Source organism: Drosophila busckii, chromosome 3L (assembly GCF_011750605.1).
Source record: "Drosophila busckii strain San Diego stock center, stock number 13000-0081.31 chromosome 3L, ASM1175060v1, whole genome shotgun sequence".
Taxonomy (NCBI): domain Eukaryota; kingdom Metazoa; phylum Arthropoda; class Insecta; order Diptera; family Drosophilidae; genus Drosophila; species Drosophila busckii.
In genome coordinates, this window is record NC_046606.1 from 18553955 (window position 1) to 18671956 (window position 118002).

At 40.3% G+C, this 118002-nt stretch overlaps 18 protein-coding genes across 26 annotated transcripts; 10 read left to right on the forward strand and 8 right to left on the reverse strand.

Moving 5' to 3' along the window:
* Positions 1-25066: 25066 nt before the first annotated feature.
* Positions 25067-27948, forward strand: LOC108598640 (proton-coupled amino acid transporter-like protein CG1139). 3 transcript variants are annotated; one of them, XM_017985346.2, is made up of 9 exons: positions 25067-25078; positions 25154-25291; positions 25344-25397; positions 25447-25597; positions 26614-26735; positions 26785-27011; positions 27068-27198; positions 27262-27440; positions 27500-27948. In XM_017985346.2, the coding sequence occupies exons 2-9, from the start codon at positions 25173-25175 to the stop codon at positions 27915-27917; spliced, it is 1401 nt and encodes a 466-aa protein (XP_017840835.2). In that variant the 5' UTR covers positions 25067-25078; positions 25154-25172; the 3' UTR covers positions 27918-27948. The 3 variants fall into 3 exon arrangements, with proteins under 3 accessions (XP_017840835.2, XP_017840834.2, XP_017840843.2); XM_017985345.2 differs by lacking the exon at positions 25067-25078 and having other exon boundaries at positions 25127-25291; XM_017985354.2 differs by lacking the exons at positions 25067-25078; positions 27500-27948 and having other exon boundaries at positions 25127-25291; positions 26793-27011; positions 27262-27353.
* Positions 27949-27952: 4 nt separating this feature from the next.
* LOC108598646 (glutamate transporter polyphemus) lies at positions 27953-29664 on the forward strand. The gene is given in 7 exon segments (XM_017985348.2): positions 27953-28055; positions 28115-28159; positions 28215-28365; positions 28422-28685; positions 28687-28905; positions 28964-29142; positions 29196-29664. Coding segments are annotated over 7 exon segments (1341 nt in total). The 5' UTR covers positions 27953-27999; the 3' UTR covers positions 29623-29664.
* Positions 29665-36544: 6880 nt separating this feature from the next.
* Positions 36545-47113, reverse strand: LOC108600301 (proton-coupled amino acid transporter-like protein CG1139). 3 transcript variants are annotated; one of them, XM_017987784.2, is made up of 6 exons: positions 47031-47113; positions 39406-39485; positions 39039-39188; positions 37485-38297; positions 37265-37424; positions 36545-37196 (listed from the first exon to the last, which is right to left on the reverse strand). In XM_017987784.2, the coding sequence occupies exons 1-6, from the start codon at positions 47061-47063 to the stop codon at positions 36918-36920; spliced, it is 1515 nt and encodes a 504-aa protein (XP_017843273.1). In that variant the 5' UTR covers positions 47064-47113; the 3' UTR covers positions 36545-36917. The 3 variants fall into 3 exon arrangements, with proteins under 3 accessions (XP_017843273.1, XP_017843272.1, XP_017843275.1); XM_017987783.2 differs by lacking the exon at positions 47031-47113 and adding an exon at positions 43975-44203; XM_017987786.2 differs by lacking the exon at positions 47031-47113 and adding an exon at positions 39817-40152.
* A 4502-nt stretch (positions 47114-51615) lies between these two features.
* LOC108600663 (proton-coupled amino acid transporter-like protein CG1139) lies at positions 51616-55955 on the forward strand. Its single transcript, XM_017988359.2, has 7 exons — positions 51616-51862; positions 54210-54396; positions 54453-54639; positions 54693-55318; positions 55385-55560; positions 55623-55778; positions 55840-55955. The coding sequence occupies exons 2-7, from the start codon at positions 54212-54214 to the stop codon at positions 55929-55931; spliced, it is 1422 nt and encodes a 473-aa protein (XP_017843848.1). The 5' UTR covers positions 51616-51862; positions 54210-54211; the 3' UTR covers positions 55932-55955.
* Positions 55925-57730, reverse strand: LOC108600664 (uncharacterized protein YER152C). Its single transcript, XM_017988360.2, has 3 exons — positions 57528-57730; positions 57352-57473; positions 55925-57295 (listed from the first exon to the last, which is right to left on the reverse strand). The coding sequence occupies exons 1-3, from the start codon at positions 57696-57698 to the stop codon at positions 56317-56319; spliced, it is 1272 nt and encodes a 423-aa protein (XP_017843849.1). The 5' UTR covers positions 57699-57730; the 3' UTR covers positions 55925-56316.
* A 79-nt stretch (positions 57731-57809) lies between these two features.
* On the forward strand, positions 57810-58407 carry LOC108600665 (biogenesis of lysosome-related organelles complex 1 subunit 2). The gene has a single exon (XM_017988361.1). It carries the CDS (start codon positions 57907-57909, stop codon positions 58381-58383), a length of 477 nt encoding a protein of 158 aa, XP_017843850.1. The 5' UTR covers positions 57810-57906; the 3' UTR covers positions 58384-58407.
* Position 58408: 1 nt separating this feature from the next.
* LOC108600666 (immediate early response 3-interacting protein 1) lies at positions 58409-58897 on the reverse strand. Its single transcript, XM_017988362.1, has 3 exons — positions 58727-58897; positions 58567-58665; positions 58409-58494 (listed from the first exon to the last, which is right to left on the reverse strand). Exons 1-3 carry the CDS (start codon positions 58812-58814, stop codon positions 58439-58441), a joined length of 243 nt encoding a protein of 80 aa, XP_017843851.1. The 5' UTR covers positions 58815-58897; the 3' UTR covers positions 58409-58438.
* An 86-nt stretch (positions 58898-58983) lies between these two features.
* Positions 58984-59868, forward strand: LOC108598769 (nurim homolog). The gene is given in 3 exon segments (XM_017985510.2): positions 58984-59370; positions 59425-59505; positions 59508-59868. Coding segments are annotated over 3 exon segments (780 nt in total). The 5' UTR covers positions 58984-59022; the 3' UTR covers positions 59859-59868.
* A 97-nt stretch (positions 59869-59965) lies between these two features.
* LOC108598768 (nudC domain-containing protein 3) lies at positions 59966-61211 on the reverse strand. Of its 2 annotated transcripts, XM_017985508.2 has the most exons (4): positions 61196-61211; positions 60907-61016; positions 60329-60849; positions 59966-60271 (listed from the first exon to the last, which is right to left on the reverse strand). In XM_017985508.2, exons 2-4 carry the CDS (start codon positions 61005-61007, stop codon positions 59985-59987), a joined length of 909 nt encoding a protein of 302 aa, XP_017840997.2. In that variant the 5' UTR covers positions 61008-61016; positions 61196-61211; the 3' UTR covers positions 59966-59984. The 2 variants fall into 2 exon arrangements, with proteins under 2 accessions (XP_017840997.2, XP_017840998.2); XM_017985509.2 differs by lacking the exon at positions 61196-61211 and having other exon boundaries at positions 60329-60844; positions 60907-61023.
* Positions 61212-61404: 193 nt separating this feature from the next.
* Positions 61405-63338, reverse strand: LOC108598914. Its single transcript, XM_017985677.1, has 5 exons — positions 63111-63338; positions 62058-63051; positions 61786-62000; positions 61560-61723; positions 61405-61501 (listed from the first exon to the last, which is right to left on the reverse strand). The coding sequence occupies exons 1-5, from the start codon at positions 63239-63241 to the stop codon at positions 61443-61445; spliced, it is 1563 nt and encodes a 520-aa protein (XP_017841166.1). The 5' UTR covers positions 63242-63338; the 3' UTR covers positions 61405-61442.
* A 1132-nt stretch (positions 63339-64470) lies between these two features.
* LOC108600364 lies at positions 64471-64906 on the forward strand. Of its 2 annotated transcripts, none has more exons than XM_017987898.1 (2): positions 64471-64499; positions 64638-64906. In XM_017987898.1, exon 2 carries the CDS (start codon positions 64717-64719, stop codon positions 64891-64893), a length of 177 nt encoding a protein of 58 aa, XP_017843387.1. In that variant the 5' UTR covers positions 64471-64499; positions 64638-64716; the 3' UTR covers positions 64894-64906. The 2 variants fall into 2 exon arrangements, with proteins under 2 accessions (XP_017843387.1, XP_017843385.1); XM_017987896.1 differs by having other exon boundaries at positions 64479-64499; positions 64622-64906.
* An 11-nt stretch (positions 64907-64917) lies between these two features.
* Positions 64918-67862, forward strand: LOC108600359 (protein suppressor of underreplication). The gene is made up of 4 exons (XM_017987891.2): positions 64918-65261; positions 65320-65519; positions 65594-65772; positions 65826-67862. Exons 1-4 carry the CDS (start codon positions 64934-64936, stop codon positions 67834-67836), a joined length of 2718 nt encoding a protein of 905 aa, XP_017843380.2. The 5' UTR covers positions 64918-64933; the 3' UTR covers positions 67837-67862.
* A 256-nt stretch (positions 67863-68118) lies between these two features.
* Positions 68119-69023, reverse strand: LOC108600362. Its single transcript, XM_017987894.2, has 2 exons — positions 68579-69023; positions 68119-68518 (listed from the first exon to the last, which is right to left on the reverse strand). Exons 1-2 carry the CDS (start codon positions 68785-68787, stop codon positions 68140-68142), a joined length of 588 nt encoding a protein of 195 aa, XP_017843383.1. The 5' UTR covers positions 68788-69023; the 3' UTR covers positions 68119-68139.
* A 765-nt stretch (positions 69024-69788) lies between these two features.
* On the forward strand, positions 69789-72061 carry LOC108600360 (molybdenum cofactor biosynthesis protein 1). 2 transcript variants are annotated; one of them, XM_017987893.2, is made up of 8 exons: positions 69789-69862; positions 69944-69964; positions 70021-70163; positions 70234-70330; positions 70404-70795; positions 70851-71310; positions 71379-71429; positions 71488-72061. In XM_017987893.2, the coding sequence occupies exons 3-8, from the start codon at positions 70041-70043 to the stop codon at positions 72045-72047; spliced, it is 1683 nt and encodes a 560-aa protein (XP_017843382.2). In that variant the 5' UTR covers positions 69789-69862; positions 69944-69964; positions 70021-70040; the 3' UTR covers positions 72048-72061. The 2 variants fall into 2 exon arrangements, with proteins under 2 accessions (XP_017843382.2, XP_017843381.2); XM_017987892.2 differs by having other exon boundaries at positions 69797-69862; positions 69944-69969.
* Positions 72061-72974, reverse strand: LOC108600363 (probable prefoldin subunit 2). The gene is made up of 2 exons (XM_017987895.2): positions 72680-72974; positions 72061-72590 (listed from the first exon to the last, which is right to left on the reverse strand). The coding sequence occupies exons 1-2, from the start codon at positions 72808-72810 to the stop codon at positions 72287-72289; spliced, it is 435 nt and encodes a 144-aa protein (XP_017843384.1). The 5' UTR covers positions 72811-72974; the 3' UTR covers positions 72061-72286.
* Positions 72975-74007: 1033 nt separating this feature from the next.
* On the forward strand, positions 74008-76200 carry LOC108598980 (L-galactose dehydrogenase). 2 transcript variants are annotated; one of them, XM_033293612.1, is made up of 5 exons: positions 74008-74155; positions 74219-74660; positions 74721-75094; positions 75515-75579; positions 76169-76200. In XM_033293612.1, the coding sequence occupies exons 1-5, from the start codon at positions 74010-74012 to the stop codon at positions 76183-76185; spliced, it is 1044 nt and encodes a 347-aa protein (XP_033149503.1). In that variant the 5' UTR covers positions 74008-74009; the 3' UTR covers positions 76186-76200. The 2 variants fall into 2 exon arrangements, with proteins under 2 accessions (XP_033149503.1, XP_017841244.2); XM_017985755.2 differs by lacking the exon at positions 76169-76200 and adding an exon at positions 75697-75782.
* A 1886-nt stretch (positions 76201-78086) lies between these two features.
* Positions 78087-78888, forward strand: LOC108599375. The gene is made up of 2 exons (XM_017986181.2): positions 78087-78586; positions 78651-78888. The coding sequence occupies exons 1-2, from the start codon at positions 78087-78089 to the stop codon at positions 78790-78792; spliced, it is 642 nt and encodes a 213-aa protein (XP_017841670.2). The 3' UTR covers positions 78793-78888.
* A 911-nt stretch (positions 78889-79799) lies between these two features.
* LOC108598137 lies at positions 79800-80513 on the reverse strand. Its single transcript, XM_017984754.2, has 2 exons — positions 79993-80513; positions 79800-79941 (listed from the first exon to the last, which is right to left on the reverse strand). Exons 1-2 carry the CDS (start codon positions 80505-80507, stop codon positions 79800-79802), a joined length of 657 nt encoding a protein of 218 aa, XP_017840243.2. The 5' UTR covers positions 80508-80513.
* Positions 80514-118002: the final 37489 nt, after the last annotated feature.

The following is a 118002-nucleotide window of genomic DNA, read 5'->3' on the forward strand; positions in this document are numbered from 1 at the left end:
TGTTGCTGTTGTGCAGCTTTTTACTCCTGCAGCATTCTTTGCAGATTACTGAAATTAGCCACAATACGCCTGCAGTTGTGAAGTTGCGCAGTTGCAGTTTTTGCAGCTTGGACTTCAAACTTACTCTGCGCTTGTGTTCGGGTTTGTGTCTGTGTCTGTGTCTGTGTGGCAAAACTTATTTTCATGCTTCATCTGAGTGTTGGAGCCTTTTTACAAGCGCAGCGAAACTCAAAATGAATTACAACTCTCAACTACGCTTTTGACGCTGGCTATGCAAAAATCAATTAAAACTCATAGCCAATTGATTTGTGCATAGTTGGGATATAAAAATTGTACATAAACAAGCGCAAGTTCTATTAAATAGCCTTTCTATATACATATCGTACATATGTATTTCATTTTGGTAAGTTAAATACATAAAAACTGGCGCCAGTTGGGCAAACACAGCGGCTCCAACTGATAAAAATCACGCCGCTTACATCAACAAACAAGCAGCAGCAGCAATAACAACAACAACAACAACGCAGCAGCATCAAACAATGCTGATCGTTTTTCCTATCTACTGTGACTTGTGGGGGCCAAAAGGGTTTTTTTTCCTTCATTTTTAATGTTAGCCACCGACGCAGTTGCAGTCCGCACCACCAACGCCGCCGCCGCCTCCGACAGTGACTGTGCTGCCAACGTCAACGGCATCATCATTATCATCATTAAAATGTCAGTTAATAATTTTTAGCTGCTGCTTCCCCGCACTCTCCTGCCCTTTGAGAAAGAGACTTTGAGTGGTTTTTGGAGTTTGACGTTTACAACGGCAGCACACAGTGGCCCAGTGGCCGCTGGACAGGAGCGGGGCAGCGGGGGAGCGGGCAAGTGTTTACAGCTGTGGCATAAAAGAGAAAAGCTGGGTGGCCCAAAAAATGGGCAAGCATTCTACTGTTTGGTACGGTCAGCCCTCGCTGTGGCAATTAAGAGCGAACTGGCAAGTTGGCTGGCAAGTTCGTTGCTTAAGTCTTTTGTTTTTGCCATGTTAAATGTGAAAAATGATTAAATTGCAGTGCAATATCAACAGTAAGTATTAAAGTAGCCAAAGTTATGCTGCTGCTGCTGCTTGTTGCACCTGCCACACTTGCTAATAATTATTTATGCTGCACAGTCAGCGGCAGCAGCACAGCAGCAGCAGAGTAAGAGCAGACTAGACACAGGCTGTCGAGTGGCATTGGCTACTGTTTTCATCCGCAAGCTACGGCTCATCAGCAGTTAATGACCAGGCTTGGCTTGGTCGCTGCTGCTGTTGTTGCTGTTGCTGTTGCTGTTGCCGTTGCCAACGCCATTGCCATCCCCCATTGCCACATTGGCCAGCGTCATGACTCCATAATTATGCACATGCTGCATTTTTGCGCATTGCCTTTTGCTCACTCGCTTGTGCTCGCTGTTGATTGCTGCTCACTGTGGTGGTGCTGCTTGTTTTGTTGGTTTGTTGTTGTTGTTGTTCGTTGTTGTTGTTCGTTGTTGGTGCGTGGAGTTTACGCCTAAGCTTCAGCTTCGGCAGACATTGAGCACAACTTTTAATTTAATAATATTTTTATAGGCCGCTGCGACAAGCTTGTTTACAAGCATTCAACATGCAACAACTTTAAAGATACTTGCAGCCTATGTGTGCGTGTGCTAGTGTGTGTGTGTGTGTGTGAGGGGGTTGCATTTGCAAGCCTTTGCTAGCTGTGGCGTTTTGCGCACTTCCTGTCGACTGTCAAGACATGCCAAGTTGTCCTCGTTCTGCGTCATTTCCTGCAGGCGAAGCCAAAAGCCAAAGGCGCAGGCGGCGAAAACTTTTGCCTTTAACTTATATTTTTACTTTTCTTTTATTTCTCCCATGCCACACGCACGCATTGCAGTTGTTTAGCATATATATACTATATGCAGACAATGCCACGCCTGCCACCAGCATGTGGCAAGTGGCAAGCATTTCACTTTTCAAACTCAACACCCCCAACAGCAGCAGCAGCAGCAACAGCAACAGCGACTGCAACACGAAAGGCGCCAACAAAAACTTGCTTAAAGTGTAATCCACACCAGTCGCTGCCATAGACATGCACTTGCTCTTGCTGTTGCTGTTGCTGCTGCTGCTGCTGCTGCTGCTGCTGTTGTAGTTTTCTGCTCGCTTGCATGCGATTAGTTTGTAATTTGATTGCGCTGCCAGCTTGTAAGCTTTTGTATCTAACAGATACCTGGGCAAGTAAGTTGTTAGTTGTTGTATTGCATATACTACGTTTAAGTTTGGCCGTGCCCTCGCGTGCGCGCTAATTGAAACAAGTCAGAATTCAGCCTTAAATGACACTAACTATGTCTGCAAAAGTTACGAACCGAAGCACCCAAAGTAATACCTTTATAAAAGGCAAGCTGCAATAGAAAAGTTTTGGCTTGCAACTTCCGGCTTAGCTTACGTCAAATGCCACACGCGGCTTACGTAATTAGCTTAACGCGAAATTCTGCAGCATCATCTAATCAAATCGAATCAAATCGAATCGAATCAATACGCAGTGACTGCAACTGCATTTAATAACTTCCGTTTTAGTTTCAATTAAAGTCATGCGCTCCCCCAAACGCTCGCCTGAACCATGTGGCTAATCATGGGCTCTAATGGGCGTTGCGCTGCGGCTTCTATTGCTGCCTTTTTTCTCTCTTCCCATAACAAGCGCATTGCATATCCGTTTCGTTGTGGGCCAAATCACTGCGCATCTCTCTCCTTGCCAAGTCATTATGCTGTCCCCTCAGTGCACGCGGCTCGACTCCTGCTGACCGTTGTTATATTTTGGGACCGCTCCACAGCTAAAGTGTCTATCTCTGCCTGCCTGTGTGTGTGTCTCTGTGTGTGTGTGTGTGTGCATATGTGAACCAGTTTGACAGGTGTTTCTTGCGCTGACTGAAGCTCAATTCTATGCGACGTCTGCGTCGTCGTTGCCGTTGCCGTTGCCCGTTGCCCGTTGCTGTTTATTTGTTTTGTTTATCTGCTTTGCGGTCGTGTGGCGTCGGCGTTTGAATGCAGGTTGTTCTACTCGTATTTTAAATACGCTCTGACATCAGAGCACAGCATCTCAGCTTCGCAGCATTTCAGCATGTTGGACTTAGTCGTCTGCTTTGCGTTGCTGCGCCTGCTTTAATTATAATTTATCAGCCTGGTGTTTCGAAGAAGACGACGACGACGACGACGACAACGAGGCAAACGTATCTCAAGTTTTTGACTTTTATCTGCTGCTGAATTGATGAGTATATAATAAGACTTTATTGGTCAAAGCTAAAAGTCAAAGCCGTAGCACCAAAAAGCCGATAAAAGCCTCAACTGAGCTGCCAGCAAGACAGCCAACATACCCTGTAGGAGTGCTAAGCGGCTTTCCACAGCTTAGGGTATCAAGCAGTCAGTTATTCTGCTTCAGCTGCCGCTGCTGATGCTGTTGCTGTTGCTGTTGCTGGTGCCAGCAATTTATGCTATAAGCTGTCATGATAGCTGCGCTTCGGCATTCGCCTTTGTTGTGGGTGTGTGTGAACTCAGGCTGCGGCCAGCTCGGCCTGGTTTGGTGTTTGTGGCGTGTCCTTTGGGGCGAGCGTGAGAAGCATGCCCCAAAACGCGCGCACTTGGGCACACACTCAATGTGTGTGTGTGCGTGTGTGTGTGTTGCCCGTGTTGCTTGTCAATGTGTTTCGCTTGTTTGACTCGACTCGACTCGCGTTCGCACACTGTCCGATTTTGCAATGCATTTTTGTTGTTGCTACAAATTCTACAAGCAAATTCAACAAAAACAAACAACGTGTATGCCTTGGAATTTAAAACTTTACTTTCTTGTTATTGTTGCTGCTGCTGCTGTTGTTGTTGTTGGCTCTTGTTGCTGGCTTTGCTTTGCTTTTTGTATAAATTGTCAACGGAAATCAGTTTGCCACTCAACAGGCTTCCCTTTTCCTGTGGCCAGCCACAGATAGCAAGCTGCTACGTTTCTCCTGTTTGACTCTTTTCTCTCTCTCTCTCTCTGTTTTTTTTTTTTGGTTTTTGGAGGGGGAGAGCCATGGCATTGACTTTCAGCTCGAATGCGCGTTTAAAGTAAATACTATGGCAACGAAAAATGTTAAGCTCTGCGACTGCCGTTTGTTCAATTTGTACTCCCTCTTTCATTTTGATTTATTTATAGCCAATCTTAGGCACACGTGCCAGCATTTAAAGTCGCTTTTGAAATATTCGCCTCTTTCTTTCGACAATTAGCGCACAAAAGACAACGCTGAACAGAACTTAAAAGAAATATGCATAAGCATAAACATAAACATAATAATAACTACGATTTGCATATTCGTTTCAGGTTCGCTTTGCGCCGATTACTCAGCCACGAAAGCAACTTCGATTTCAGTTTCATAAATATCAACTGTTAAATATAATAGCGCAGCAAATCAAAAGAAAATATTTCAAATGACTTAGTGACAGTTTTCTTTGAGTTCTGATTTCTGATTTCTGATTTTTAGGCGCGTCTAGAAGCGGCTTACACTTTGTTTACAATGTTGCGTGGTATTTTACAGATTTCTTGTTGCTGCTGCGTCAATATTGACAATAAATAACAGCACAGGCAACAAAAACAAAGAAAAAGCAGCAATGACAGCATTAGAAAGACAACAACAACAACAACTAAAATAAACGACAATGTCAGCAGCGGTCACGTCTCAAGTGAAAATGCTTTTTAAGTGCCTCATTGGCTGGTGAAAATTAAACTGTCCCTGGGCACGTCAACGTCTAAGCTGGACACCAACCAAAGGCGACAACTTCTTTAAAGATCCGTCCAACCCTTTTGGAGTCTCCAAAACCAAAAGTGTCAACTCTAATTGCCTTTTGCTTGCTTGCCAGTGACCGCCTCGCAATACAAACAAAGAAGATTTGGTCATGGACCATTCTTGGCAACTTGCAGTCAGCCCTCGCTCTCGCTTCTTGAGCTCTTGCTCTTGTCCACTCGTCACCGCGCTCTGCGCTGCGATCCTTAAGATCTTTGGTCTTCTTTGCGCCGGTGGCGTCTGTCATAATATGTTCTTTGCTTTGACTGCGCCTTGCGCATTATACTATAAAATTCGGTTAATTTTTTCAACGTTAACACCACCACACTCACACACACACATGAATTGAGTTTTATTTATTTGCTTTGCTTTTGCTGTGGCTGTTGTTGTTGTTGTTGTTGTTGCTGTTGCTGTTGCTGTTGCTGTTAGCGCGCGCACTTGACTGTAATGGATTTGTTGGCATGAAGATATTTTTTTCCGCTTTTTTTAAAGCCATTTGCACCGAGTTAAAACACAAAGCAAGGCCGGGGCTATTGGAGGCGGCTAAGGAAAGTCAAATATGTCAACAACAATGAGAATTACATAAATTAAGCAGCTGCAAGCAAATAAAAAACACTCACACACAAAGCAAACCATTTTAATTTAAGCTGCTGAACTTACGAGGATTTATGTACGTAATTAGCACTGAGAGAGATAGACAGAGCGAGCGAGAGAGAGAGCGAGAGAGAGTCAGAGAGATCGAGCGCTTATAAATTGAGGGTGTTATTTAAGTAATTTGAATGATGATGGCGCAAATTTCTCAAATTTATGAACACTTCAACAAGCTGTTCCAATTACAATTTGTGGATTTTAGCTTTGGCACTTCGCTTGGCTCCGGCAACAAGTTTTCTTGCTTAATATCTTAATTGACGCATTAGCTTAAGCAAATTTATGTGTTTCTGGCTTGAGCACTTTCTAGTTGCGCATTAAAATTAATTTGTATTATCTAAAAATGTAACTGTCGGCTTTTATTTTGGCCATTGCTCATACGCCGCATGGCACACAAAACTTGATCAACATTTGCGCGCGAGCGCATAAACAAACATAACAATTAATTTTTATGCGACAGGCATTTGTGCTTATAAAATACACTAAAATATTATGCATGGCAAACGACAAAACACAAAAAGCAACAACAACAAAATGCTAATAAAAATTGCATGGAAGGGGCAGCGGCTTGAGCAAACCGCTTAACTTGCAACGCAGCTCATTTGTCGCTGTGGCAAGCGCGGGGCGCATTCAAATTGGCGACAGCGAGCGCTAAGTGCAGACAGTTGCATGTGCTAAACGACAGTGAGACAGACGGACAGACCGACAGACGCACAGACGGACAGAGAGCTATGAGAGCATTGCGTGTGAGCAACAGGTTTGAATGTTGGTCTAATGAAGCGCTTGCCGCTCTCTCAGCTGCTACGTTTGCCACACGATGTGGCAGCTTATGAGTCAGTTAGGGGCTTTATGCAATGCTCACCTTGCCAACTTTACGAGCCACTTGTAAATTTTCCCCAACCTGAATCGTAACAGTAACCGCCAACTGTCCCACTTATCACACGCTTATCACCCACAACACCTACACAATAAAACCAAAATAGAGAAGCGGCAATAATAGAAGAAATCTACACACACGCTCCGCATTGTTGGCACTGTGACGTAAATTAAAAGACGTTGCCTATAAATTGATAATAAACACTGACCATATAACATTTCATTTCATTTATAATGCTTATTTGTGTGGAGCTTTGGTGGGTGGTCAAGCAGCAGCATCCTTAGCTATGAATAATTCAGTATATTTGCGTTGTAATGTTAAGTTCAAATGCGTCGCATCTAATCAGCAATTCTATGTAGTCCAATGCGTTATTGAAACTACTGAGATTTGCCGAAGACCAGCAGCAGCAGTCAGCAGCAGCAACATATAACAAGAAGTTCATCATAAAAATTGTTTTCAAGTGCGGGCGCGGATGCCTTTACATGTGGAGGTGGTCACGTCATGGCACGTTTGTTTTCGTAAATCTTACATACAATTCATATACTATGCTGTGAATTTAAATTTTTGAAATATATAATATTTACGCTATCAGTCTGTGACTTCATTTTGTTGTGGATTTCCCAATTTAACAAAAACCAAAAACAGCCCATTGCTATAAAAATATCTTATGCATATCTGCTATACATATATATATATATATACAATGTTTACAACGTAACACATTTGACGTAGTAAAGCCCCAACACTTTGCTTATCTCTCAAGTCGACAGACAAAAGCAGCCTGAGAACATTCGCACTAAGGCGAAACAATAATTTTTAAAAATAGTTCACTAAAAATGGCTGCTTTTGCATAAGAATCTGTTGAATTTGTTGAATTGGAATCTTGAATTGTTTCAAATTTGTCGCTGGCTGCTAATTGAAGGGGTGTGATCTCTAATGAAAAACAAAGCATTTATCAAATGCATGATAACAACAATCAAAATTATATGAAATACATATAAAGGGAATATGTTAAACCGCAACTTCAAAACCTATGTATGGTATACGTCCTATCAAATGTCTAACACCTGCTGGCTGGGTGTTAAACTCTTGGCAACCACCACCCCTTGGCTAGCTGACTAGCCCATCTTCATTACCATTGGACTGCTCTCTTTGCTTTATTGTTTAACGCATTATAATTAGCAGCTTCAGTTCTCTCGGTGTCTGTGTGTCTCGCTTTATTTTAACGCACACGTGATGATTAAATTTTAATTTCAGTCTTTATACGAGTTGTGGGCTGCAGACCTCGAACTCAACTCGAGCTTGACATCTGAACCCTCGCTTAGAGGCACAAGCAAGCACGACTAATCCAAATCAAATGGCTTCAGCAAATCAATTCGTTTTCAATCGTTTTAAGTTAATTAACACGCCAGAAATTTAGTCTTTTTTCTTTTTGTCGTTTTTTTTGTTTTTTTTTGTCGCTGTTGTCGTTTAACACATTCTCAAGATCTTTTTGGTTCGTTTTGATTTGTTGCCTTAAGCTGTTACACGCTTTTGTTTCGCCTTTTTGTAAAATGTATTTTATATATTTAAGTATTTTCATTTTGTGTATTGTGTGCATTTTTATTTTGCTCAACGTCTCAATTTCAACGCTTTGTTATTTATTTTTCGTGGCGTCTCTTGTTTTGTTGGACGCATTAAAATTGTTAATTTAAGGCTGTGCCAGAAATAAATTAACCAATGAACCGCGCGACCAAGACCAACACCAAGACTGTTAAATGTTTTACTAAATACCCTAGAATCTCCGAGGCAGCCTATTGTGGCTGTTAATAGCTGAGCACAATAATTTCAAAGGGTATCTATAAGTTGTGCTGCTTGCGCTTCGAAATGCAAATGCAACAAATGCCAATGAAATGCGCCGAGGGTGGCGTAGTTTGCTCATTGGACGACAGCTTTCCAGGCTCTTGGCTCGGCTTGTTGGCAGCTTTTAAAATGGCGTCTGGTCGCACCGCACTGTGCGGGTGACGTCTGGTGGCTCTACACGGGCCGCTGCTTTATATGCCAGTCGGCTGGCTGGCTGGCAGTCGACGGTCCGACAGTCCGGCAGTCCGGCAGACGTCGTCATTGTCTTATAAGGTGCGGTGCGTATAAAGCCAGACATCGACAACAGCAGCTACAAAAACACCAGCAGCGCAAACATCATACAGCAACAACAAATGCTCTAAACAAAAACAGAGAAAAAATCACTTGGTACACTCGCGCGACATATTGAGAAATGTGCAATAGCTTAATGTCCATTTAAGGCTTGCACTTTTCATGGCGAGTTGCATTTATCGGCGATCAGCTCAAAACGAGCGATCGATCAACTGTTTAGCTGCCCAAAATGCTGCTAGAACCTCCTTACTTTTTGTTGTTTGCATTGTTTCTATTGCAATTTTATTTAGTTATGTTTTGTGCGCTCATTACTCATACGCCGGTGGCGCACGCACACATGCTAATTGTCAGGTGTGATCAGGCTTAAACCGAATTGAGTGCACTACACAAGAAGCAGCAGTGGCAGCAGCAGTGGCAGCCACAGCCACAGCCACAGCCATAGGCATGGATGGCAACAGTAACTTGTAAAGACAAGCAAGCAACATGTCCTAGCGAGAGTTGTTGCTGTTGCTTCGGCTGTTGTTTGCCTTTAAATGGCATAAATTACCAATGAATGACATACAATTTAATTGCCTGCTCTAAGCAGAGGCAACTTCTGCTGCATACAGAGCAGTGCTGTTGCTGTTGCTGGTGTTGCAGTTGCAGTTTCAGTTGTTGCTGGAATTAATTAATATTGCACTTTTGAAGCGCGTGCATACAAATTTGTCAGTTCGCTCTCTACGCTGGCCAACAACTGGCCGTTGACCATTTCTATGCCCAAGGTGTAGGCAATTGGCATAGTTCACATTCACATTCACGTTGAGAGTTGTTGCCAACTGTAGCTTTGGTTTATTATGGCATTTTGCTGGCAATTAAAAGTCTTTCGCTTTAATTGTGTGTGTGTGTGCAAAGATTCAAGGGTTCTTCTCTCTAGCCTGCAACATGTCTGCTGTTCTTTACACTATATAATATATGCTCTATATTCTTGTCTGTCAATGTGTGTGCACTCATAGTGCGTCAATTTGCTAGCCACACAATGCTGCTGTCGATCTGAGCTCAAGTTGTTGTTGCTGCTGCTCTTGCTGTTGTGATTGTTATTGGCGATTGACGTCAAAGCATCAGCATCAGCAACACACGCGCGCAACAGCATCACTCGCCCCAAACTTGGGGGCTGGTATTGATAGCTATTATCAGTGAGTCAGGCGAGGCCAACGCATTGTTGTAGGTGTTGCAAGCGTTCTTATCGCCGATCTACGGCGACAACAGAGCCGTAAAGTAGCGCAATCTCCTATCTCTTTGCCTCGCTGTCTTACTTAATCGCTAGTGCCTATGAGTGCATTTATTGGCTGACCAACAGTATATGATAACTAGCGCCATATATCAAGCTGGCCTCTGGGGTTATCTGATATTGCAAACTGATTATCAGCAAGTTTGCGCTTGCAATTTGACTGTAAACTGATTCTACCAGCAATTTGCTTTTGTAATTAGATCTATAACTTTTTGACACATTTCGAGCAATATGTATGTATAAAAAAAATATATAAAACTGGCGCCTGAGCCTAAAGACGTTGCCGTCGGCAAAAATTTAATTTAAGAGTAAACTTGAAAATATTTATGGAACTTACCTCGTTTTGGTTAGCGCGCTTTGGCAAGCATTATCCAAGCATTATCCACTAAAAAGCAATTGCTTGGTGTTGCTTTTGTTGTCGCTGCTTTCGTTGTTGTTGTTGTTGTTGTTGTTGTTGTTGCTGTTCGTTGTTGTTGGTAATTTCAGCTGGCACACCACACATTTAATATTATTATTATTAAATTTTATTTGCTTTAATTGCTAATATCATAAAAATATCACAAAACTTTTTGCTCATGCGTTGTTTGCGTGCCGTGTGTTTGCAACAATTGCAATTATGTTTGATATAACTTCTTTTACTTTTTTATTATTATTATTGTTGTTGTTGTTAAAACTTGGGCATTTGAATTTGCTTGTTATGTTGTTTACATTTATTTGTTAAGACACTTCAATTGCTATGTTATGCACTTAATTTATTTATATTTATTACTTATGCTTAAAAAATTTGGCAAGTTTAATTGAGTGAGTAAAAGATATAGAGAGAGCAAAAATTTATTACGCTTTTGCTAAGAGTTGATTTTGTTGTTGTGTTTGTTCTAGTGAATTGCCGCTAGGTACAATTTGAGTTAAGAGTTTAGTGGACTAAATTAATAACCGTAAGAATATCAATAAATATGCGTTTATTTTTATATTTTGTTGTTGTTTGTTTCTTTGATTTGATTTGATTTTGCTTAAACACGAGTATTGTTGTCGTTGCACGCGCGTTTCTTAAAATTTGTTCGCAACCGTTAACCGTTTCTTCTTGTCGCGTCAACGACCAAATAACAAATAAAAATCTTTTCTGAAAGAGAAATAGCCGAACCCCAACGAGTAGCCATTGAGCAAACGAACTGAGCCGAGCGAGCAGCGAGCGCGCAGCAGCATGCTAGCGGTGCACTTCAAGCCAGTGAGAGAGCGAGAGAGTGGCTTCACACCAATATCAATGCACACAGTATCTCATTCGCCGGATAAGCCAGAGAGCGAGAGAGAGAGAGGGAGAGAGAGAGCACGCCAAGCACGTGCAAAACAACATAAGCGTTGGCCTGCTGATTTTTGTCGCAGTTTTCTATGTTTTTTTTTTTCACTCATTGTTGGTTTTGCTTCCTTTGCATTTTTATCTCTCTACTCGACGATTGTCAGCTGATGTCGCTGCTGCTGCTGCTGCTGCTGCTGACTGCAGCTTGGCCCCCACGGTTGCTGGCGTTGTGTACTTGTTGTTGTTGTTGTTGTTTATGGCTGCGTGGGTTTCTAATTGCTCAAACTTTATACCAATGAGGAGACTTCGTTGCATTTTCGCTTTTGCAAAAGCGAGCTCCAAATAGGCACCTCCCACTTTTTCCATTGTTTGGATTGTTGGAGTCGGATTGGTTAGGGTATTATATGTGGCAGCAGCTGTCGGGGGAGTATAGCTTATGTAATAAAAATAAAATGCATTTATAATGCACTTTCATGTAAGCTAATCCATCTCGTCCCCTGAGTAAAATCTTTTCAAAGTTCTACATTGTAACATCATTTAATTGTAGAGTACAACCATAAAGCTTTAACTTCTTATCAGAAATAAAAGGAGATGATTTTAAAATTATTTTTATGGGTCTGTTATTTATTAAAGAATTTTATAAGAAAAACAATAGTAATTTGTATATAGCAAACCACAATATTATAAAAATGATTATTTACATTTATTTACTAAAAAATCAAATTGCAATCTAAAATACTTATAGCTCAGTAGCAAGCGAAATCCGGATAAATTTTAAACGGATAAACGAGCGTGCTCCCACAACAAAACTCCACTCACTCATACACACACACACACACACACACACAGAGAGAGAGACATAACTGCGCTCTCTCAAACACAAGCGAATGCCGGCAAACAAAACGACTGAACTTGAAATGCCGATGCAGAGGCGCGCTCTCCCTCGCTCATACTCACGCTCTCTCGCTGTATGTGTGTGTATGAGTGTTAAAGTATCTGTGAGTGCCTCGCAGCTGCCGAAGCGCTCTGTGGCTGTGTGTGTGCGTGTGTGTTTATAAAACAAAAACACAGTGAGCACACTCACACACACACACACACACATGTACACAGATGCTGGCTACGTTTTGTGAATGAACGAATAAACTGGGTAGCAATACCAATACCCATGCGCTGGCTATGAGTGTGTGTGAATTGTGGGCAGGGAAAATAAACGAAACGCAAAAACGCGATTCGTACAAAAATTTTTCGTGGCAGCAACTACAACAACAACAAGCGTAGCCAGCTTGTAGGTGTAGGCTATGCAGATAGACAGCCGTATGGGTGTGCGTGTATCTACATTGGTGTGCCTTGATTGGCGTGAGTGTATGTGTGCGTACAACAACAGCAATAAGTTATTGAAATGAAACGACAACGACGAGAAAAAAATATTGACGCTGACGAGGCCGTTAACAAATAAAAAACCAAAATGGTGTAGGCCAAGTGTTGGCCGACGCGAAGGTGGCAACTGGCAGCCAATTCGCGACAGCAACAACAACAACAACAACTACATATAGCTAACGACGCCTCTGTTTGGACTGTAAGCAGCCAATCAACCAACACAAGCAGCATTTGTTGGCGTTGGCGTTGGCGCGTCGCTGATTTGTTGATGAAGTTGTCGTCTCTGAGAGATACACAGATAACACAAATATATAAAGGCAGACAGCAAGACAGACGCTAAGCAATAGCATTGTATTAACAAATGTTATTAAGCTTGTTTTATGCTAATTTATGACGGATTAAAGTACATTTTAATGTCGTAATTGCCTACGCCGCGCATTTCGAGTATGACAATGCCAACAGTTAACACCCCAGGTCGCTGGGCCGGTGCCTCGTTGGGATTATATTTATTTTTTTAAACATTTCTTTATTTTTTTGGCATCTTTTAGCGCAGCTGCAACGCAATTTATGTGTGGCAAGCAAACTCGAAATGCCTTTATACCATTTGAGTTTTTGTGTTGGAAATCTTCCCACGGTCGGGCCAAGTCATCACCCTCTATGCTTAGGCATTGTTGTTGCTCTAGCACCGCCACCACCACCAACAGCACCACCCGACAAGCGCACACACAACCCACCACCACTGCAACCCCCTAACTTTTGGCGGGAAACAACAATCTCTTGCAATCACGGTTAACGTCTTTGGAACTTTAACAATAGCGCGCCGCCCGCGGTCCGCCCGTCAAGCAGGGAGTCTTGAGCCTCGAGCCGCAGGCAAGCCAGCAAGCTAGCCCAGCCAGCCAGCCCCGTTCGGCCCATCCGTTAGTCACCCCTGAGCTGCTAGCAGCTTTACCTGAGCAAGTCCTGCTGCTCCTTTTACCTTTTGCTTTCCTTTACTTTGGCGGATTTGCTTTCAAATTTAATGATGCTCAATTCATTTAATGCAACAACGCGACAGCTCGTCCCTCGCGACTTGACGGCAGGAGGGCGTCAGCAATTGCGTTGCATTGAAATCAGTTTGCCTCGTAGATGTGGCCACAGAAATTCTTAATTAAAAACGCCAACATAGCGCCAATGTTAACCACAATTTGGCGCATTGATGCAGCAGCAGCAGCAGCAACAACAACAGCAACACCAATCAGCAATAGTTGCCAACCAAGTGCAATAACCATAAAAGCAAATGGCATTGTAGCACCCAGATGACGCCAACAGGCAAACAGTTGCACTTCACGCAATTCCCGCCAGTTTGCCGGGGGTCAACTGAAGCCCCGTCAAAGCCCTGGCCAGTCAGCAACAGTTGCTGCTGCTGCGGCTGCTGCTGTTGTTGTCGCCACCTTTTATGCGCCAATTAAAAAAATCTAATTTGCATTCGCATGCGCAGCACAGATTTAGTTTGAGATTCTCACGGCCAAGTGGCAGCTGTAGAAACACTTGTGTCTTATGATTTATCATAAGCAGCTGTTGAGGCAGTTGTATCCAACAATTAATTGAAACAGTTAAAAGCAACTGTGCAGATGAGTTAATACTAGTTGCGAAATGTTGTTAAAAGAGACAGGTTACCCCCTTGAGGCGAGGTATAAAAACCTTATAGCACTAATAGACACTAAAACTACTATTGCAACTACGAATATCGAAAGACTTCTGGTCAGCGACAATCAGCAGCTTACACACACACATCAATATCTTTCACTTTGTGGCAGCAAGTTTGTTGTCTAAGTCTTTTGTTTTGATGCTTAGCTCGGCAAACTGCCTCATATCCATGCATAATTTATGTGCAAGCAATCACAGGCAGGCATTAAAGCCGCTTAATTTTGTTGTACAACACGCATTAAAGTCTTAGACGCCTTAGACCAAACCCAACACCCACCGAAGTAGACAAAACACAGACTGTTCGACTCGAGCAGCTGGCATAAAATTAACTGTTCATTGAAATAAAAAATTAAACTATTGGGCACGTCGTTGTGCTGTCTGTCTTCCTGTCCGTCTGTCTCATCATCTGCGCTCGATAAACAGAAATCAAAAATCAGTGAGAAGAAGCAGCCAAAAACTAACGCTAAGCTTAAACTCATAAACGATTAACATACAAAACACACACGACGGTCCGATCGTTCCAAAACTGAAGCATTTCAATATATAAGCCGTATAATAAAATATAACAATCACATGCTATAAAAAACTCTTTCACAAGTCACAATCACATGTGTGTTGTGTGTGTGTGTTGTATTTTGTGTGCTTGCAAATTGGCAACGTATATATATATAGATGTATATATATGTATGCCAAGGTGGGTCGTAGTAAAAATCAATAGAATCAAAGGCAGAAAGTTTTTGCTTGTAGCAATCACTTGGGGCTTATTAAATGCGATCTGTTCAAGCAGCCGAAATGCGCCAAAAGAAAACGTTGAAAATTCAAATTAGCTCAAGACTCGTAAATAAAAGATATTATAGCCAATCGAGCAATAAAACCAGTTAATCTCTAAATGTGCCGGGTGCTGAGGAAGCTGCTGCTGCTGCTGATGATGCTGGGACAACGACAGAAACAACAAGGCAACAGGCCACAAAGCTGAAGAATGAGGCTCAAAGATCATTGTAGGTCTAGAGACCTTTCGGCCTATTTAGCTGCGCTTTTACGACAAACGAGGCCAACCTGCTGGCAAATAACAAATCAGTTAGCCCCGTCATGCAGCGTATTTCGGTTAGCAATGCTACAAAACGCGCTTGCTTTGGCTTCAACTGCAACTGCAACTGCAACTGCAGTTTGTTTCCCAGGGCGGGTGTTGGTCCAACCTCAAAGCAATCAAATCAATTTTATGCAGCAATCGTTGCTGTAGTCGCTGCAGTTTTATAGCATTTCTAATGCCAATAACCACAGCAGCCAAAGCAGCCAAAGCAGCAGCCGCAGCAGCAAGAATGAGCCTCATTCATTTCATTCACTTGCTACGTTGCCCCATTGATGGGGCGTAGACCGCAGACCGGAAGCATCAGCCAGCTGCGTGGGCATGCAGTCTATGGGGAAAAGGCAAAGAGAGAGGCAGAGGTTGGGCGCTGGCAATTACGCACAGCTTAAAGCTAAGCCACAAATGCATTTGCTTATTAAGCCATTTAAAGCGACGTGAGAAAATGCTCAGCGCTTGCGGCGGATGCTGTAAGTTTGATTAGAAAATTAGAAGCAAAAAATTGCAAAGCAAAGCGTAAAAAGGCCAACATGCGGAAATTATTTATTAAACTGTTTAGGCCAATCAAAAACTGGCTGCCTACACAGGTTGAATTAACGCTACGCTTAATGACTACAACTAAGCAGCTAACAACAAATTCAATTAATTCAAATAAACACCGGTGGCCAGTAGCAGCAGCAGCAGCAACAACTGCCACAACAGCGATGTCATTAAACCTTTGTTGAGTTTTTGTTACTTTAATGCGAATCTTTAAAGCTTTGCTGGTGGCCTTCACTTGGTTTTGTTTTTATTTGTTGTTTTTGGCTGATCTTTCATTAAGACAAAAGTTTAGTGAATGAAAAAAAAGCTAAAGACAGCAGCAACGCGCCCGCACTCTCTGCCAAGATCAGCAACACACGCATTCGTAGTTTACAACGCTGTAGGTAAATCAGCTGAAATTTGTCTGACGCGCTGATCTTGACCAGATTGAGGCGTGCGCATGATTTAAGCTTCATGTTGGAAGCGTCAACATTGTGCGCTGTTAGAGTCGTCAGCGTCGGAGTCGGTGTCGGTGTCGGTTTTGTGGGATATTGTTGCTTGTTGGCTGCAGAGGAAGTGCAAAGTGTTTGCGATAAGATCTGAACTTGGGAAACATACACAAGCACACACACGAAAAAAATTAATTGCCAACGAGCTTGCGCGAAGCTTATGACAGATAGTTGGACATGTTGGGGGCAGTGTTTTATAGCTTAAATGTTAATTTAAAGAAATAAACTCAAAGAGCGTTTGGGAAGTGCTTAGAGTCGTGTGGCCGACTTCCTTAAAAATCCCAAATTACTTTTACAAATGACAGTCGCTTAAACATCGAATAAAAACACAATTTTGAGCGCACTTTATACATTTTAATGTAAAATTTTTGTTGAAAACCATTTGAATTCATTTGATTTCACCATTTTAGGTACAATACTTTGAGATCATTGAAAATTCAAAATATAAAAAATACTTTACAAAATAATTAAATTCTATTGAGTCCTTTAATAAAATTAATTTTACAATTCTTATATTCTGACTTTTAATTTCTTATCAGGCAAAAATATTTAAAATACTAAAGAGCTCACTTCACTCAAATAATTGTAATAGCGATCCCATCAGTTCTATCTCTAAAATTGATTTATTTTTAAATGTTAAACTAGACTTAACAAAAACTATAAATACTTAAATACTGTAAATAACAGACACATTCACATCAAGCACACACATGAGTTGTAATAAACAAAAATTATTGAACAGCTCAAGCTACGACTTAGCAGAATTGCTAAATTAGCTTACAGATTCATATAAATGATTTACAATATGCTACAAAAATAAATACAAAATAAGCATATAAACTATTGTAAGTGCTGCTTGTTTACGTAACTTAAAATTTACTTGGGAAGAGCAAAGCGATATTTGGCTTAGCCTGTCAGTGGCTTTAATAAATTTCACTTGGTTAAATATATTTATTTAATTAAAGGTATCGAAGCATTTTAAAATTTTTATATCAAAATCAACACATAATTATATTCAATAAGATAAAATAAAATATATTCCAATCAAGATAAAATCCTATTGTTTTCATTGAATTTATTTAATTTCGAAGCTGACAATCTTTTTTGATTCTTATTCTTTAACATTTGTTTTGCGATTTAAACTTATTTAAAATTTAAATTGAATAGAGACAACCTTATTATAAAGTAAAGTCCTTCTAAATTGGAAATTGCTTTATTTATTCTATTTCTTTTCTGGACAACTCCGAGGCCTGAGCAGACAATACTGTTGCTTATTTAAAACAGACAAAGCTACTCAAATCTTGAGCAGCTGCTTGCCACCCCTTTGGCAAAGAAGCTTTTTGCCCAGGAGCAAGTTTTGATGGGCTTTGTGTGTTATCCTCATAAGAGAATTTTTCAGCAGCGGCAACAGGGTGTGGCGTAACTTAAGCTGACAGTCCCAGGGCAATTGCTGATTAACGCAACTGCGCAGACGTTGCCTAATTTTTAATTTCCATGCGCAGCTGCGTTATCTGTGCGCCATTTGAGTAAAAGCAGAAGGAGGTTGTCCTTTGTTGCTGGCTAAAGGAGCAGCCGCTCGCTCGCTCGGGTTGCTGGCTGTTCATGGGGTGGCGGTGGCGGCAGGCGGCGGTAGCAAGAAATGCGCAAAAGCAGCCGTTAAAGCAAGAAAAAGGGGTGGTGGGTAGATGCCGCCCTACCTGGGCGTCTTAAGGACAAAACTAGTTTCCCCTAAATGGACAGCCAGCTGCCTTTATTCTTTTTTGCTTTGGTTGAGCAACTTGAGCGTGACAGATTGATAAATATGACGGAATTTATAGTCACATTTTGAGTATGGCACAAAGAAAATTGCTGTGGCACATAAATTACGCAGAGGCAGCATCAGTGAGAGAGCAAGAAAGAGAGAGAGAGAGAGAGGGATTCCACCCGCCTTGGTGCAGCATATTTTAGGTTGAGCTTGAAGTGCAACTCCATTTGCTGCGTGTATATTTATGTCATTAAATTTAAGCATTTTCGTTTAGGCCATACAGCTGGCAAACCTGTGATTAACTTGGCTGCTGTTGCCTCTTGGCCAATTGCATGTCCGGCTAATAGTTGGAAGTCTTGGCTGCACAGCCAAGAATCTCATATGAAATTATAAGCGCTTTAGTTTTATTGTTGCGTTGTTGTGTCTGTTAGGGCGGCGGCGGCGGCAGCAGCGTTGCTGCTGCTGTTGCTGCTGCTGCTGTTGCTGCTGCTGCTGTTGTTGTTGTTGTTGCTGGTCAGTGCCATGCAGTGATAAATGTTTCCTATGTCGTGGTATTTCACCCGCGGCAGCAACAGCAAACGAAAAATCATACAAATGCAAATTTAATTGTAGTCGCAACACAAAACCAAAACCAGGACTACTAAGAACATGAAATGAATGCTTTCAGCATGGCACGCAATTTAAGTGGGCGTGCCCCCGAGGGGCGACTAGCAGACAACAAACAAAATGTGCCAATTCGTTTGAATTTATTTAAATGTTTCTCCCTCTTGCCATTGCCCAAATGATAAACAATTTTTTGTTCAAATCAAATCAGTGCTATTTTAGCTAACGGTAGCCTTTTGTTTTTTGCCTAAGCCTAACAATAACGGTTAAACATAACTTTTTTAGCGTCTGGCCTTAAGCAGGCGCTGCCAGCGCTACACGCAACGCGTGCGCGTTGGCGTCCTCCATATGTCATTGCCATTGTAGCTAAGTTTTAATTTCATTTGCAGTTTTGCTGGCACTTGTTACAGCAACTGCTGCTGCTGCCCTTCGACTTTCTAATTGCAGTTGTAGTTGCAACAGCGAACAGCTGTTGCTACATTTATAACACCATTGGGTGTGTGTGCAACCGCAAGGCTTATTGCTATAATTTTTACTTCCTTAAATTTGAGGACTCGTGCGCTCAGCTGTTCCACAGATTTTTCCTTGCCGCTGTTTGCTAATAACAATTGCGCGTGACTTCTATGCCAGTCTGCCTGCTTTCCTCAAATGTGTGTGTGTGTGTGTGTGTGTCTTGCAACAGCTGGCTGCTGTTGCAGCTACTGTCGCTGGGCTGTTTTTGTATGCAAGACAAAGGTAGCCGCCCTTGCGAAAAATGTTGCTGCCTCTGGCTGTTTACTTAGAGGTCAATAATCTTTATCAGAAAGCAAAGTCTATGTATAAAATTATTATATATCTGCTTTCAAATCTTTCATTGCTGTTAAAACTCATTTACATTGCTATTGCTGCAATCGCATCTAGTGCTGCCACATTAGTCTGCAACATTGGCAACATGCGGGTGTTTGCTGCTGCTGCTGCTGCAAGAAATCAAAGCAACTCTCAAGGATGCTGCTGCTGTAGCTGTTGCCCAAAAGTAGGTAGATAGAAATTAGATGTTATTGTATAAGAAGCAGGAAAACACACCGGGCCGTAGATAATAACAATAATAATGTTCTGCTTGCAGCAAAGAACGCGCGCGCCAAGACAAGCCGAGGAACAGCTGAGTGTGGCAAAGAAAGAAAGAAAGATCGTCTTACGGAAGGGATTTGAGTTTCAGCCTCAGGTGCGAGGGTGTGCAGTTTTTTGTCATGCAGCAGCAACAACAACAGCAGCAGCTACTGTTCCCCCCGGCTGCAACAATTTGTAGCACGTGGCCGCATAGTCTGTCGGCGGGGCAAAGTTTGGCGCCTTTTTTGGGCAGACGGCCATAAAAAGGCAGCGCAACGTGATTGCGGGTGCTACAATTATCTAACCAAAAGGAGTAAGCAGCAGCAGCAACAGCTTGGCTGTGTGGCATGCCACATATCTGATTACAATGCTGTGATATTTTGTTGCACTTATAATATCTTTTGTTTGGTCATTCAACACCCACGACAAAGTTGATGATAATGCGGATGCAGGAAGCACTGGCGGGGCTTCAAAAAATGCACAATTTGGAGACAGGAACTTTTGGTTATGCGATCTGCATAAAGCCTTGCAATTTCACTGGCTCAACATGCAACATGCCCCAACAGTGACAACAACAACAAGAACAACAACAGCAGCAGCAACAACTTTGTATTGTGCATTGACCAAAGACGGTTATAATTGGCCCAAGGCAGCGACAATTTATCAACGCCGTTTGCCATTTGTGTTGACAACTAACACACTGTACAGTGAGCACTGCAACCAAAACGACAAGCAGCAACAAAACATTGCAAACATACTTAGTTGGCATGAAGCGTGTTGATTTCGCACTTTACAGCATGTAAGCTGCAACAATATGGCAGTGCAGCTATGCCAAGTATGAAATGATTTTTATTTAATAACCAACTAAGCAACCAACCAACCAACCAGCAGTAGCATCCAAATGGTCTGCAATTGTTGCTGTTGCCAAAACGTGCGCTAATTGCACACGAAATGCCGCACAGAATTTATTACATTTCAATTATGTATATGGGCAATATGCTGTTGCTACTGCAGTTGTTGTTGTTGTTGTTGTTGTTGTTGCATAAATCTTGAGCAACATCAGCATCAGTCAACATGAAGCGCGCCTGTCAAATTATACTTGGCAACATGTTGTTAGCAACATGTTTCTTTCTTCTTCTTTATTTGTTTGTAATTGGTCTGCTTAGATTGATCTTATTTGATAGATAGATAGCACGCATTGGTTGGTTGGTTGGTTGGTTGGTTGGTGGGTTGGTCCTATCAGCACATGATTAATAAATATTATTGCTGGCGTGCTTGCTGCTGCCTGCCGATTGCTTTTAAGTCTGCTAGCCACGTTACTAAAAGCCTATGGGCACTTAAATGGCAGAAGCCTGCAGCATTTAAAGCTTAGCGACGTGTGTGGCCACTTAAAGCTTTTGCCAGAAACTGTTGCTGATGGTGCTGCTCCCGCTGCTGCTGCAGTTTCTGTTGGTAGTTGCAACTAGTGTCGCCAGTGCATGCATAAATCGTGTGAAATATCGCATTTCGCGCAGTTTGGCTTCGTGTTAACGAGTGTGACATACGCAAAACACGCATTTGTTTGTCTTAGTGCCGCATTGTCGTTGTTGCTACTGGCCCAACTGAATAGCTTGCAAGTGCTTGTCACTTGATTGCATTGTGTGCATGTGTGTGTTTTGCATATATTGACAGCGGCGTGTGATAATGCTGTTGACATTGATATAGCTTCGCCGCTGAAGCGAGCGAACTATGGGCCATAGTCTGTTGCAGTTGCTGTTGGCTGCTGGCAGCAACGCCCACCAAACAATTGACAGTCAACAACAAGCCGCAAAGACAACGGGCAAACGAAAATAAAAAAGCTCTGTAACTTTGGCAACTGCAGCAATCTGATAAAGTTGCGGCTGTTGCGCATGCGCATGTTGCACGCCTACAAAATCATGTTGCACGTCAATTGCACAGCTCGCAAAATATGTGTGCGCTGTATTTTTTTTTTTTGTTGCGCTCTCTTCGTCTGCTTATTTAAATTCTGCAATGATTTTTGCAAAGTACTCGAGCTGCTTTTCAAGGCCACAGCGAGCAACGTGTGTGGCCATAAGTTAGTAAAGAGGGTCGAGGAGAGCGCAGCGGCAATATGTTGCTGACAGACGGCAGCTAGAAGGCGGGCGAACAGCAACAACAGCAGCAGCAGCAGCAGCAGCAGCGACAACACCAACGCCAAAGCCACAACGACAATATCAAATTGCGACTCTGGCTAGCTGCTGCTGGGCGGCAATTGATTCTTAAAAAACGCTGACAACTTACATGTTGCTGCAACATGTTGCCGTTTGCGCTAAGATTTGCCTACGCTGCCCGCCTGCCTGGCAACATCGTTGACAAATTGCTACATGTGCTCTGTAAAACCAAAAGCGCATCGCATTACACACATAGCAAAAGGGAAACTCTTGGAGGAGCATGAGAATATGGCGAACGGAAATTGAAAATTACTTAAGGTAAAAAGGAGAAGAGCAACAAAAAACAAGAAGAAGAATTAAACGCCCACTAAAATGGGCACAAGTTGGTAGCCAGGCGTAATCCTGGCCAGAGAGAAACTAATAATCGCATAATACACGTTCCAAACTAATGATTAACCTGCATCATTATCGCACAAGATCTGCGCACACAGCCAATTGCAGCAGCAACAGCAACAGCAGCAGCAGCAGCATCAGCAACAACGCAGGCGAGGGCAACAAGTTGTTGAGTTCAGCTAAGTTAGGGTACGGGCGAATTTTGTTGTTGCTTGAAATTAGCTGCTGTATCTGCAGAAGCTGTTCCGATGGGCAGGACAACAAAGCATCCTGCACTTTTACTCGCTTCATTGAAGAAACGACGCGCGCCCAACGCTTGAGGCAATGTTGGTGCAGCAATCTGCTTTTATTTTATGCGCAGCGCGCTTAAAAATGCAGTCAACGTCTTTGTAGCTGGACTCCACACTGTTGCTGAAGCAGACAGGAACCTGGCGAGGCGAATGCCTGACGGCCCCAAAAAGGCAAGCGGCCCGACAGTCTCAGTCGCCAGCAAAAACAACAACAACAACAACAGCAGCAGCAGCAACAGCAACAAAAAATAAGTTTTGCCGCAGAGAGAAAATTCAATGCATCCTCCCACTTTTTGCTGCTACGTGGTCCATGGCAATGGGGGCTATTATGTTGCTGTTGTACTTCCACATTGTTGTTGCTGTTTCTGTTGTTGTAGAGCCAATCATTATATTCGTTTTTCATACTTTTTTATGCGGGAGTTGCTGCTGCTGCGATTTTTGATTTATGCGCAGCCAAATGAGTTCCAGTTTGCAAAGAACAAATCCAAACCGAAGCTCAACTCAACTTAAGTTCCAGAGTAGAGTGGATGTTGCTTATATCAGTATGCGTGCACACCCACACTTCCGGCTGTAAATTGAATGTGGGCGTGTTCAGCTGTTCAGCCCCACCAAATGGCAAACGAGCGAGTGCCTGGCAATCGGAATGTAGCACCCATGTTGCTGATGGACAGCAACAACAACAACAGTCGGGCAGGCAGGCAGTCAGTCAGACAGTCAGCATAATTATGCGCATGTTGGTGTTGTTGTTGTTGTTGTTGTTGTTTATTTAAGTTGATAGTTTTGTGGCCAAGCATCAAAGCTTAAACAACTCGAGGAAAAAAAAACACAAGCAAATAGTAAAACAGTCAAACAGTGAACAGCGACGAGCGACGAACGACAAATCGTCGAAAGTTACAGTTTAAGTTGCTACCTGACTGTGGTTGCTGGTTGCTGGTTGCTGCTGTTGCTGCTCTTACTAGTGATTGGCAGCCAAACAGTCAACAGATAATCAGAATTCCAGCATTTTCACCTGTTGCCATTTGCTGCCGCTTACAGTTTGACATGTGCCGCACATGCCGTTGCCATTTGTCTGCACTTTAATGACGCACCACGTCCCAAACAGCAGCAGCACTCAAGCATCAGCAGCAGCGGCAATCAGCTAAGCATCTTGGCGCGTTGACAATCTATGCGCATAGTTTAGCATTTACTGTTGGAATTATTGAACCACATGCGAAGTTCGACTGCAACTTCAACTGCGACTGCGACGGCGACTGCGACGGCGACTGCGACTTTAGCTATCGCTGACCCACTTCGATTGACCAGCTGATGTCTGTGCGCCTGTCTCTCTCCCTCACGTTCGCTCTCTGTCTTTGCACAAACAGCAACTAAAGTGTCATTAGTATGTTAATTTCTTTGAAAATTCATACGCAGCGTGGTACGCCTGCACTGCAATTTCCAATGCGCATATTTATACCCTAGGCCCCTGCCCATTTATAGGGTTGCTTACAAACAATGGCGCATAAATATCGACTTGCTGAAAAGTGTAACAAAAATATCAATGCGCTGACCCTTACAGCACGTCTCAGCACGTATACGCAACAGCAACCGGCAACGGCAACGGCAATCAAATGCGTAGTTGACCCTTGACTCGGTCGCGGCAAAAGCAAATAAACAACGCGGCAAAAAAGCGATACTTGGCGTATGAAAAAAGGGGCAACAACTACAAAAAAGAATTTGCATAGGGAAACAACATTTCCGCCAACACAAAGCGGCACAAGCAGTGCCAAGAAAACGGTGGGGTGAGGTGGGTTTGGGTGATTGTATATATTACAAGTACTCGCACTCGCACTCGCACTCGCACTCGCCATCGCCATCGCCATCGAGTGGGCTCAGCGGGGGGCTTACGCTTTTTGGCCGCACACAATGCGCTCTGCGCAGATTTAACTAGAAACTGTACTTTGTGGCACTGGCGCATTCAATTGCGGTGCGTTGTGGTGCAGCAGAGTCGTGCTTAGCTCAATTTATGGTCAGTGCCATCAATGCTAGGCATGTGAAAAATGCGTGCAAAACGACAGGACTGACCAGCCACTAATTAGTTTGTCTTTTTAAGCTCTGCGCCTAGAACTTTAAACAGCACACAGCTGAAGTCGAAGTCGAAGCCGAAGTCGGAGTCGAAGGCGTGGTTGCAACGGCTCAAGTTTGGCTCATTGCCAACTCAGCGTGGTCGTCTTGAACGCCTCGATTGCCTGCCGGGGGCTGCTGCATAATTTAGGTAGCAGCAGCAGCAACAACAAGAAGAAGCAACAAATTCCATAAACGAGCATCAGTTGGCTTTGCCAGCTTGCTGCTGTTCATGGCCAGATCACTTTGCACAGGCTTAAAACGCCCACACACACAAAAGCTATGAATGTTGCTGTGGTGGTTAATTTCCTGGAATGAATCAATGCTCTGGGCCATGATAATATTTAAGACTAGCAAGCGGCAAACATCGAACCGAAAATGCACTAAGCTTAGACGAATCCCTTAGTACCCGAGCTCTGGTGTCAAAGTGTATGCCATAGTCGGTTGCATTCGACTTTAGCTGCTGCTTATTGTCTTTGCTTTGGCTGCTCACACATTTGCATAATTGCCAAATCCAAGTAAGCGCTGGAAATATAACAGAATCTTGAATATTATATCTATATACATATATAAAACTGAATACATGTATATAGCTTTATATGTTAAGACAAAATGTTGCTGCAGAGTCGATATCGCCGGGGGCGTTCTTTTAGCGAAATAAACAGCGGACTACAGCGGACTTATATCCCTTTATATGAGCGCGCCTTTGTCTCACTGCAACGCAAATTGGGGTAAGTTTTGACCGAGTGATGAGTCATGTTGCTAACACACAGATAATCGCAGCTCAGTGCCCACTTATAGGCCAGAGAGTGTAACAAATGAGGAGCATGCCATAACGTAAGTGTAACTGAAGCTTAAGCTTTGAATAAAATTCATATTTTTGTAGTGATCTGGAGGCTTTTATCAATCTGCTGAAGTGTGCGTTGGGCACTGGCTGCCTTGCTATGCCTTGCGCCTTCTATGAAGCAGGCTGGCTGCTAGGCTTGATAGGCACTTTGGTCTTAGGCAGCTTTGTGGTCTATGCTATGCATGTGTTGGTAAGTTAAAAGGTAAATGCAAACACATCTGTTAAATCCCAATTACAATTACTAATCTGTTAAATTGATTATATTATGACAAGGTGAAATACTTTCAATTTTTATTTACATTTTTTTGATTTAAAACTATTTTTAATCTGATTTTTCAAGATATTTTTTATAGAATTTATATTTTTGTATGCAAGTAATCGGAGATTATTTAAATAATCTAGGCAATTATAAATTGAAAGACTTGAATATAAATTGATAAGCATTCTTCAATTATTTTTAATATTTCAATTTTTCAAGCAAAAATCTAGGTAATGACCACTTAACGCATATGTGCAGGAATGAATGAATAATACACCGTCCCCTTTAAAAGATATTTTGTTTAAATTTTTAAAAAGGATGACATATTAGTCCAATTTTAGATTCTTATAATGTCAATGTGCATGATTAAATATTATGAAAAAAGTATATAATAACTTAAAGAAGGGAGCGCTAGCAAATGACAAAATGATTATATAATCCATAAAACTAATTTTTATACACTTTGACATTTGTGTAAAAAATGAAAAAAAGGGTATCATGAAGTTGGTCAAATGCAAGGAGTGGCAGACCCCATAAAGTATATATGTTCTTGATCAGCATTGACGATCTGAGTCGATTAGCATGCTGCGTCTTCTCAGCACTATTAAGAGCTAGGAGCAACAAATTTGATATTTAGGTGCTCCTATATCCAGTACACTACGCTTCTTTTATTTTTTTTATTCCGAGTTTCCGAGTATGGTTCATGCATTGCGGTGTTTGCTGCGTGCCCTAGTCAAAGTGTAATCTAAATGTTTGTGGCGCCAACTTTAATTGTCCACTTGTTTCTAATAGTTTTCAAATTTAAATTAAAATATAAGAGCTAACATTGATTTATTTCAAATAATGTATAATAAAAATGTACCTTGTTACAGGATACAGGATACGAAAATAAGATATATGCTATTACTAACTATCTAATATCTTATTTGCAATCCCTGATTATACAGATCAATGATATAAATGTGCTCTGCAAGCGTTATAGACTCTCAGTGCTGAGCTACAGCGAGGCTATGGAGCTGGCCTTTCAAACCGGACCCGAGTCCTTGCAACCACTCGGAAAGCCACTAGCGTAAGTTTTCACTAGCGTGCATGCCTTAATTAATGCAAATGCTTCCCAGCTATCTAGTGGACTTGCTGCTCGGTGTTTATCATTTTGGCGTGGACTGCGTCTATGTTGTGTTTATAGCCAAGAGCATCAAGCTGCTGGCGGACATGTATATAGAGCCCTTAGACATACGCATCTATATGGGCCTGCTAACGGTGCCGCTGTTGGCCAGTTTTGCTATACGCGAGCTGAAATATCTAGTGCCCTTTGCTGTCATATCCAATCTGCTGCTGATTTTAAGTGCGTCACGTGGCGGCAATCTTAACAATTTTCTAACAATTCATTTATGCTTTTAGGCGTTGTTATTATCTGCAGCTATTTATTTGGCGATTTGCCCAGCCTAAGCGAGCGCCAGGCCGTGCAACCTTTGCAAGGTTACGCTTTCTTCTTTGGCACCGTGCTGTTCTCAATTGAATCCGTGGGCGTGGTAAGTTAACTTTTACTTATAATTAAAGCAATTAGCAACATTAGTTTAAATTACATTGCGCAGATTTTGGCTTTGCAATTGAAGATGTTAAACCCTCAAAATTATTTGGGTACCTTTGGAGTGCTCAACCGTGCCATGTTTATAGTGATTGCCTTCTACGCTTTGTTTGGTTTCTTTGGCTATTGGCGCTATGGCGACCTGACGGCCAGTTCCGTACTCAACAATTTGCCAAAAACTGAAATGTATGTAGGCGCTCTCGACTAACGACAATATCCTTGAAATATTTTACTGTTTGCCTAAGTTTACCGCAATGCGTGCTGGCCATGTTTGCTTTGGGCATTTTCTTTAGCTATGCGCTGCAGGGCTACATCACTGTGGAGATTATCTGGCGCCGCTATATAGCGCCTCGGGTTGAGGACAGCATTGCCTTGGAGTATTTGATACGCATGGCTTTGGTCCTGGCCTCAGTGCTGGTGGCCATTGCCTATCCCAACTTTGGTGTGCTGCTCTCCTTTGTGGGCTCGTTTTGCCTGGCGCAGCTGGGACTTATCTATCCGGGCATTATCAACCTGTGCGTTTGCTATCGTGAGGGCTATGGGCTTGGTAAGCATTTGCTCTGGCGCGCGCTCTCTTTTATTGTTGTGGGTCTAGTTGGCTGCATTACCGGCACTCTGGCTTCCTTGCAGGCCGTTAAGGATCAATACAATAAACTCAGTTGACTTTGCTCTATATTTGTTTTATAATCAGATCAACGAATTTCTCTTTAGTTTAATAAAAATTCACTAAAAATTTGTTGTGTTTATGTTTAGTTTGCAGCATTTGTACCGAATTCTCTTTTCATTGAATATGGCAGATAGGTGAAGATATTGCTGGCACGCATAGGCTTTAAAATATATAGCTAATTATTTATTCACAGTGCCTACAATCCCTATGATAATCGTAACATAGAAAGACCGCTCAGGTAATCCTCTATGAAATATAATCAAGGCTATGTCTATTCTCAATTCAATCAATAGCAACTGTGATGCTTTTATATCCTTGCTCAAGTCCGTCATTGGCACGGGCATTTTGGCCATGCCTTATGCCTTTATGTACACTGGGATAATTGTAGGCGTGGTGCTCACAGCACTGATTACGGTACTATTAATCTATGGCATGCAAATGCTGGTAAGCTGTCATTAAATTAAAATGCTGGCATAAACTAATAGCTGGTTCTACTGCAGATCAGGTGCATGGTGGAGTGTGCTCGGCGCAATAAAGTGGGCTATATGACATATCCTGAGTCGATGCAGGCGGCCTTTGCCGACGGACCCGACTGGTGCTCCAAGTGCGCTGTTGGGGGCAAGTATATGGTTGACATTGTGCTGGGATTCTCGCACTATGGCGTCAATGTCGTCTATGTGGTATTTGTGGCCAAAAATGTGAAACAGTTCACCGAAGCATATTCGTCTTTTAAATTAGACCTACGCGTTTATATTGCTATTGCGGGCATGGGCTGAGCTGCCGCTGTTTCTGCTACGGCATCTGAAGTATTTGGTGCCTATTAATATTATAGCAAATATTTTATTGTACATATGCTTTGCCATCATATTCTATTACCTGTTTAGAGGCTTGCCGTCAATCTCAGATCGAGAGATGTTTGAGTCGCCGCTGCAGTGGCCCATGTTTTTCGGTATTGTCCTCTTTGCTGTAACCTCGGTGGGCGTGGTAAGTGCAAAGGACAGCAGAATCAATCACTAAACTCAACTTTGCAAATGATTAACAGATGCTGGCTATCGAAGAGAAAATGGCCAAGCCCCAAAAGTATTTGGGCATTTGCGGTATTTTAAGTCTGGCCAGCATTGTTGTGGTAATCTCGAATTTAGCTTTTGGTATCTTTGGTTATTGGCGCTATGGCCAAGAGATCTTGGACAGTGTCACACTCAATCTGCCCGAAACTGACATGTAAGTATCGAAGCTCAGACTGGCAAAGAACTCTGAAATAATTTTGAAATTAGACCCGCAGTAATTGTTAAATTGGGACTGGCCTTGGCCATATTTTGCAGTTACCCCCTGTCGGGCTATGTTACCATAGATATAATAATGAATCATTGTTTGCTAAAGAACCATCCAGAGCTGGAGCATCCAGTTAGAATCGAATATATATTACGCGTAGTATTTGTTTTTGTATGCACATTGAATGCTGTAGCCTTTCCAAATTTGGGACCATTGCTAGCATTAATCGGCGCATTTTCTATATCCTTGTTGAATCTGGTATTTCCCAGCTGCATGGACATGTGTTTGTGGTATAAGTACTCGTATGGGAAGCTTAAGTGGATATTAATCAAGGATATATTCATACTCATAATAGGCATGTTGATTCTTCTACTTGGTTCCTTTGTAGCCATTTTAGGTATTGTGAAGGAATATGGCAGTGGTAATTGAGTAGCTGTTAAGACAATAAACTGAAAGAAGTTCAAAGTTCAATTGAGCAAGCAGCGCTGTCATTATCGATTGAGTATGTTGTTGTTGTTGTTGTTGTTGGCATTGGCATTGGCATTGGCATTGGCATTGGCATTGGCATTGATTGGCGGTAATTCCCTCATTAGGTGGCGTTGAGGCTTACAAACTGCCAGACATTGGCATGCAGCATGCAGCAGCAACCTGCTTCAAAGTGCAGCCTGTTTGTCTGGGCAGTCTGTTGCCGTCAGTGCCACTTAACGATGCTCCGGAATTTATGCCGATATGGTAATGCATCTGCGTTGGGGACTGCTGATGCCGCTGCTGCTGCTGGGAGCTGCTGGGGCGGCCCAATGCTTGTGCCTCATTATGCCATTGATGGACTGCAGTTGAGCGTTTGGATTGCGTAATTTATTGTTTGGGCCAACGCGCTTGATAAACTGGTGTTTTGCTTGGCCATCCAGCTATAACCTAAATGGGCAAACAGGCGACATCTGTTCGCAATTGTTGCTGCTGTTGCAAAGATTTCTTTTTGTCTTTTTTGCCAACGCCGGCCATAGTCACCTGACCGTCAAATCCGCGCGGCTTGCGCACCAAACTTGCAACTGTTTATGCGCTAATTAAGCTACCGCCAAGTGCATGCAAAGCGCAGCCCCCCTGCCTCTCCCCCCCCCCTGTCCCCAGTTCTCCACCCTGCTTTGACCTCCTCCCCCCTCCCACGCCTGCCCTACCCCTCCCTCCCTCCCTGTCTCCCCCTCCTGCCCCCTCCTCCCCTCTCCCCTGCCCTGATGTTGCTGCTACTGATGCTGCTGCTGCTGCTGCTTGCTGTTGCATGTTTGCTGATATGCACTAATGATTTCCGTTGAATTTGGCGACAACAAACACGTGCGCTGAGGCAAGTTCATAGGTTAAATGGCGTAGCTAACTAAAGTTTCTGCGTATGCGACGATTGCAGTCAAGTGCAACAAATCATTTTTTCTTCTTCTTGCTTTTTTCTTCTCTCAGCGATCTACGGCCAAAGCCCAACCAATTTGTGTTCCGTTGCTTTGCCGTTTGTATAAATCAATTGGCCATTGGCTGAGCTGAAGTCAACTAGCTTGCCAAGCTCATGTCTGGAGTCGGAGTCTCCTTCAGTCTCAGTCGCAGTCTCAGTCTCAGTCTCAGTCTCAGTTACAGTCGCGCAGTCGTCTTGGGCTACGAAATTGACAACCCGCTGTGCGGTGTCTATTGGCATGGCCATACTATAAATTGCCTGTAACTCTCTGATCTTCACTGATGCATTATGTGTTTGGACTATGATTTTTCACTTGTTTTAGTGCGTGCGATCCGTGTCTGATTGGTCTATAAATTATAAACTTTATTGCACCCAACAACAACATTAACAACAACAACAACAACAGCAGGAATAACGTGCATTAGCCGGCGGGCCGCCCCCGACACTGATCGATTACAAATGTTGGTGACTGCGCTTATCTGCCGCAAATATTTGTTTATCGAAATATTTCCACCCAAAAGAAGAAGAAAAAATACAAATTTATAAGGAAGTAAACATTATGAGTAATGTTTTATTTGCCTGGCGACTTTACTTTCAATTTCTGTTAAAATATTTGCACAATTTTAACGGTCAGCAGCAGCGGCAGAATCGGCTGACAGACGTTTGTTTATTGACTGCAAACTAAAGTCAAAGTCATGCGATATATTGTAGCTGCGCCCGCCAAGGTCTTGACCTGTGCAACTGTCGCGGCATGTCGCAAGCTTGTTGTAGGAGACGACGCAGCACAAAAGTTTGCCGACAGCAACTGCACCAAATTTTTAAGGCGACGTCAGCAACATGTTGAGTAACAAGCAAATGACAATTGGCAGTGACTGACTGCCTAGACAGCCTATGTCTGTTAGCGGTACCTTTAATTGCCTGGATTGCCAAAAAAAAAAAAAAAACAACAAGCAGAAACTCAAGACTAAGGCACAACAGCAATTGACAACTTTGTTGTACCAGCAGCAGCAGCAGTAGCAACAGAAATAGTAACTCGCTGTGGCAACTGCTGTGGCAGCATTAATATTAATTAAATAAACGTTAATTCAGCGCATTAATGCGTAATAAATAATGCCACATTGTGGCAAAAATTAATGCATAAAACGCTACTTATCGCTGCCGACGCACTTATCTGTGTCAACACAGTGCCGCCAGCAACACAACACAACACACAATACACAGCACTGCAATAGCAATCGGTGTGGCTGACAAACGCATTGTCAATAGGCCAGGCCATAAGCAATATATAGATCCGTTTGATGCCACAGTCTGTGGCTGCAATTGCAGTTGCAAGTTTTGGCATCAGGAGTCGGCAGCCAGCAGTCAGGAGTCGGCAGCCGGCAGTCGGTTGGCGCGTTGCAATTACATGTCTGTGACAAGAATTTTAAATGAAAAGTCGCCAGTTACAGTGTAAATGTGCAAGTGTGTGTGTGTGTGTGTGTGCGCGCGCACAGTGGACAAATGATTCAAACTTTCGCATTACGTGTGGAAAATGTTTAAGCTTGTGCCTGACTGGCAACGGCGCCATGCCATGCCAGCAACAGCAACAGCAACAACTTGCAGCAATGGTTGCAGTTTCATTTTGTTATTGCAATTGCTGCTTTTTGTGTGTGCTTTGCATGCCCGCCAGCTATGAGGAAAAACACGGCATAAATATATAAACGGCATACGCATGAAATTAGAAAGGCATTATTGCAAATCTCTAGCATTTGAGGTTTATTTATCAGCAATTTGTCAGCAAGTGTTTCGGCCACGCTGCAGCGGCAACAGATTAAAGTGACGGCTAGCCGCTGACTTTCTAATACAATGCATTGGACACAAAAGCCTGCGTAGATTTTTTAATTTCAAAAACCCAATTACAACAAACTACAACAAGCCATGTTGCTGGTGTGTCAGCGAATGTTTTTTAAGGGCAACCAATAAGCTGTGGCTCTACCCACGCCTATGCTAGCCTCACTAATACATACGCACACTTATGCATATGTATTGCAGCACATAAGTCAGCCGCGCGCCTTTGGCTCAGTTAACAAATAACATCAACTTATTAAATAAAGTTTCAATTCAGCGCAGCAACAAAATTACCAAGCACACACACACACACAGGCCACACATAAATACACATAGTTACACTTAAGCGCCCAACAGGCATGGCTACCGTACTGTAGGTACTCTAGTGTGGCAGCGGCTGGAGGTCGCTGCAGGCGCAGTCCACTATAAATCATCACATCGAAGCACGGGGCAGCACCGAGGCTGGGGCCTGGTAACAGTGTGCTCAAGTTATGTGGCTTCATTGTGGACAGAATGAACGCTTTTAAGCAGACAATTGCAGCCTGCGGCGCAACAGCAACGCCAACACGGCAGCAGCAGCAGCAACAGCAGCAGCTCCCACTGCAGACTGCCAATGCCCATTGTTGCAGGCAGCGCTCCTTGCTACACATTTTCGTAGGCTGCGCTGTGCACATAAATCATTTGGCTCTCTGGCAGGCAACTTGCAACCTGGTTGTTGCTGCTGCGGCTGCTGCTGGCTGTTGTTGTTGGGCCAGCAATATGAGTTAATTTTTGGCCTAGGCCCGTAAGCTTTGCGTTTATTTGTCAACTGCAAATTACAACTTTTTCCCACACATTATTGCGACTATCTTGCCACACGGCCCGACAACACCAAGCCAATAATGTGGGTGTATGTGGCAAATTTATGGCAGGCCAGGCATTATAAATTTTCTATTAACTCGCCAGACGTCAAGCGAGCAATGCAAACAACTGGGCGAGATTTGCATTCAATGCCTACTACACACTGGCCCGACGAGCGAGCTTGCCACACTGTCTGTCTGTCTGGCTGTCTGTCTGTCTGTCAGACTGCACTGCTGATAGCGCATTATCTGTTTAAGGCTTTAATTTTATTTTGTTGTTGCCAAAAATGTACGCAAAATAAGTGCGACGCCTTCTAGGGGCTGAGCTTTCTGGCTTTCTGAGCTGGCACTGGTCTGCATTTGCATGCAATTGACTTGAAAAGGCGCATATAAAGCTAAAGGCCACTGCCGGCTGGCGGCTGGCGGCTGGCGGCTGCATCTCATTGCAGCAGGACAAATTGCTCATAATTTTTAGCAACTAATCCCAATAAACATGGCCCAAACAATGTTGTGCCACTGACATTAAGCTGCCAAGCTGCCGTTGTAATGAAAGAGGGAGAGATACACATTTATCTGCGCATCGATCAGCAGAAAGAAAACCTGAAAACCTGTGCCACAAGCCGCGCCGGGCCGCCGGGCCGGGCCTGCTCTGCTGCAACTAAAGCACACCGAATCGATTTGGCCAGCCGTCGCACATCAATTGCAAATTAACAGTAGTTAAAATATGCCATGAAGCAGCAATTTATGCGTGTGCCAGCCGCTTAATCAGCTGGTTCAAAAGGTTGTGCATACAACGCACTTGCCACAAACGCTTAAACGCTTGTCATAGCTGCTTGCACACATACGTACATATGACCATATGAGCACATGTATATGTAAATATATTTATAAGATATACGCAGCGTTATTGAGTGGGTTTCTTGATGCGTTTGTTCAATCAGCGTTTGTCTGATTGCTTTTGTAGATTCACACGCTGTTTATCGAACGAAAATTTCCTCAACTTTAAACTCTCACTTCTGTTTCACTGTGCGCCTTGACCAAGAGTAAATAATCATGCCCTCTCTTTCTGTCTTTATCTCTTACTTTTACACGCTTGCAATGCAAAACGCTTATCGCACATGTATCTGTTTATGACTTCTTATGTCCGTCTGTCCGTCCGTCCGACCGTCTGTCTGTCTGTACGATTGTTGTTTTGTTATCTGTGGGTGTAATTTTCTCACGGTTCAGTTTTCAGTTTGCTCCAGTCTTAAATTGCGTTTGCACATTTGCCTTGTTTCATGTTGTTTTATTGCTCGCATTGCCTTTTTTCGCCAACACTTTTTGTGGGTGATTACAGTGTATAGAGCACCTGAATAAATATCTTATCAGGGTTTCATTTTTCAGCGGCTTTATATCACATATTTAATTTGATTTCACTGCGCTGAGCGCCATAAAGTAGCGTGGGAATGCGCAAAACTTTTAACTATAGCTGCAACTTTCTGTCAAATTGTTAAATTGCCCTGGTATAAAAATTGTTAAGTGTTGTTGTTGACGTTGACTCGGCTTAGTGTTGTCGTTTATTTACATATGCAGCAGCAATTGTTGTTGTTGCTGCTGCTGCTGTTGTAGTTGCTGTCTTATTATCACATATTCTCAAGTGTGCAAATATGAAACGAACGGCGCAAATCTATTACCACTAATAGTAGTTGCTGGGAGAATGTCAATACTGCAAAGCCCTTTAAGCATCTGTTAAGCATCATGTTCAAGGTTTTGCAAATTAGCGGGAGTGTGAATTAATAAAAAGGGGAGACTTGGGCATAGTTTTGGGCTCATGAGGCACCGACTCTTCTGACAATTCAAAGTAACCTTAATTGTAAATACACAATTCTGTGAAGAATTGATTGATGGATTATAAATCCAAAAGTAAACCAAATTTAAACAGAAAGCTCAAAAGTGACTTATTAATCTTATTAGCTTAACAAATTATTGTCTTATTCAACACGCAGTTAAAATAACAAATTATACATTCCAATTTACAATCATGCAAATACTCAAAATGGTATTGCAGCAAGTGCTGAGGTTGTCGATAGATATTGGGGGAAATTAACAATACGATATAGCACATTCGTAAACTACGGGAAACTGTAAGAATACTTGTAAATACTGGTGCATAAACAAAATTATAAATATTTTGAATAGAGAATTCAAAAATGTATTTATTTTTTTAATTGTAGCCTAGAATTAAATTCTATGGTACAAAATTGGTATTGCCAGAGCAACAAAGGCCTTCAGGCTGAGAATTCAAAAATTATATGATAAATAATTTAAAATTTGTATTAATTGTATTAACTACTTAAAACAGCACCCACATTTAAGATTAATTTCAGCGCAATGAAAATAAATAAAATTTTCTATGGTCAATTGGCTCTAAATTTTCCGTAGATTATAATTTTGCAGTAACAAATTTTGGCAAAAAACTGTCGGGAGAGTAACATTAACATTTTCAAAAAATAAAACACCAACTTCGTGCTTAAAAATTACGACAAATTTACACTGAGTTGAGTGTGTTTTTGTGATAGTAAAATATGAAAAAATACATATATATAAATTCATGAAGCAACTGCTTCTCAAAAAGGTATGCAGTGCTACAAACAATGCAGATGCTGATAAACTGCACTTGTTAAAAGCAAAAAACTGTTGCCTACTTTAAGGCAAGACAAGAAATACCATAAAATACTAAAAAGAATTATATTAGCTCTTTGATGTGGATTTTCAAAAGGTTTCAAGACATTAAAGTCAAACTTATAAAATTTAAGACTTGTTTTTCTGAAAATTATAAAACAATAACAGAACCGCAGATAGTAAGATTTTAAAATTTGATTTTATTTAATTTGTAATACATTTTTATTTGCACGAATTGTTGCAAGGTGTCTTGTTTAAGTATGTGTATGTATGTAAATATATTATAAGTATGTCATGAATATTGAATAGGGCATAAGAAGGACTTTTCGAAACGAGTAAACCAGAATGTATATAACAAAAAGAAAATTATAAATTTGTTTGTTTTTGATTGGTGTCTCTGTGTGGTGATTGGTGTGTGTGTGTATATTTGTTTGCGTGTATATATTTGCTTAATCCTCTTGCAATGCGTCAGTCTGTCTGTCCGTTTGTTAGTTGTTGTTGATGTGTAACTAATTAGATTCAGCTAGGAACTAATTAACTACTATAACTCTAACTACTATAACTAAACTTGTATATGGTGTTTTTGTCAAAAAGATCACTACGTTTACAAAATCACTTTAAGAAATAAATTCTCTAAAATAACTTGCAATGCCACAAGCAAAGCGGCATTGACTAAAGCAAATACTTTTTTTGTTTTTAGTTTTGTTTTTGGTTTTTTTCTTTTTTTTGTTTCTTTTGTAACGGTTAAGCTGTTTGTTAAAATGTACTAACGTTTTGGGATATTTTTGTGGATGATTTGGTCGGTAGTCGAAATTTTTAGCAAAGGCATAAATCTTACAAAACTTTGGTTAGCCCTAAAATTAGTTAAAAACTTAAATTAGATATCCCTGTGCTTAGCGTGTTATTAAAAACTAATTTAAAAATAAATTAGCATTACTCAAAAGTGAACCGAACACCACTTAGTGGCTGTCACCAACATGGCCTCCGGCGAACTCCTCCTGAAATTCGCGTATGCTCACATATGTGCCTGTGAAGAAACCCACAATACCGAAAATAATCAGGCCCGAGTTCTTCCACAAGCGCCACTTGAAGCGACCATAGCCAGGCTCCTCATAGTACACAGCCAGCTCAATGACAGACGGCACAATCATGCCCAGCGTGCTCAAGCAAACAGCACCAATAAGCGAGATGAATGGTCCCAGATTGGGCAGCGCCACGGCAATACCACAGCAAAGCAGCTAAAATAAAAGAGCACAATCCGTAAACACAATTCATATATTATATGTATATAAATATTGAAATTTACCACTAGGCTCACACGCAGCGCGTATTCGCTCATGTTTTGGCGCGCTGCAGAAATCTTGCTCTCAATTCCTTTCCATAATATACTGACAGGCACATAAAACTGCAGGGTAAAGGTAAAGAATATGGCAATGGCAATCATAAGCTTAACCGATTGAGCCAATCTACAAGCAATTGAACAATTAGTACAGACTTAGGGTTGAATGGAAAATCGAGCTACTCACTTGTCCTCCAGCGGCAGATTGAGCGTTATGCTAGCCTGCGTATCGGGTCCATACTTCAGATAGCCAAAGAAGCCCACCAGCGTGTAGAGACCAATGACCAGACCCATGCCTAGATTCAGCACCGAGGGGCAGCCTATGAAATGTGAGGGATTCTTCATGTCGTTCTCCAGCGACATGACTACACCAATGCCTTCCAGTGCGAATATGACAGTGCCGAAGAAGAGGGGCCATTGCACGGGAGATACGACGCCCACACGCTCAGACGGCGCCGGCAGATCGGTAAACATATAGACAAATGTGATGACAATGCCCACGAACATAAGTATGTTGGCCACCATGGAGAAGGGTGTCAGGAACTTCAGGTTGCGCACCAGGCACATGAAAACCAGCGGCGCCGAGACAATCATAATCCACATGCGTACGCTTATCTCATTAACGGTATACACATTGACCACCTGCTGCACATTCGTGGCCACAAACACCAAATAGATGCAACAGCAGCCCAGCAGATCAATGACCAGAAACGTATTCACCATAAAGCGTATGAAGCGTGACCAGCGATTCAACGCGGGCGGGCCATCCAGAAAAGCCTGCTCGGCCACATCGGCGAATCCCATCATTGGTATCTTACGACGCCGGCAGAGGATGTGGGCGCACTTCACCAATATATGCACGCAGTAGGTGCAGAGCGTGCCCACAAGAAAGGTGGCCACCAATCCAAACCATAAGCCGGCATTGGCAAACGCCATGGGCATGGCCAAAATGCCAGAGCCGAGTGAGCCCTTCAGCAGATGCACAAATGTCTCCAGATCACTACAATTTGTAAAAAGGCAAAGCATATGAGCGAATAGTTTAAATGTCGAATTCACTTGGCGCCCATAAAAATAATAATATAATAAATGTATATACTTATCATATTATAGCTATATAAACTGTATAATATGCATTCCCGTCCGGCTGCCAAAATAGAATGAAAAAATGTTAAACTGAAATGGCATCAGAATATTTATGTCAAATAAGAGAACCGAGCACTCAAGACTTTTCCTGAAAATGCTAGACTGCATTCAGTATATACTATGTACTATATTTTCTGGCCAAAAACTGCCGCAAGCGCAACAAAATTAATATTTAGCTATCAACGCTCGTGAATCATTTACAAAAGCGACTTGTAAACTCAAACAAACGATCTATCTCTGCTCTCTTGCTTGCGCGCGCTCTCTCACTCTCTCTCTCTTGCTCTCTCTCTCTATCTCTCTCTCTCACGCAACGTCAGCACACATATTGCGCTGCCAAGCGAAACGTATCTTGTTTTATTTCTATTTGCGAAATTTACTTTATTTTTAGTTGTGGCTAAAAGTCCAAGGACAATGTCAATAAAATTTAGCCAAATGCATTTCCGTTTGATTTGCGCTGCTATTTGTTTCTACCTTTTAGCGTTTTCAAAGTCTAGGCAAAGTTCAATGACGCTAATGCTTAATTAGTCATTGATTAAACTAGATCAGCTGTTTATATAAGCTAGCACTTGTTTATTTACATAAGTTGGGAGATACTTACGAAGTGGGGTGCTCCACCTTGCGATGCTCGAAGGGATTGTAGGTGCCATCCTCGCCATCGTCGCCGCCTTTTTTGCGTGTCAGCACCAAGGGCAAAGTGGAGCCAGCCGCCTGCTGCACAGGCACATCGGCCATGTCCGAGCGTATAAATCTATCCGAGGCGGAATACATTTCAAACATTGTAGTTGATGAATTGTTATCAATATTCTTGTACATGTTGGCATTTGATGCACATATATGTATATTTCACGTTTCGTTAAAAACAATTGCAATTTGAGTTTCGTAAATGTTTTTTGCGTTCTATGTTGAACTGGGCGCTAGAGCGTCAGGCACTTAAATGAAAAAAAAGGTAGCAGGCATATACTCACTTGGGCTGGCTAATGCTCGCGCTGTTCCTGTTGCCATTTTTCTGCTCGCTGTCGTAGACCGTCACGACTGTCGGAATTTTCTGTAAAGAGCGAGAGGAGCGAGAGTGAGATCAGGCGTGTGAGCGAATTACAGTAGAATGCAAAAATCGAAGAATCGAAATTGCAGCCGAAGAGAGTGGGAGAGCGACAACTTATGTAAAGCACAGGCAACCTTCAGTGGGCCCAAACGCGTTTAATCGTTTGTTGATCAGTGACCTCTGATTGACCCTTGACCTTGACGTAGCTGGCCCACAATGTCAGACACACAACCAGGTATAAGCGCCACGCTCATTTTTTTTTTGTGCAACACGCGGCGTATGCGTAGTTTGCAAGTTCATTATTGTAATGCGGAAAAACTAAATGCAGTCGCACCTGCTGATTCAAACTGACGCCACTAAGCGATGTGGTCATCATTGCGGCACCGCTTGATGCTGCCGGCGGAGGCCCCTCACCACGCTTTAGTGACATTCTTAAGCGATGGCGACTGAGCGCAGCGCCTGATAATCGCGTCTCACCAACACGAGGACCAAAGCTGCTAAGCTCTTGCGGCGGCGGCGGCGGGGAACGCGGCGGCAGTGGTGGCTTTCCAGCGCTGGCGTTCAGTTTGAAGGCCTTGACAGCAACGGCGTGTATGAGTAAGATACAAATCGCAACAAACGCACGACATGAGCAACCTGCAGTCAACGAGTTCTTTAGAACCGCCACGTGCACTTCCAGCAAGCTACAAAACAAATCTGAGCGCGTTCACGGCCAATGTCGTGCACTTTTATGCCTTTTTGGTCAAAAATATTTTATATAAAAACAAACAACGCGCTCGCCCGAATAGCCGCTGCTGACAAACCGTCGAGAGCTGTGCACAGACTCTTGCAATTGAGCTACAAATAAATCGCTGCACACCCACACACACACCGAGATACACACATACATACAGAGACAACTACTGCAGCAGCTATGTTGTTTGTTGTGACTCTTTTGCTGCTCGTAATTCGCCTTATTTTGCATTATTTTTTGTTTCATTTTTATTTATTTTGCGAGCGCGCCGCGTGATCCGTGGGATCAGCCACCACACAACTAGCGGTAATTGTCAGCTTGACACTCGTTGCTCATACAATGTGCACTACGAAGGTGCAGCAAGCATTTAAAATGTTCTAATACTAAATGTCGACATCGCCAGTTTGCCAGCTTGCCAGCGCGCTATTGTTTTCTACTACACGTGCTAAAATACAAACAAAATCCAAGTTTAGTAATAGCGCGCGTATGCCAGTACATATAAATTGATCAAAATCAGCGCGACATACGTAAACACAAAATTAATGAGGAAGCTGTAAATTTGCGCAAACATTTTTGTTATTTTCGCTGTGCGAAAAACTAATTTATTTTCGCTTTGCGAAAAACTAAATAAATATTTCTGAATTTTGTAGTATATTTCACACAATTTAAAAAATGTACGAGTTGATTAGTAAATTGCAGTAGCAGTCTACGCCCAAGACAAACATCAAATTGTGTTGTGTGCGACTATGCGTATGAGTAATTTACGCTCGCGAAGTTGCAGCGCCATCTATGGCCAGCAAAGCGACAAGCATACAAAGCGACGTTCGTGACTAACAACTATTGCGGCGCCAAAAATTATGCTATGATAATCTAACTTGCTGTGAAATATACATTTGGCTTTAGCGCCAGAGGGCGTAGTTGTTTGAAGTTTATTATTATTATTATTATTATTTTTCAAATAATCAATAAGCCCAAATAGAATCTAAAAATGCCACACGCAAGCTATTTACTGCATAGGTCAATGGCTAATTGGCAATTACTCAAAATATCAATAAGCCTAAGCTAAACTGTTTTTTGCAGTATTTTGCCAAATGGGGAGCTTGACAGTTTTACGCACCAGTTGCGAGCATTTATGGACCTCGCACAAGAAATTTGCTAATGCGCAAAATACAAATTGCAACGTAAAATAAATAAGATGTAAGCAACTTTTGGCTTGTTTGCTGCACTTCAAGTTGCGCTATAAAATTGTTTGGCTAAACTTGAAGTATATTTTGTCTTTACTCGCTCTTACTGCAAGCTGTGTATACCCCATCTTAATACTTTCTATTTCTACATCACTTTACTGGAAGCTCAGCAGTGCAGTTGCATTCTAAAAATAACTTATGCAATAATTAGACAGCTGGGCCCACAACATATACAGTTGCATTACGACGCCCTCTTAGCCAAATAGTCATGCAAACGTTAGTCACTCTCTCATTCGGTCAATCAGTCAATATAGGCAAGTGGTCGCGTGCTGTACACCTCGGAATCGCCATAATTATTACGAAAATTGTATTTTATTGCGTTGACATTTTTCGCTTTTCGTTTGTGACTGCGACGGCGACTGCGACTGGAATTTGCACTCAAATTCTAATGACGGCAACAGCTATGCAAACTTTTGCTGTTTGTAAAAAATGCGCAAAAATGAGAACGACAACAGAGTGGAGCATGAAGCCGCAACACTCAGCACGTGTCTTTTGGGGCAATTCAAGTTCAATGCAGTTATGCGGCGTACCCTTAACTGTTATAGGGCTGCCATCAATTTGTTTAATCAATAAGCAAACCTTTGACATTAAATTGCATAAGCTTATAATTTTCCAGCACAAATTAATTAATAAATTTGCAGTTGTCTATAAGCAATTTGTTTTTCCCACTATTGACATTAACAATAGCGTGGGGCCAGGACAAGTGGCTAGAGATAAGAGGCGCCTATACTACTGTTTTTTTTTTTCAATCTCAGCGCAATCTTCTAGGCATGCAATTACAGTTTATTTAGGTAATTAAGTTTTCGAGAGTATTGCGGCTTAGGCTTTTGCCTGCTATGACGAAATCCTCTAGAACTATGACTAATTGTTAGTTACACATTACACACACACACACTTATGTACATATGTGCATGCATTTATGTACATTTCTAATTAAAACTGTCAACTCTGTGGCAGTTGGAGCTCTATTGACTTAAATGCATGCCATTGAACTTACATAAGCGTGTAGGAACTGTAACTGTAGCTCAAAGCAGAAAACAGCAACGAAATCGAAAACCGCCAATAGCAAGCACAATACGGCACAAAATGTTAAATAAACACTAACAATTTGTAGTGGAAATTTTTTCGTATTTATTTGTGAAACTGGCTAAAATGCAAGCGACTACAAAAGACGAAAAATGCATCACGTGGCCAATGAGTGATAGTGTAAGCAAGTTATTTCCAGCGAAAAGCTAACAGATATGTAGACAGACAGACAGACAGACAGCAAGCTTGTCATTTTTATAGCCACAAAAACCGAAAATGCAAAATTCTAAACTTGCGTAGTTCTAAAATTGCACTAACTTGTGGGGGCTGAAGCGCAAGCTTAAAAGCTGCAACAGATAAGATAAGCAACGGCATGATATCCACTATAGAGTTGCACAAATATTTATTGCTAGCAAAGTGAAGCCGAGAAATTAGAGTAAGTTCGCTTATTGTGTCTCGTTGCCGCTCACATTTCAAGTGCAACTGCCGCTGCTGGTATGATCGGGGTGGTGGTGGTGGGTGGCGTTGGGGGCGGTGAACGATATAATTATATTGAGGCGCTTTGGACACGCTGCGTTGCAAGCATGGAAAATTACCAAATGAAATCAATGTTTTGTGTATATTTTTTTGTTGTGCAGTGTGCCATTTAAATATAAAATGCTAACGCAGCGCATTTCAGCAGCGGCGCTTGCGCAGCGTCTGCTCAACAGACAGTGTACAAAAAATTTTGTGAAGTCAAAGTACAAGTTGAAAGAATTGAAACCCTGAAATATGCTGACGCAGTAGGTAGACGACCAGCAGCAGCAACAATAAAACCAAAAACAACAATGGCAAGTGCCCTATATCGCATCGAATTCAAACCCCAGCCAGGCAAACATAAAAGTGTACGGCCAGGCGAGTGGAAATTTCCACTGTGCAACGCATTTAGGAGTCCGAGGGTGAGAGAGAGAGAGAACAACAACAAGTAAAAACATCCCCGAAATTAGGCTTCAATTATGTCGTAATTTGTTATCAAAACCAAACAAACAAAGCAACATGGATTTTCTATTTAGCATTTGGGCTGCTGATTGATCGTTAAACTTAAGCTTCCCACTCTAATGACATATTTTGCAAGGAAAAGTTTTTGCTGAATCAGCAAATTGTCGCTATATAGAAGCATTGTCTTGGAATGTGGGAAGCACATGCTTCACGTCAAAACAAAGCCAAGTTGCAAAAGTTTTTTGTCTTAAGGTATTATTGTATGTGATGTCGCATATTTGGACAGCTAGCATGATATAAAGATATTAACACGCACATATGATAGCTATTGGGCGAATAGGCATATTTCGGCGTAAGCTGATTCAGATTCTGATTCATATGCCAATTTGGTGAGGCCAACAAATCGATGGGCAGTGACGTTATTCCCACAGGACTTGACCCCGCTTATAGAGCCCTTGCGCTCTCTTTGCTCTGCCTCTTTGTGTTTTAGCTTTGCTATTAGGCTACTTACAGTGTATTCCGCCGGCGCCAGCGGCGTTCGTGAGTCGCTTTTGTGAAAACTCATTTTGAGTTGAGCGAACTATCCTGGGCGCGCCGTTATTGTCCTGTTGGCAATGGCAACTGTAGCGCGTTAAATGTATTTCGTAAACTCTCGTTAAACGCGTTGCGGCGCGTTTTCCAGCAATTTCCAAACACTTTTTACAATACAAAATAGAATTTAAGTAGTAAAATTTAGTGCAAAAAATTGAGAGTTGTTTTAATTTTTTGAATTTGTTTTTTTTTTTTTTGTATAAATTGGATTTGAATATGAGAATAAAATGCAATATTACTAATGCAATGCTCAATAACTTGCGAACGCTCTGGCAATCAAATATAGGCAGCGTGCTCGCGGTGGAGACTTTGCCAAATTATAATACAATTTAAACGTTGCTCAAAATAATTTTCAAAGTTCTGACAACCGTTCGGCTTGACAAACAGAACAAGAATGAACAAGAACGTACGAGCAAAATGCGCGTTTGGACGCAGTGCAAGCAGTGAAAGAGAGAGAGAAAGAGAGAGCGAGCGAGAGTGAGAGTGAGTTCGAGTGGAGCGCAAGCGAGCGCCATTGCACTGACGTTTGGCGTTTAGTTCCGCCTTAGATAAAAGCAGCATTTCAAATGCAACAAGAACGCATTAAAGTTGGGCGCTGCCATCTTTTTGATACACTTTAGTACACACACGCGCATGCACGGCCAGCGTCAACAAGTGCTCCCCGCTGCCTCTATAGAAATCTGAGATTTAAAGTCGGGAATGGAAATGAAATTTTCAAAATAAAACCGATCTGCGTCGATTGCTTCTAGCCTTAAAAGTCTCTGAGTTCTTATCATTCATGATATGATTTAGTCTTGCTGGTCTATATATGTATATACTTTATGCCACGCCCCCTGCTTTCTGTTACATACATTACCACAACTTCATGATACCCTCTTGCATTTTCTATAAAAATGTGAAAGTGTATAACAACTTTCAGCGAAAAGGAAACTTGCTTGGCCCCCAAAAACTTTACACTAGAGACAGTGGGGTGAGTCGTTATAGCCAGAGTATATAAAATCAGTTCCGTTGTATTTTGTTCATATTTGGCATATGCGTCACATACATTCAAGTTTCCCAGCGCACGATGCCGCACCTAACGCAAAATATAGTCACTGAAAATCAGTTGGGAATCAGTTGTAATAGAAGCTTAGGGTTGGACTAAGAGATATGCTTTATAATTTATTAGAAATTTAAGTAAACGGTAATTACTTCAAGCAGATATATTTGTAAATATTTCCAAAAAGTTATTTTTAGCAAAAAGCAAGGTCAAAAAATAACCTCATCAGCCAATATTTTTAAAGGGTATTTATTTATATATAATATTTATATTTTGCATACACTCTATAGATAAGGCGCAACTCTCCAAAACATGCATGGCAAATAATACGCTAATTAATTGGTAAATGCCATTAGATAAAGCCGAAACTCCCCATGCCTACCCCCAATTGCTGGAAAACTGCGTCGCACGCCCACGCGAAGCGCTTCAGCGTCATGAAAACTAATTTCCAACTGCGCAAAACTCTCTATTCGCGAAAACATTTATATACAATACTAAATATATAAAAAATTGCTGATTATTGATTGCCAAAAATATCGTATGCTGTGCAAGGGCTTTTGCAACAATCAATGGTATATGAATGTACGTATGTATGATTAAATAAGTTGATAAGATTTTATGTATGCACCCCTATGAGTGTGTATGTGTTTGTTTGAAACAACTGCAAATTTAAATCAATTTATGTATGTTCTTTGTAAACCGAGACGTGCCAGCTGCGACGACAAACGCTGCAAATATCGAACCATTACTCGATCTCATCTAACTTATCCAGTTTGAAGCGGTTTCACACATATGGAAATTTTTGTGATTTTGCGCTTTGTTGTAGTTCAATAACTGTAGTAAGCTAATCGGTAATCAATTGAGTAAGGCGAAATTGCTTAAACTTGGCCGCGCTTGAGCTTGGGCCTGTAATTATTGATGTGACATTGATTTTGAAGCTCCTTGGCATAATTAAAAATCGTATTCAAGTAATCAAGACTGCTTTGTTACATTTTATTTAGAGGGGCACTGCGGAATTTTTAATTTACAGTTTAATAATTTCTTGCTGGAACAACGAAAAAGTATAGCATACTTTTCTGTGCTCAAGCAAACCAGCGCCATCTATGAGCCACAATGTAATAATGTTATCTATCGCATTTAAGCAGTAACTTCCTTATAAATTAAACAATAATTAAAAATATACCTTGTTCCAAACTTTGAATTAAATATTTAAAGCTAACAAATGGTTTTGAAAACATTATCAACTGTATTTACGCCTATTTGGCTTGTAATTTTGTAATATTACGCATACGCACAGCAAAACAATTTGTCTTTACTGGCAGCTACTTAAGCTAAAAAAAAATGTACTCAATTTATGTGACCTTAGACACTGATACCAGCAAGCTTAGCTGCTTCAACTTATAGACAAAACATGCACAGATTTGCACACAAGTCGCACTTGAATACTAATTTATGGCAATTTCAGTGACTGTGAATTATATTTAAATTGTCGCAAAACTTTTATTAAAAAAAACAAATTTGCATAAAAAGCTAAAAAAAATACGTGTACATTCTAAATTTAAACTGACGAGCGAGTTTGCCCAGTTTAACCGCAAGCATTTTAAAAAAGTAAAAAGAAATTTTTAACTGCTGCACCGTTAAGTTGCAATTAAAACCCGCACACACACACACACACAGACAAAATGACGCTTACAACTTTACGGATGTACTTGGCGTTCAAGATGCGTTTTATGTATGCAAAGCACGCTAGAGCAAGTGCAAATTCGATTCACATTGAAGCACAGTTATAAAAAAACCCCCATTTGTGGTGGTTTCAATGGGTTAAAAGCAGCTGTCAACAGTTTTGCATGCAGGTCAGGATAACATTTAATCACATGATATAGTTTATTGTGTTGCTTTGCTAGACACGCACTTTCAGTTTCAATTGCTTAGCTCACCTCACAACCATCACCATCACCAACGGACGTCATTTTAGTCACACGAGTTTATACTATATGCACTTATCCTTAGGCACGAGCACTTCAGACCGTTGTTCAGTTAAAGCAACAGTGAAGAACTGATTTGCAGTTAAGCGTTTAGCGCACCAAGTAACATTGATCCGCGGCATATCTAAGCCCCGTTCATATCCGGCAATTGACCATTAGAAAAAGTACAAAGTCCGTTCTACAATGACGAGCACCGCTATGCGTTCTGTCATTAATTAAAGCAATTTCAATATCTTTGCACCTTTCGAACAAAACTCTTTGCATGTTCGTGCAGTGCAGATAAGCCCCAGAGGCCGAGGCCGAGACCGCCACACAACTGCAAAAGATCTGAGGCACCGGTGCCTGGACTTGAAAACCAGACAAAAGAGAAATTAAAAGTTACGCCGCAGATGTTTATTTAATTAAAAATCAGTGTATTGCCAGCTGATTGGCCAATCATTATCAGTAGCCAAATTTTCAATAATTCTAATACTAGAAATAAACTTTGTGAATCACTGTGACTGTGATTCAATCGTGAGTATAAATAACTTCAGTATGCATATTGAGTAAACTTTCACTTGACAGCAGCTAGCCAAGCATAGGTTAAGCTTTATTATAGCATTCAGTAGTAGTACTCAAGGTCTTGCGACTTGGTTTAATTGCTCTCACTGTTATTAGCAACTTATCAATTACAATTTTATACTGAGTCATTTGAACTAATCCAAAGCAAAGCAACTGCTGCTTAGGTAATACTATTTGCTGCTGGTCTACACATAAGTTCTCATTAAGTAATTTAGACTGATAAGCTGAAAGACGTTTGCATATTTAATGAGCTGTCGGCGTAATAGACAACACAGCAAAGTCAGTTAAATGTTACACATGCATGTTCCAAGCTAATGCTACGTTGTTTTAGCATACGCTCAATTATAACTCAAAACACTAAAGAATATTGATTACGTTTATCTTATTCACAAATATGTTGCGCACAATCAAGCACTTCAATTAACCAACTCGTGTGGATTAACTGATAAAACAATCACCACGCACAGTAGCACTCACTATATTCAAAAACAAATAGTACTTCAAGTGTTTTTAACTTACAGTGCTATTAGCATTATCGCCACTAATCACCGCCAACGTCATGTTGTGTATGTGTATCAATTTCAATACACAACACTATATTAAGTATACGCCCGCAAGTACACCAGCAGTCAGCTCGGCTGCTTGAAATACAGTGAATTAAAAATGTGAGCAAATTATCTTACTATACACAACAGTTAATACAATGCACTGCACTCCACTCCACTCAGAATTCAATTATCTCAAAAACTTGCTTGAGTGTTTAGCATTAAAACGTTTTTGAATTGAGCTAAAATCTTAGCAACTTTGGCAATGGTTGAGGCTTAACATTAACATTGAACGCCTTGCAAATACTCGAATGCTTTGACACATATAATTTGTCAATTTATTTTTATTTTTGTTCACGCTGCTATTGTTGTTGGTGTTTTGGTTACAGCGCAACATTTTTGAGACACAGACAACAAAACGTGCGAATTTTGACTCAGCAGATAGCATCGAAAATTTTTACAACCGCTGATAAAATGGAGACAAAAATTTGTAGGGCCTGGCGTACGTCGTCGAGATTAACGCTTATCGTAAGTACTATGTGTTACTTTCATTTAAGGAGATTCTTGAAACTTTGAAAGCAAACTTTAAATGCACTTCAACTAACGTAAGTACTATTAAATACTAAGCTCTACCTTTAATTCCTCAGCCATGCTCAGCTCAAACTCAACTGTTTATGAGTGTACAAAAATAGAGTGTATATATATGAGCTTATATTACATGTTTTTTGTTTTATGTTTTTAAACCACGCTTTGCTCTCAATTCGCACTTCCTTTAATTGTAACGAATCAACAGGCAGCTAGTTTAAAACGAAACCAAAACAATAATGATACCAAAACTATATAAAATGATGTGTGCGCGGCGCGCAGTCTATTTGCATTTATTTCTATTAAATCTATAATATGTATGTAAAATAAGGCCCCTGCATAAATTGACAATAACAAGATAATCATTCAATTAGTTTAGATTCAACTTACGGGTTGTTTGGTTTAACAACAACCGTTGGGCTAAATATTTCAATATCAAAATAATACAGAAACAATTGGTAAGGAGGGTAGTGGAATGCGCGGGACTTCAAAATACACTTTGGCAAGATGTTGTAAGTCATAAATTGAAAATGAAAGCGTTTAATGTTTCAGTATTCTTGAGTAAGGCTAATAAAGATAAAGCTTAAACATGGTAAATTCTTTACTGACAATGTTGTGAAATTAACCACAATATAAAATTATTCAAAATGCTTATTGTAAAATCACACAAATTCTTATAAGTTTAGGACTTATTATTTATTAAAAATAAGAACTTTACTTTGCTAAACCGAATGGTATGCAAATGGAAAAATATTGAAACGCGTTAATTTATTTTTTTATCAACTATTAACAGTCGACGATAAAAGAAAAGGGATTACAAAAAAATATTTAAAATTAAATTTTAAAAATTATTTAAAATTATGTTTTTGCTTTTAAATTTGATAAACTTATAGATTGAGAGTGTTTAACAGACCCAAAACTCGTTGCAAAGATTGGGGCAAGCCTAAATTGGAATCATTGGAAGTTATTTTGCAATGTTACAAAAATGTAAGCTAGCATAGCATACACCTTGACCAATTTGTCAAAAACAAAGTGTATGACAAGAATAAAAGATGACGCACGTGCTAGTTACTCTGCAATTTATAATACATGTTTGCATGTGGAGCTCCTGTCACAACAAATTGGCCTAAGGGCGCAGCTAAATTTAAAGCATAGGTTCAACTTGTTTGTGCAGCAAGTTCAGGGCGAAACCAATTTTCAATTATGTTAGCACTTAACGGTTGTGAATAATGTATAAATATTTTTGCTATTGCAATTATATCTATATTTAAGTGCTCAGCTCATTGCTGGTAGTTTTTTTTATTAAAGCGCAATTTTCGCGTGTAATTAATAGACATATATTTGTGATATTTATCTAAATTTTTTGCGCATGCTTGCGTGTAAATTATCTGGAAATTGTCAATAAGTATATAATTAGACCTTAGCCTAACACTAAAAGCTTTTTTGTGATGGTGTTTTAATTGCACTACATAATTTAATTATTTTCGAGCAGCTCAAAACCGTTGAAGCCCCAAACAACAATTAACATGCAATAATACACATATATTAGCACCTGCTGGGGCCTTTGCATAAATGAATTGAATACATTAGGGTAGCGTTATAAACGTCATTTGGTGAGCTTGAGAGTTTAAGTGTAAGCTGTGCATGGTTATCACTTAACATACAATTGATTGATCTGCATGTTAATATGAATCATGTTGACGTCACAGGTTTGAAAATAACAAGCCAAAGACTACGCTGCAGACAAAGACTAGACTACGTCAGCGAGTCAACGAGACGAGGCGAATTAACCGGTTATAATTTTTTGTTGATTGTGAATTTTGCTGTTGTAAACAGTAAACAGGCAAAAGTTTTTGTTAGCCGGCTTTTGGCTGAGCTTTGTTGTAGTTGTTGGTAATTATTGTGCGATATAAGAAATTGTAACACACACGGCGTATGCGCAACGCATGCAAAATGATTGTAAGGCCGCTGTCGCGCCACAAATTCTCTCTTGTGCCGCATAACCAGTTGCCAGCCTGAGAAAGTGTAGCATGCGCACTCGCAACAACAACAACACTTCCAACACCACCAACAACAACAACAGCTAAATATGTAAATTGCACATTTCTGGGCAACCAACAACAATTAACTTACTGACTGTAAAAATGCAGGCTTACACTTTTTGTACGAAACTTGTACTGGTTCTTTGGGCCGTTTTGACCATAATTGTCGTAAAATATTTGGCAACGACTTTGGCGCAAAAATTGTCATGCCAAGACTGAAAACAGAGAGTGAGAGCCAACAGCAACAATACTATTGACAAAGTTAAGAGTGTGCTGTTTACAACTCCCATTGTGTTTACCAAGCTATTGATAATGTGACAGCAAAAGAATGTACATAGGTATATAAGTCTGATTTATTAGCAAAAACATATAAATAATAGTCTTAATGTATAGTTGGCATAAATCCCCATTAGTTCTAGTTGAAAGTTTCCTACTAGGAAGTCGAGCTTGGCACCACACAAAGCAGCAACAATAACAATTTAGTAAAAACTGTAGTTGTGCTCTTACTTTTACGCTCTTTTGCTTCTGCTCATTTCTCCGTACATAGTTATTACGGCAGATGCTGTGACACAAGCAGCACTAAAAATTTAAAATCTCTGCTCATGTTGTTCACCCCTTGCCCTCAAAACTCTTTTGCAGAACAAGTATTTGTGAGATCCGTGTATACAATATGTGTGTGTGAGTGTGCGTGTGCGTGTGTGTGTATGTGTGTGTCTGTCAGTCGCCATTACGTTTGAGCGTGCAACATTTCGCGCACTGCTTAAAACCGGTGACCCACGTTGGGTTTGATTTAGTCGTTAACGCGCGGCCAACACGATCACATCGCCTAACCTAGATATATCTACTATATATATAGTTGTAGACCGAAAAGCTGCGCCTAAACACCTGTACACCGGTGTAGCATTTGTTATTGTTTTCGTTTCGCCTTCTAAAGTGCATTATAGCCGCTGAACTAAAATTCTTTAATCCAAAGTGAACAAAAAAGCCTTAAGTTTGTTTCTAAAACGATTAAAAAGCGTACCTAACTTGCAAAGTAACGAACAGCTGTACGGTAAGTAGTAGTTATATATGAAGTGCAGAGCAGTATAAAAACAATAAACAACATTTTTGGTTTTTAGTAACGGAAATGCGAGCACATTTCGCAAATTAGCTTCGAAGCTCATGTGTGTGCTCTTTTTTTTTAGGCTTATGCTCTTAGCTGCTGTTGATTAAACGAAATGAGCGTGAATGAATGAGACTTTGCGTAAATCTAAATTAATTGCATTTAAAATTAGCACATCAAAGCAAGTAGTCGTGACAATTATTGATGAGCATGTACGAAAATAGAAAATGAAAACGAACTTGATGTGTTGTCGGAAAAATTGATGAGTCTAGAATATTGACAAGCAAAAGAAGCTTAGTGCTTATGCTTGAGCTGAGTATTAATTAAGGCTTTATTTAAAGCTGCTGTTACCATTCTCTTTTAAACTGTCAAACTTCAACAAATTGTAAGCTTATTCGCTTAACTGTCCTTCAAATCCGTAAGTCTATGTCATTCTATAAACAACAACTGTGTACATATTTTGTGATAATTTATGCTACATTTTTATGACAACAACTATAACATACTAGTTGGCATACAAATTTTCATAGTACAGCGCTAGGCGTTGCTCAAAGACTTCTTGAAAAAAATTATAAAACTCACTCAAACAAAGCCATAAATAGTTTGTTTGAAGTAAAACAAATAAAAAATGATTGAGCAGAATGCGGAGCAAGGCCAACCACTCTACAAAAATACAAGCACAGCTTTGTTTTGTTTATTTTTATATCAAGCAGTTATTAAATACAAGAAATTTTGGTATTGCCCAACATACATACATATATTGACAATATTTAAATGCCAAGCACACAGCAAAAAAAAAAACACTTTCAGGCACATTGAACTTAACCGCCAAGCACCCCCGCTCCGCCCCGCCCCACTTTTAAAATGCAGGCTAAAAAAATCATGTTTTATTTTTATTTCACGTGCAAGCAAATTGAATGTGATTAATGGTTAATTCTAAAAATTCCAAAATTATATATAAATGCGCTGCAACAAATGCGCATTTTGCTCAAGGTAGCCATTTTTTATTTATTTGTCAAGTAGATTGATATTTAATGTTAGCACTATATAAACTAGTTTGAAGCGGTTGCAGTTCATTAATAAAACAAACACTGGTGAGACCTAATCGCAAATTAGTTTAATTTTGTATTCATGTTATGCATAAATTATCGTGGAATAAATTATTCAACAATTTCTGCGAGCCTTGCTTTGCACATCTTTTAAAACCTGTGAGTTCTGAGATGACGTTATTGCAAATAGAAAAAACTTGAGCATAGATTAGAAAGCGTTTTTAGTTAGACAAATTTCCCAAGCTGGTAGCTAAAAGTACTCAAAAAATTATATATTGTAACACTGCATCCCATTATAAGTCAAGACTTCCGAAACTAATTTACTTCCGCATTATATAGACCTGTAGCTTGAGCTACAACTGGCTATACTTGAAATTATGCATGCCACAAATGTAGGCGTGTGAAGTATTTTTAAACAAATACATAAATAAGTTGGTTCTTAGCAAAATAAAAACAAACTGCGTCTGACTACTTTGGCACTGAGTTTGGTAAATTGATGCAGCCTGGATGATGTAAGCAAGTGCACTTAGTGTTTGCATATATTAGACTATTATACAAATGTCAAGAAGTCAATTTGCACAATCAAAAATAAACTAATTGCCTAGGAACCGGAATAGTTTCAGCTGACGCCAAACGAATTTCCCTAATGTCTTATCACAGAGATCTCCACACTAACAGTAGTTAACCAGTAGCATATTTTCTAATTAAGCCATATAAACTATGTACGTATATACACAAATAAAAGTTGTTTACTTACAACTAAAACTAACTAAATGAAAATCACAACAATGTCCAGTTAAAAAAGTGACAGTAAAATTGGCTGCAATTACAAAATGTTAGCACGTTTCATGCACAACAACAACAACAACTTGTTGACGATGTCAACAAACACACACACACACATACATACATATATACTGTTGTACACACAATTGGCTTTGGTGTTGGTTGCCCATGCCCTCGCAACTAGTGTCGCTGCCTCATCTGCCGCATCAGGGGGCAACGTTTGCGCTTGCATTGAACTTGACATTGCCATTGCCCATAGTTGTTGTCTGCCTTTAATTTAGACACAAATACATTTGTAGCGCTCTATGTCAAAACTATCTACTATTTGTAGTTGCATTAGCTAGATCATGATCTCTATAGTGTCAGCAATTAAAGCATCTGATTTACGGTGAAATTTTCGCTCCACCTCTCTGTCTCTGTCTCTTGCCATCTATATTTATAATGGGCTAATTTATTTGTAGACATGAGCAAAAATGGACACAGCAATGCCGGCTTTGTCAGCGATCATGTGGACAATGTTAAGCACCAGAGCGGTAACAAATACTCGCTGGAGTTGGCTGAAAAGGGTGCCAACAATAATAACAACAAAATAGCCAAAGATCCCGATTATAATCCCTATGAACATCGCGAGGTGCCACATCCTACAACGTAAGTTTTTCCTTCATAAGCTAAAAAATCTTTTCAACGAAATCTTGTTATTTTAGCAACTCGGAAACGCTTTTCCATTTGCTGAAAGGCTCTCTTGGCACGGGCATATTGGCCATGCCCAATGCCTTTCGCAATTCTGGCTATGTCACAGGCTCCATAGGAACCATTGTGATTGGTTTCATTTGCACCTACTGCATACATCAGCTGGTCAAGGCTGAGTACGAGCTATGCCGTCGCAAGAAGGTGAGCTATAGAATCTTCAACTGAAACTTAAATGAACCTTCTTCTGGCCGCAGGTGCCGAGCATGAACTATCCCGCTGTAGCCGAAACAGCTCTCTCCGAGGGACCGGCATTCTTCAAAGCCTGCTCTCCTTACATAGGTACCGTCGTCAATGTCTTTCTGCTCATCTATCAACTGGGCACGTGCTGTGTCTATGTGGTCTTTGTTGCCTCAAACATCAAGTCCATTGTGGATGCTGTCTATGGCACAAATGTGGATGTGCGTCTCTGCATGATTATTATCCTGGTGCCTTTGATACTCATCAATTGGGTGCGACAGCTCAAGTACTTGGCGCCGTTCTCGACGCTGGCCAATTTTATAACTATGGTCTCCTTTGGCTGCATTTGTTACTACATCTTCCGGGAGCCTGTATCCACGGAGGGTAAGGAGGCCTTTGGTAGAGCACAGGACTTTCCGTTGTTCTTTGGCACTGTGCTCTTTGCACTGGAAGCCATTGGCGTTATACTGCCGCTGGAGAATGAGATGAAGACGCCGCATAAATTTGGCGGTTCCTGTGGTGTCTTAAATGTGTCCATGGTGCTTATAGTGTTTCTGTATGTGGGCATGGGCTTATTTGGTTATCTAAACTATGGCTCCAGTGTGCTAGGCTCGATAACACTAAATTTACCCGAGCATGATATGTGAGTTGAAGCTCGCTGAATTGAACTCACTTCCAAACCGTGACTCACTCTTGATATAAATTATAGCCTGGCCCAATGCGTAAAGGGAATGCTGGCCTTCGCCATTTATATAACACACGGCTTGGCCTGCTATGTGGCCATTGATATCACCTGGAATGACTATGTGGGCAAGAAGTTAGGTCCCCAGCGCAACAAGCTTTTCTGGGAGTATGCTGTGCGCACTGGTCTAGTGCTCATTACTTGTAAGTACAGCCAGTAAAATATAAAATAAGAAATATACAAATTTGTACTATATCAAACATAGTTCTTCTGGCTGTGGCCATCCCAAATCTGGAGCTGTTCATCTCACTCTTCGGCGCGCTTTGCTTATCCGCTTTGGGCTTAGCCTTTCCAGCTTTAATACAAATCTGCGCACATTGGTATGAAACCAGTGGCCTTAGAAAGGGCTGGCTATTGTTAAGTAAGTAATTTATGGGACTTACTAGTAAACATTTACTAACTTTGAATTCTCTGCATTTTAGGCAACTTTGTCTTGATCATCGTAGGCATTTTAGGTCTAGTTATAGGCACGTATACCTCTCTTAAGGAGATAGTGCTTACTTTTTCGGAGTAACTTGTTTTGCTTAGTCATTATCTTTTGTTCCATTTATTTGTTTTGTCGAATTTGCCACACATTCCACAAAGTAGTATTATTATAATTTATAAAGTTAAGTATATACACATGCTTGTGGTCAACTTGTTTTGGGTGCATGTGCTTTAACTATTATTGTGTAAAGTTTAACTCGAATATTTTGTAAAAAAAAATGTATCAGATTTTTGTGATATTTTTAAGCACTGTGCCCAATCTTTTACAAAAAAAATAATGTTTTTATCATACTTATTTTGTAGCATCTGTATAGCAAAACTTAACTGTAGACCGTATCTTATTAAGCATTATTTATACAAATGATAACAATTAATAAAAAAATTATTGCCATAACAAGCATGCAAAAAATATTTCACTTATTTACTGATTGTATAAAAGATTTTATGCAGGCGCAGAGTCGTCTTACACCATCCTCCAGCTTGGCCTTGCTATGAAAAGCTATTGATAAACGAAAACATTGTTTACCCTTGCCTTCCTCTACAGCGAAGCGTGTTCCAGGTATAAAATAGATATTCTCATGCTCCATGCTGTACTGGAGAAGTTCACGCACATCCACAGGCGCTGGCAACTGTATCCATATAAAGTAACCACCGCTGGGCGACTGCATGCTGCAGCCATCAGGTAGCTCGGAGTTCAATACAGATATAGTCGCCATCATCCTTTCCTTATAAGCCTTGTAGAGACGTTCTATATGCGGTTGAACTAGCTGCATTTGAAATAAGGACCTCAGTATACCTACTGTATAGTTGTTGAAGCAGCCCCCACTGTTAATTATGCCGCTGCTGATTAGCTGTGGCTTAAGACGCCCCGGAACCTCCAGCCAACCCAAACGCACGCCCGGTCCAATAATCTTTGAAAAACTACCATTGGATATGACATTGCCAGTATATCCTGCAGCCGTGGGATCATCGTAGGACATTAGACGTGAAAACTCTGGTTTCTCTCCATAGTGTAATATATTATAGACATCATCGCACAAGACTAAAAAGTCATATTTGCGGGCCAACTGCACAATACCACGACAAACAGCTGGCGAGAACAGTATACCCGTGGGATTATGATAAGTAGGTATAGCATAATACATAGCCCAGAAGTCTTTGTTTTTAGATTTAAATACACGGTCTCGGGCTTTCTGCTCCAAATCTTCAAGATCAACTCCGTCCTCATTAAGCTTAAGCGGGACAATTTGTATGCTTGTAAACTGCTGCATTGCATCCAACGCAATCATATAGGTATACTCATCCACAAAGATAAATCCATTGAAATCAATCAGCGTAGAAAGCACAAAGTGTAGACCCTGCGTTGCACCCGCCGTTATTATCAAGTCTTTGCTAAAAATAAACTAATTGTTGGCAAAATCAACAGTGTAATCTAGTATATTACTTACGCGTGAACAGCATTGTCGTACTTTTCGCTAAGGTACTTGGCGATTTCATAGCGTGCCTCGTAATCACCACTACTTGGTCCATATTGAAAGATCAACGATTGATTGTACTTCTGCTCATTACTCTACAAATTTTCAAACATAGAATTATGTCATTTGTTGATAATCGGCACACTTACCAAGCAATGCGTAGTGGCTTGTTGAAATATCTCACAGCAGGGCTCTAATAAATCTGTGCCTGGCGCACCAACGCCAAGATTTAAGATTTCTTGCTGATAAACGTTAAGAGGGCCTCCATCAAAAAGATGCTTTAGCTTGGCCTCCTGGTTGTGTGCCGACATATCAGACATTTAAATGTTAATGCTGTTAAAAGATCAGCCCGCTTAACTTTTTGCTTCATCTTTACATTACACTACATTTAAAGTTAATGGATGACCTGTGCGTAGTTGGTTACTTATAATTCACTGTCATCCAGCATACAACAAAGACATCAGCTGTTTAAAAATTAGTTAAAGGCTTATTTTTGGTTTTACGGACATCCGCTAATACGTAGTAAAGATGGAACATGAGCAGCCCACTACAAGCGCTAAAGCTGGGCAGGCTGCAGATCCAGATTCACCCATGCACGGACCAACGCTTTCAACATCCACTTCGAGCTTCGAAGCCTTGGCACAAAGATATGATCCAAATCTGAGTCGAATGGCCATAAACATGTTCCAGAAAACAGAGGAGTATTTACAACATGAGCTGAATGCGCCTCTGGAGGACTATAAGCTATTGGAGGAGATGAATAAGGCAACCATTGCCAAATACAAAGACATGCGACAAATTGCTGAAAATCTAAATGTTTCCACAAACGATCTGTGCGACAAATTTCAGCAGCTAGCGCCTCTTATGCAGCAAATTGATGAAATATCTGACACGGTGGACAAACTAGAAGCTGCCGCTTATAAACTGGACGCATATAGTATAGCACTGGAAAATCGTGTCAAATGCGTGCTCCAACGAAAGTCAAGTCCTCACGCAGGACAATAGCTTATAAATTCACAAATGCATTACTAGTACATATGTAAAATTAGATTTTTAATATTTAACCAAGTAAAAGCTTAAATATAATTGCTATAACGTTTAAGAATATAAGCGGAACTGCAAATTAGAATGGGTAGAAAGGGACACGTGTCAATAAATTGTTATTACTTAAATGCGCCAAATACCTACTCTTGGCAACTGTGCGTATGGATCGTATGAGATTAAGCACTTGATCCTTTGCTGTGGGTGGTCCAAAGTTCTGTTGGTTTGCTTGTCTGCCCCAGCCGACTGTAAGAAACACAAAGCCTATTAGTTCTATTGTGGAGTAGGACAAACTCTAGACATTTACACTTGGCCAGAAACCGTTCCTCATGCAATATGCAAACGGCATTTAAACACAGCAAGGAAGCCTCTACTAATGTCCAGAGTGTAAACATCTTGCACTATTCTATTTAGTTTTTATATATACAATCCAAAATGAGCAACAAATTGTTGACGTCAAAATGTCGGCTTCGTGTTGTGCGATTCACACAAAAACGCGTACATAGACAGCTGCTATCAGGGCTGCACACATTTCATTAAAACATTTCGTGCTGACTGCTAAAACATACAGTTTTTGTTTACACTTGCATTTTAAAAGAGTTTATGAAAGAAAACATTCGTAAAATGGCGCCATTTCTTAAGTTTCTTGTACTGCTTGGGTCGCTGGCAACATTTATCTATACATTTTATGTGGTTGGAAATTTAACACTATTTCTTTCACTACCGCGCGAAATATCTAAGGCTCATACCTGGATTTTCAATTTGCTGGACAACAAGTCGCGTCTGGAGACTGCTTATGGACCAATTGTGTGGGATGCCCTCTACATAATTGGCTTCATATTTCAGCACAGCCTGCAGAAGTCAGCGATAGTAAAGAACCTATTGCGCAAATGGGGCTTAGCATCAGCGGAGCGCACCATGTACTGTCTGACGTCATCGCTCTGCTTACATGTAAGCATAAGCACGTAAATAACTTTGAATATTTACTCATCATGTCTATTTTAGTACTTGCTGAAAAATTGGTTGCCTGCCACATCGATTGTGCTCTGGCAAATCAATGTGGAAAGCCCAGTGATCTGGTGGGCCTCTTTGTGATAACCCATATACTCTGTTGGGCTGTTATATTTGGAGGGTCCATTATCTTGGATCTCCCAGAATTGCTGGGCATTAAACAGGCCTACTACAGTCTGCATAACTATGCCGATCCACTAGCCTACAAGTCACCACAGCTGCGCACTCTTTATGCTCATGTGCGTCATCCATCGTTCATAGGTTTCACACTCATTCTTTTTGTGACGAATGTTATGAGCCTGGATCGGTTGGTGTTGGCCGTGCTTCTTACTACATACATGTATGTTGCCTGGTCCACCGATCAGCGCGATGTGGCCTACCATCAGCAACAGCTGCAACGCAAAAAACACGAATTAAAGGCTCAGTAAACCAAGCTCTTCATCACTCTACTTAAACTACGAATCTAACAATAACATAGCACCTATGTTTACTATTGTGTGTACTGTTCTCATTTTATTTCAACCTTATTTGTGTAAATTAACCTTAATAAATCATTAACTCATTCTCACCATTGACGGGTCAAATGGTTGTCCTTTAAATGGCGAACCTTCGGCATCCCAGGCCTTCTTTAATCGTTCAAATGTCTTGGCTTGCTCTGGATCTGTTGGATTGTCGGTTTGCTGCTGTTTATCGGCTGCCATCTGTTTTACTCTTAGCTTTTCAATTGCTGTCTGTGAATCTTGCGGTAGCTCATCTATATAACGCCCGGTGTCTAGTTTTGTAATATCAATCTCAGCATCACTCTCAAACAAACGCTCCCACCAACCCTCCTTTGCTTTATCTGCAGAGACACGAATTAAATTAAACAAATGCTTTATACAATAAGCCTGTCACATACCACAACTGATGCTAAGCCTGGCGTCATCAATAGACCACATGACTTCATTATGTCTAATTCGTTGGCTTAGTGCACCTTCCAATATCGTCTGCATCGGCCCTGCTTTGCTGCTTACTTTAATACGCTGCGGTTTTATTTCAATATTTAATTGCTTGGCAGTTTTCAAGTCCTCTGGGAGCTCCAAATGCAACTCCAAATCACTCAACGTCTGGGACCAGCAATGATGTTCAAATACAGCGCCATTCTTGAAATCACTGGTTTCAAATATGCGTTTAGTCTTTGTATTCGCTGGCTGTGTTGAAGCTAGAGGTTTTCTTTCTTTAATAGTCTCTACTACGATTTCCTCAACAGCAGGCGGCACTTGAGTTCCATCTACTTCAATGTCACTTTCTGCTGTCATGGTTTGAATCAAACAGTCGGGGTCATAACGTTGCATTGCGCCATACAGTATTTTATCACGCATGCCCTTGGCAAATCCTATTTTTTCCTCTGCACTATGTTTGGTGTGATAATAATCTGTGCTGCGAAATCAACCGTCAATAAAAACAAAGTTCTTACAGTTTAATCGCTTTTCTTACTTGCGGCGCAAAAATCCGAATATTGCATCCAAAAAACCTGTAATTGTTTTACGCTCTTGCAATATTTCCATTAACATGGCATCGCTACGTTGGTAATCCATCTCTGCTTCCTATATTTCAAATTATAATTTTGTAAACAAGTAAGCATTAAAATTTGTCTCAGTAAACTTTTATATACACTTTGACTAGGGTATCAGAGCAAACACACGAACACATTCAAAAACGCATACACACGTGACGCGTACGCTCGCTTGTACGTTTGTATGGCGCGTTGGAGATGGATACATACCTAGACGAACAGCTCGACTGTTTGTTTTGCTGCCATTCTTACTTCTGCTGTTACATACATTTCTACAACTGAATGATACCTCTCAATTTTTAGTAAAAAATTTCAAAGTGTATAAAAAGTACGCTGGCGAATTTCTTGCGCATTATTGTGAATGGCAGATGTGAAAGAAGAAAAAAAATTTAAATTCAAATGCGAACTGCATGCAGAGACATAAATTATATTTATTTTGTAATCATTTTATAAATTATTACACCAGACTTATTTCTTCAGGCAACACACCAAGCGCACACTTAGACCAGTCATAATCTGTAAATGTAAAACACCAGTTAATTCAAAATTCAAAATTTTTCTGCTATAAACTAACCCGTCTCTAACTTCCAAATGCCAAATGTTGCACTCTGTGCAATATTTGTAATTGTTGGTGCTTCCTCTGATTGTTTTCTGCTTCTAGCTTCATAGATGTTGCATAGTTCAGTTAGATTTTCTATCTGCTCAGCTGTTAATGGTGAGTCCATCAATGGCAGTAAGCTGCAATAAGAGAATTTCGTATATAAGTTAGTGTGTTTTTATAACAATCTAAATAAATTTACCCCTTTAGTATAGTTGCCGAGTATGTATTTAAGTTATTCTGTCGCTGTATTAAAAACTCTTCATCAAATACCCAGGATCGTGGTTTTTTTGAAGTTTCACAAAAGATTAGCGTAAGTGACTGATCCACGCCTGAGTGTATAAGCAACTGACGCAGTAGTTTTGATACAACTGGTTTATTTAGCATTGAAAAGTCAATTGGTTTAAAGTCGGGGTTCTATAAAACATAAATGTATGCTTGAAAATTTTAAAGAGGTTTATATCAACTACTTACCATATCTAATTCCTCTTGATACATTCGCTTCATTCGGCTCAGCATAACAAAGGTTTGCAGCATTTTGCTACCCCAATAGCTAGCTCCAGCGCGTCTTTCATTGCTTACATTCTCATTCTCCGTCAACTGCACAAAGGCAACAAAAAGATTTTCAATATACCCTTGCACGGCGAATAGACGAAAGAGCTCTTGTGTGGCTTCAATAAGTAGTTCCTCCTGTTCGGTGTGTTTGAGACCAGCAACAAGAAAATATTTCATATTCAGCACACTTGACATATATATATCCAGCAATTCTTCCATGGGCTGTCGCTTGATAGCCGCAGCCAGATCGTTAACAACGGCATTTAACATTTCCATTGTGGTTTTTGCTTTTTTCGTAGAACTATAAACTCTTAGCTTGTTAAACTCCATACTGGATTTTAGTTTATTAATAGCTTTCAGTTTATATGCGCCTTCAAGCTGACACTCCAACGCCAAGTCATAAAGTTCAAATAACACACTGAGCTCTCTTTCAAATTTCAATTTGTCTTTTCTCTGTAGGTTTTGTGCATCCAAATTCGCCATTTTTTCGCGTTGAGGTAACCAGTAAAATTTACGCATCCATTCCGTACAATGCTCGGCAGTATGTCGCAGCACTACTGCTGGGGGCAGCTCCTGTCCATGCGCACATAAATGTCGCAGATCCACTATAAAAGACTGGAGACCCAGCTTACGTGCCGTTTCATACATGCTGCTCATATTATAATCCTGCATGATTGAAGACATAAAGTTGAAAAAGCGTGTAAAGGCGCTCGCGTAGGTAGTCTGTATGTTGCTATTGCCCTGCTTATCCTCCAGTTGTGCCTTAATCAAAACACTAGTGGCTAATACTGAGGCGGGACAAAGTGTGCCTCTTCGCAGACTCCAAATGCGCAGCTGACTGAGCGCTTTTCGTAAATTAACTGGCGTCGTGTCTTTGTCAAACAGCCAATTGTATACCATTTTAAACTCGGCGCTGTAATTGCAGAAACTGTTATTCAAAAATACAAGTTTCTAAAATATAAAGAAGCGTACGTGTCAGTCCAAGGTGTTACCACCATACGTTGTTTGGGCGGTGTTGGCTCTGTTGTTGTAATCGGTGCATGCTCTTCGAATTTTCTTTTTTTATTTGATTTGCCATTTTTAAGACCTGACACGCTTTTCATTATTTTCGGTTTGTTATGTCTGGACAAATGCAGCTGAACTTTGTCAACTGAACTAGTTCTCGAGAGTCGTTCAAGTCCCCTTTCTGCGAAAGTATCGTATGTTACAAAAACCAAATTGTTCTTTTGAACATATAATCTTATTTTGAACATTAAAATAAACTATATAATGTATAATAAACAAAATATTTTTGGTTTGTTTTCCAACCAAAAAAGAGAATTTCAATTTCTTGTCAGTAGGCAAGTGCTTTAAATAAAACTCAAAACAAGCATAAAATATTAATAAAGATCGTAGTGGGTTTCGCCTTCTATTCCACTCGCTTTTCGAGTTCCTTCAATTGTTAACATTAAATGTGGTGTCAAAATAATTGTTAACACCCATTAACGTTTTTAGGTAATCTGTACATCGATACAGATAATTTTACATATTCCGACAATTTCTGACATTCATAGCTTTTGGAATTTCAGATCATATTTACATTACCGACCACGTTAGAGGAATTTCGGTGACTGTTGAATTTTCAATAAATTTTAGTTTCGACATTTTTTAGAATTTTAGATAATTATTTTTTTTATGGATGACTTGACTGAAAATTCAATTGGCGGTCGCAGGCATTTTGCAATCGCCTAACTCATTAAATATTTTTCATAAATTTTTCAATGAAAATTTCAGATTTATATATCTTACCGTTCGTGGATGTCACTTTTATTGAGAGGAAAATTGAGTTGTTCGACATTTCCCTGCCGAAATTAAAAATTGTCACTGATTTACTGTACAGCGATCACCCGTCAGTCAAGACTTACTCTTTTATGTATGTATATCGAAGATTTGTATTTTTTATTTTATATATGTTTGGAGAAAATTGTTTTCTTTCTTCTTACGCTTAATGTAATAAAATTCCTAATGAAGTCCAAAACTATAAGTATGTTAAAAAAATATCAATCGCATATCATACACATACATAAATTAGCAATATTTGTGTAGAAAGTTTAAAGTTAACACCTAGCTGGATTGCCCAAAGTACAGTAGAGACAAAATTTTAAAATAAATTAATTAATTAATTAACTAACAATAAACAATACAATATTCTGTCGGTTTTTTCCTTCTTTAAGAGTTATCATTCACTTAAAAATATCGTAAAATTGCTAACAATTTTTATTATGTAAAGTTAAGTTATCGATGAGCTATTCTCGATCAGCAACTATCGGTATATGAGTTTCACATTTGGTCACATTGCTGTTGAGGATACAAAACAAAAGTGTAATATTTTTTTTATTTATATTCTCATTTGCAGTAGTTGTAGTTTTATTTCATACTAGCTATGATATTATTTCAAAAATTGTTTTTATATATATATGTTTTTATATTATAAATATGTATAGTTTGTTGTTGTTCCAGTATTTTACATTTTTGGAACATCGCTGAGCCTATTCCCTGCCTACCTGCAGCAACAGTTTTCACCAAAACACACTCACATATGTATGACAGTCACAATAACAACAACATTGCCGATATTTTGAACCCAGATTACATCGATGGACTGCCAACAAAGAAGATGATAGTTGGTTCCTTTCTTATGTTTGTGATATTCTCATATTTAAAATTACTATACATACTCGTGGCACTCTATTTGGCGCTGCATTACGCACACTGAAAGGAAAAGAGCGATAGAGGATAACAGGATAAGCAGGCAAATGTATCACTTTGTGGCTGAGCAAACACCCGAACTACGACTCGCTAGAAATGTGCTCGTTGGCAGTCAGACAACACAGTACCTGAAGAGTTTTCAGCTAGAAGCGGTGCGTTTTCTCTACGACCGGCTGTCCAAACAAGACTTTTGCATATATAACGATGAGAGCGGCTTGGGAAAGTGTGCATCAGTTGTTGCGCTCCTAGGTGCAATTGGAGCATGTAAAAAGACACTCATTGTAACACAGAACGATGATCATTTGCTGGCTGGCTGGCAATTTCATCTGGGCGTGCTCACAGACTTGTCTGTCTGTCTTATAAAGGATATTAAGGGTTCGATAATTGCATAACATAGCTCAAGATGCATTGAATACTTATATTTATTTTATAGATAGCACTGCATCGCCACATAGCGTTTATTTAGCCAAGTGGAGCGTGCTGCGCGGCTTAGGTGACTTAAGACAACTTAAGTTTGACTACATAATTGTGGATCATCGCGGACATATGCTAAATAATAACTTTTGCACTTCTATGTTGCTGAAACGTTATGAGCGTAAAATCAATATTGTGATCTCTAGCGTGGACATAACCGTAAGCATTTATATATATATATATATTTTTTTTTTATATAAAAACGTAATATTATTTACTTATTTCATTTACAGTCTGATATAAAATTATTGTACAACGTGCTGCGCTTAGGTGGTCGCCTGGAACATCAGTACAACAGTTTTCGTAGCTTTGAGCGTAAATTTAATTTGCCAGATGTTAAGGATGTGTTAAGCAAACGCGTCGATTTGGAGGTTTATTACAAGCAGCGTGGCATTATAGGCGAATATATCAAGTTTGTTTACTAACTAAACTTTTTGTACTTACATTAATTTTATATAATTTAAGAAACTTTCGCCTGCGCCGCTATCGCCATCAATTTGAGGCATATTTACCGCTAGTCTCAGTTGAGCAGTATACAACTAATCTTAGCAATTGGCTGGGTGAGAACAACAGTAACAGCACTATTAGTGGCTCCACTATAGCATCTACGACATCAACGCGTTCCACGGGCGACACAGATGAAATTTTCGAGTGCTTAATGAGTATAAAAAAAGAGCACGAGGCAGCAAAGCTTGAGCAAATAGACAACATATCGATATCAGACTGCAGCGAAGAAGTGGTAGCCATGGAACCATTAGTGTTTGAAATGTCTGAGCCAGAAACTGAAGCAGATGCTGCATCTAAATCTAGCACAGAGGTAGTGCTTGTGTCCAGCGAAGATTGTGATATTGTTACGCCTCCCATAACACCGCCCTTGCTTGCAGCACTGACGAAACCTGAAGCAACAATTAAGCCAAAAACAAAATGTGCTAAGCGAGTGAAGAATATTGAGGCACAGCCGAGGGAATCTTCCAGAAGTACTCGTAATTGTAATGTAAGACTAACACGGCTAAATTTGGCAGCAGACACTTTGAAAATATCTGCAAGGAAAACAGATAAGCAAGTGCAGAATCCACAAGAGCCAAAGGATGGAAAAGCCAAGACGCAAGCGATTACGCCAAAAACCGAGCCTAGATCAAATCGTGGCGAAAATATTGGCCGCCGAGAGACTCGTAGCATGCAACGACTCACGCGATCAGCTGAAGCGACCATTAGCAACAAATATATTAACACCACCATGGCCTTGGACTTTGAGAAGACACCAAAGTCCAGCAGAAAATCTAGGCATCCAATAAAGAAAACGGCAAACAAGCCAGAATCGACAGAGAAAATGGTGAAACCAAATAAAATAGTGACAAAAAAGATTGAAAAGGAAAATCTAGAAAGCGTACCTGATGCAACACCACAGCTATTAAGCGCAAGTTCGTTTTCCTCCGACTCGTATATGCAGTGTGCGCAAAAACTGCCAGAGAATCTGTCTGATATGGCGCCTTTGCCTACACCCGAGTTTCGAGTGCCAAGCATACCACAATCGCCACTGTTGCTGCACACCTCGACCAATTTATTCAATGATTCGGAGTTGATTATGCTGCCCAGCTTAGAGCCGCCGTCAGATGTGGTGGTTATCAATAGTTCGATCGATGAAAGCCAGCCGCAGTCACAGCAGTCTACAAAGCAATTGCCAAGTCGACGCACCAGAGCACTAAAAAGGAAACCCAAAGCCAAAACGTCGCCTATCAAGCAACCTAGCACCTCAAGCTTTGGGCTGTTACTTGCGGAGCAGCGTAGGTCAGCCAATAAATCGCCAGATATATTTAGCAACTGCTCGGACATGTCACAGATGTCGCTGGCTCAACCTTTGCCATCTGCCTCGCCCTTTGAGGGCTTTAAAATTTTTGGGAGCGAGGTCAAGCATCTGCAGCAGCAACATGCGCAAGCGACGCCTCCTAAAAAGAAACGGGAGCGCAGCTGTTTGGATCTTCTGGAGCAAATGTTTGAGCCGCCAAATAAAAAACCCAGCATGAATATGGTGCTGCCTAGTTTGCCTAGTCCCAAAAAAAAACTTCCGCAGCGACGCTTTACTTTGCTAGACGAGGACATCTTTGAGATTACCAACAATGGTGAATTTGGAAATCGCTTGCGTCTCAATGCCAATGGCAATGTTTCACCCGTGCACTACCAGCAAACGCAGCAGCCACAACCGCAGCGCAATAAGATAACCAACTATTTAATTAGCTCCGGCAACACACCCGAGGAAGCACATTCTACACGCCTGCAGGCCAGTCCAGCTCAACGTAAATCACCCAAAGCACTTAAGTCCACACAATCTACGAAGCTAACACGCTGGTTTGGCAGCGTTACACAATCACAAAGCGTACCAAACACGCCCATTGTGCCGGCAGAGAAGCAGGCAAGTGCACGTGCCGCACGCAGTGGTGGCGCTACTAAACGCAAACGTCTAGATCTCAATAAATGATCTAAGAACATGTTAATCAAAAGACTCTAGAGACGCAAGACTAAGCAGAGCGTCGAGAAACAAACATGTTGAATAAATATTAATATTTATGAAAAAGAAAATATTAAACTCACACTCAAAAAATATTAAAGTTTGTATTAGCTGAAGCAAACATTGCCAACGATAAACATAATCCCACAACTAGCTCAAACAATTAGCCGAATTAGAATTTTGAATTAAGTTTTAAATTTACGTTTTTTTTCATACATTTAATATGAAGTTTATGTGAAAATATATATTTAACTGAATTGGACACCACGCTGTTTAATTACGTTTAAAAATATGCGTTAGATTATGCATGACAGCGCGACGCTGAAACTCGAGCTCCGAACGGCAGGCTCTGCCCAGAAATGGTGGGCATTGATATTGGATCTTTTCATGTGCGTAGGTATCGCTGCCCATTGCGCTGAACTTAAATTCACTTAGCGAACGCAGACAGTACATGCCCCCAAAGAAGCAGGTCTCATGACTGGACTGTATAGCCCACGCGGGTGGCTGCACATTCGGAAGCGTCTTGGTCACTACAAATTTGGCTTTGGCTGTGTTGAGCCAGTGTGGCCAGTGCGCTAAGCGCTCCGTATACTGCACCGTATAACGCCAGTCATGGGCGTGGCCCTGATCATCAAGTATCTTAAAACTTAATCTAAAAAGCAAAGGGTTAACTTATTTTATTCTTGGAAATATTTCATTATTTTATACACACATGGTAGGATTTAGCATGCGCATTTTGTTAAAGTCCGCCACATATTCCCACACCGTTTCCGGCTTAGTATTCCCGATAACACCGTCTATTTGATATTTCTGATAGCCGCCGGAGAAAACAAAGACGTACAACAAGAGGCCTGTGGCGAGCAGCAGCGATAGTTTCTTGATATTCCATTGACGCCGGCCATACATGCCTCTGTTGCCCATTGCTGGAGTGTGTGTGAATGTGTGTGTATGCACGGAATTCAATAAAAATTTTAAATAAACAGTCAAACTACAACGCGGGATAAACAGAGACGAAGTCAACGGGAGCGTGGTACTGAGCGTACTGAGAAATGGAAATGAATGCGGAGGAAATTGAAGCTGAGCACTGAGAAAATAAATACAAATGTGTATGGAGTATGTATGTATATCTGGAGTTGATCGAAGGCAGAGGCAGTGGCGTGGATAACATGCGAAAGGGGATTAGGATAATTGTATAAATATCAAGCAATAGGGAATTTTACTATCTACACAAGACAAAACAATAGAATGGGAAGAAATGTTGGAATAACATTTTAATAATATATTAATATTTTTTTGTTTAACATTCTAAATTAAATTTTAAATGTTAATAAAAGCCGATTGATGTATTTTTAACTTTTTTTTAATTATTTTGTATTAAAAAATTAATATGGTAAATTCAAATAAAAGTTGAATCTAGGACCTAAATACAAAAATACACAGTCTTGACTATTTGTATTTTTGTAATACGATATGTTTCAAAACATATGGATTTATATGTTATATTTTAAAGTTATATAAAGACTAATAGAGCTTTTTACTGAAGTCATAAAAACCGACTAATTATTTGAAATTTTCTTTTTAAAAATAAGAAGCACATAAGTTTATTTAAAGCTAAAAATATTACCTAATCTAAAATTAAATAATATTTTTAAAATGTTAAAATATATCTTATTTTACAAATTTAGTTAAATAATTTTTAAATCTTTAGATAAATATACTAATAATTTGTATTTTTTCTAGCTGGTGTTTTGTATGCTCCAAACTTTCCATTTAAAACAAACTGCTCCACATTCACGCAACTACTCTCACAACCTCTCTGCTTATGCTTGTCTGTTTGGAGCTTTTTGAGACAAAAGCTTTAATGTATATACAGTACCATATGATCTTAACCGTGTTCAGTTTATAAACAACACTTGCCGGCAGTGGGACGTGAATCATTCTAAAGCGCACGGAGCAACAAGTGCTACTCGCCAATTTACAAGCTTATAAGCGTGAGGTAAGCACTTTGTTGTGTTTAAATAAATTGCTTATCAAATAACAAGCTGTCTTAAATGAATTTTTGTGATGGGACTGGCAGCGACCCCCAGGCAATTGTAAGGTTAGGTAAGCCAGCTAAGCGTGTGTACATACTGATGTGGAAAACATATTAATTAGGCCAAAGCGAATCAAACACGATGAGATTGCTAGTGAAAAGCGTTAAACTATGGACGCAGCAGCAGCTGCGCGGAGCGGCAAGCATGGCAACCGGTTCGCAATTTCACAAACTGGCAACAGCCTCAAAAACTGACAACACAGAGGTAAATAAAAACATCATTTGCATAATACATAAAGTTATCAAGCGACTTGATGAATTTGACTATTTAACAGAATCACTTAGCTAAAGCTAACTCACCGCTGACAGACAGCTTTGGTCGCCATCATACATATCTCAGAATATCACTGACCGAACGTTGCAATCTACGCTGTAAGTTTCCAATAGATAGATAAGCTTTCAGAGTGTTTGGTTGTGAAATACAAGTATGCTTTATTTTCTGAAGGCGACTACTGCATGCCGGCGGAGGGTGTGCCGCTACAGCCCAAGTCACAATTATTGAGCACGGAGGAAATGTTGCAGCTGGCGCGCATTTTTGTGGAGCAAGGTGTGCGTAAGATACGCTTAACAGGCGGCGAACCTACAGTACGTCGTGATATTGTGGAAATCATAGCGCAGCTCAAGGCGCTGCCGCAACTAGAGCATGTGGGGATCACAACGAATGGCTTGGTGTTGACTAGATTGCTGTTGCCCATGCAAAAAGCTGGTCTAGATTCGCTCAATATAAGCTTAGATACGCTGCGAAAGGAACGCTTTGAACGCATTTCCAGACGCAAAGGTTGGGAGCGTGTCATCGCCGGCATAGATCTGGCCATACAACTAGGTTATAGACCCAAGGTACAAGCTACAGATTTGTAGGAAGTTATCAGACTAATGGAACTTTAACCTATAGGTGAACTGCGTGCTTATGCGCGACTTTAACGAGGATGAAATCTGCGATTTTGTAGAATTCACACGTGAGCGTCCAGTGGATGTGCGCTTCATCGAATATATGCCCTTTACGGGCAACAAGTGGGAAACGCAACGTCTAATAAGCTATAGTGAAACACTTAAGGTGATACGCGCCAGCTTTCCTGACTTCCAAGCTTTGGCAAATGGACCAAATGACACCTCCAAGGCTTGGGCTGTGCCCGGCTTTGCGGGTCAGATGGGCTTCATTACCTCTATGACAGAACATTTTTGCGGCAGCTGCAATCGATTGCGTCTCACAGCTGATGGCAATATTAAGGTGTGTCTGTTTGGAAACAAGGAATTTTCACTGCGTGATGCCCTGCGGAGTGAGGATTGCACGGAGCAGCAGCTGGTGGAACTTATAGGCGCTGCTGTGCAGCGGAAGAAGAAACAGCATGCGGGTACGTTGAGTCTACAGGTGTTCTACAAAGTATATCAAGGCTTATCAAGGTTCCTCTTTCTCAACTAGGCATGCTAAATCTATCGCATATGGCAAATCGCCCCATGATACTCATTGGCGGTTAGTCCAAGCAAAAACAACGCATCCATCATCATCCACAACAACTGTTTGCTTGCAGGTCTTGGCGGCGGCGGCGGCGACAGCACCAGCAGCAGCAGTACCATGCTACTTCACACTCATCCAGCACAGCGCCTGCAGCTGCGAAAGTGCAGCAGCTTGACGCATATTAACGCACAAGGTAAGGCACAAATGGTGGATGTAGCACATAAGGCGTCAACCACACGAACTGCCACAGCGGAAGCCACAGTACAAGTTGGTGAGCGTCTAACAGCGCTCATAGCCGCCAATGAGCTAAAGAAGGGTGATGTTTTGAGCGTTGCACAACTGGCGGGCATCATGGGCGCAAAACAAACAGCACAGCTTATACCCTTGTGTCACAACATAGCTATCTCCTCAGTGCACGTGGAGGCCAAGCTGGTGGCGGAGCAACTGTGTGTACATCTGTTAGCCACAGTGCGATGCACCGGACAAACTGGCGTCGAAATGGAAGCCCTAACAGCTGTTTCCGTGGCGGCACTTACTGTCTATGACATGTGTAAGGCAGTTTCCCATGACATCTGCGTCACCAATGTGCGGTTGTTGAGTAAGTCGGGCGGCAAGCGCGACTTTCAGCGTTAATAAAGCAATCACATTCACGTTTATGGTTATTTCTTTTTTAATTCCAAGCCAACTGGGCGAATGTTATGCGTGTGTGTTGTTTTTATGTGTGTGAGAGACATGAAAGGTGTAGCCTTCGGCCTTATAGCTAAAAAAATTACATATAACATTAGAATCACCATTATCAGGGACACAAATAAATACGCTTCGTTCGTTTGTTTCGCTTTTTAAGATTTTTTTGGCATTTCCCAGCTCGCAGTTTAAGATACTAAGACATTGCGATTTTCCGCTTTGCTGCCGCTTTCCGCTTCTTCCGCCTTGGCGCCATCTGTTCCAATTTGATCGCCGCGTATTCTGATATTGTGCTCCTCCTTGAATTTGTTCAGCTCCACACCCTTCTTAGCCACATCCTCCTTTACCATCGTAATAGTTTTCTCTATGAAATCCTTGTTCTCAACTAGTTGTGGTAGCACATCTTTCACCGTACGCTCACATAGCACCCCGCCAATCAGACGAAAGCACTTTCGTTCGGGATCTGCAGTTTCAAGAGTTTCTATCACAGTCCTACATGCAAGCAAAAAAAAAAAGCAGGCCGCAGTTAATTTTTGTTTATTTTTAGAGGTTAGGGTCCCCGGCCCCCAGTTCTGACTCACTTGTGCTCGCGCAGGTCCATTTCCAGCGTATTGAGGCTATTGACCAAGTTCCTTTGCTCATTCCTCAGCTGTTGAAAGTGGCCCACGATCTTCTCCTGAGACATTTGCGCTTTAGGGGACTCGCTGCTCATTTTTCTGGACAATATTTAAACAGATGTCTCTTTTTGTAGTTGTTGTTTGAAATTCGTCCGGCAGTGCTGCCACATTAGCTTATTTCCGGCTAGATCTAGCAGTTTCAAGAGTTGGAATAGCTTTGCAATTAGCTTAAGGCCTTAAATCTAGCATTTTAACGTTCATAGCATATTCTAGTAATATATTTTTTTGTGACTTATACTAAATATGTTATAAGCCTAAAATATATCATATTACAGCCTGTTCTGTTAGGTGAATTTTATTCATATGATTATGTTAATCCCATTAATGACACTGCTTTGGACAGATGTGTTTTCGCATATAAATAAATACGCATGGAGCCCGTAGCTTTATTTGCCGTTCAAATAAATACTTCAGTTCAGAAAAATTCCGCAACAATATTTTGTGGAATATAATATTAAGAATTTTTTTCTTGAATTCAGTACTACTTATTATGTTGCTTAACGCATAACGCACAAATGAAGAATGTTCCCAAACCCTAAACAAATATACATTTATGTCTAGTTAAACAAAAAAGCTTATGTAATGCAGAGCATTATACAATATGTTTGCCAATTTAATTTTAGAAATAACTAAGCCTAATGATTTTGTATGTTTGCTGCATGTGCTTTTCAGCGTATTTTTACTTTTTTTTTGGTCAGAATCTAGCCTATTCGGGCGCTCAATAAGTGACAGCACTGCAGTGCGATAGGTGCGAGATATCGGATGTTCGATATCGATATCGAGAGTAAAACAGAAATCTCTAGAGATTTTGCTTAATGTTGAAGTCCATCATATTTTTTATTTTTTTTTTATATTTTGAATGATATTCATGTAATCGGAACACAATATAATTATTTTGATTTATCGCTTGTATTTTTAATACAAACAAATTAAAGTTGCATGACAACTCTATTGGGGTATCAGCTGTTTCAACTGTTGCTCTTCTGTTGTGAATATTTTTGAATTAAAAAAATAAATATCATTTCAGTAGATGATAGCTCTGGCTTACATGATCAGAAAGCATTTCTTGAAGTACATACATATGTATGTAGGTTGAAGTTACTTACAAAAGAGTCGGCTACAAATATAGAGGTGAAGTGAACTCGAATGAGCAGTCGTGCTATCAGTGCTGGAATTGCATTCTTTCAGAATTGGACTCACATATAATATATATATAATATAATAAAAAAAAAACATGAGTGGACAATTACCAGTCACATTTGTCGAAGGTTTTCACAATGTAGAAAAACTCAAGTGCATGAAATACAAACAGCTTGGTAAAACGGGTTTAGAAGTATCGCAAGTTGCATTTGGCGGTGGCGCTCTCTGTTCTAAATATGGGTAAAATCAAATGCTAAAACTAATGTGTGCCACACGTTCATAACAAATAATTCGTTGACAAAGCTTTGACTTGGAGGAGGGCATTAAGACAGTGCAAGAAGCTATTAAGGCTGGCATTAACTACATTGACACAGCTCCGTGGTATGGCCAAGGGCGCTCCGAGGAGGTGCTTGGACTTGCCCTTAAAGATGTGCCTCGAAAAGCTTATTACATAGCCACCAAAGTGGGACGCTATGAGTTGGATTATCAGAACATGTTTGACTTTAGTGGCCAAAAAGCACGCGAGAGTGTGGAGAAGAGTCTGAAATTGTTGGGCTTGGAATATATCGATGTTATACAAATACATGACATTGAGTTTGCGCCAAGCATGGACATTTTGCTTAACGAAACTCTGCCAGTTTTAGAGCAACTTGTAAAGGAGGGCAAAGCTAACTTTATCGGCGTATCCGGCTATCCTTTGAGTGCAGTAAAAAACTTAGTTTCAAGCACTCCCGGCAGAATCGATGTAAGTATATACATACAATTTTTTGATCAATTGAACCCTCTGCCATTTGGTTATGAATAGATGGTGCTTAGCTACTCGCGTTATACGCTTTCCGACAACACTCTTTTGGACTATATGGACTACTTTTTGTCGCAGAATTTAGGCATTGTGTGTGCCGCAGCTCATGCTATGGGCCTGCTAACGAATGCTGGACCTCAGCCCTGGCATCCGGCTACCAATGACCAAAAGCACCAGGCGTGTCAAGCAGCCAAGTTTTGCCAAGACCAAGGAGTGGAACTAGGAAAATTAGCTTTGTACCACACCATACAATTGAGTGGAGCGACCACATTTTTGATTGGAATGCAAACGCGTTCGTTGTTAGCAATGAATTTGGATGTTTTCTACAATGGATTAAATGGCAAGGAGCAGGAAGTGCTGCAGCATCTCTATAAAACGTAAGTGATGCCAATGAATACTCGGCTTTAATCTGAACGACTTGCGTCACATAACCGACAGATTCACTGTTCTCTCTCTCTTTTTATACGCTTTTTGATTTTTATAATATAAGATGAAGTAGCAGACTCCATTTATTTTATATATTCGTTATTAGCAATAGAATATGTAGATGTAGCCGTCTGTCAGTATGTATAAGCAACAAGAACTCAGAGACTAGCTATATCGACTCAGTTTATCATACTGATCAACAATATACATGTACATATCTTTTTGGGTCTGCCACGTCTCTTCCTCCTTCCCTGTTAGATACATTTGAACAACTTCATAATACCATTTTGCATTTTATTTTTTTTAAATATCAAAGTGTACTTATAAAAAAAAATAAAAAATTACAACGTCCAACTTTAATTATCTTTCAGCACTTTTATACGGCCATTCAACTGGGAGGGCATTGAACTGGAACGCTATTGGGCCGCGATTAAAGGTAATAAATAAATATTTAAATATTAAAGTTCTGTGAATTGAATTAATACAAGTTTTGAATAAAATTCTATAAAAATAAAATCAATGCAAATAAAATCAAAAATTCGCCACTTCCAAGGAAGAGCATCCGTCAGGGTTGTCCTTACACCCGGTGGCCTAGTAGCGATTTGGTGCCACTTAAGACCAGCTAATGAGTCATAAAAACTAGACATCTGCATGACTGCCAAAAAAACACATTTGAATAATTCAGTAAGTGTAAATGATTCAAAAAAGAAGGCTTTCAAGTAACAAATAATGCTGATCAAGCTTTCGTTCATTGAAAGACGAATTTTCAAAGTGATATAAATAAATACTCACGTGAACAATCCACAGCAGCATCGCAATCGCCTACACTTCGAGTTATTTCGAGTTATCTAAACAAAAGTTTAGAAAATAAAATTATAGGTTAAAAACGTATTTATAATTCTATTATTTAGATGCCCACGAATGAGAACAAATTTCATAAATTATAATTACACTACGTTTTTCTGAAAATAAACAATTTTATTTATTCTATACTAACTATTTCAATTTCCGGGACGTCATCGAAGGTTCACTAGACGAATAGCGCGGCTTATACTGGGTACTGGTTAAATGAAAGAAGAAAAAGTGAACAGACCGCCCCGTTCTGCGCGCTGTCGCGAACGTGGGTCTGAACTTTTGATCTAGTGTGCAAATAGATCAACAAAATTGATTTTGGCACTTTAATATTTGTAATAATCAATATTGCAAGTTGCTAGAAAATGGATCAAGACCCATTTAATCAAAACCAGCGGCATAGAGCGGCCTACACTTGATAAAATGAGGAAAATCGTTGGTGCACCTGCAGAGCTGCATGGCAACTTGGAAAAAAATATAATAAATGCTATTAATGGTAGTAGTTATAGCAACATCTTTATTGCAACGACAACTACATTAAAAAGACAGAAAAGGCACCACCCACTTAACCTTCCCAGTACACTGTAAATATAATCAATCATAGCATTTACTTTATTATCCACTCAGATCGCACCTGATACTCAAATAAATACATATATCAACAAAAAAAAAAAACAAAACTTAAGTGTAATAAATGTATGTTCTCTATCATTGTCAGTAAAACGTGATGATACTATTGTCTAGTCTAGTTTTCCTTGTTTTGAATTAGAACTCAATAGAATTGAAAAAAGAAACAAAGTGGCACTAAAATTGCTGAAATAGCTTCCTGAGTTTTCAAATATGCAAATATGGTTGTAAGATTTTTAAAAAACATGGAGTCTTACTGCACTTCGTTTAATGCATTTGTCTATTTGGGACAAATCCATACATATTTAAATAAGTTAAATCTGCACAGCCCTAGTCGGGGCTGCTGTAATAAACCTAACTTGTCGACACAATTGTGACTATTTGTGGCCTCCGAAGGCAAGAATAAACTTGTAATTTTAATACATATAAACGAAAATCGTCACAAATCATTCTCCTGCCTTAAAGCTGTCCGACCTGTTTAATACGCTCCGCACATCAATCAAATAATAAACTCTACTAATACATCTTCTACCTATAAACCTTTAACTTAAATACTATAATCTATTAATAAATCGTACATCACACATTCTCTATCACTTTGGAGCGCACTGTAAATTTGTATTCCAGCAGGCACGCAAACTCACCACTTTGTTTAGATTAGTTGAATATCGACTAAATGTGGAGGTCGGTTTTGTTAGTGCTGTAAAGCGCTAAAGATAGCGCGGTTGAATTATTTTTATAAAATGTTAGTGTAAATATTAAGCAAATGTGTGAATTAATTATTCATAAATTAAAGCTCTTTGTTAAAAGAGTGTTATGCATGAAACCTAATTGTCAGATTGCCTAATTGACAGGCTAGGATGTGATTCGATACCATTACTAAGGACAGAAGACGCTTCTGTTTAACCAGCTACAGCTGCTAGACACAATAAAATGGTAAGTATTACCGCAGGTCATCCAATCTTGGCAGAACACCGCTCATCAAACATATAATACGTGCCATTAAGAAATCAATCAAGCACCGCGGTAATTACCCAATGATCCATGTATGTATATCTGTCGGGATCATCTAGTGACATACTAAGCTAATATATACTTATATGTGTATATTATACCCAATTTTACAACTATATGACTTAGCTTTTGTGACCTATAAGTATTAATACTTTTAGTTCATAAAATAAGCTACGAGCTGTCGCAGAAGCCAAGCTTTAATTAAAATATAATCAATCATAACCGTGGTGTAAAGCTCAAATATTTTTAAGCAAGCTCAGTTAATTCGAGCTATTGCTTATGTAAATTAAAAATTCAAAATTTAGTGTAAATAAATTTCGGCCCACCGTTGATAACATTATAACCCATTTTACTTGCTAATTCGACAGATAAATATTGATCAAGTCGAGAATCTTATTTTGTACTTGGTTAGCAAGAGCTGTTGTTCATTCTTCTATAGACAAGTAACTAATGCAGTTATTATTATTAATCTGCCTTCTGCCGCTGCTACAGGCTGCCTACGATGTAAAAGGGCCTACGCAGAATCTAACGGCTTTTTTACACGCGCGTCAAAAACGTTATATGATGGTGTATGAGAATGGCGCCACAGTACGTTTGGTCGTGGGCCCAGTAATGGCCATACAGCTTAAGGATCCGGTGGCCTGGCGTAGTTTTCTCAACTTTTATGTGCTACATTTCGGTGCATATGCCATGCCCTCGGCGCCGCTTTATCCCTGGGACAAGTGGGAGACGATCTTCGAAAGATCGTTGCATGAAAAAATACGACAGCTGGATGCAACACACGAGGATGACACACGCCTGTTTGCCTACAGTGCTCTGGAGCACTACATGGACAATGCCAATGGCAGGGAGGGTCGTGGGCGAGCGTGTTTGCTGCGTGCCTTGTGCGAGAATGCGCAAGTGCATCATCACGTCGGAATTATGGCCGAGTTGCTAAATGTGCTGCTAACGTGAGTAAAATTTTTGAAGCCAAGCGCGCTTCTGATAATGAGAGAGTTTTGTGAATAATTGCAGACCAGGCAAGGCGCGCCTGCAGGATTGCTACAAGGAAGCTTATGCAGCGGGCTCCGCGGGTGTCGATTGCCTGCAGCAGTTTGCTTCATGTCCGCGTGGGCAAAGTGTGCTGGATGCGTTTGCTATGGAGGTGACCCACTAATGTATGCATCGTGTTCAAATTAGTTTAGCTGGCTAAGCTAATGGTTGGTTGCGCTGTTTGTAAACGATTGACATGATTCTAAACTGATTTCTGTGCTCTTTGGAAGAAAACATACATATATACATACATACATACATATAAGAAAAACAAACCTAACATTAATGGCTTGTGCTAGTTGCGGCCAGGGGGTAAAAGCGCTGCGCTCATGCAGTCTCCATTTTGTCAACAATGGCGTCAATTAAATGGAAATGCAACGACGTCAACAACTATAACAGCTGAGCTAGCTAAAAGACAATAAATGCGTCTTAAGTGGCACATTAGACTTACCTGCTAAGGGCACAGGGTGCCTCAAACCATTAGGATGCGCTTGGGCTATAAATAAAGTTGCAGTTGGAGCACCCTGTATGCGTATCAGGCGAGGCTTTGTATGCACAGCTAATTCAAATGCGATTATGACAACGCGAGCAACGTGGATACGGCTAAGAGCATTTGCAGCAGGCAGACAAGAAGTTGACACAAACAGGAAGCGGGGGGCTGCGGCAGTTGCGAAACTTTGCGGTATTTGAACTTCTGATGCTGCATAGGTAAGCAGCCTGAGGCGTTTATGCGGGCGTTGATTACGCGAATATGAGTTAAGTCAAGAGCAGTAGGAGCAAAGAGAGCAGGTAGTGCTATTAAAGCATTAATCTCAGCTAAATTTAAAAAAACATATGTCAGTTTCTTAAATTTCAAATCATGCTAACTTCACGCGTATGAACCAAGTTATTTGCTGACATGACGTATATATGCTATTCCTCTTTTTCTGTTGGCATCACGCTCTTGCGTTTAGTGACATTTCCTGCGTGCGGCTTTGACAAGCAAATTATGCAACAACTGCGACTATCTTAAGAACAACAACAACAACAACTACAAATACCCATTAAGCACAAAACTTTATTGTAGTTCCATCAAATATGTAGTATGAAAAGCCATCAATTAGTCCGTCCGTCCGTCAGTCAGTCAGCCAGTTAGCTGTGCTCCAACATCAATAGCTCATCGAGAAAGTTACTGCCACGTGGACAGTCCTTATAGACGGCCAGGCAATTGGCACCCGCCTGTCCGGCAGCAAAGGCATCATGATAGCAGTCATCCAGGTCTGCCTTGCCGGGACTAAAACCAAATGTGAGCAACTTTAATAAGCAATTAGCACTTGAGGCTTACCTTAAGACAATGTTGAGTATTTCGGAGAAGATGCCCACATGTTGATGTACCTGCCCATTCTCGCAGATGGACCTCAACAGGCACTGTCTGCCCATAGGCATATCATTGTTGCTCCTGCCTATAAACTGCTCCAGTGCCGTGTACACCAAGAGGCGTGAGTCATCCGCATACCTAAGCTTGCCGGATGCGGTATGCAACTCAATATTCCGTTGCATTTGCTGCAGCGAACGTGCAAAGTTTACCTCCCACTTGTCCCAGGGCCAAATGGGCGTGGTTGGCAGACTATAGGTACCACCTTGTATATTATAGGACAGCACAGTGGACCGAAAGGTCACATGATCGCCCAAAGGTATAGGCATGGACGGTCCCATGCTAAACTTAATGGAGCCGCTGTTCTGATAAATAAGTCCGCGTCGCTGGCGATGCAACATAAACAGCGTCAGATTGCTGCCGCTGCTACTGCCGCAGCCGCACCATAGCAACACGCTGAGTATGAGGGCACACCGAGTCGTCATAACGGTAGCGAGTGTCAAGATCAACTGCTAGTATGACGAAAAACTGTCTAGTGCTAAGTAAGCCATCAGCCAATAATGACAAGTGGAAATTTTAAGTGGCAACAACATTTATTTAGCCAATTAGCATACAAATTGTTCATGTTTGCTTGCAATTGTAACGAAATACGTTAAAGATATTTTTTTTTTTGGTCAGGGTACGCTCTGGTTGCCCGGCAATTGACCTTTATGGCCAAATAGTAGACCATTTATAAGCCCATTAAGCACACAATCTAGAACGTAGAACGTTTTCGCAAATTATTTAACCAAATAAACATAAGGAAACTGTGTGTGTGTGTGTTCTTGGGGCTGCGATAGTGTGGCCAAGGAAACAGTTTTGCTGCAGATAATATCCTTGCTGGTTGTTTGTGATTTGTCGACGTGGCCGGAAATGAAAAGCAAACAACAACAGCAACCAAAGCAGCAACAGCAGCGCCAGAAGCATACAAATAAATTTGCTTAAATAACAAACAGCAAGAGTGAAAGCGTTCTAAATGCTGCTGCTGGTGCTTAGATGCTCTTCTGGGAAATTATGTGAGTATGTCATAAATTAAAAACAAAATGCTAATAAGATCGGTTGGTTTTAAGGCATTGCAATTTAATAATTTGTAGGTCTTGATTGGGTATTTTATTTATGTAATTAAATGATTCTTCAGTCGTCGATATTTCTAGAAAAAGAGTCTGCAGCTTTGACCTTAAAACCTCTTTTTCTCATTATCTTGCTTAATAATTTATTGAACCTTTTCTTCAGACTTATACTAACACTAAATAAACTTAAAACTTATACAGTAAACAGTCTAGGGTTGCACAATCTTTTTAGATCTCTGGCAAGGTAGTTAGGGTTATAAGTTAAGTATTCACCGCTTATGCTGTTCAATATCTTTTACTGGGCTCCCTTGGAGAATACCAATGTTTCTATTGCTAGCCTTACCAACTTTTAAAGCTGTATTTACTCAATACTTAAAGAGGCAAACAAGCCTTTGTTACGTAAGAGTAAATCTCTGATTACATATTTTCCATAGAATAATGAAATGTATACATTTAATTTAATCTCAATACTCGTTTTGTAAATTCTGTGCATTCTAATATGATCTCAAGTCAGAGTAAAACAGCACCGATGTTTAAATCGACCAAGACGATACAATAAACAGTTACATTAGCTGACACACAAACTTTGTTGCTAGGAGCTTGACATGTCTGACAAAAGCACAATGCTTTGGAAGCTGCCAAGAAACCGCACTCCTTCCTTCCAATACTCTTTCAATATACCCAGCGCTCTCTAACACACACAAATCCTTGCCGGTTTCGTTCATTTCCGCTTGGGGTAACCACAAGCAACTTACAACTTACACCAAACAAAAAACGCAAACGCAACGCAAATAAATTCGTGTTGACAATTTGAATGATTTATTTATGGGAATGCGTAGACGTATAAATTGAACAAAAAAATGAGAAACACCGCAAAGAGCAAACGGAAATAGCAAAGGAGTTAAGTCCCTCGAGCAAATAAACCAAATCAGACAGACTTGTAGCTAAGTAAAAAGATAAACAATATAAAATAGTTGTTCTAATAGTGGTTTAGTGTCCCAGATGGCACATTCTTTTGAAACTAGTCTATGTATCGGCTTATATAATCTTTGCTTAAAACGTAGCTTAAGTTGGAGCTATTGGATATAAATTTAAAAGCGAGTGCAATTAGGCAGCGGTCAGGGCTAAGCAAAAGGTTGGGGTTGGCGCTGGGTACAAACATTTCTCAAACTGTCACAAAGCAGCGCTTTGACATAAAACCAAAACCCAACTGATGGCACCCAACCCGCGCGAGGGAAGGCAAAGTGAATATAGGGATAGGGGGTAGAGCAGGCGGTAACTGACATACCAACTGTATATAATATTTATTATGTTGGCATAATAAATTGCAACATGGGGCAGATTCATTTTCGCACTTGCGGACATTTTTCATTTTGCTGCTGCTGCCACTGCTGCCCGGGACAGCAGCTGGTGTTGCTCAGCTTCAGCTAGAACGACTTGTCTATGTGACAGCGCAGAAACTGGAAGCAGTCTAGAACTGCACTAAACAAAATTGCGCAACTTAATAGCACTATCATTTAAAATTTTACTTTACTTAAATTTGTCTACAATATCGCCAGAGGAAGAGGAAGGTAAGATCCAAAGTCCTAGTCCCTTAAAGCTGCTAACTATTTAGTCTTATGTTTAATACAATAAGAAATAAATGGTAATCATGAAACGCCTTTCTAATATAGTTTCAATATTATTTCGGTTTATTCTGCCCTTTTTTTTTTTAGAGTGTAGGTATTGTCGTGTAAAAGCTGCTCAGTCGCCACTGCTGATGAACCCAAAAAAAAAGAATATAAAAAATATATATATATAAAAAAAAAAAAACTTGTTGCCGTCTGCTTGGCAGTGAGCAACTTCCTGGGCAACTTGCCATGTGCGCATTTTAAAGAGGAAATTTAATAAACCTTGTCCTATTTCATGCTCATTAGTGTCATGATAAATTTTGGAGCACCAGCTACGCAGGTAGATGGTACTGGTAGCCTTGCGTGGCAATTGTGGTCTCGGGGTCGTGAGTGTTGCGAAAGGCCGCAGGCCGCTTAACTGTTGCATTCCAGGAGAAAAGAGGCCATAAATAAGAAAAGTTTGCGCCAACGTGGAGACAACTTGCCACTTGCCACTTTGCCTTTGATTTGCCAGTTTGCCAACATTTTATGGCCGTTTAATGTGCTGACATGTCGACAATTACTAGAGACAAGTTGGCGCTGCAGGGAGACTTGCCTAGTCTATATGGTATATATAGCCAAGCCATACATAAATTTAACCAATAATCTCATTGTTTTCACATGCGCATCATTTGCGCGGCTTTTAGCGTCTGGCAAACACTTTCTCTTTGTTGTTATACACTAGCCCCAGCTCCACTCTGTTCTTTCCCTTGTTGTTGTTGCTGGTGTCGGTGTTGGTGTTGCTGCTGTCAACAAAGTTTTGCAGACACAATATGTCTGTGACGGTTGTCCATGTCTGTCTGTGTGTTGCTTGCAGCTGCCAACTGATGTAGCTAGTTTTATAGTTGATGTTATTACTTTTTTTCGCTAGTGCATGCTGTCTCTTTCGCTTAAGCAGCTGCTGCATGTAAGAGAGCAAACAACAAAAAACAGTTGACAACTGCAACTAGTCGAAGCTAGCATACACTTGGAAATGAGCGTTGAAATGAGCGAGCAAGGATTATTTATTATCATCGGCATTGTCAGATTATTGAAGGACTAACAATTTTGTAAACCTTATAAATCGCTTTTACTGGGACCCTGATTGTGATTATTAAAATTGAATTGCTGAACACAACATTTTTTATAAATAGCTTATAAAGTAAAGAAGTTTTTAGCCTCCATAGAAATCAATTAGTAATAACAGCACAAGCGATTACGATTTAGGATCTCCTAAAAGTAGGCAATCAGTTCTAAGTGAAGTTGTCAGGTGGAGCCCGTAAGAAAAATTTTATATTGAGCGTAATATTGATTAATATCAATCAAAACTGATAATACATATACGCCAAAATTAAAGACATAATGCTCCTGGGCTTGCAAACTGTCTTCTTAAATTAAAACCCACATCTGCTTTAAAAAGCGTAATTACGATTTTACTGGTTTTTGCGGTTTTGCCGCATTTATTTTTGTATGAAAAATCAGAATATATTACAGAATATGCAAAAGTTGAAAAGTCACAGATGTATGTAGACTTTTGTCATATTATGTACGATTTCAATAAGTTATGGCAACGTCCATTTGGGAAGCTTCGCTCTCTGCTTTGACGAAAACTGCCCTCATTGCTTATAACATAACTTAACTTAACTATTGCTCAGTTTGCTGCTTTTTAAAATTAGAGTATTTTTTTAAGCGTCACTGTTTAGCCTGTTGTTATCTGTTATCGACGTTCTGCCGGCCGACAACATTTAAAGCGCCATGAATATGCAAAACTTTTCTACTCATTTTTTGTTTGTTGCATGCACAAGTTACACTTACATATACATAAATCTAAAAGCCAACAGCAACAACAGTTAGAATATGGTGCGAGACAAAGTTTTGCGCTATTAGTCGCCTGCATTGGCAACTGCTGTCTTTCCAGCTCTCTCTCTCTACCCCACGCCGCGTAATAATTCTTCAATAATAACAGCGCGCGGCGAGATTGGCCGGGGGAGTGCAGCCGGGAGATGCAGCCAACTCTAAGTCAGCTATAAAATAAACACTGGCGCACTTCTTGCACGTTTAGCATGCTCCACTCTATTTTCGCTCATTCGCTTGCTCATTCTAACCACAGCTGACTATGCGTTTTCTCTTCTTGCTGCGTTCTTTTTTTTATTTGTTTCTTTGTTGCGCATCGCGGTTTAAGTTTTTTCTCTGCGGCTCAACGAAAATTTGTTTGCATTTGCAATGCAGAATTAAATTATTGCTTCCTCTATCGCTTCTGCAGAGTTCCGTCTACATTGCGCCTCACTCTTCCACATTCTCCTTCTCCCTTTCCCACCCTATCCCTGCTATATCTTGTTGTGTTGTGCACCGCAGCAACATTATCGTTCGGTTTGGCGTTGGGTTTTGGCGTCTATGGGGCATATTGATTGGGAAACCGGAGCCCACTGGCGCTTAAATTGTCGGGGAAGTGTTTGGCATATTAGATTGCGTTCGAGAAATTGGCTTGAGCAGGATATACATATCCTCAAAAGTGTTGAGGTCGATTTTATTAAATGATGTGCTGGGTTAAAACCAAAATTCCGAAAGAGATTTGTTGTTTTCTTAGCTGTCCAAGCTAATATCCCATAAAACTAAATTTCCATTGCGTATTAATGTACACTCAAAAAAAAAAAACAAATATCGATGGTATGCTAAATTTTATTTTTATTTTAATATACAAACTTCAAACTCGATTTGATTGATTTGAAGCTTGAAGATAGTTTAGTTATTAACTATCCTGGCTTTGGAGATTTTGTCGAGTGTACGACATTCCTTGGCTCCTGCTTGCATATCCTGTAGATATCGTTTACTTGCCGCTCTGCATTCATTTCAAATATTTGGCGCCACATTTTACAAATAATTTTCGCATGCATATTTTTCCGGAAGACAGCAGCACAAAAAATACGTTAAAAAAACGCAACACAGGACATTTTTTTCTTGGATACTTTGCTGTCTGATGATTTTTATGCTCCAAACGAAATCAACTAACCGGGACCAAGGCAAGATGCCCGGCTCCACAGCCAAAGGACAATGGCAACTTGGCTTGTCTCAATGCGTGTCTCTAAATTATGCAGAGTAAGGATAGCGTAACAAAAAAAAAAAAAAACACTAAAGAATACTGTAGGTAACCAGTGCCAGTGCTGTCTGGGAGGGAAGTTTGCCAGCTTGTGCTCTCTGTGTGCCATGACCTGGCCTAGCCCGATGGCATCGCCTGGCCTGAGCTTTGAACTCTGTCCCCCAGCTCGTTGGCATTACTGCATACTAAAAGTCAGTGGGAGTTGGCTTAAATATGTTTTTGTTATTTATGCAAATTCGTTTGTTGCCGCCACTACTTGCCGGCAAGACGACTTTGGCTTTGTTACTACTATTGTCATAATGCTTAGCGTTACACATGGCAGGGGTGTCAAAGGGAGCTGAGGGGGAGTAGGAGTAGTGTAACCTGTTGGCATTTGTGACGCTTTGCCTCATCGCCTGCTTGTTTATGTGGCAACACTTGCGCGCTCTGCCTGGCACATGCATTAAATTTATGCAAAGTTTTCTTGCTTCCTGTCAGCAACAGCAGCAGCAGCAGCAGCACCAGTAAGCAATGTCTTGCAACTTGAGCCCGACATTTCTTCAATTCCCAAATGCTATTACATATTTAATGTTGCAACAATGACAGCTTAGACACACACACACACAAACATACTTACACATTTACCATACATAGATAGATATACATATCTGTGTGCTTGTCTATTAGTGCTTGCTGCAGTTTATTACATTTTTATGTCATAATTTATAATATGTTTGGCTCTGGTTGCCCAATAGCCCTCCCCCTTTCGGTTGCACCCTCTCTTTGTCCACATATCCTGACATATTAAATGGCCAACGTTCTGGTTACCAGCAAAAACAACAACAATGCCGAAATAAATTCTTGGCAATTTATGGTAACATAAGGTCAAAGTGCTTGGGCTGGCTAGTACAGGCAAAAGCACAAACACTTGAACAAAAACCCAAAAAGAAACCTAATTAAAATTTGGGACTTTAGTGCTTTGGGGTTAGAAACAGGGTGTTCAACTAGGATAACAATAGTACATGGTTCTAAAATAAATGCTTTAGATACTTGCATGTTTAAGCTTAATTTACTTATTTGTTTATTTGAATATGCAACATACATTTTTCTTTGTTAATTTATTTATTTTAATAAATTGTATATTTAACGTACATTTTAACTCGAAACTACTAGAATCCCAGTTAACGACAAACTGGGCACCCATTAGAAACAAATACTCAAGCACACACATTCCCTCACACATTGCTGTTAGTTCAAATATTGTGAGGCCTCCTCACCAACAACGCCCTCAAAAATAGTAGGCGTGGCTGTGAGCGCTAGTCATTTACGACAGACAGTTAGTTAGTTAGTTATCCGAGTCTGTATGCGTATCGAGTGACTGTGTCTGTGTGCTTGTGTTGTGTGTGTGTGTGTGTGTGTGTGTATTTGGGCGTGTGCGTGAGGTAATTTATTTAAATCCCACTTGTAATTCATATTTTAGAGGCAACGTTAAACGCATAATAAGCAATGCCAAAATTTAGCAATAGTAGTAGAGCTTAGAGCCAAAAAAGAAGCCTAACTAGCTTTATGTTTGCGTGTGTGAGCGTTTATTTGAGACTAAATTCTGAAATTTGGGCATGCTGTCACAGAGGCCGTTGCTTGGAGCTCGTGTCCGGGTGTAAATTTGCAGATAAGTCGCATTAGTTAGGGACCCTGCTGCTGCTGATGTTGCTGTTGTTGTTGGGTTATTATGTACTTAACGAGTGTTTATTAGCATTTTAATTGACTTTCGGCGCATGAAAGCTGCGCACATTAGTCAACCTTAAGTTCAGGCTCTATACCCGGGGCGCAACTTTAATTATGCTGCTGTAACAACAAGTTAAGGTCTTAGATTACAAACTAAAAACTAAAATATTTGCATCAAAATATTTGCTTAGCGCTAATCAAAGCATACAAAATTGTAAAAAACTAATTGGACGCGCAAAAAAAGGAAATTTATGCAAATGTCTAAGTGGGGTAGAGCACCAAAAGGGGCTGTCGTTGTATTGCGGGCGTGGCATTTGCTTGTTAAAAGTTCATTACACTCATAGAATGCTTGTAAAGCGAGATGATGAATTAATCTACAGTGTGCAACGAAGCGCGCTATTGAGTGGGCACGCCAAGAGAGCGCAGCAGCGTTAAAGAGAGCGCCCAGCTAGTGAGAGCGCGCGCGAGCAAAAGAGCGCGCACTTATATAAAATGATGAGTTTAATTTGTATGCAAACAAGTTGGCGACAAAGCGACGCTGACGTTGACGCTGACGCAAGCAGTGGACCTACAATAATTAAACACACACACATACACACACACACGTCGACGCCTACACAAGTTTACGTTTGTCGCTGAGTGACGCTGACATATGCGAATGGACAGATGAGTGTTAAAGCAATTTTATCAAAGGGTTAAAGTTTCAAGCAGAGCAGGAGTTAACACTGCATGTGACAATTAAAAATCTACATACATACATAGTTATCATAGTTTCAAACTGATTTAATGCACATTCAGTTTAATTGAATTCTAAATAGAAGCTTATTTTGTAAGCAAACTCCAATCTCTTAACAGTAAATCTTGTATACTTTACAAGAAGCTACAAAACGCTTAATTTACGCTCGTACATTAGGCGTTACTTTTAATTGGATGCGCAGAGAAAATGTTGCGCTAGAGTTGAGCGCGCATAATTAGCATAAACTTAAACAGTTAATTAGCGTAATAATTGCGTTACATTTGCAATACCAAAATGTAAACGAAAACGAAATTGGTCCGTACCACAAAAGCAAAGCAGAATCGCAAACAGCTTAAGAGCACGAGCACACACACACAACTCTAACTAAAACTAAAACTATTCTATTGGTGTCTTAATTAGCGTGCGTGTTCAATTACAATTGAAGCGCCAGAGAAAGCGTGCACTCTCTGCTTATGTGAATGTATGTGTGTGAGGGACAGTGGGTGGCTGGGTAATAAGCCATTATCAGCTGCTGCTGGTTGAATTTATTTGCCAGCAGGCCAAGCCAAGCCAAGGCAGCTGCCAGCCCTACGTTAGTGAATGCCACTCATGAATTTCAAATAATGTCGAACACTTTGACTTTGACTTGCTGCCGTGCACTGCAATGTGATAGAGGGTGGCTTACAACTATTCTTGTTGTTGTTGTTGTTGTCGTGATTCTCTCCGCGATGCTTGGCATGCCAAAATCCAATGAAAGACGTTTAGTTTGGACCGCCTGTCCTTACACTCATGCCCATGCTCTCATCTTCCTGCAAACGTCTTCGTCTGCTGCGTCTGCGTCTGCGTCTGTGTCGCACGAAAATTCACAAAGAAAACAAGCAATGAAATCGCATAACTAACAATGAATTCCTAACTTGAAGCTACTTGAGCAACCAGAGCTCTGGATAAACGTGGTCTGCCCACAGCACACGTATTTCTACACTGCGCAAAATTCTCCGAGTCTCGAGTCAAGTCGACAATTGCAGCTTCCTGGGGACTTCATAGCACAGAAAACAAAAAGGAAACAAAAGGGGAATATGCTTTTCCTGACTAACTTCATTCTTATGCTGTTTGTGTGCGAGTTAGTCGCGATTTCTTATTTATGCGCTATAAGTTAAGCTCAACCGAGGTATGCCATGCCCTTAAAGGAGTTGCATGCATTTATAGTTTAGTTTTAACATGATTTACAGGGTATATGCAAGTGTTTACTTGAAGGCAACAACAACTGTTGTACTTGCTGTCTGGCAAGGGAATTCTTTAGCCAACTGAAGCTGCTTAGTTTAGTTGCGGGTGAATATTTGATTTCCACTTTTGCTGTTTGCTGTTTGCTGTTTCGCTGCGGATTTGCCACAGACAAAACGCAGTAAAGCTTGCCACATGCACATCGGATTTAGTTTTGGTTAGACATAGTAGCTCTGCCATTTAGTAAGTAGTATTCCTTTGCTACATTGAATTTGCACTTAAATATGTTGGAATTTGACAGCTGCTTGGAAGTAAACGTTTACCGTACGTTTGCAAACGTTTCTAAACGTTTATCAAACGTGCATTGCTCTGCTCTGTGTATAAAAGCTGCTGCCGCAGAGGGCTTTATCAACAGTTGACTTCTGAAACAGCAAGCGTACACATTATCGGCAGTATAAGTTTCTCATAACAGTGTGTTATCTCTCAATCACGACACACACAATGAACGGACAGACGGACAGGCACACAGGGGCAACAGCTGATTTACTAACCGAACTCATAAGCCAGTCAAAGCGAGCGCAGTCGCTGCTCGTCAATGTACTGAATGAGCTCGCTCTGGCAGACCGAAGGCAATCAAGAGCGCAGCCTGCAAAGAGATATAGGTGCCGTTGTCATGACTATCCCTATGACAGTTCTACTGACTCAGAAAGTGATTTACCGTTCGTAAGAGAAAACGTTGGCAAAGTGCGTGCTGATAGAAAGCGCAATCGTTCTCACTCTCGTGGTCATTCGCGTGGGCGATCGCGTGGTCGATCGCATGGTCGATCGCGCTCGCGTTCAAAAACACGACAAGAGCGCAAGCAAATGTCATTGGCTGTAAAAATTTAAAGAGTGCCAAAGTAAGAGAGCATTTATGCTTAGCGTATCATCGGAGTTGCTTAGTACTTATTTATTCTCAACTAGTTTGAAATACAAAAAAGCTTTTTAATACATAAAGAGCGGGTGAAATACCAAGTTGTATTGGCTGCATATTGTTAGGCTTAGGAAGTTATTGGAAATCGTTAATGACTTACAAAAAAAAACTTACTAAATTTTAACATCACAGGGTCGTACATGACTCATTACTTATATATTAATAGAAAAAGTATAAATAGCTTTTAAATAATCAAAACAAATTTTACAATCAGCATTAAATTCTTTGGGTGAACATTTTCTAATGAATTTAAATTTACATATGTACATATAAAAAATTTGAAATTGGAATTTATTTATTTAACAATTAAACATGTTGCACATTAAAATAATCAAAACGTGTACTGTCTTATGAAAAATAAACGTAGTTTAATCGGGCATGCTTTAGGCTAAATTGCTGCAGTTCTGCAAAGTCACCGAACTCTAAGTGAAGCCAATTCAATAAATAAACAAACATTTAAACAAACAAACTACATGGAATTGTTTTATTACATAAGCAAACAAAGGCAAATATTTTTGTTTTAAGGGGGAGGAAAAACAAAGCAAAAGGCAAACAACATTGGCCCCAATAACCATTTGCAGCTAAAAATTCAGTTGCATACTTTGGGGCGCATTGGCTGCCACTGCTCTTGACTTGTATTTCAAGTGCATAGAGGCTGCTGGTGCTGCTGCTGCTGCTGCTCTTGTTGTTGTGGCAGGCTTCATTGTGTCTCGTTGCATTGTTGCGGCCACTTTGCTTTTTAACGAAACAATGCCACAGACTGCACATGACAGCGTTTCAACTTGTTGTACATACAAATGCACAGATGCATGCCCCTTACTCTTGTTGTTGTTGTTGTTGCTTTTATTGTTATTTTAATGTGTATGCCGCATGCTGCAGTAATAGCAGCAACAGCAGCAGCTACTCTGCGCATTGCTGTCTGTTTGCTGTTGCTGCTGAATGGCGCGATAATCACGGCTAATGCAAAACGCGGCACAAATGCAGATGCATAATTTAGATGCCAAGTTGAGCTCAGTTTGGCTGGAGACAGCTTATCAACGCCTCTACTTCTAATCAGCGCTAGGTAGCGCATACGCAACGAGGACTGGCTGCTGCTGCTGGTGCTGCTGCAAAAAATAGTAAAATAAGCGAAAAGAAAATAAAAGTGTATACAAAATAATTCCACAACAGGCAGAGGGCAAATATAAACAAGCAGAGAGCAAGGTAACGACTGGAGATGTACAGTGGTATTAAAAACTAGATGCTGTGGCAAATACATGCGAAGAACATTTTTGAATAAGGGATCAATAATTTGAATATACTTTGACTAGGGCATCGCAGCAATCACTCAGACGCATTCACGCAGTTGAATTTGAAACAAATATGTCAAATATTGTGGGCATAGGGGATTTTTAAAAATAAAACCCTACAGCTTTGGAATTAATATGTGTCTTTAGCATCAATATTCTCTGAGTTCTTCTTGCTCATACAGACGGACGAATAGACGTTCTCCCTGTTACTCTCTTATCTCCCTTTTCATTCCTCTACACTTTGACATTCACATAAAAGACTAGCAGCGCCAAACTTAAATGCGCAGTTGTTTTATATAAAATGTCATTGCGTATAAGTAATATTTAAAATGAAGACAAATATATGAAAGGCAATAATAAAAATTGTGTTGCCTTTGCCCACAGTGTACGCTGTCATTTTGTGCGTTGGCAGCGTCGACATTTTTATGACACGCCGACACCAAGGCGCACACAACACGCCCAACGAGCAAGAAGGATGCCACACACACACAGACATTCACCCATACAGCCAGCAGCTGCCCAAGCCAGGCGGCATTTAGATGGATGCAGACAGCGCGACAGCTGGGCGGCTGGGCGGCTGGGCGGCAGGGCGGTTTGTAGGTGGGGTGAAGGTAGAAGCCAGCAAGTGTTGTTTACATATATATGAAGGCTGCAAGCAATTTAGAGTCTTGAGAAGCCAAGACGCGTCGTCGTCGTCGTCGTCACCAGGCATCGTCTTCAGAAGTCAGTGCGCAACAAATTCTAATAAATGTAAAAGAAATTGTATGAGGTTATGCCACGGCAGCTGTGAAAATAGCAAAAATTGCCAAGCAAACGCATTTTGCAGCGTGCCTGGCAAAATGAAAACTAAACGAGTTTTCTGCGGCAGACAGACTCGCAGACCGACAGACAGACTGAGACTGAGACAGCGACTGAGGCTAAGGCTGTAGACAACGTCCTACTTGCTGTCTGCTGTCAGCAAATTGCCAAACGCACTGTGTTAAAATACTACAAGATATGTAAGTTGCTAACGCGGCTGGAAAGAAGACAGAGATAGAGAGAGAGAGAGAGAGAGAGAGAGAGTGAGGTAGCGAGATGGAGAGAAGAAAATAAACGTAGCTTGAAAATTGCTGAGCTAAAATGGATATCGTTTTAATTTTGGCCTCAAGTTTTTCGTTGGCTTATTTTTGAATTAGAGGCAGGCAGTGGCGCTTGTTGGGGCGTGTGGCACAGTCGTCAGGTGATTTGTGGCAAACAGAAATTTGCAGCGCCTTAAATTGGCTTACGTTGCGCATACGACGCGTGTACGAAAGGTACGAAACTTGACTTGGCTAACTTTACATAATGGCTGCTGATTAGTGTGAGAGCGAGAGGGAGCGATAGGGAGCAGCGTGTAATGAGCCTGACCATAGTTAATAGTTGCCTTGCCAAGTAAGGCGGGCTACAAATACTGAGTGTACATAAAGGGGGGGGGGGGGGGGCGGGGGGGGGGGGGGAGGGCGGGGGGGGGGGGGGGTGCCGCCTATATATACGAGTACATGCCTTCGAAGCTCAGTATCGTGCATGTCTTGCGCATGCATGTGCATGCAATTGCGTGTTGTGCGTACGCAAAGTGCGTGTCTCTCTGGGCTACGCACTACGGCAGTGTACGGCGTATGCGAATCAATAATAATGACCTGAATACGTATGTTGCAGCCGATTAACTGGACCCGGTACGGCAACGCACGCCACGCAACGCCCCAAAAATATGTATGCAACGTGCATCAAGCAGCGGCAGGCCTATTGTTGTTGTCTTTCAATTTGCAGCTGCAGTTGTTGCTTGCCTCGCCGCCTACACAAAATTTTTCATTTTCATTTACGCTTTCGACAGCTGCGCTGCGTTTACTCTTTTTCCTTTCATTGTTTTCATGTATGCATGTGTGTGTCTGTGTGTGTGTTGCACGCTTGATTGTTCAAAGCGCAGCTTTCAGCTGAAAATTTGTAAAGTGCTGCGTTGCTGCAACTATTGCTGATTCGCTCTCTCTCTCTCTCTCTCTCTCTCTCTATCTTTCTCTTTCTTACCTGCTGCTCGCGTTTTACTACGACCGCCAAACATGAATATATAGACTTTGTGCATCTGTGTGCGTGTGTGTGCCATATTTATGGGCCATCTGCAGCTCTATGCATGTATGTATGTCTCCCATGAGCCACACACACACACACATAGACACACACATACTCACACAAGTGTCCATTCACATTGTGGGTCAATCCCGAGCCCGCTGTCGTTGCCACGTTTTTATGCCTGCAAAATCCGCTTTGCTCACACACACACACACACACACACGGAAGCACATGTGTATATAGTGTGCTATATACATTTGCTGTGTCCATTGCGTAGTATGTATGCATTGCGTATACGTCGTGTCGCCCATTGTGAGCCGCACCTCGGTGCTGCAGCCGCCGCCGTCGCCGCCGCCCACACGCCGCGTTGTCTGTTCGTTTGCATTACTCATATGCGAAATGTTACACAAAACAACAACAACAGTTTCTGCAAATATAAAAAAAAAACAAACAACAAAAAAATACAAAAATATGAAAAATTTACGCGTAAATAAAGCAAATTGCAAAGTATTTATTCATTTACTTGGCCAAACCCAGGGCTGCATTGCCATAATAAATGTGCACATTATAGTCATAAATAATGATTTATAGTTGGTTTTTGTGTATCTGTTGCTTTGCTTAAAGAGTTTTATTAGCAGATATTAAATGAAAATGGCAAAAGGGGAATGGGAAACAAAAATAAATTAAAATATGTATAATATATAAGTGAACACTATGAGTAAACACTTGAGCTATAAAAAGCAAACGAAAACTCTTAATTTTTATTCATTAAATTTTTGTTAGGAACTTTTCTTTTTAAATTTAATCCAATTAATAACAATTAACTAACTATTTGCATGTTTCCTATTTTTGTGCTTACTTAATGCAAATAACTATACAAATATCAATTTTAATATTATTTAAATCAATAATGATTTATTAAAATACATTTATTTTTAACTATTTATAAATTTATAATCTTCAATTTCTGCCAAAATTTCCTAAAAATATATGAATTTAAAAGTTTGCTAAGCTTATGCCAGACTGGCAGTGACCACAGACAACAAATCTTTCTTGTAGCCCTTGCACATACACACACACACACACACTCATACAAAAGCTATAGAAGTTTCTTTATTCTTCTTGTGCTGCTTCTTTGCAGTGCGTTTTGCTGCATTTTATTTATTGTTCAGTTGCATCTGCATGTTGTTGCACACACACACACACAGACGCATGTATATGTATATAAAGTGAAACTGTGTGCGTGTGTGTGTTTTGCATTTACGCCTGCTCCAATTTATTTATTGTATGTATATTTGTTTATAACGCATATAGAACTCTCCATGAATTGTTGTTTGCTGTTGTTGCAGCTTCTTCTTCAATTGGTGCTGCTTCTGTTGCTGCTGCTGCTGCTGCTGCTGCTTCAATAATACACTTTTTTATTTTCGACATTTTTTATTGGGCGTTGCCCGCTTATCGATTGCTTTCCATGTGTGTGTGTGTGTCTGTGTGCAATGCAATTTCAATTATGCACGCACAAATAATTAAATTGTTTTAATTGCGCGAAACGAATTTGCCATGCTATTAATTAAGGAGTCGTTAAAACTGCATTGCAATGCATTGCAATTGGCACAAGTGCCTATCAGCAATGTTGCCACACACATCCACACACACACACACATATAAGAATACATACATACGTGTAGGGAGCTACATTTAAAAGGATGGCCTGAGCTTGCCTGCATATCGCTTTGCTTTGCTTTCAATTCATTTCATTTCGTTTTGAGCTTATCTAAAATTACTCTACACACATGCACACACTTCCAGACACACACACACACACAGACAGTTAGTCTGTCTGTCAGGGAGGAGCAACGCAAGCCATGTGTAGGCACGCAGGCAAGATTACAAAATATTAAGGTCAACAGGTTAGTGTGCTGTCCCCAAAGGACGCAAACAGCAAAAAGAAAAACGGAATAGAAAATGGCAAAGCCTCAACTGAAACTGTTTCAAATTTGAGTTGAAACTAGGTTGGACAACACTTTTCAAAGCCTCTCTGTGTGTGTTACTGTGTGGCTCTGCACCCTAGTGATGACCAGTGCGTGTCCTTAAATAAGTTTTTAATTTTGTTAATCTCAGTAATGAATATATACATATGTGTTTGTGTGTGTGTGTCTTGTGCTTGAGTGTATGTGTACGCTGCTGTCCGCTTCCTTTTTAACTGTGCCTGCTCTCGCTCTCTCTCTCTCTTTCTTTCTCGCTAAAGCGTATGTGTCTGTGTCTGTGTCTGTTGATGACGATAGCAACGGCAACAGCAACACTTGTCGCAAAATGCCGCATTAGGGCAACAGTAATAGCAACAACAACAACAAATAAAACACAATGTGCAAGTTATATCAAGTCACCAAAATGCCTTCAGTGTACAAAACTTGGTTTCAGTTTCTATTTGATTTGCTGCTGGCAACCAGGCCAGGCCATAGGTTTAAATTGTTCAAGTTTGTTTGAGGCTTTTTGGTTAGGCAGCTCTGTTGACCCAACTGGTACTATCTGATTTCATTTGAATGTGATATTTTCTATTATTAGTTATTAATTGGCTGCTGGCTCAAAGCAACAAAAAGTATGTAAAATTTGAAAATATAGACTGATAATATTTGAAGTATATAAATAGAATATGATGAATGTATAAAATGTGTTTAACAATTAAAAATGCTTGCTGTACCAATTAATCATTTCGCACAGTGTACTTGCCCATGCAGCGCTACTTACATTAAGCGACTATCCGCTATGCGACAACATACACACACATACACGTACACGCAGGCAAAGCATAATGGGTAACACACAAACGTGGACCTCCACCACACGGACAAAAATGTTAGCATAATTTTAGGCACGAATGCGCTGCGCCTTACAAGCGCTGCTGCTGCTGCTCAGCTCTCCCCCTCTATGTGGGTGGTCTTTTCGTAGTACAACTACAAGCGAGAGAGGCAGACCAAGCAGGAGCGGGAGGGGTAGAGGGGATAGAGGGAGGGTCTTGACGCGCTGTGTACGTTGTAAGCATAACTCAACGAGTCAATGACTTCTTGGTGGCGTCGTTGATGTGCTTTAATATAACAACAGAGCCAGTTGGCCAACACATACAAGCGCATATATATTTTGTACGTATGTGTGTGTGTGTGTATGCAAGCTGAAGGCCCCTTCATATGCAGAAGGGCGAGCATTTGAAGAGCACATTGCGCATCAAACTGCCACTTACCGACACACAAATAAATTTGCAAATGAACACGTACCAAGCGATGCTTGATGTGCAGGCGCACATATACATATGCACGTTTGTGTGTGATTATGGGTGTGTGTGTGTGTGTGTGAGTTGATAAGTGTGTCAACAGTCAGGTTTTTATTCTCCCTGTTGACTAAATCAGCAAATTGCCTACACTCGTGCCTCTGAGTTGAGCTCGGCTGCTTATTATTAATAAACATCTTGCTCTCGTTGCTGCTGCTTTGTGCGCTCCTTCTGGACAACTCTACTTCTTGTGCTTCGTTTTGTTTTTGCTCGCTTTGCTTTTGCTTTGGGGACATTCTCTAATTAAGCACAACACAATAATCAGTTGGCAATGCATAAATCAGCAAATTAACAGCAGCAGCAGCAGCAGCAGCAGCAGCAGTAGTGGCAACAGCAGCTGTGGCAAACTGCATAATTAAATAAAAGGCAACGTGATAAATAACAATCTCTCAACAGCGTCGCGAGTCGCTGGGGAGATTTATGCATTAAATTGATTAAATGCGCCAGCGTCAGCAGCAAAATGATAACAGCAGCAATAATAACAAACAGCAGCGGCAGCAACAGCAGTGAAAATTATCAACTTGAAGGCAAAAAATCCGTCGAGACTCATAAAAATGTGCCACTTAGCAGCAAGGCATGCAATGAATTGGGTGTGCTCTGGGTGGTTAGGTGGGTGGTCGAGTTATTGAGGCACCAAGAGCGGCTACCACATTCGGTTCACACACACAAAATACAGCAAACAATATTAAAGGAGGATGCAAATAAAAGTTGCTGCTTTGTTGTTTGTGATACTGCTGTGATGTGCTGCTGTTGTTTGCTTCTTGTCATGGTGAGCATCGCAGCAATTGCTGACCAAAAATGGCGGCTTACATAAGAGTGGTAAGTGCATAAAGGAAAGCCAAAGGGGTTACGCTTGGCTGCTGTGTTGTCTGTCGGTCGTCGTTGTGTTTGCTGTTGGCAAATGCTGCTAGACTGTTTGCCGCCTAGATTTCAAAGTTAATGTCACATCAGCAGCAATCAATTACGCAAAACACACACACACATACATGAGATGTGCATGCATAGCAAATGCAAATGCTAATGTGTGTGAATGCAGTTGTGCAATTGCAACGTGTACAGGAAATGGAAACGCAACAACAGACAGACAGACGGACGGACGGACGGACGGACAGACAACTGCACGGATGGACGGACGTGTTGGTTGAAACCGTTAGCTTGCAGTAGTGTGTGGTGCGGTGGCTGCATATAAATTTTGCAGGCAACTGACATTTTGGCAAATATTTAGAGATTGGATTAAATTGCAGTCACGCCAGAATGGCAGCTGCAACATTAGCAGCACCAACATTTGCAATTGCTGCAGAAACCATGCGGCAAATGACACCAATGATCGCATTAAAAATTTATTTTTCGTATCTATTTTTTTGCAGTAACTTAAAGCTAGCTTAGAGCAATTATTAATATTTCATCATTAAGCACTTAAAGTAAAATTTAAATTTAATGAGTAAAACTATTATAAATTATACGACCTAAGAAATCGAAAATACCAAAATTATTTATACAATATTCAACAAATGAATCCATTAATATTTTAAATTATTTGTAATCGTAATCAGTTACTAATTGTAAAATGTTCGACTAGGTCTACATAAAATTCATGACTCATTATAAATATTTTCAATAAACAACAACATGAATAAGTAATTATTAATAACATTAAAGCTATCTTGGATCTTATGTTTAAATCACGGGATATTTACCGGGTTACATAAATAAATTTCAAATGTAGCACAAACTTGGCCACTAATTATAAAATTTTTTGCATTTTTGCAGACACTAGAAAAGTCTAAACTTGGCTCAAAAATGTTTATAAAAACTTTGAGCACAAGGCAAAACCATAAGCTAAAGGATGAAAAGGGTTAACCTCAAGTCCTTGGTAGTTAAGTTTCAAGCGCTGCTGCTCTACAGGGACAAGGATACAGATCAGTGCTATGTTGGCCATTGTGGGCAGTTCTGGGCGTGGCTGCAAGCTCATAAAATGCTTTGGCTACAAGTGCTAGCGAGCTTATGCTTTTGTTTTTATTTAGCTTGCTTGGGCTATTTTGTTGTTGCTTGTGTGAGGGAAAATAATTAAAAATATGAAATTTTTAGCTTGCAAGTGCAAGTTTGACATTGAGAAAGAAGAGCTTAAAGCAAATGTGTTTGCAATGATTTGTGGCTTGTAAATGAAAGCAAACATGCGTTGAATGTATAAATTAAGCAAACAATACTTAATTCAATGTTTGTTGATGAACTAAGCCAACAAAAATTGTTTGTAAAATGCTGAAAATATTTGACATATTTTTGTAGAATTTATCAATTTCAGCAGCTGTCAACTGAATTCGTTTCGCTTTGGCCTCCCTCCATCAACAACATTGTGTGGCATCATATTTTTTTTTGTTGCACTTCATTTTAAGCTGTTTATGTTTGGTTTGTAATGCATACAGTAGCAAGAGAGAAAGGGTGGGCGATTTGGGGGGTGGTAGGCTGCACTCAGACCAGAGCATACACTAGCTTTCTGTGTGTGTGTGAGTGTGCTGCACTTGCCAGGTTGGCGCTATGGAACAAATGCTTGAAAGCAGTCAAGCGCAAATATGTGGGCAGCTTGCTGATGATGTCGTTGTTGCTGTGGAGCATGTGAATGATGAGTACCTCTTCCAATGCCAGCTGAGTGGCATTGCTTGTTGACATACACTCATAGACACACACACACGCACATACACTAACCTTTATAAACTTCATATGGCAAGGGGCAAGAGGCAAGGCGTCAGGCTTAAGCCAGCAATTGAGTGCTGGACACAAGTGTCAAAAGCCTTTGTGGCCTGCTTAGCCAGCTGAGCAAACAGAGACCGAAATGCGCTAAGCATTTTTTATTTTTCTTTTTCTTTTCCATTTTTTTTTTTTTTTGACCATTGCTTATTAGAGGCTGTAGCTGCTCTTCAACAAAATGCTTTTCCGTTTGCCAGCTGGCGCTCGTTGCCAATGTCAACGTGGCTAGAGTTATTGTTCCCTCAAGTGCCCATAATGGCAGCACAATTTTATTGCTCATAAAATATTGCACACATTTGAGTGCGCACATGAGTTATATGAGACTGGGAGAGGCTCCATGCTGCAGTTCAATCAACTTTTGCAGCGCAAATTGTTTACAAATGCATTGGCAATTATGCCAATAATTTGTGGTAGCAAATTAAAAGCGATTTATATATGCAGCGCTCAAATATAAAATAGCGTAAGGCACACAGATCGAGCACTGAGCTCATAGGGCAGGTCAGTTACCAGGAGCTGGGGCCAACGCCCAAATGTCCTGCTCTTGGCTGCTGGCTGCTGATTGCATGCAATCGTATGTGTGGTTTGAGGGCGGGCCAGGCGCCACACGCTGCGTATGAATGACCAGAGACCACATTGCGAATGAGTGCTCACGGCGTTTAACGAGCCCGCTCTCACGCGTGCTCTCTCTCTTTCGCTCTCACTCTCTCGTATTCGCTGCTCTTCTGGTCAGCGTCATGTGCATGTGCTTACTTATTTGTATGTATTGTATTAGGCAACATAATGGCCACAGCAACACAAACAACAACAACAACAACAACAACAACAACAACAGCAGCAACAAGAACCACAGGCCTGTCAGGCAGCGCAATTTCGTACTGCTCATAACGCGGGACCTCGTCTCGTAGTGCGGGCTAGCTAGGCTAGCTTTGCCGTTTCCGCTTCCGGCTGTTTTATAGTTGTTGTTTCTGCTGCTGCTGCTGCTGCTGCTGTAGTTGCTGCTGCAATCCAATTTTCGTTGCTGCTATGTTTTTGACACTTACAAAGTGGTTACGGCTTTTGCTTTGGCATTTCTCACTTCAGCAACCGCACAAGCACCCTCTCACACACACACACACACACACACACACACCACACACACACACAGCAATTTACAAATGTGTGTCAAAACCTACATATACTACGTTGTGTGTATGGTACATATGTGTAGAGTCCAGTTCTCTTTGCCAATGCCATTGGCTTTGCCAGCCACGCCTGACTGACGCCCAATTTTCATTGACGAGGTCAGCCTCTTTTAACAAAAGCCCAACACTTGAACGCTAGGCCTGCAATCAACAATCAGGCAAGTAAGATTATTAAGTTGAGCTCCCCAAATGTCAATTTAAGCTGCTGCTGTTATTGGGCCGTATTTTATTAACATTTGCTTATTCCATTAGAATATAATTGATTTATCTGTTCAATTCAGACAATTGAATTACAAATTGTTTTAAATATTTAACTTATTAACATTTTTAGGTAGAATGAATTTAAATTTGTCGTGTTCTAAGCTATTAAATAATAATCGTATGGGTAGGAGTTAAAAAGAACTTGAATAATTTTATAAATATTCTACATGCTTAGGAAGCTGTTACAAATGCTTAAACATTTCAAATCTACAGAATGCTTAAACTTAGTCTTAAAACATAAATTCTGGCTTTAAAATAAATTAATGAAATACATGTTTTTAGACAAACTTCAACAATTGTAGAAGTTATGGCAATTATGGCAGCAAAAAGTGCTTAAAAATAAGAAAAAAAAAAATTTAGCTATATAGCTATAATAGACTTCGATTAAACTCATATCTCTTTATATGTCTGCTTAGCTTTCAAAAATTGATAAACTTTTGCCTTTGTGTGCATGTCGTGCATATGTATTACAAATGTTGTGCATTAAGCACATGAATTTTACACACTTATGACACCCAAGCGACTCGTAAAAAGTACCGCACGCAAATGACATTAGAGCGTAAAGGGCGTGGGCGTGGCTGTCAGCTGAGATGTGTGGCTGCTGTTGTTGTTGTTGTTGCTGTTACTGTTGCTGTTGCTGTGTGGCATTTATTAGAGTTGCCAGGCGACAGCCGCAACCGGCAGCCCACAGCCCGCAGCGCACAACGCCGCTTAAGCTCATTTCCAATGGCTGTCCATGTGACAGGCAACAAGCCAAGCCATGCAACGGGCCAAGCGGGTGGGGGGATTGGTGTAAAGATGTGTGGGCTTTGGTGTAAAGATGACTTTGCTGCCTTGGCTCGTGTCTTGGCAGTAAGAGCAAAATGTCTTATTGTTTTGTGGCAGCAAGAGCTGCGCCCCCACCCCTTCCGTTCGCCCTAACAAGGCAGTCAAATTGTATTTGCATGCAACGCCGAATGTCCTTGCTACAAATATGCAGCTTGCCAGCCAACAGGATAAGCATAAACGAGTCGTAGGAGCAGCCAACGCATACGACAAGCCACGACAGTCTAAGTGAATTTCATGTCGAAAACTTTGAAAAGGGTAGCAAACTTGCCAAGCAGCAACAAGTTGCATGTGTCTCGCCTGTGTCTTACATTTTTTTTTCTTTTTTTGGACGTAGCTTTAACAATTTATGTAAATGCTAAAGTTACTCAGATATTAGGCGCAGCTAAGCCACATTGCTGGGCTATGAGTTTCTGCATCAACACCTCGTCTAATTGAAATTTGCAATTGCAATTGCGACACATGGTTTCACTAAGCAGTTTAATCTAAGTTTCTTCTCTCTCTCTCTCTCTGTCTCTCTTTAGCTAGCAGAGATATTGCAACAATTAGCAATATTTTTGGCCATAAACAACATTCGTTGCTTGCTTATGGTTGCGGCAGCGCTTTGGGTTTTATTGTTAAGCGTCTTTGGGTTTTTATTAAATTACGCGCAACGACATTAATTTTGTTGCCCGACGTCTTATGAATTGCAATAAGCTCAGAGCAGCTGCGTTGCTGAATTATACGCGTATTGACTCATTGAATCCCATTTTAGATTTAATTGTATTTTGGCTCGAAGTATTGAGAGCATAAAGTTTAAAAGTTTGGGGCCAAACGGTTTGCTCTAATTTGTTAAAGTAAATAGTCCCGTACCTTGATCAATCGATTGTCGACAGCCATTAAGCAACTTTGAGCACAAATCGATAAGCCGTCGCTCTCTCTAACATGACAGCTCGTATAGTGAAGTGAAAGGAAAAATTGAAAGTGTTTAATAAATTAAAGATAAGAATCCAAATACAATGATTTTCCTTAAAGCAGTTTTCATAATATTTAAGTAAGAAGTTTATTTTCTTTTCCAAGCAAGACTGACACGCTGGCCTTAGCTCGCACTTTGACCTGAGCTAAGATAGCCAGCCTCCATTATCATATCATTGTAGTTTTTTCACAGCTTGTGGCACGCTAGCTGCATATTGAATAGATGCTCGATGAGCCGCATTGCCACATACCGTGCAACAATCTGGTTAGGCCTGCACGCACTGCCTGGAATTTCAAGCATAATTGGCCGCATATTTGGCGTTCAGTATATTATTTAACCATTAACGTGCAATTGCCACTAGGATTTATCATCAAGAGGGACACAAAGAGTGACAGAGAGAGAGAGGACTAACATACATTTTTTCATGGCTTGAAGCTGTGCGCTGTGGAATGTGGAATGTGCCCCGACCCGTGTGTATATATGCTCACAGTCTGAGACAGGGCACACGAACAAAAAGGTAATTCAATATCTTAATATCCGCATAGATCAAGTGCAGGTACGTGCAGGTTTGCACAGTTTGACTTGGGCGCCGTTTAACGTGAGCTGCTGCTGCTGCTGCTGCTGCTTCTGTCTTTGCTGTGGCTTCACTGTACACTGTGGCAGACATGGGCTTAGAAAGGCATTGGGCGTGGGTTAGGTGATGGCTGCGCTTGATTAGAGCCGCTTTGCATATTTGTTTGGCTGCTCAACAGTTTTATGAGCAAACAACAAACAGTCGATTTTTATGCTGAGAACTTCAACTTCAACTTATTGTGGCAAAAGGAGCAGCAAGTGCCGTTTTGAGGCAACTTACCCCCTCACAGGCAAAAGTTGTGCCTTGTGCTTATTATTATACATAGACTCTGGTTTATATATGTAGTATGTATATTTTTTATGTTGCTTCGACCAAAAATCTCTCGTTGTCGAAACTTTGGCAATAAAACTAAAAGTTTCAACGTTTATTGTCGCCAACTTGAAAGTTTAAACAATGAGCCACAGTTCATGAGCTACATTTTTTCGTTAGTGGGGTAGCTGGGAGCGTTTGTGGCTTAGGGGGTTTGCCAGCATAATTAAAAGCCAAAGCCAAGTGTGGGCTGCTCGAAAAATTATCAAAAACTTTAGTCAAAGCCTGAGCAATAGTGGCAAGCGGGGGACGATAGCAATTAATATAAAAAAGATAAGCTGCAAGCATAAAAAATTGTAATTAAAAAATTTTGAATTATAGTGAATTATTAAACAAAATTAAATGCAAATGCAAGCACAAAATATTCTACATATATAACGGCTTATATTTTATTTAAAATGGCGCACAAAATTTTATGCTGGCGTTGACATTTTTATTGACCCACAACCCAGCCCACCATGCCCCACCCAGCTGCCGACTATCATATGTAAAAAATTACAACTAGAATTGCATTTTGTGGCAGCTGCATAGCACACGCATACATATATAGATATATATATCTATTTGATTGTCAACGCGTCGTTTGTTTATCCATTGAGCGCTTGATGGATGGCTTCTTTTTTCGTAAATAAAATTTATTTATTTAATTTGTTGTTTGCCGCTGAATACTGCACAAACAAATGCGCGAACAATTCATTTAAAATGTAACGCTCACACACACACACACACACACACACACTCACACATGCCATTTTCATATAAAGTTGCCCAGCAACAGCGAATTCTAACCGTTTTTATTATGCTGCATATTTTTTGTGGTTCACTTTGTGGTGCATTTTATTTGTTGGCGTTTTTTACAAATATGAAATTTCAAATTGATTTTTAGCACATTTAAAGTAAGCTTACAAAATATTACATGCATTTGTCGTTATATATAAGGTACTGATAGGCAATCAATATATATATGTATATATCTATATCCCTGGGCTTTGACACAATATGTCATAATAAATAACAATGGATGAAATATTTGTTTACGATTACTAAATGCATATTTTTCTATCCATATTAAGTGAAACTGGAATCTATTCAGATTTAAATTGAGCCTCTAAACAATCATTGCAATCGTTGAGTTAATCTTATTGAAGCTTCTCTCTATCTCTCTTGAATTTTCTTTTATTTAGACCAGCGCATAAACCTACAAAATGCACAACAGCTAGCAACACTTAAGTCTATTATACAAAGTGCAGCAAAAAGCTTATAAGTAGCTGCATTAGTAATCAAATAAGTACCTGTTGCTTTTAGCTGGCTAACAACTTGGCTTTGGCCTCGCTTGGCTTATACATATTCAAAGTCTTTTTGGCACGAAGTACGCAACGGGGCAAGAAAAGTATTTTAAATAAATTAAAACTAGAAGGCAAACATACCACCGCAAAGTGAAATGTTGCGGCAAAGTAAGCACAAAAAAAATAAAACTAGAAAGTTGTATCATTGCGGCAAGGACAGCAGCCAAGTCGACTGCAACAAGAGTTGTGCATGTAATAAATGCCAGAAGCTTTTGGCCAAGACGCACGGACAATTGCTTGAAGAAAACTTGAGCGCTGCTTTTGGTTAAGCGAACGTAAAAACTTTCTAGCAGCCATTGTAAACAAATCCCAATACACAATTCAATGCGCTTCAACACGCCTTAATATATGCTCAACAGCGAAACTTCAAGAGGACAGTCCAGCAGTGCAAGAGAGAGAGAGAGACAGAAAGAGAGAGAAAAACAGAGATAGACTGCAAGCATAGCTTTGAAACTTGTGCCGCATATTATTGTATTAGTTTTTTTTTGTTTTGCTGAAAGAGTCTCCAGAGTTGTAGCCAATACAAGTGCTATAAATAAATGTGTGTGTGTGTGTATCTGAGTGTGGGTGTGTGTGTATCTGAGTGTGGGTGTGTGTGTGTTGTCCTTGTCGTTGACATGTTGATGCACAGCAGCTGCGAAGCGTTCAATTCTCTCATCTTAGACACTTCTCTCTCTCTCTCTCTCTTCTGCTTGTGTTTACACTTCAATCTGTTGGTTTATCTTTGCCGCTGTCCAGTCTCTCATTGCCTCTGCTGTCAATTGCCCATTGGCATTTTGTTTGCAAAACATATCACAAACTTTTGCCCATTCGCCTTACCCTCTTTCTCTCTCTCTCTCTCTCTCTTTCTTTCAATGTATGTCATAGAGCTTTCCCGCTTGGGTATTATTCTGCTCTAATTATAATAATATGCTTATCAATAATGGCCAAGTTCATTGCTCTCTCTGTTGGCTTGGACCCGAACATCAATTTGCTATTTCATAAGCATAAATAACCGCAGAAATTATATGAAATGAAATTAATTTCCGTTTTGTCTGTGCCACATACGCACTACGCGTGCCACGGAAATGAGTTTGCAATACATTGAAATCCGTTTTAATTGTGGGTAATTGACCAACGTTTCGTAACATCAAAACCACAAAGCACACACAAAATTTAGCTTCAAACTGAAATCGATTGATCGTTCTATCTCTAGTCAACGCACTATGATTATCAAGCAAACAAATTAGCTTAGCATTTGCGACCTGCAACACTTTAACGCACACACAAAACTTTTCGAAACAATCATTTACACAACAAACATACATATGTATATATACGAGGGGAGTTCAAAAAATAACGAGAGTTAAATTTGCAAATTTTGGTTTGAAATAAAAAATTCTGTGCCGTTTTTCTTGAGGCAGCCATCATTATAGCTTATCGATTTTTGATTTTAAATCCAAATAGCAAAGTCAGCTTCATAGTAATATTCCGCTCTGAGCTTTCATTCGTTGCTGCTTTTGATTAATGTTCAATGTTTTTGATTATTGTTTAGTGTTTTGCGGTGTATAAGGTGAATCATTTTTATATGTAACGTCTTCGCGAACATATTGAAATGCTTCCATTATGCTTTCTCCTTTCTGTACTTTCTTACTCTTACTTACATTTCTTTATTTCTTTAAACAGTTCAAAGTTGTAAAATTTATTTTTGATAACGTAGAAAAAAAACAAAGTTTGGTATTCAAACAATTTTAGCGCATCTCTAAATTTTTTTTTTTTTTTTTGAAAGTTGAACACTGTTTCATGCTCTATCGGCTCTATAGAATCCAAAGTTACTGCACTAGTTTTTTTTTAAAGATAGAAACTCATGAAACCTTTTAAAAACATAGCCAAGTAAAAAGTGTAACATTCTGAAATAATGTGGTTAGCGCATCTCTAAATTTTTTTTTTTTTTTTTGCAAGTTGAACACTGTTTCATGCTCTATCGGCTCTATAGAATCCAAAGTTACTGTGGTGTTAATGTGGTCATTAACCAAAATAAATTCTCCAATATTTAAAAGTCAGACATTACAAATTTAAGAAATAATAGAATCATCGTTATTTTTAAAGTCCACCTCGTATATTGCTGTCAGACAAAGTCAATTTACTCACAACTTTAAGGCCAATATCCTGTTGGCTGTCGCCTTTCGCATTTGGCGCAACTATTTTGTTTTGCATTATCGAAATATCTAGTTATAGCTTTAGTTGTTGTGATTTTTAATTGCTTTTGCTGCAGGCACTTGAGTCTTAATTATAATTTGAATTGCTTTTTACGACTGCCACAAAACTATGGCAATTATTTTGATTGGATTTGCTAGAGTGTATTTTTGTCCATTTATACCCTTTTTGGCAGCTTTTTGTTAATTTTGTTGCGTACTCGTATATTGCTGTTGCAAGTTGAAAACTAAGCCAATCGTATGCGCAATAATTTTTAGAAAATTGCTTTCTATGCTCATTAATTAGGAATACAATTTCCTCGGGCAAACAAGCGTAAAAGCAACAACAAAGCTGCTTGGGCGGTCCCTCGGGCTGACACCTGAACAGCACAACTTTAGATATACATATCCGGGCAAATGGACGCAGAGCACAGCTGCAACAACTGATGAGATTAATTAAGCAAAGGCAAACAAAAGGATTTTAGTTACATGTCTACTATATAGAGAGTTGGTATATGTGTGTATGCTCGGTTAACTTGTTATTGCTATTGTTATTGCTGTTAGAAAGAGGCAGAGAGAGAGAGAGAGAGAAAGAGAGGGAGAGTGAGAGTGAGTGAAGAGGCAGGTTGATAGACAACCTTGCGTATGGCTGCTGGCATTTTTATTGACAAGGACACATTAATTACTCAATGACATTGTAATCAAATGTAAGCATTGCCTGCTAGCATTTCAAGCATGTTGTTCAACTGTCTATTGTTGACGCTGTTGCGTTTGTTTGTGTGTGTGTGTGCGCAAAGTCAAAGTTCAACGTTGGCGCTGTAAATCTTTCTTGCTGTCAATATTAAGCATACGCCACCCTGTCCCAAGTGCTCTAGCACGCATGTTTACCTATGTATACCTATGTACTTGTACAGGCATGTGTCTCTCTCCCTTTGTGTGTGTGTCTGCGTGTTTTATTAATTACATAATTATGTAACATATTAAATGTGTGCGTTTTGTGTAAAGGCATAAGGCAAACAGGCATTCATGTTATATATGGCGCAAAGTTTTGCTACTCGTTGAGCTACTTTAAGTGTTTGCCACAAAGCATTGAATGCAACTAAATGGGTTAACTCGCTTAAACACGCCATAGCTTTTGAGATGCTCTGCTGGCCCTACGGCAACCTAACAGCGTGTCAATTCCATGGCCAGTTATGAATAGTGAGCTATAAGTTGCACTTCGTTAGAATGTCTTGGGGGGAGTAAGGTGTCACATGAAGCATTTCAGAGTGCTTTAATTACAGGCCAGGTAAGTTTTCCTACTTTCTTGAAACTTATTAAATCCTCTTGCAGCTTCTCAGCTGATCTAAGCCTAATATCGTAATTTGGCTTTGCACAGCGGTGAAGAAAGCTCGGCGCGCTCTCGTTCTTTGCGCTGCATTCGTCATAAGCGTCTTCTTTGGTGCGTGCATTTCGAACTGTGCACTAAGTAAAAGCGTCGCGTCGTCGTCTGTTGCACGTGCGTCACTAAGTTCTTTGTTTGTTCACTTGCCTCTGCAAGCTGCAGTTTCGTTTCTTTGACGTGTATCAGTCTTGTTCTTGTTTATCAAACTCTGTTGCGTAAGGGCAGTTTGTAATAGTCGTAACAAGCTCTCGCAGTTAGCAAAGACGTACTCGAGTCTGTAATTGCCCAATAGTCATACCAAGTTCTTCGATCGATCGCATAGCAAAAGACTATTCGTGTCTTATTGGCACTTCGCTACATTGTCTATTTCGAGACAATAGTTAATAGTTAAACACAGCCCAAGTCGGGACTGTAGTTTTAATTTAATACACATATACTCACCTATCGTTTTAGGCTTGCTTCATACCGCAGCCAGGTTGCAACTTGCAACTTTAACAAAAACAAAATTCGTGAAAAGTGCTTTAATTTTTGAACAAAAAACATGTTTAAAAATAGCTACTGAAAAAGCTCAGTGGCTCAACGCCTCTAATAATTCTGAAAACAAGTAAATTTTTTAAAACCCATATGGAACGAAGTGGGCGTGACTTCAAATGGGTCAAGAGTAACTAACATAATTCTTATATTTAAGTAAATTAAATAAACCTTTTTACCCTTAATGCTCAATAGAAATTTTAGTACTTTTTAAGATTTTCTTTGAAATTTAAAAGAATTTTTTTTATATATAATTAACAACTCTTTAAATCTAAAAATTTATTTTCGACCGTTCATTTTGGTGCCACGATCATTATAAAAAATTTATTTGAAGTATTAAGAATATATATAATATTTAAAAATTTTTCTCATCGGATTTTCAGGCAACTTCGGAGAATCGAGTCACAGTGTGGACGTTCTTACAGCAGTGGAGAAAGGAGAACACTAAGAGAACTCAGAGAGCCCTAACCAACTCCACTTCTTTTGACCAAGTTAGTCGGAAGTCAGCAGAGATAATGAGATCATTGAGGACTGACAGCAAAGAGATGCACTCAAGTGATCGCAAGTGCAGTTAGCAGCTTGTACACTAAGAAATCACTAAGTGAAACAAAGGACCTTTAAGCAAGCGGCAAAGTTGTAAGCAACTTGCCAGTTAGCAAGTGCTGAGTAAACAAGGCAAGTTGCTAGCGAAACCAATCGGGACCCAGAGCAGCTGAGGGTAACTAAGTTTTCCAACACATACCGTCTTAGACTCCTTATCATCAATCAACCAACATTTGTGTCAATTGCTGAAACAGATTGTGGAAATCCGAGCTTTAACAATTGCTACACCGGCAGCTCTCAAAGTTTGTTAACTATAGAATCGCACTCGCACCTGTGAAGTTGGAGCTGATGGAACATAGTCCTGGATTGCGGTTGAGACTGAGCCAACCACACGACCATAAAAAAAGTTTCCACTTCGGCATTGCTGTCATGCCGTGTGGCACATTTGTCTCGTTTATCTCGTTGCCAAGCGGCAAAAGCATTCACAGCTGTGGTTTAAATGCGTCAAGGGTCCGGGTCCGTGGCCCCCCTTCTGGTACTCACATTACGCTCTCGCATACGCATTTAAAATCCAAATTAAATATTTCCGCATGAAACTCAAATCTTACAACTGATTAAATAAACCAGGCGCTCGTTTTGCCAGAGATGCTGCTGACTGTGTCCAAATGACTGCGGGGCGCAAGTCGAGAAGCCAGTTGCACGTAAATTGCGACAAATACACATGTACAAAATATATATATGTTGTGTGTGTGTGTGTGTGGGTGTAATTGGCAGGGGCAGAAGACACGACTGCTAGTTGAAGTTTGTGTGTGGAGAATTTTTCAGCATTTAAGCGCAACAACAAGCAGTGCTACAATAAAGTTCTCTGGTGCAGCTCTCTAGGGGTAACTGTGTTATTATTTGGCCTCGAAAGCGCCTCAACCACCACCACTCACTTCACTAGCTACACAGAAAACTCATTTGCCTGGCTCAGCCTTGCCTTATGAATGAATTCAACTGCTGTTAGCATTCAGATTCGCATTCGTTATGTTAGCAACTTCACCTGTCTGTGCTGACGGCCTGGGCATGGCAAATGACAATGAGGCGCTGGCGACTCCCAACGACCCCAACGCTGCCACGCAGCTACGAACTTTGTCCTTTAGTTTTTGCCACTGCCAGCTCACACTTTGGCTCCGAAAAACATTGCTTACAGTTACAAGTTGTTGCATTTGAGCCTGGGACGTCGTCGTCGTCCACTGGGGGCCAAAGTGAAAATCATTTGCACGGTAAAACGTTTTTCGGTAAACTTGACTTGACTTAGATTGTGGAATATAAAATAAAATTACCAACAAATTGAAAATTGCATCCTGCGTGCAATGCGGCCAGCACCACCCGACCACTCTGCTCATGCTTCGGTTAGTGTGATGAAAAAGGTTGTGTTCATTTTAGTAAGCAAGGATGTATGCCATGAATATAAATATTCTGTCAAAATACACAGACGCACAGTAGAGAAAGAGAGAAAGAGAGAAAAGAGAGCGCTGCAGTGCATGAGAGTCGTATGCCGTGTGTGTGTGAGTGTAAAGTAAGGTTGCGGTATGTAAGTTGCGGTCGTGATGCTTGTAGTGGGCGTGGCTAAGGTTATGACTGCGTACGTGTATGATTGCAATTGTTGTGACTTAGTTCTAATGCACTGCAAGAAAATTTCAGAATGAAATTAAAGTCATGTTATCATTCAGTTCATAAAATATAAATTACTTATTTATTACCATCATTATTAAATGTTTACCATGAGCAGCAAATGCAAATAAATACAAATTTTGAGTTCATTTTTTGAAGGGAAAAAGGGACAATTAAGATGCATATTAAACTTCATCATTTGTATTATATATTTATGTAATTGTTTAATAATTCTATAATCTGAAGCTTTTTCCCAAAGAGAAAAACAGCGCATTAAATAAACAACCTTTAGACTAACGCGACTTAACGCTTCTTGACTCACTTTAGCTGATTGAGAGATAGCAACCCTAATACGACTAACTACTGACTAACCCCTCGACGGCTAAGAGCGCTCAGTGCAGTGTAGCAGCTCAAATTTGCTGCAATTTAAGCAACTTACTTGCAGTTTTTGTCGCTGCAGCCTGCGGCATCAGCAAAAGGAAGAAGTGCAAGAAGTTGTAGCAGCAGCGGCAGCAGCGAGCAGTATAAGCATCTGCTTCGTAGCTAGTTGCTGCCACAGGCGCAATCATAAGCCAACACCTAAGCACGTCAACAACACTGCCAGTCCCTTGGCAGTTCCACCCACCCACATCCACAGTTCCTTCCGCCTGGCATGCTTGCTGCTTTACTATTTAGTGAGAGCGTACGCTGGCAAAAAGTTTTGCTACTGCAAGTAAAACTAAAATTTGCCAGATCATTGCTTCCGCTACGTGCGAGGATTCACTATAACAGTTGCTCAGGCACGGATTTGCCAGAGCCTTACACACAGCCTCCGTCTCAGTCGCAGTCTCAGTCTCGTCGCAGTCGACCAGTCTCAGCAGCCCAGCTCTGCTTTGCTCTGTTGCATGCATAAGCAAAGTGCTTGCTGCAGTGTTGTATGGCATGCGATTGTCGCCAGCAGAAAGAAAAAAAAACAAAGTTGAACTTTGTAGCTTATGTTTTGCTTTAGCAGAGCTTAAGCCTTTAGGGCCTTTAAGCGTTATGCATGTTGCAAGTTTTTGCAAATTAAATGTTAATTAAATTGTTATCAGCCTTGCAGCCTGTTGTTGTTTAGCAATTACTTTGCTTTATTCTGCGCTGCTTGCACATAATTTCTGCACGAATTGCCACTTGGGTAGTAGTCTGGCAATTGCATGCAACTACTTGAGTGTAAATTGCAGTTCGGAGTCGGGGATTGTAGTACTCCGTATAGCTCACAAAGCGGCGCACTCAGGCGAACTAAAAAGCATGGACCAAGGCAAACTCAGCAAGCGGCAAATGAAATAAACGTAAAAGCCAAGTCAGTCAGCCAAAGCAGGCAGCAACCAAAACCCACACTCAACTGAAGCTTCAGCTTCAGCAGCAGTTCCAGTTTTCACTTTTCTGCTCTCAGTTCTCAGTCAGTCAGGCACTAGAAACTGCAATGAATGGTTAATCAAGCAGCCCCTAGTCTCAAAAGAGCCGCTGCTTAACGCTTGAGCATATAATGTACAAAACGCAGTTACTATGTATACAGTAACTATGGTATATACTATAAACAAACAAATAGGCCGAGAGCTGAGGGATTGACCTGCAGTCGCTATAGGCCAAAGTGTTTGTAATTACTATATAATAAGGCTTGCACTAAAGTTATAAAGTGAAGTTCATTCAAGTATGTTGCTTATGCATGTATGTGTGTGTGTCTGTATGTGTGTTTTGCACTTGGCCAAACTAGTTGGTCAATGTAATTTAACATTTTGGATAATAACTTGAGCTGAAGCCGTTGGCTATATATGACTTCAATCAGCTCACCAATATGCAGCTATTCACTTGTAAGTAAGTATAAGTAACGTATTTTAATAAATACGTTAGTATGCTTGTATAATTATTGGATGGAAAAAAGTTAGCATAGCCTTCCATTTGATTGGGTAATGATGTCGTAAATCTATACAACTAAAATTGGGAGCAATAATATATTTTATTCGAATGAAGGAAATATTCCTGTTACGGATATTTTCTTTTAAGTTAATAAATAAAAAGCTGCAAATGTATGAAGCAGACAGAGAGAGGCGTAGCAGAGCCCACAAAGTATATATAGTGCTCATCAGCAAAATATAGAATTCTTAAGTGGACTGAAAAAATGTTGTATGTTGTATTTTTATACACTTTGAAAAAGAAAACGGTATTATGAGGTTTTTTAGCGGCAAGACAAACTGAGTCGATATAGCCAAGCCCGTGTGTCTGTGCCTATGAGTGCGTGTTTCCCAGGAACTATAAAAGCTGAAGCAACCAAATTTGGTATGCAGGTACTCCTAAGTCCAGGACAAATCGCGTTTCTTTTTTTTATTTCCTCCACCCTCCACCGCAAATTGAAAAAAAAAAACAATTTGATCCGAAAAAAAGTCTTGATCCGAAAAAAAGTCTTGAAAAATATAAAATAAATCACACATAAGATTTGTAATGTTTTTGACCGATACGTTAGCTGTTTTATGATTGTGTTTGTTGTGATGTGTATATAAAAGTTGGCTGCGCCCACATTTACTGCGTCCTTTTGTTTTCGTTTTCGTATTTTGTATATATAGTTTTAAATTGCATGAAATATTTTATCCTTATTAGAATATGTATATACTTTTAGATTTCAAACGAACTGTTCCAACAATGTCATTGTAATCTTGCAACAGGATTCATTATTAACATAAGCCTGGATACATGTTAAAAAAAGGGTCAAATCAAGAATTTTGCACTTGATTTATTTGAACGTCTGCGTTTTCTGCGAATAGCCAGAGCTACCAAATTTGGTATGTAGGTGCTTCTATTTTCTAGGCAGTGCCCAAAGCTTTTAAATTACAATTACGATTCCTAATTAATTGAATTATTTTTAGAAAATAATGGTAATCTTCTAAATATAGTTTGACCTTGTTACTTAATAAGGTATACGGGGAAGTCGGTGAACCCCTTTATGGCCTTGGTATCTGTTCTTTCAGCCCAGATGGGCGCGCCGCCTAGTCAAGCAACTAGCGTTAATGAGGAAAACTCATTTTCTCTGAATAAAAATTGCTTTCACGAATGGCAAGAGATAAAAATCTGAATTTGTACTTCAAATCTATGAAAAATATTAATTATGCTTAGAAGATTTGTAAAATGACGATTTAAATGAAATGACGCAATAGCGGTAAGTAAGTAAGTGTATGTATGAATTCATGTGTGTAGTTTGTCTTAGTATGTGTGCATGTGTAGTCTGTAGTAGCAGTTTTTATGAATACAGATACCACTTGTTGCCTTAATAAGGGATTGCTTATTCGATGTGTTTATACATTGTGTCGTTTCTATAAAATAAATATTTAACAATTATTATTTTTAGCTTAAAGAATCCTTTACAATCAGTTGGACGGAATAAAATTGTATTTTAGAGAAGTTCTAATGAGCGGACCGACATTTTAATGCGTGGAAAGGAGGTTTGATGGAATTCGAAAAGCAAGCGGAGTAGGTGGCGAATCTATCTAGTAAATTTATAAGCGGCAAGTGGTAAAAATCTCAATCAAGCCGCTTAAGCCGACAGTTAATACTTGAAAACTTTTATGTTTTAATTAAATGTTGGTTAGGCTTATTTCACCTTTTGCTAATTTTTTACCTACATCAATCACTTAAAAGCTCATAAATTATTTAATTTAAGCTGTCACAACTTGACATTTCTGCAATTTAATCAACTTTCATAAATACAAGAAAATAAACGACTAAAAGTGGACATTGCCCACACGTTTTAAAGCCTGCCCGCACGACTGACAGTTTAACTAGCTGCTAAATGTACAAACAGACACACACAACCACGCTATAAATATATATGTATTGGTATATATATTTGAGCAGTTTTTTTTATTAGCTGTCCAGCTTAAAAACGTTGAATTTCTATTAAAAACCTAGCGCACACGTCGTATACGTAATATCAGATTACGGCGCCGGCTTAAATGCAAACCAAACAAAAAAAGGAGAAAAAAAGCTTTAAAAACAAAATAACAAAACAAGAAAGGTAAATAGCAAAAAAAGGAAGAAAATAAGCAGTAAGAGTAGCAGCAGTAAAGAACACAAAGCGTAAAAAAAATGCGAGCATAAAATAAAATGGAAATTACACAGCGTAAGCGAGATAGAGATAGTTGGTGGTGCGAGCGAGCTAGCTTGGCTATAGGGTAGTTGTAGTTGGCTTGGTATGTAGGTGCTTACGCTTTTTTAATTACCTCGTTTAAGGCAACGGGCCTTGAGCATACCCGGCGCATGGGTGTGTGAGCGTACTTTAGTGTATTTGTATTTGTATTTGCGTTTGTGTTTGGTGTGTGTGCCTTCTGTGTTTGTGTCTGTGCTTGTGCGCGCTTTTATCAACTCGTTTTGCCGTGTTTTACTCACTCGCAGACGTTGCCATAAGTTTTAATTAAAATTACTTTGCTTGCTGCTGCCTGACGTTAACTGTTGTTATTGTTATTATAGTTGTTGTAGCTGCTGGTAGAGTGTTTTGCCGTGCGCTTTTTGTTATTTGCTGTTTGGCCGCTCACACTCGCCAGACGCGTTTTTGTGTGTGTTCGTAAATGTTTTTTTATATACACTATGCTAGAGGTTTTTATTATATTGTCCTTCATTCTGTGCCATTAAGTCCACGATGCTTCCCCCAAGCAAGAGCTCCGGACGTCTCTTAATTTTTAAGCATAATTATTATATATTTCTTATTGAGCTTACCTAAGAATAAATATATGTGTGTCATTTTAATTATCCTTTTCCCTGTATTAATCGGCTACCTTCAATTGAATTGTAAGCGCATCCTAGCTTCTGCATCAAAATTATTTTATGCTCTGGTACTTGAATTTTTTTTGCGGTTTTGTTGCCTTCTGGAATATAGGCACCAAAAGCAGCTGCTGGCACCGGCAGTTTTGTTTGCAGACTGCGTCTCTGACATTGCCCCAGCAATTGACAATGGCGTTCGCATTTGCAGTCAATGGCCGTTGGCCATAGCTGTTGCATACGTTTTTAGGCATGTAGCTTATTAAAGGGCAACAAATTGCTGTAAAATAAACCACCAAAAAAATCAGATAAAATATTGTAAGTGAATTTTATCGTTGAGGAATATTGAAAGAAATACAATCTTTAATCCAATACAATCTTAATATCTAACCTTATTAAGCTTTACTAAAGGCTTTTAAAATATTAGATTTCCATAACTTGCATAATTGTTGCCATATAGGTTAGGTTAAGTCAACAGGTCGGATCATCGATAGTCTCATTTCGCTCTATACCCTAGTGGCTTGGTATCCAGTAGATACTACTATGCAACTTCTTTTAGTCATATGAAGTTTTGAAGTTCTTTCGGGAAGTCATGTAGTGTGTTACAAATGAGCTGTGCTCAAAATGCAGTAATTTCATATTTCCCACTGCACCTGGACGTTGCACTGCCTTTCGCGATGCTAAGCAGCCTCGAATATCGAGGGAATGAACACCCGTAATGGTTTCAAGCGCTTTTGTTGAAGTTGATGTTGGGCCTCCGTGATTCTGCATTAGATTTAGAAGCGTTTTCTTTTGAGTAGCTTTCCACCAGACCAGTATACTCAATACTTGTATGTAGATCCAATGCAGTCGAGGTGATAGACATTATGTGCTACCTAAAATTGTGATGCAAAGAGTGCAATGATGGACTTTTTAGCCTGTGTCCTATATTCTGTCTATATATGACTTTTGTGATAACAAAATAATTGAACCTGTTTTAGTGGGTTTCTTTAATTTTTATACTTCTATGTGGCCAACTTAAGTGCGCAATCCGTGACCAGCTCGGTCACGGTATCGACATTTCCCAGCGATGATTATGACTATTTCATTCGCATAGGTAGTTCCCATGGGCTGCTTTCCAGCAAAATTCTGGATTAGATAGAACACAACCTTGCGGGGTGAACCTGTGCGTTTCTTCAGTTGGAACTCTTCTGATTGGAGTTGAATTTCTCTGAGTTCTTTATATTGTGAACTCAAGAATTGTTTTCGAAGTGTTTCCGTGACTACATTTGACTGTTTTTGACAGGAATATAAAACTTACTGTCCTCGAGCTAATAGGTGCACAGTCGAACATCAGACATGGGTCAAAAGCAGTTTTTACCCATGGAATGAAGTCTTTTTTAACCGTCATTAACATACGTGGAATAATCCACGTGGAATTTGTAGCACGAAAATGAGTTAATGGTCCATTGGATTCGTTTGGGATCGGTGAGTTCTTTTGGTTCTTGCGACGGCAGCAGATGCGTCGCTCA

Excerpts from the sequence above, each read along its gene's own strand:
- LOC108598640 (XM_017985346.2), top strand. The coding sequence starts at position 25,173 with ATGTTGCTGCAGAGTCGATATCGCCGGGGGCGTTCTTTTAGCGAAATA. Across the intron at positions 25,598-26,613 it reads TCTATGCTATGCATGTGTTG|ATCAATGATATAAATGTGCT; the intron begins GTAAGTTAAAAG and ends CTGATTATACAG. Across the intron at positions 27,012-27,067 it reads CAATCTGCTGCTGATTTTAA|GCGTTGTTATTATCTGCAGC; the intron begins GTGCGTCACGTG and ends TTATGCTTTTAG.
- LOC108600301 (XM_017987786.2), bottom strand. The coding sequence starts at position 39,912 with ATGTCACTAAAGCGTGGTGAGGGGCCTCCGCCGGCAGCATCAAGCGGT. Across the intron at positions 39,189-39,405 it reads GCGAGCATTAGCCAGCCCAA|ATTTATACGCTCGGACATGG; the intron begins GTGAGTATATGC and ends CGCCTCGGATAG. Across the intron at positions 37,425-37,484 it reads AATCTGCCGCTGGAGGACAA|ATTGGCTCAATCGGTTAAGC; the intron begins GTGAGTAGCTCG and ends AATTGCTTGTAG.
- LOC108600663 (XM_017988359.2), top strand. The coding sequence starts at position 54,212 with ATGAGCAAAAATGGACACAGCAATGCCGGCTTTGTCAGCGATCATGTG. Across the intron at positions 54,397-54,452 it reads GAGGTGCCACATCCTACAAC|CAACTCGGAAACGCTTTTCC; the intron begins GTAAGTTTTTCC and ends TTGTTATTTTAG. Across the intron at positions 55,561-55,622 it reads TGGTCTAGTGCTCATTACTT|TTCTTCTGGCTGTGGCCATC; the intron begins GTAAGTACAGCC and ends TATCAAACATAG.
- LOC108600664 (XM_017988360.2), bottom strand. The coding sequence starts at position 57,698 with ATGTCTGATATGTCGGCACACAACCAGGAGGCCAAGCTAAAGCATCTT. Across the intron at positions 57,474-57,527 it reads AAGCCACTACGCATTGCTTG|AGTAATGAGCAGAAGTACAA; the intron begins GTAAGTGTGCCG and ends GAAAATTTGTAG. Across the intron at positions 57,296-57,351 it reads TACGACAATGCTGTTCACGC|CAAAGACTTGATAATAACGG; the intron begins GTAAGTAATATA and ends GTTTATTTTTAG.
- LOC108600665 (XM_017988361.1), top strand. The coding sequence starts at position 57,907 with ATGGAACATGAGCAGCCCACTACAAGCGCTAAAGCTGGGCAGGCTGCA.
- LOC108600666 (XM_017988362.1), bottom strand. The coding sequence starts at position 58,814 with ATGTTTACACTCTGGACATTAGTAGAGGCTTCCTTGCTGTGTTTAAAT. Across the intron at positions 58,666-58,726 it reads GGAACGGTTTCTGGCCAAGT|TCGGCTGGGGCAGACAAGCA; the intron begins GTAAATGTCTAG and ends TGTTTCTTACAG. Across the intron at positions 58,495-58,566 it reads CATACGCACAGTTGCCAAGA|TTCCGCTTATATTCTTAAAC; the intron begins GTAGGTATTTGG and ends TCTAATTTGCAG.
- LOC108598768 (XM_017985508.2), bottom strand. The coding sequence starts at position 61,007 with ATGGATTACCAACGTAGCGATGCCATGTTAATGGAAATATTGCAAGAG. Across the intron at positions 60,850-60,906 it reads TTCGGATTTTTGCGCCGCAA|CACAGATTATTATCACACCA; the intron begins GTAAGAAAAGCG and ends TTGATTTCGCAG. Across the intron at positions 60,272-60,328 it reads CAGGCTTAGCATCAGTTGTG|ATAAAGCAAAGGAGGGTTGG; the intron begins GTATGTGACAGG and ends GTGTCTCTGCAG.
- LOC108598914 (XM_017985677.1), bottom strand. The coding sequence starts at position 63,241 with ATGAAAAGCGTGTCAGGTCTTAAAAATGGCAAATCAAATAAAAAAAGA. Across the intron at positions 62,001-62,057 it reads ATCAAGAGGAATTAGATATG|AACCCCGACTTTAAACCAAT; the intron begins GTAAGTAGTTGA and ends TATGTTTTATAG. Across the intron at positions 61,724-61,785 it reads TCGGCAACTATACTAAAGGG|CTTACTGCCATTGATGGACT; the intron begins GTAAATTTATTT and ends CTCTTATTGCAG.
- LOC108600364 (XM_017987898.1), top strand. The coding sequence starts at position 64,717 with ATGTATGACAGTCACAATAACAACAACATTGCCGATATTTTGAACCCA.
- LOC108600359 (XM_017987891.2), top strand. The coding sequence starts at position 64,934 with ATGTATCACTTTGTGGCTGAGCAAACACCCGAACTACGACTCGCTAGA. Across the intron at positions 65,262-65,319 it reads TCTTATAAAGGATATTAAGG|ATAGCACTGCATCGCCACAT; the intron begins GTTCGATAATTG and ends TTTATTTTATAG. Across the intron at positions 65,773-65,825 it reads ATTATAGGCGAATATATCAA|AAACTTTCGCCTGCGCCGCT; the intron begins GTTTGTTTACTA and ends ATATAATTTAAG.
- LOC108600362 (XM_017987894.2), bottom strand. The coding sequence starts at position 68,787 with ATGGGCAACAGAGGCATGTATGGCCGGCGTCAATGGAATATCAAGAAA. Across the intron at positions 68,519-68,578 it reads CGCATGCTAAATCCTACCAT|ATTAAGTTTTAAGATACTTG; the intron begins GTGTGTATAAAA and ends TTTGCTTTTTAG.
- LOC108600360 (XM_017987893.2), top strand. The coding sequence starts at position 70,041 with ATGAGATTGCTAGTGAAAAGCGTTAAACTATGGACGCAGCAGCAGCTG. Across the intron at positions 70,164-70,233 it reads CAAAAACTGACAACACAGAG|AATCACTTAGCTAAAGCTAA; the intron begins GTAAATAAAAAC and ends ACTATTTAACAG. Across the intron at positions 70,331-70,403 it reads CGAACGTTGCAATCTACGCT|GCGACTACTGCATGCCGGCG; the intron begins GTAAGTTTCCAA and ends TATTTTCTGAAG.
- LOC108600363 (XM_017987895.2), bottom strand. The coding sequence starts at position 72,810 with ATGAGCAGCGAGTCCCCTAAAGCGCAAATGTCTCAGGAGAAGATCGTG. Across the intron at positions 72,591-72,679 it reads ATGGACCTGCGCGAGCACAA|GACTGTGATAGAAACTCTTG; the intron begins GTGAGTCAGAAC and ends GCTTGCATGTAG.
- LOC108598980 (XM_017985755.2), top strand. The coding sequence starts at position 74,010 with ATGAGTGGACAATTACCAGTCACATTTGTCGAAGGTTTTCACAATGTA. Across the intron at positions 74,156-74,218 it reads GCTCTCTGTTCTAAATATGG|CTTTGACTTGGAGGAGGGCA; the intron begins GTAAAATCAAAT and ends TCGTTGACAAAG. Across the intron at positions 75,580-75,696 it reads CTATTGGGCCGCGATTAAAG|GAAGAGCATCCGTCAGGGTT; the intron begins GTAATAAATAAA and ends GCCACTTCCAAG.
- LOC108599375 (XM_017986181.2), top strand. The coding sequence starts at position 78,087 with ATGCAGTTATTATTATTAATCTGCCTTCTGCCGCTGCTACAGGCTGCC. Across the intron at positions 78,587-78,650 it reads TTGCTAAATGTGCTGCTAAC|ACCAGGCAAGGCGCGCCTGC; the intron begins GTGAGTAAAATT and ends GAATAATTGCAG.
- LOC108598137 (XM_017984754.2), bottom strand. The coding sequence starts at position 80,507 with ATGACGACTCGGTGTGCCCTCATACTCAGCGTGTTGCTATGGTGCGGC. Across the intron at positions 79,942-79,992 it reads ATACTCAACATTGTCTTAAG|TCCCGGCAAGGCAGACCTGG; the intron begins GTAAGCCTCAAG and ends ATTTGGTTTTAG.